General features: G+C 38.4%; 3 protein-coding genes and 1 pseudogene across 6 annotated transcripts; 2 read left to right on the top strand and 2 right to left on the bottom strand.

Annotated features, from left to right (window-relative positions):
• Positions 1–8,974: 8,974 nt before the first annotated feature.
• On the bottom strand, positions 8,975–10,390 carry LOC308649422 (poly(rC)-binding protein 2-like; annotated as a pseudogene). The gene is made up of 2 exons: positions 10,249–10,390; positions 8,975–9,950 (listed from the first exon to the last, which is right to left on the bottom strand). The product of its transcript is annotated as a poly(rC)-binding protein 2-like (transcript).
• An 18,730-nt stretch (positions 10,391–29,120) lies between these two features.
• Positions 29,121–70,309, bottom strand: FBXO9 (F-box protein 9). The gene is made up of 13 exons (XM_081294546.1): positions 69,660–70,309; positions 64,339–64,425; positions 62,110–62,266; positions 59,166–59,225; positions 56,769–56,868; positions 53,999–54,129; positions 52,962–53,076; positions 35,764–35,882; positions 35,477–35,567; positions 34,420–34,515; positions 34,009–34,102; positions 32,529–32,680; positions 29,121–29,724 (listed from the first exon to the last, which is right to left on the bottom strand). Exons 1-13 carry the CDS (start codon positions 69,660–69,662, stop codon positions 29,616–29,618), a joined length of 1,314 nt encoding a protein of 437 aa, XP_081150672.1. The 5' UTR covers positions 69,663–70,309; the 3' UTR covers positions 29,121–29,615.
• Positions 70,310–72,493: 2,184 nt separating this feature from the next.
• LOC308649905 (uncharacterized protein) lies at positions 72,494–90,557 on the top strand (the record flags this gene model as incomplete). Its single annotated transcript, XM_081295799.1, has 2 exons — positions 72,494–72,961; positions 90,415–90,557. Exon 2 carries the CDS (start codon positions 90,438–90,440, stop codon positions 90,555–90,557), a length of 120 nt encoding a protein of 39 aa, XP_081151925.1. The 5' UTR covers positions 72,494–72,961; positions 90,415–90,437.
• Positions 90,550–127,489, top strand: CILK1 (ciliogenesis associated kinase 1). Of its 3 annotated transcripts, XR_014022193.1 has the most exons (14): positions 90,550–90,687; positions 93,730–93,784; positions 100,005–100,126; positions 101,062–101,141; positions 110,229–110,361; positions 111,154–111,325; positions 112,871–113,038; positions 117,186–117,506; positions 119,335–119,525; positions 119,743–119,891; positions 122,561–122,689; positions 123,746–123,806; positions 125,069–125,191; positions 126,151–126,286. XR_014022193.1 is itself a non-coding variant. In XM_081295796.1 (13 exons), the coding sequence occupies exons 1-13, from the start codon at positions 90,587–90,589 to the stop codon at positions 126,303–126,305; spliced, it is 1,899 nt and encodes a 632-aa protein (XP_081151922.1). In that variant the 5' UTR covers positions 90,550–90,586; the 3' UTR covers positions 126,306–127,489. The 3 variants fall into 3 exon arrangements, 2 of the variants coding, with proteins under 2 accessions (XP_081151922.1, XP_081151923.1); XM_081295796.1 differs by lacking the exon at positions 123,746–123,806 and having other exon boundaries at positions 126,151–127,489; XM_081295797.1 differs by lacking the exons at positions 100,005–100,126; positions 123,746–123,806 and having other exon boundaries at positions 90,605–90,687; positions 126,151–127,489.
• Positions 127,490–131,686: the final 4,197 nt, after the last annotated feature.

The raw sequence follows: 131,686 nt of genomic DNA, 5'->3' as shown, positions 1-131,686 counted from the left end.
TTTGTCATCCTAGGACACAATTTGAATATAAAGTCCTTGTAAATATAATTTTAAGGGTGCGTTAATACCTTACAGTCACAATTAAATAGTTCCCTTTGATGGATATTTAGATTAGTTAGACGCTACTAAATTTCTTCATCTGAATGCATAAAACATTTACTCAATTTAGCAGTTATAAAGCCAATGCTTGTGTTAATAATGTCCAGGCCAAGAAATAAGAACTTACCCTTCAAAAGATCCTCTGATTGCAGTCCCCAGTCCCATCCATTCTTGCTCCTAAGCCCTTTATGCATTTTAAAGTAATAACTAGGTTGGCTCCTTATATTTTTACCACCTTTGAATGTACTCCTAAACCAAGGTTTACTTTTGCCTTTTTGGGGGGAACCTAGCAAATAGAATCATACACTATACTTAAAAGAATGCCAACATATAGAAGAGTCCACAGGTCATAGTGTCTCAATAAATCATATGAAGACCCCAGTATGCCTACCATCTAGTTTGTCTTATGGAACCCCACATACTTTGCAGCTATCTACAAAGAATGGCCTTTCATTGAGGCTCTATTAAATATTGAAAATGCAGGAGAAAGAACAGGCTCAGGGTCCCCTAGGCTTGGGGATGTGGCACAGGCATGATGGAGGTTCCCAGATCTGAAAGGCCCCAGCTTCAGTGAGAGACTAGAGAAACAATGACTGTCTTGGAGGAAACATTATTTCTACTGGTCTGAGACTGCCCAGGTATTTCAAAGAGTTCCTCCAGTAGACTAGGTGCCCTTTTATCTCATACATTTTCTCTCTATAATCTTGAAAAACTATAATCTTGATATTTATCAAAGCAAGACCATGTATGTAGCTTAAAAGAATTAAATAGCTAGGCATGGTGGTACACACCTGTAATCCCAGCAGTTCCAGAGACTGAAGCAGGAGGAGGATTGTGAGTTCAAAGCCAGCCATTGCAAAAGTGAGGTGCTAAGCAACACAGTGAGACCCTGTCTCTAAATAAAATACAGAATAGGGCTGGGGGATGTGGCTCAGTGCTCCTGAGTTCAATCCCTGGTAGACCCCTCCACCCCCCCCCCCAAAAAAAAGAATTAAATAGTACAACAAGGCTATGGACAAAGCTGTCTCTGCTCCTCAGTCGTTCCCAACTCTCCAACAAGCCTCCAATTCTCAACTCAGCAGCTGCTTCTCACAATTACCTCCAGGTTACTCGATCGCATGCTTATACATCTGCTTTTCCATTTTTATACATCTATGCTGATTTGACCAAAGATTAGGATTCAGGACACAAATTAATACAAACTCTAACCCTAATAACTCTGAAGAGCAGTTTTATTGAAGTACAATTTATATATAAAAAAATTATTATTTTGGTGGCACTGGAGATGGAACCCAGTGGCACTCTATAACTGAGCTACCCTCTCATCCCATTTTTTAAAATTTTGAGACAGGGTGTCACTAAATTATGCAGGATGTCCTTGAACTTGTGATCCTGCTGTCTCAGCCTCCCTAGTAGCTGGGATTTTAGGCATGTACTACTGCACCCAGAAAAATGTTTTAAGTTATAGTTTGACAAATTTTGCCCACTGTATACATGGTAATTTTATAAAATGAAACTTTATAGAATATTTCCATGCCTATAAAAAATTCTGTTGGACCCTTTGTAGTCAGTCCCCTTATTAAACAATATCTAAACAGTAATTGTAAACTAATATAAAGTAATATAAAACTGTAAGTTGCTGAGGCTGGCCTTCAACTTGTCATCTTCCTATATCACTGGGATTGCAGGTATGTGCTACTACATTGGCTCTTTTTTCTAGGTTCTTTTTTAGAACTTCTTTCAACTGAGTGTTGTATTTAACAAGTTTTTATTGAGCATCAGCTAATGTACTCGCCCTGGTCATTATCATTGTACTGACTACTCAGCCCTGCAAAAAAAATTTTAATTATGTTTCTGAGCACTGGCCAGTTACAAGAACATAGAGGATACTTGGTTATAGAGACCCAGATCTATTCTGGTGAAGATAAAATACAAAATAAAAATAGAAAAGGCAACTGAAATGGGAATATGGATATTCCCATATTATGATGGCATTAATATTTATTATCCTTGATATTGCTGTGATTCATGTGTAACTGGTAAATATCCTGTTAAGCATGCGGCTCAATGCCAGACCCCTAGAAATGTACGGTGTGTATAACTGACTTGAAATGGCCCAACTGTAAAGAAGCATTGAAAGCCAATCAAACGAAATTATTGGGCCAGGTGTGGTGGCACACACCTGTAATCCCAGAGGCTTGGGAGGCTGAGGCAGGCAGATCACAGTGTCATAGCCAGCCTCAGCAACTTAGTGAGATCAGTCTCAAAATAAAATATAAAAAGAGATGAGGATGTGGCTCAGTGGTTAAATGCTCCTGGGTTTAATCCCCTGTAACCCCCCCCCCCCAAAAGAGGTTGGAGGGCTGGGATTGTGGCTCAGTGGTAGAGTGCATGCATGAGGCACTGGGTTCCATCCTCAGCACCACATAAATGTAAAATAAATACATTGTGTCCACCTAAAACTAAGAAATAAATATTTTTTAAAAAAGAGGTTGGGACTATTATTCTGATTTTAATAAAACTGTAGTATGAATAAAATGTCTAAAGTATGAACTAGTTCCACTGCTTGTCTTGCCTAAAAACTTGAAGTCAGGGCTGGAGTTATGGCTCAGTGGTAAAGCGCTTGCCTAGCATGTGTGAGGCACTGGGTTTGATTCTACACCTCATATAAATAAATGAATAAAATAAAGGTCCATCAATATCTTAAAAAATTAAAAAAACATTGAAGTCATTTATTACTTGGTTTGTGTCAGAACAAATTTATGTCTTTTCTGTCCCTCCACTTTGAGAACTTAAATGTTAGTAATAAAGCATAAAGAAAGAACAAACTCATGAGCCAAGAGAACAAAAAGGAGATAATAAACATATTGGAAATATCAACAATTTTCTGGGAGATGGGGAAGTGGATAGAGTGCATTGAGGATGCCTGAAGAATTGAAAAAAAAAAAAAAAGAGAGGACCCTAGAGGGACTGTGGATCCCACATCATTTTGCTGAGGGCAGAAGGAGAGGGATGCGAGCGCTGGAAACAGCCAATGCTTGAAGGTACTTCTTCAGGTCAGCTGTTACTGGGGAGCTTCTCTTTAAGCAGACATTCATCCAAAACATGCATCCTAGAAATGAAAAAAAAAATTTAAATAAAAGAACTTGTCTTAAAAGAAATTGAGTTAATTATTTTCTGAGAACTGAGGCTTCTTCTAGGGTGTTGTTCCCCCAGAATAAAGCACTTTTTATCCTTGCATTTTTAGGGAGTAAGGTGTAAATCCCAGCAACTCAGTAGGCTGATGCAGGAGAATTGCAAGTTTGAGGCCAGCTTGAGCAATTAAGGGAAACCTTGTCTCAAAATTAAGAAGGCTGGGGATGTAGCACAGTAGGAAAGTTCCCCTGGGTTCAATCCCAATGCAAAAATAATATTAAAATTTTTAAAGGGCTGGGGACATAGCCCAGTGGTAGAGTACTTGCTTACATTTTGTGAAACCCTGGGTTCTATCACCAGCAACACACACACACACACACACACACACACACAAAGTTAAGCCTGTTGTTTGACACTTGATCTTGATGCTAGAAACTTCTGACCTAGAGAAAGATAGCTCTTGCCTGTTATGTGATTGCAGTGGGCTATTTACATAACCCAGTAACTTAATTCCAACTTTTATAATTAACTTAAAACGCAGAAGACCCCATAAAAGTAACAGCACAGGGCATAACTGTCGTAAAGGTCAGGGTAAAACTGGTAAAGGTAAGAAGTGAAGAGCATTTGGGCAGTGTCGACAGGTCTTTGTATTTTGCTGCTGTTGACATGTTGGTGGATCCTGAGGGATCCTGATGATCCTCCACTTAGGGGAGTGCTTTCCTGTTTGCTCATAAGTACGCTTTATTCAGGAGCTGGGTAAATGGAGAAGACTGAGCTCAGAGAGGCAAGTGAGAAGATACTTCTGACCTGGACGGTGAAGTAGAGTGGGGAGTGAGGGCGGCTAAGGCATTACCAGGACGAAAGCCACCTTGGTTCCAGAGGTCACTTTAACAGCAAGTTCTTGCTCTTGTCACCCTCCCCCCCCCCCCACCGAGTCCACCAGCAGGACCTGGTGTCAGGGCTTGGTTGGAAGGTAGATGTGCTGTCTTGGTCCTTTCGAGCTCATGAGATGAGTGAAGGAAGGTTATTTAAAAACCAGGAGGACTGAGGGGAACAGAGTGGAAATTAAACAATTGCCTCTTGTGATTGAGGGAAAAAAGAATGGGATGAATCTTAAAACCAGAACCATCTCCCAAGTTTTCATTCTCATGTTCAAAACAAAAAGAATAACCTTCCAGTTTCTGACCAGAATCCACCCCTCAAAATGAAAGTATTGTCCTGGGACAAGAAGAGAAGACTCCTGGCCTTGGGGCATTTAGTGGGCTACTCCCTCATCTCACAAATATTTAAAGAGAGGCCACCTCTGCAGCAGTTCTTCTTGGCCAGGAGAGGTGACACGTACCCTATGGGATTCTTTTCGCAGCTATCTTTTGTGCTGCTAAGAAAAATTATTGTGGAAATCGAAGCATCTTCTGCTCTGCCTTGGGGTTTTAACCTGCCACAAGAAGCTGAGTTTATTTTCGTATAAAATAAAATACAAACTGTGTGTAGTGGCTCACACCTGTAACCCAGCTGCTCGGGAGGCTGAAGCAGGAGGATTGCAAGTTCAAAGCCAGCCTCAGCAACTTACCGAGGCCTAAGCAACTTAGCAAGACACTGTCTCAAAATTTAAAAATAAATAAATACAAAGAGCTGGGGATGTGGCTCAGGAGTTGAATGCCCCTGGGTTCAATCCCTGGTACCAATAAACAAAGAAACAAATAAATATTTGGATGGTATTTTGAAGTAGGAGAGAAGAGGCTTGGGCAAAATTTCAGGAAGCAGGTTTATTGACTGCAGCCTCTGAACCCTGTAGTCAATAATCTGACTTCCTGAAAATTCCTCAGGTGTCAGGCCTCTTCTGTCCTACCTCAGTTTGAGATCTTACACCTAGGTCTTTATCCATGTTTAATTGATTTTTGTACAGGATAAGAGGGATCAAGTTTCAGCCTTCTCATGTGGCTATCCAGTTCTCTCTCCAGCGTTGTTTGTTGAAGAGGCTGTCCTTTCTCCAGTGTTTCTGACACTTTGTTACAGAGAATCAGTTGACTGTAGACCTCAGGGTTTGTTTGTGGGATCTATATTCTGTTCTATTGGTATAAATGTCCATTTTCATGCTAATACCATGCTGTTTTGGTTACCAGGCCTCTGTAGTATATCATTATATTTTTTATTTGATATATTTCTTCTTCTTCTTCTTCTTCTTCTTCTTCTTCTTCTTCTTCTTCTTCTTCTTCTTCTTCTTTTTCTTATCATCATCATCATCATCATCATCATCATCATCATCATCATTAGGGGTGGTACTGGGGGTTGAACTCAGGGGTTTAACCACTAAGCCATATCCCCAGCCCTTTTTATTTTTTATTTTGAGACAGGGCCTTGCTAAATTGCTTTGAACTTGGGATCCTCCTGCCTCAGCCTCCCAAGGCAATGGGATTACAGGCCTGTGCCACCACACCTGGCTATGTTCTCTTTCAAGATAGACATTTACTGCTCTGGAATTCCCTTTTACTGCTTCTGTGTATCCCACATGTTTCCGTATGTTGTACTTCCATTCTCATTTGTTTTGAGGGATTTAAACATTTCCCTTCTGACTTCCTCAATGATCCACTGTTCATTCAAAAATATGTGGGTTAGCCTTTATGAAGTTGTAAAATTTCTTTTGTGGTTGACTTCTAGTTTGTTGTTGAGACTTTCAACTGAATTTTTTATTTGATTTATTGTACACTTTGTTCCCAAGATTTGTTATTGATTCTTTTTCAAAAATGACATCTTTCTGCTGAATTTCTCATTCATATCCTGTGTTGTCTTCCAAACTTCACTTAACTATTTAATCTGCATTCTCTTGGATTTCTTTGGGCTGTTTTATAATCATTCTTTTAGTTCCTTATTGGGCATTTTGTCCATGTCAGGTTTTTTTTTTTTGGGGGGGGGGGGTTCTGTTGTTTTGGAGGCATCATATAAAAATTTTTAAAAAATTTTTTAATATTTATTTATTTATTAGTTTTTGGCGGACACAACATCTTTGTTGGTATGTGGTGCTGAGGATCGAACCCGGGCCGCACGCATGCCGGGCGAGTGCGCTACCGCTTGAGCCACATCCCCAGCCCATCATATAAAATTTTTTGAAAATATTTTTTATGCTCCTATATTGAGATAGATGCATCTGATGGGTTGGATATTGCTACAACTTTTATGGGGTAGCCTCAGTAAGCAGCTATTTCCTGGAGAGTGTCTGGGGGTATCAGATTGTTATGGAATGTTGACTTTATCCTAGCTGGCCTCTATTGTATAGTCTCCTCTTGCTTCTTTGTCTGTGATTAATGACTTTAGGCGCAGTACATACTGTGGTGGAGTCAGAGATCCACTGTCTCTGTGGGTCATGCAAGCACAGGGCCACTCTGGGAGTTCAGGCAGGTGTGGAGTAGCCATCAATGGGTGCAGGAAGCTCATTGTCCACCTCCTCCTACAGTGTGAGTGGTGGCCCCTGTGAGAGAACAGGACCTTCCTGGGGCACTGTTGATGCTAGCTCTACTATTAGCAAGTGCCTCTGGCATGACATGCTTCAATCAGTCAATGATGTGGGCCAGGTGTTGCATGGGGAGAGGCAGTGGCAGGGACTGCGTCACCCTCCCCACTGCTGCTCACATCCAGCAGTGACAGCAGTGCATGCCCTGATGTCGTGCAGGGGCTGCGAGGTGGTGGGAACTGTGTGAGTGAGGTAACATCAGGAACCTTGGTGTTCTTCTCTACCACTTTGGTGACAGTGCCTACTTGGTGGCAGGACCCCAGCTATGGTCAGCAAATTTTCTTTGGGGGGCTCTCTTTGGCCACGTGTGCCAGAAGCAAGGTAACAGCAACAGGGCAGCAGTTAAGACCACAGTGTTCCCTCCCACTGTCTTTAACAGGCCCCTGAGCATAGTGCAGTGGGGAGGGGCTGTGGGAACCTCATGAAAAACTGCTTCCAGTCCTGGTGCTGTTGTGAATCCACACGTGGCTGGCCATGCACTTGGTGTCACGTAGCAAGTGTCCTAATCTCCTGGTTCTCAAGGGCAGTATCTTCTGTTCTTCTCTCAAGTAAGCTTGGGTCACAGTGAATCATAAGGGCCAAGCCCGGTTTGCAAAGCAGCTGCCTCCCAAGCCAATGCAGTGGAAAGTCTTTGGGGGTCCCAGAGATGGGACTATGCAGCAGTTTCTGTCCTCTAGAGTAGTTAAAATTTAGATGGTATTTCCCCTCTCCAGATGGTTCCTGGCTACAGCTCTACAGATGTTTGCAGGCAGCCGATGTGAGATCCTTTTTCAAAGCAAGGTTACTGCACAGATTTCAAGTTAGTTTCTAAGACCGCTGCAAGCTGGTGAGGATTGTGAAATTTTCCAGTAGCTCCGATGGCCAGCATCTGCACTGATCTGCACTGCTAGAAGTTGCTGGGGCTCTCTCTTTCACCCTTACTCTTGCAGAAGGGAGACTCCTCCTCCCTCACCTATGAATCAGTGTAGTAAATATTAGTATTTTGTTTCTCTTATTACACTATTGTCCCAGGTTTTGTAATCTTACAGGGTGCCAGTGTTTCTCTTGCTGATTCCCAGTATTCTGGCATGGTCACTAATCTCAAAACATTGCTACACACCTGTTATTTTGGTTCTTCTTTGTGGAGGAGGTGATATGTGCTGGGCATTCCTGTTCAGCCATCTAGAATCCTCTTGAAGACTTTTTTAAACTCTGAAAAGAATATGTCATGTATGATGCCTTTAAATAACAAAGCTAGAATTCACTACAATAAATACAACTTTAATGTAAGTTTTTCAAGAAAAGAGAGGCCAGTAGATAATTCCTATTAGTTCCTATTATTCCTGAATTGGCAGGGTTCAGGCTCAGGGATCCAAGGAGGCTTGATAAAGTTTCCAGAGTGCGTCAATCATCAGGCTCAGAACAAAATAAATTATAGCCACTGTTTAAACAGACATGCCAGCATTCAGGTTTATGTGACACTCTTCAGTAACCTAAGGACTATAGATGGTGAGTGACAATGTTGCTAAACTGACACAAGTCACCTCAATTCTATGAAAAAGTTTATTTTTTACTATATTCTAATATTTCTGAAATACGGAGATACATCTCCTTATTTATGTATATATTTAATGTAGTTTTCTTTCTTTTTTAAAAGTTCCCATAAAAACTGTTATTAAATCAGTGGCTCATTTTACCATAATGGCACCTAGGTATTAAGAAATCTGAGTAATCTCAGTTCTCAGGAGCTGAGAAGCCCATCCCACTTAGAATGAGTGCAATGCTGAGTGCAATTCTTCTCCCTTGGGAGCCCCAAGCACTGTGTGACAGGTAGAGCCCAGGCGTACCTTAGGTTCACCTGCTTGGGTGGCAGTAATATTGGCAATATGCCCTGGAGTTTGTCCTACCTGCTTTGTGACAGTCCAATTTCCTGTTGTTTCTGGATCCAGGGAGTCCTTAAGGTGGGTGAGGAAGATGTGTCTGTTGGCAGCTCCCAGAGCACCTCTCTGGCTGCCACTGTGCTGCTCTGCTCTGTGCCATCGGCGCCCACTCACTGATGCTGCCTCCACCAGTCTGCTCCAGCATCCCCAAGGCCCTGTCCACACCTCTGCATCCTTCACTGGCCTGTGAGAACTCATTACAGCCCAGGAATTCTCACCTGCCTGAGCTCTGAAGTTGCTGGGTTAATATCCTCACTATTTGTGCTTTTTTTTTTTTTTTTGAGAAAGGAATTAAAATGCTTTAATTAAAAAATCACAAGTGGATGATAAAGAACATAGAAACTGAAAATTTACAAAATGCGTCATGGATCATGGACAGTGCTGAACAGCAGAAAGGAATGATGGATGAATCTGCATTGTTCTGGTTGCTCCTCCTGCCACCTGTCTCCAAGGAAAGCCTGACGTTGATTAGATACTGAGCCAGGCTAATGCTTGCAGCAGATCCAGTGATGGTAGCCTGCCTATCAGTAGATCCTTCCACTGGGTTTACAATTTCGATCTGCGCCCCAGACATTTGATGGATCTCATTGATTTTGGCGCCTTGATGCCCAATTATGCAGCCAATCAAGTCATTTGGAACGGTGAGTTCCTGAGAAATAGTCTGAGCAGACGCATTCAAACCTGCACTGAATCCAGTATTGCCATGTGTCATAAGAAAATGAGACTGATGCAACTTGGTCAAATCTGGCTGTGGAGTGGCCTACTGTCCTTGAATGGCATAGGCCTCTAGAGATGGTCCCTCTAGGTCAGGGTTTAGGCACATGAATGGGGTGGTTTGGGGAAAGCTCGAACTGTCATGCCTGTGTCCTGACCACTTGCAAAGATGATTGGAGACCCTGATGGCTTGGGTCTATACGGGATGGTCACGCCCTCCCAGGGGAACCCCAACATGACCACGTGGATCTGTTTGACATACTCAGTGATGATTGGGGAGTGATGGCCTACTCAGTTGAATAGGGGAGAATTTCCCCTGCAACTTGGACTTGAGCACCTGTCCGCTCTGTATTTCTTAATCTTGCAACCATCTTTTCCAATGAGAAAGTCACACTGACTAGCAGGCACCACCAGCCTCAGAGTGACCAGAGGTCTACTGGCAGCTGTACTATTGGTCATACAGCTGTCCTCTTCCAGTTTGTCAATGATCATAGCAAAGGCTTTGAAGATGGTATTAGCCGGCCCAGTCAAAGTGATAATTCCCTCAGGACAATTCCCTTCTGAGATGTCAATACATGCACCACTTTTATACATACTGCCATACTATTGTCTGTTGTATTCTGCTGTCTTTCCTATCCTCTACTATCCCTCCTCCCCTCCCCTCCCCTCCCATCTTCTCTCTCTATCCCATCTACTGTACTTCATTTCTCTCCCTTGTTTCCCCCCACCTTTTCCTTCACCTCCTCTTATATGTAATTTTGTATAACGATGCAATCTGTATACGGGGGGGGGAAAATGGGAGTTCATAACCCACTTGAATCAAATGTATGAAATATGATATGTCAAGAGCTTTGTAATGTAAAAAAAAAATACATGCACCACTCTCCTCCTGCATCTTCTTAACTGATCCTCCTTTCTTTCCAAGGATACTGCCAACTTTCTTTCCATGCATAAGTAGCTGGATGACACACGTAAGAGTGACATTTAGTTCACTTTCAATTACATCAGTGCCCATGTCGAGCAATGTTATGGGGAGCTGTATTTTGAGTGTTCCAGTCTTTGGTCACTGGTGGGGGTGAAAGTCAAAAACTGCAGGCACTACCCGATGAAGGGGGAAAGGAGGAGCAGGTGGGGAGAGAAAGGCAGGGAGGTTGGAACCAAACAGGGGGGCAGGCCAGAGGGTGAGTGCCTTCCCACCCCCTGAGGTCAGAGTGCAAAGGGGAAAGGGGGTGAAGGAGTTGAGGAGAAAGAGAAAGGGGAAAAGCAACCCGGAGCAGGTGGAGGGAGGCTGGGCGGGAGGGGGTACAGCTGCAGCTGCTGCCTCTGCTGGCCTCCCCTCACCACTTGCTCTTGATCACTAGTTCATCTCTCCTAGAATAGGGCAGGCCCCCTCCTTCTCACACACGGCCCTTCCCAGGTAAGCTCCACTCTAGAGGTGTTCAGGACCAAGTCACAGTCACTCTGGGATGGAAGGCCAGGTTGGTGGGAGGAATGGTGGCTGGGATATGCTGCCTTTAAGCTGTAGTTTTTTGAAGACCCAGGTCTTGAGTCTGGCCATTTTGCCTATTCCTTAGTAGTCACCAAGCTTTGTCCCTCAGATCTCCATTCTCCTCCCTACAGCTTCACTTACAACCAACCTTCCTATCCTCCCCAAGTCCCTAAGCATATCTGTACACACCTGTATCCCAGCCAGGGATGAAAGTTCTAGTTCACTCTCATAGAATGCCTCACCCCAAGAGTTTCAAAAAGCTGAAGGAAGATGGACTGCCACTTTACAGGTGGAGTAGACTTTGGGACAAAGTGCTCAAGTGACCAAACATACCTGACATCCAAGCAGGTGAGCCTAAGCCATACCTGGATTATATCTGTCACCCAGTGCTTAGGGACCCGAAAGATACAACTGGGCTCTTAGCTTCCAGCAATATTTGTTGAGCCTCCAACATTAGGGTGTGGCAAAGCCCTCTCTGCAATACTTAGAAGAATTCTTCAAATTTCATTGTTTCCCCAACATTCCAAGAAGCACACAAACACTTTGGCATTATCAGTTGTCATTCTGTCTCTCACATCCATTTTAATCATAGTAGTAGTTTCTATTGGTCCTTTGATAGCAAAAGCTTAGGATAGAGACATAGCACTATGAGCTAAGGTAAATTCTGGGCCTGAGCTGGAGGCCATGGACCCTGCCTGTAATCCCAGCTATGTGGGAGACTGAGGCAAGAGGATAACAAGTTTGAGGCTGGTCTGGGCAATTTAGGAGAGAACTTGTCTCAAGATAAAAAGGGTTAGGGATGTAGCTGAGTGGTATAATGCTTGCCTAGCATTCTTGAGCCCTGGGTTCAATTCCCAGTACTGGGGAGAAAATAAAAAATCTGCACCTGAATGTGATGAATATGGAAACATACCCTGGATGAACAGAGCTTAAAAAGCTGACTTTAAACTGGGCTCGGTGGCGCATGCCTGTAATCCCAGCGGTTTGGAGGCTAAGGCAGGAGGATCAAGAGTTCAAACGCAGCCTCAGCAAAAGTGAGGCATTAAGCAACTCAATGAGACCCAGTTTCTAAATAAAATACAAATGTATGTGTGTGTGTGTGTGTGTGTGTGTGACGAGGAATGTGGCTCAGTAGTCGGGTGCCCCTGATTTCAATCTCTGGTAACCCCATCCCCCCAACAAAGTGACAACCTCCTTAGAGATATTTGTCATTTCCCAGAAATCATCAAACCTTGGCACTGTCTGCATCATGAAGTAATTGTATTATAAGCAAAACACTCTTTGAAACTGACTCTCCCTCTGGCTTCTTTGATTGAGTCACATTAGCACAACATTGATGAAATGCAAACACTGGGCAGCTGCTTTGGGCTAATGACCCTGAAAGATGTTGCCAAGAAGCCTGCAAAATACTTACCAGGAAGATGATTGAGATCTCTAACCTCATCTCACAAAATAAAGCAGGTAGGGTGATGACAAATCAGGTTCGGGTGAAAGGAGCAGATAAGGATTGGGAGTGGAGCCCAGACCTGGGGAAATCTCATTTGCCACCCACTCAGGAGTTGTGTTATCATCTCAATGAAGCAGAAAGGGATGGGACTGAGTGCCGGAAGACATTGAAGAGAAGGGAGAAAAACTCTTTCCTCTATTCTCAAGTTCTGTAACTTGGGCCCTAGAAATTAAACTGACAAAATACATATTAACAGGGGGGAAAAAAAGAAGGTATATATGGGGCACTTCAAGAAAATGAAATGAAATGGAACCCCAAAGAGTTGGACAGAACTGGAGGCCTATATACCATTTTAACACAGGGAGATAAATTTGTGGAAAAGTGACAAGGCAAAGGAACAGCGTTTTGAACTTCTGGGAGCAGTACATTGTAAGAAGGTAAATATTTGAGGGAAGCTAAAGGAAGATAAGAGTGATGTTACTAAGGTTTGCTGTGTAGACATCCCTAGTAACTAAGGGTCATTCTTCCCTTCTTAGAAGAAGAGAGGGAAAGGAGAATCCTTCATAAAGGGACTTGTATGCCCTGTTTTTAAGCAAATAAGGGACAGGAAGAGTGCTTTTTTTCCCTGTAGTCTGCTTTTTCACAGTTGCCTTCAGCTCAAAATAATCCTTATGCCAAAGTGGCGTATTCTGATCCCCTTCAATTTTGTATAATGCATCAATAGTCTCTTTTCTGCTAGATGGAAACAATTTGAGGGCAGGGACCGGTTAGCTATCTAGCTCAACATTTGATCTCTAGTACCTAGTGCAGTGCCTGACTTATTTGTTTGAAATGCAAATTAATGGATGGTTGTTTTTTAACTTTGAGCCTTAGTTTTCTTATCTTTAAAGTGAAGATAATGGATCTTATCTTAGCATCTGAATAGATCCCCTTCTACATTGACTTACTCTCCAGCAGAGCTTTTCATAGTGGCCATGAGAATGAAATTGGACAATTCTTGTTTTGAAAGAAATAGTACAAGGGTAGAAATGTCTTTTCTTTCTTTTTTTTTTTTAAAAAAAAGAGAGAGGGGGAGAGAGAGAGAGAGAGAGAGAGAGAGAGAGAGAGAGAGAGAGAGAGAATTTTAATAATTTTTTTTATTTTTTAGTTATTGGCAGACAGAACATCTTTGTTTTGTATGTAGTACTGAGGATCGAACCCAGGCCGCCGCTTGAGCCACATCCCCAGCCCCTCTTTTCTTTCTTTTTAATTTTCTCTTCTTAATTAGCATGTAATAATTGTGTTAGCACACAAGGACCAGGCCAGATGCAAACTTCGCGGATCATCTCAGCTTTTTATTCAGGATCAAAGTTTCATGCAGGAACTTTGATGGACCCACTTTCCTGGTAGAAAATGAGCCACTGGCCAAAGGGGAAGTTTGTGCTTATATAGGTTATACTGAGAGGTAACCTAATTATTGCCAGAGCATGTCTAATGGAGGGTCTGGGGTCAGTGGTCAGTTGACCAGTTTGAGGGTGTGGCATCAGTACCTATCTCTTTCCCTCTAGGGTCTCATTGTACTATCATTGAGAAAGGATTTATTTTGGGAAGGGTCAATACTTTGGCTTCTTCCCAGAGACTGCCTGTCTAGGCTTGGATGGATATTTCCTCCCCAGGGCTTGTCTTGACACTGGAAAGAATGTATTGGAAAAGGATCCATGTTATCAATCAATGGCTTTAGTTTTTACTCACTTTTCCCAGGCTGCAGTATTCTGGTGTTTTTCATTTTCCATATCCAACAAATTGTACCCATTGGTAGGGTACAGTGTGACAATTTTACATATATACAATGTATTAAACATGTCTTTTCTTGACTTAATTGGTAGCCCTTCCTCATTTGAGTGAGGAAATATGGCAAGCTTTGGCAGAGAAAATCAAGACATATCACAGCAAATTATCAACGAGACTTTTCTGTTTTGTCCACTCCCTGACCACTGTTTTCCAGGGAGTTTGAAATGTGTGGATGTACATACACACACATCCCACTCATCTTCCTTCTGCTGAGGAAACTGTACCAGAGTAGGGCATGGCTGGAGCAGCAAATGTCACACTCCAAATGCTGCATTCACAGAGGCAGGAAGGAAAAGACATATCAGGTGCACAGCTTCGAAAGGTGTGGGAGGCCATCCTCCCACTTGATTTGAGTTACCTCCCTGGCTGGGTGAGAGGCGCTTAAACACAGCTGTGTTAAAAGCCTTCCCCACCCTTTCCCAGGTCCAAGGGCTTGTCCCTGCAGAGGCGTGCCTGGCCACTGACTTGAAGACCCAATCATCGTCCTTGACCTTGGGATGCTGCCCCCTTAACCTTCATTGGATGGGATTTTTTTTACTTTTTTTTTTTTTTTTTTGAGAGAGAGAGAGAGAGAGAGAGAGAGAGAGAGAGAGAGAGAGAGAGGGAGGGAGGGAATTTTACTATTTATTTTTTAGTTTTCGGTGGACACAACATCTTTGTTTGTATGTGGTGCTGAGGATCGAACCCGGGCTGCACGCATACCAGGCGAGCGCGCTACCGCTTGAGCCACATCCTCAGCCCAATTGGATGGGATTTTCCCTGGAGTTTTTTTGTTCCCCAATAAAAGCTCAATCCCTGGCGTGCTCTCCCTCTCTCGCCAGTCTCTTCTGTAAACCTCACCACCGCATTAGGTGGCTGGAGGCAGGAGCTAGGAGAAGCCGTCTCGGAGCTCGTGTTTAAGGTAATGAGAGTCTGTCTCTTTAACTTAAAACTCCCTAGTAATTTCTTATGAACCAAACCTTCTTTCATGAAGCTCGCACTGGTCACGTGGCAGAGAAAGGGAGTTTTCGAAAAATGTGGTCTTGAGACATCTCGTTGATGTTTTCAGAACACTTCAAATGGTAGCAGCAGATCTGCTGCTCAGTGGGGAAAAGTTCTTAGAGTTGGATTTAGCTGTCCTGGATCTCTTCTAGAGCTGGCCCATGCCTTGTCCTAGTGAAGCCGGAATTAGACAGGCAGTCAGTCTAGATAAGTAAATCAAGTCAGGTCGGATCAAGGAGACCAATTTTGAGTGAGTCCAGCAAGTTGGAGACTGTTCCCTGAGGGATTGAAATGTTAATTCCTTCAGAGCCCTCCCTCCATCCTTATCAAAAACCTCCTCCTGCTTCTACCTGTAGCCAAGGTAACCTGTCCCAGAAATTGCCCCTCCCTACAGGGAGTTATAAAGTTATAAAGTTGTTAATTAATGTGTCCTGGGCTGCTCCATCCTGCCCTTCCCCCTCCTGACCACCTGTTTCCCACCTCTTGGTCAACCCACTGAGCATTCCTGGGCCTCCTCATGTAGGCTGGAAGGAGAAAGATAAGGGGAAGAGGGCAGGAGAACAAAGGAAGCCTAGGACACATAAAAAGGTAGAACATCTCGCTTCTGGAGATACCAGGACACCAGCTATGGCCCCCTTCTCCCTCTGGGGAGAAGCCTCTGTTACACCTTTTTGAATAGGCCCTGCTTTATATGCTTGCCTCAGGTGCTTCTCTAATGTTCAAACTTCAACATGTGAGGGAGCAGGACTCGTCACCGATAACTGGTGGAACATTATTGAAAGCCCACTTCTCTGGGCCTCAGTTTCCCTCTTTAATCTAAATGTCTCTAGGTCCTCTGTTTTAAAAAAAAAAAAAAAACTTTTTTATTTGTCCCTAGGGCCTCTCTTGACACTGACATTTTAGGATGGTAATGGCAGCACTAATCTGGATTTGCCAGATCTAGGTGCCATTTCTTCGGGGCATCTTCACCTGTTTCCAGCCATCTGGGCTGTTTTTGGTGGTGGTAAGAAAATGGTAAGATGGGGCTGAATCTTGCTGTAGAACCTCTGGCCAGAGAGTCAGGCCTGGTATTGGATATTTCTGGATCAGCCAAAGGACAGAGAATGGAAGCTGGTGGACATGACCAAACTCAAATGTGTGCAAACCTACCTGAAGGAAGACTTGATGTACGAGATGGTGGCTATAACCATGGGTGCTAAGCTGCTAGGACTGTGCTCAGGCCAATGCCTGCCTGGTGATACTGCCTTCTAAAAAACTCTGAGCTCATAACCTACATTAAGACCCCTAGGAATAGAGGCATAGAGGTTGAGCAGTGCTGATGGAGCCCAGGAAATCATGGCTGTGCTAGGCAGAATAAGAGTCCTGAAGAGATGTTCATGTCCTAACCCCTAGAGCCTGTGACATAACCACCTGTGGCAAAAGAGTCATTCGTAGATTGTGGATTTTACAGTAGGGAAAACACCATGGATTATTCAAATGGCCCAAATAATTTGCATGGGAAAGGGGAAACTTTCTCAGCTGTGGTTAGATAGGTAGCTCTGATTAGGCAAATTTGGCCAGAGAATCAACATCGCTGGCATTGCAGATGGATGAGGGGGCTATGAGCCAAGGAATGCAGGAAGCCTCTTGAAACTGGAAGGGGAAAGGATTCTCTCCTAGAGCCTCCAGAAAGGAACATACCTTGCAGACACCTAGATCTTAGCCCATCCAGAGTCATGTAAAACTGTGACTTCCAGAAGTACACAATGATCAATCTGAGTTGCTTTAAGTCATTAAGTTTGTGGTAATTTGTTGTAGCAGCAATAGAAAACTAAAAGAATGACTGAGAATGAAATTAACCAGGAGATAAGGAGTATTGCCAAGGAATACAGTTCAATGAAGAAAATTGAAACTTTGGGCTGGAAATTACCTTTAACATTTCTTTTCGAAATTTTTTTTTTAGAAATTTTTTTTTTTTAAAGAGAGAGTGAGAGAGGAGAGAGGAGAGAGAGAGAATTTTCAATATTTATTTTTTAGTTCTCGGTGGACACAACATCTTTGTTGGTATGTGGTGCTGAGGATCGAACCCGGGCCGCACGCATGCCAGGCGAGCGCGCTACCGCTTGAGCCACATCCCCAGCCCCTCGAAAATTTTTATCAACACATGTTAATTGTGTATCTTGATGAATTTGGTATGATATTTCGATACATACACAGAGTGTGCATTGGTCATATCCAATCACCCCTTCCCACCCCTCTTTCCCTAATCTTCTCAGTCCCTATTGGTCACTATGCTATTTTCAGGTTGACATTTTCAGTTTCCATATATGAAACAGAACATGCAGTACTTGTCTTTCTATGTCTGGCTTAATTCACTTAACATAATGTCTTCCATTTCCATTCATTGTATTGCATATGACAGGATTTCTTCTTCATTTTTGTTCTAATTAGTATATATGACAGTAGAATGTACTTTGACACATCTTACATAAATGGGGTATAACTTCTCATTCTTCTGGTTGTATATTATGTGGTACAGGAGGCCACAGACGCCTTTCCTTCACTGCGAAGGTTAACTGTGATGGTCTGATTGCAAGTAAGAACATATTTATTGAACATCTGTTAGAATCATGCTCTGTACTAGGTGCTCTGAGTTCTTGCACTCTGATTCAATGTGTGATCTTTACACTATAGCACACAGCTCTCTGCATATCACAGGGCTCCAAAGAGATCCTTCTTTAGGAGATCACATGGAGATGCAGCACCAATGGGGTGAGAAGAATAAACAGGCAGGAGAGGAAACCTTGCTTCTAGCTTTACTCTCACACTTTAAGAAGGTACAAATCATAAGGCAAGGGGAGGATCTCTTTTGGTAATTGTCCACATTAACTTGGGATTGTAGGTCCAAATACAGTAGAAATCAGACATTAATCAAGAGGCTGCTTGCATTCCTTGGCTCATAGCCCCCTGTCCATCTGCAATGCCAGCAATGTTGATTCTCTGGCCATATTTGCCTAATCAGAGCTACCTATCTGACCACAGCTGAGAAAGGTTCCCCTTTCCCATGCAAATTATTTGGGTCCACTTGAATAATCCATGGTGTTTTTCCCTACTGTAAAATCCACAACTTAGTCAATCTACAAATGACCCTTTTGCCACAGGTGGTTATGTCACAGGCTCTAGGGGTTAGGACATGAACATCTCTTCAGGACTCTTGTTCTGCCTAGCACAGCCATGATTTCCTGGGCTCCATCAGCACTGCTCAACCTCTATGCCTCTATTCCTAGGGGTCTTAATGTAGGTTATGAGCTCAGAGTTTTTTAGAAGGCAGTATCACCAGGCAGGCATTGGCCTGAGTACAGTCCCAGCAGCTAATGAAGCCAGAATTAGATAAGCAGTCAGTATAGATAGGTAAATTGAGTCAGGTCTGATCAAGGAGGCCAATTTGAGTGAGTCCAGAAAGTTGGAGAGGGATTGAAATGCTAATGCCTTCAGAGCCCTTCCTCCACCCTTATCAAGATAACCTGCCCTTGCTCCAACAGGTTACCTGTTGTTAAGGTAACCTGTCCCAGGCATTGTCTCTCCTTTTAGGGAATTGTTAATTATGCCCCCTTCTTACTCAGATCTCCTTGGCCCCTCTGGCCCATCTGCTTCTCACCTTTTGGCCATCCCACCAGCATCTCCTGGGCCTTGTCTGGAAGGAGAGAGATAAGGGGAAGAGCAGAACAAAGGAAGCCTAGGACATATAAAAAGGCAAAACACCCTCACTTCTTGGGATACCAGCATACCAGCTATGGCCCCCTTCTCCCTCCCAGGAGAAGTCTATGTTACCCCTTTTCAAATAAGCCCTGATTTATATGCTTGCCTCCGCAGGCTTCTCTAATGTTATACTTCATTATGCGAGGAAGAAGAACTCCTCACCAGTAACTGATGGAATCAATATGAGAAAAGTAGAAATTGATATGGATTTAGCTATTTTTCAAGCTGTTGATAATTACTGATACCAAAACCTCTGCTAGTCAAATGCAGAAGTTGGTGGCATTCTGCAGGTCTGCAGAACCCACTGCCGAGCCATGGGGGAACTTGCTACAAAGTGGTTTCACCGGAAAGTATGGAAATTAGTAGAATCTAGTGACAGTCACTTTAGAAGAAAAGAAATGGCAAGAACAGAATAACCTTCAAGTTAAATCTGATGAAAAGCTGACTGTCGGGCAATGGCCTTATATAGTAACTATTCATCCCAATTTCCCCACGAGTCTTGTTTATGGTTGTTGTCCCATGAAATTATAAATAAAGTGCCATTCTTCCCACTAAAAATTATTCTGCTTTTGACAGTAAGTTGACTGCCACTTTGCTTACATAGCAGGTTTCAACTTAATGCTTTTTTGGCCCGAATACTATAAACTGGGTTGGATATATTGCCAGGATTTGAGAAAAAGTATGCCCAGAAAAGTCATTTTGTCAAAAAGAAACTGGTGCTGCTTATGAGAGCACAAACCACAGGTCTAGTGTTGTCAGTATTCTTAGAACAGTCTTGAGTCTTTTCTGAATCTCAGTTCTGCTGCTAAATGAATGGATTCACAGCAAACAGGTGTATATATGGAAACCTTGAGTGGATTTAATGGTGATCCACCCAAATCTCTGCCCTTAAGCAAAAGAGCATAGGAGAGGCTCTGAGAGTAGATAGTCACACACTGGGCTATCTGCTTGTCAAATAGGGACAACCTGGCTTCTCTTCTGATTCCCTTCCAATTCTCTAACACCCCATAATGATTCCAAGATCCCTTTCCTATTTATTCCAAAGCAGAATATTCAATGTCCTCAAATGGCCAAGACCCACTGGTCAGATAAAAACTGAGCAAGACAACTGGGGTTTCTTGACTAGTTGTTGAGGAGTCCATCACGGCAGGATGAAGGGTCCTGTCATCAGGTGGCTTTTCCTTCGGGATACACACCTGGATTGACAGATCCTACCATTTTCAGCTTTGATGGTCATTCAGAAAGATTGGGGTGCCCTGATTTTCATGGGATTGTAAAAGTCAATTTCCCCTAGTACTGACCACAGAAAAATAAAGTTCTATTTTTAAGTTCTTAGGACAAGAGTGGCACCTAGTGGCAAGAGCTTACTTTCATTCATTTCTTTTAAGAAAGGTCATGGAATGTCTGCTGTGTTGGCGTTATTTTCTTTAACATTCACAACACAGATTCGCTTTAGAATCAGGGATTTGAAAGAATTGAACATTGTCCTCAAAGAACCCACAGTTTGATGAAGGGCACTGACACATAAAAACAAAATTAAATTGGCATGTGGAGTAAGGGTTCTGGAATCAGTTTTGTTTCATATCTGGGGTGAACTTGAGCAAGTGAATTTAGATTCTCTTAAGCTCAATTTTCTTATTTATAAAATGGGGAAATAACACCTGTGTTTTGTGATCATAAATGAGATGACATCCATAAATTAAAGGCTCCCCCCCCCCCACTTAACACATGTCATCTTAACATTGTCAATAACTTTATTATTCACACATATGTTCATTTTTCCTCCATATTTTATTGACAAATTGCATATATGTGAGCTATAATATGGTGATATATATATATATTCATATACATATATACATATATACACATACACATACATACATACACACACATATACACACATGCATGCATTGTGGAATGATTAAATCAGGCCAATTACATTTCTATCACTTCACATTCTTAATCTTTCTTTATGATGAGAATATCTAAGATTTATCCTCTTAGCAATTTTGAAATATACATTAATTGTAGTCACCATGCTATACAGCCAATCACTAAAATTTATTCCTCCTGTATCACTGAACCTTTATTTGCCCTTTGACTGATGTCTTTCCTTTCCCCACCTCCATCCTCTGGTAACCACTATTCTGCTCTCTAATTTGTGTGTGTGTGTGTGTGTGTGTGTGTCCATGCGCACACGTGCGTGCACATGCACACACATGCGTATGAGCTGGGGATTGAACCTAGGACTTCATGATTGTTAAACCTACACTTTACCATGGAAGTACATGTCCAGCCTCCAAATCCCATTTTTTAATAGGTGCAAAGAATAGTCAAGTGATAAATTCCATTCTTCATAAGATTGAGAACAATTATAATAACCAGGAAGGGAGGAATCAGGGCTGAAGCTATGCCCTAGGTATATAATTCAAGTCCACAGCCCTAGCCCCCAAGAGTACCCAGCAATTCTACCTGTCTTCTCAGGTATAGGAAGCTGATAGGGAGGAAAACGCAAGAGAGGAAAAGGGGGTGATTCAACACATTAATTCTTAGGCCAGATTCTCTATGAGGACATGTGAACTAGTTTAAGCAGGATATGAAATGCAATTTCTGGAAAATACTTTTGTTGATTCCTAAGAATCAATCTGGATATTGCTGTTGGATTTCTACCGTACTGATTTCTGTAATATCCAAACACAGCAAATAAAAAGACATTTTTTGAAGTTAAAAAGCTTCTATTGTAGGATTTTCCAAGAACAGGAGAAAAAAGTCACATAGCAAAAATTTTTTTCTGGTTAACTTTGAGTGTTAGGGTCACGTTTCTTATTTATTTATTTTTTCGCACTTGTTAGTTTTTAAATTCTTTTTAGATACACATGACAGTAGAGTGTATTTTGACATATTATACATACACAGAGTATAACTTATTCTTATTAGGATCACCATTCTTGTGGTTTAACGTGATATGGAGTTATACTGGTAGTTTATTCACGTATGAACATAGGAAAGTTATGACCGATTCAGCCTACTGTTTTTCCTATTCCCAATCTCCTCCCTCCCTTCCTTTCGTTCCCCTTCATTAAATCCAATGAACTTCTATTCTTCTCTCCCTCTCCCTTTATTGTGTTACTTTCCACATATCAGAGAGAATATTCAGCCTTTGTTTTTTTGGGGATTGGCTAATTTCACTTAGCATGATAGTCTCCAGGTCCATTCATTTACTGGCTAATGCCATAATTTCATTCTTCTTTATGGCTGAATAATATTTCATTTTCTTTATCCATTCATCTGTTGGAGGGCACTTAGGTTGTTCCTATAGCCTAGGTATTGTGAATTGAGCTGCTATAAACATTGATATGGCTGCATCATTATAGTATACTGATTTTAAGTCCTTTGTGTATATATTGAGGAGTGGGATAACTGGGTCTAATGGTGGTTCATTTCAAGTTTTCTCACGAATCTCCATACTGCTTTCCATATTGGCTGCACCAATTTGCAATCCTACCAGCAATGTATGAGTGTATGTGCCTTTTCCCCACATCCTCACCAACATTTATTGTTACTTGTGTTCTTGATAATTGCCATACTGACTAGAGTGAGATAAAATCTCAGTGTGGTTTTAATTTGTATTTCTTTAATTGCTAGAGATGTTGAACTTTTTTTCCTATATTTGCTGACCATTCATATTTCTTCTTCTGTGAAATGTTTGTTTAGTTCCTTTGCCCACTTATTGATTAGGTTATTTTATTTTATTTTGGTGTTAAGTTTTTTGAGTTCTTTATATATCCAAGAGATTAATGCTATATCTGAAGTGTAGGTTGCAAAGACTTTCTTCCATTCTGTAGGCTCTCTCTTCACATTATTTATTGTTTCCTTTGCTGAGAAGATTTTTAGTTTGACACCATCCCATTTATTCTTTTAAATTTTTTTTTTTAGTTGTAGATAGACACAATGCCTTTATTTTATTTATTTATTTTTATGTGATGCTGAGGATTGAACCCAGTGCCTCACAGGTGCAAGGCAAGTGCTCTACCACTGAGCCACAACCCAGCCCCATTTATTGATTCTTGATTTTACTTCTTGTGCTTTAGGAGTCTTATTGAGGAAGTCAGTTCTTAAGCTGACATGATGGAAAGCTGAGCCTACATTTTCTTGTAGTAGGCAAAGGATCTCTGGTCTAAAGCCTAGGTCTTTGACCCACTTAGAGTTGAGTTTCATGCAGGGTGAGAGATCAGGGTTCAATTTCATTCTGCTACATATGGATTTCCAGTTTTCCTAGCACCACTTGTTGAAGAGGTTATCTTTTCTCTAATGTATGTTAATGCTCCTTTGCCTAGTATGGGATAGCTGTGTTTCTGTGGGTTTGTTTCTGTGTCTTCTATTCTGTTCCATTGGTCTTCATGTCTCTTTGGTGTCAGTACCATGCTGCTTTTGTTACTATAGTTCTGTAGTTTAATTTAATGTCTGATATTATGATGCCTTTTGCGTCGCCTTTCTTGCTAAGGATTGCTTTGGCTATTCTGGGCCTCTTATTATCCCAAATGAAATTTCATGACTTTTTCTATTTCTATAAAGAACATCACTGGAATTTTAATAAGAATTGCATCAAATCTGTATGTCGCTTTTGGTAGTATGGCCATTTTGACAATGTTAATTCTGCCTATGGGAAATCTTTCTAAGGTCTTTTTCACTTTCTTTGGTGTTCTGTAGTTTTCATTGTAGAGTTCTTTCACCTCTTTTGTTAGATTGATTCTAACATTTTTTTTTTGAGGCTATTGTGAATGGGATAGTTTTCCTAATTTCTCTTTCAGTTGATTCATCATTGATGTATAGAAACACAATTGATTTTGGGGTGTTAATTTTATATCCTGCTACTTTGCTGAATTTGTTTATGAGTTCTAGAAGTTTTCTGGTGGAATTTTTTTGGATCTTCTAAATATAGAATCATGTTGTCAGCAAATGGTGATAGTTTTTCTTCTTTTTCTATTCAGATCCCTTTAATATCTTTCATCTGTCTAATTGCTCTGGCTAGAATTTCAAGGAGTATGTTAAATAGAAGTGGTGAAAGAGGGCATCCATGTCTTGTTCCAGTACTTAGAGGGAATGCTTTCAATTTTTCTGCATTTAGAATGATGTTGGCCTTAGGCTTAAAATAGATAGTTTCTACAATGTTGAGTTATGTTCCTGTTTTTACAATGTTGAGTTATGTTCCTGTTTCTACAATGTTGAGTTATATTCCTGTTTCTACAATGTTGAGTTATGTTCCTACTATCCCTAGTTTTTCTAGTGTTTTGAACATGAATGGAGTCTGTATTTTGTCAAATGCTTTTTCTGCATCTAATGGGATAATCATATGATTCTTGTCTTTAAGTCTATTGTTGTGATGAATTACGTTTATCAATTTCTGCATGTTAAACCAACATTGCATCCCTGAGATAAACCCTACTCAATCATGTTGCACTATCCTTTTTTTGGGGGGGGGGTGTGGTGCTGGGGATTGAACCTAGGGCTTGTGCATGCAAGGCAAGCACTCTATCAACTGAGCTATATCCCCAGCCCTACACTGTTCTTTTAATATGCTTTCGTATATGACTTGTCAGTATTTTATTAACAATTTTTGCATCTATGTTCATCAGAGGTATTGGTCTGAGGTTTTCTTTCCCTGATGTGCCTTTGTCTAGTATTGGTTATTGGGGTGATACTAGCTTTATAGAATGTGTTTGAAAGGGTTCCCTCCTTTTCTATTTCATGGAATAATTTGAGGTCTTCTTTGATGGTCTGGTAGAACTTGGCTGAGAATCCATCTGGTCCTTGGCTTTTCTTTGTTGGTAGGCTTTTGATGGTGTCTTTAATTTCATTGCCTAAAATTGATCTGTTTAAATTTTCTATGTCCTCCTGATTCAATCTGTGTAGGTCACACGTCTCTACAAATTTGTTGATGTCTTCAAGATTTTCTATTTTATTAAAGTATAAATTTTCAAAATAGTTTCTGATTATCATCTGTAGTGTCCATCATGATATTTTCTTTTCATCATGAATTTTAGTACTTTGAGTTTTCTTTCTCTTCATAGCTTGGTTAATGGTTTATCAATTTTATTTGATTTTTTTAAGAACCGACTTTTTGTTTCATTGATTTTTGGGTTATTTTTTTTTTTTTGTTTCAGTTTCATTGATTTCAGCTCTGATTTTTAATTATTTCCTGTCTTCTGCTTTTGGTATTGATTTGTTCTTTTTCTAGCACTTAGAGATATCAGGTTAGGTTATTTATTTGGTGACTTTTTATTCTTTAAATAATGCACTCAATGCAATGAACTTTCCTCTTAAAACTGCCTTCACAGTGTCCCAGAGATTTTAATAAGTTGTGTTGCTATTCTTATTTACCTATAAGTTTTTTTTTTAATTTCATCCCTAATTTCTTCTGCTATCCATTGGTCATTCAATATTGTATTATTTAGCCTTCAGGTGTTACAGTAACTTCTATTTTTTATGTTATCATTGATTTCTAATTTCATTCACCATGATCTGATAGAATGCAAGCTATTACATCTATTTATTTGTATTTGCTAAGAATTGATTTGTGACCTGAGATATGGTCTATTCTAGAGAAGAATCTGTGTGCTGTTGAGAAGAAAGTGTATTCAGTCAATGATGGATAAAATATTATATATATGTCTGTAATTGTATTTGTTAGTTCTATAGCTTGTTTATTGAGTTTTTGTTTGGAGGGTCTACCAAGTGATGAGAGGGGTGTGTTAAAGTTACCTGGTATTGTTGTTTTGTGGTCTATTTGATTCTTGAAAATTAGAAGGGTTTGTTTGATGTACATAGATGCTCCATTGGGGCATAAATATTTATGATTGTTATGTCTTGTTGATGTATAATTCTCTTAAGCAGGATGAAATGACCTTCTTGGTCCCTTCTGTTTAACTTTGGCTTGAAGTTCACTTTATCTGAGAATAGAAGCCCCTGCTTGTTTATAAGATCTATGTGAATGAGATGTTTTTGACCATCTTTTAACCTTCATTCTGTGGATGTCTTTGCCTACCAGGTGAGTGTCTTGGACAGCATACTGTTGGGTCTTGGTTTTTAATCCAATCTGCCAGTCTGTCTTTTGATCTGTTGGGTCTGTTGTAATTTTGTATATTTTGGGGTCCTATCAACCTGCTATATTTGGTTTTCCTATTCATTCTTAAGGTTTGGAAATTTTTCTGATATTATTTCATTGAAACAAATTGTGCATCCTTTAGTTTGCATCTCCAAGCCTTCATTTGTCCCAGTAAATATTAAGTTTGGTCTTTCCATTTTATCCCATATTTCTCGTTCTGTTCATGGTCTCTTAACATCTTTTCTCCATGGTCAACTTTATTTTCAAGGTTATATATTTTGTCTTTAATGCCTGAAACTCTGTCTTCCAAGTGGTCATGTCTGTTGGTGATGCTTTCCAATGAATTTTTAGTTCAGTTTATTGATTCATTTCAAAGGTATCCAACTGAGTCTTCTTCAGAATTTCTATCTCCTTATTAAGGTGATCTTTCACTTATTTTTTGATTTCATTTCTTATGTCATCTTTTAACTCATAGAAAAGTTTAAGCATGAACTTTCTGATTTCATGTCTTGACATTTCCTCCATTGTGGTATCAATGGAGTCTATCATTGAGGTATTCTGTGTTGTTTGGGATGGTTTGTTCTCTTGCTTTTTCATATTGTTTGTGGGTCTACCCAACTACGTGGATAGATCTGATGCTGTAGAGTTTCTACTTTATGAGTTTATAGGGTCCCTCTGTTACTGGTACCTTACAGATGGGGTGGGGCAATAAGAGCAACAATCTATGCAAACAATATAAAGCAGTAGACAGGTACTTAGATCCTATTTTGATGTCTACTGTTAACTGGTACACTATGTAGGAACAGTAGGATCAGCATTTCCATGAGTAAAAACAAAAAAGAGTCATGAATTATGTTTGGCTCAAAATCAAACAATAGGTGTTGTCTGACTTCTGCTGTATTAATTATTGCTGTGACATTGGTGGTAGGGGCAGACGTTATATACATCAATTAGTATTATGAGGTGTTAAGGATAGAGTTGAGGATGAGGAAAGAAGAAGAGATCAGAGGTCAGAAAATTGTTTGCAATTTCAAAGGATGAATAGGGCAGATATAGTGGTAACTTAGAATACGTTGTTAATGTGAAAGGGGAAGAAAAAGTAGAATATAAGAAAAAAGAGAGAAAATGGAATTTAGGTGTCAGCAACAGAAAAAAGAGAGGGAGAAAGGGAGACAGAGCAGAGGCAAAGACAATACAAAACAAAATATGATAATCAAAACCCCTAACCCTCAAAATAAAGAGCATGGGAAAATAACATGTTCAGAAAAAGAAAAAAAGGGGGTGGGGGGCTAGAAATGAGGATAAACAAGTATGTGTATGTACAGAAGTGCTTGAATTAATCAGTAAACATCCAAATAAAAAACTCAATATAGAAACCAAAAACAAAAAGGAAAACAAAACACAACAACAAAAAAAAAAAGGAAAAATCTTGGTGAAATGCTAATTAAGGAGTCATTTCCACTATCATGGACAAAACAGTGAGTTTATGTTCACTATGCCCAGCTGATTTTATTTTTGTTTCTTCTTGAGGTATGGTCTAAGTGTGGGAGTATGTGGGTTGCCGAGTCCTTCCTTTTTATTTTGTTGCTCATCGAGTTGAAGGTGGGGGTTTAAGACTTCCCAATTTCCCTTCTTGGGACATCAGTTTGGGTAGGACAAATGGTGAAGCCATTAGCTGGGGTAGATGGGCCTAGTAGTGGATTGGTGTGTTAAGCAAGCTGTGCTGCAGCTGGGCAATGACACAACTGGCCATGACCTAGGGGCCTAGCTGGCCTGGGCCAGGTGGATCAGGGGCAGATGCTAGGTCCTGTGGACTAGTGGCAAAGATGTGTGCTGGGCCAGACAGGCCTGGCAGCCAGGTGTCAGCCTGGCTTGCAGGGCTATGGGCCAATGGTGAAGCTGTGGGCCTAGTAGGCTGAGCTGTGGTCCAAGGTCTGAGGGTTGGGAGAACTGGGGACTCAAGGTCCGGAGGGCCCAAGTGAGTGCTAGACTGGTGCAGCACCTGGCATGTCTCTGATCCAATGGGTGTGCTAGACTGGGGAGGGAGCCAGGGATAGAGCTGGTGGGCCTGGTGGGCAAGTCAAGAGCCAAGTACCCTCACACCCAACCTTCTAGTCTCCTGACCTGCTACAGCCAGCCCTGTCATCCCCTGCAGGCTGCAGGACTCATAGGGCTGGGGAGAATGGGTATCTCTCCAGCCTTTCTAACCTGTGTTCTGGGAAAAATGCTCTTTTCTGACTTTCCAGGGTTTGCTTGGCCCAATCAAGCTCTTGCTAGGCTCAGACAGGCCCACGCAGACCTAGCTACAAACTCACAGATCTGGGTTTCTAGTTTCTGTTTGCTCCGCTGCCTGTCTTTTTGTTCTTTGTGTATTCTCATTTTCTCAAAATAAATGTATGTTGCTCTGGTATTTAAAAAAAATATTGTATAGAGAGAATCTACTTTGTAAAAAGTTACTATTTCTACCTCTAAACTAAATAAGAGAAAGTTGGTTTAGCACTTGCAAAAGTATCCCTGTTTGAACCCAGTGTCCATTACCTGATCCAGGAACAAACTACAAAACACCAGACTTCTCAAATTCCATTTTCCTTAAGAATATATTTTTCTAGCTATATGACTATAGGCCAATCATATGTTCTATTAATTTATCAAAAATAGTCATGTGGAGCATATCTGTAATCTTACTGAGGCAGGAAGATCCAAGTTCAAGGCCAGACTCAGCAACTTAGACCCTGTCTCAAAAAAAAAAAAAAAAAAAAAAAAAAAGTCATACCATGGACATCTTCCTTATCTTAGGCATGTCTTTTCTTTTCTTTTATAACTTGAAAATTGATGACGGGGATGAAAACCCAGGGACACAATCAGTCTTAACATATGAGCTTTCTAAAATGCCTCCTACTGAATTGTGGGAACATTTTTTTTTAATGTCAATATGAATTTGGAAGCAGATTTGAGTCAGATGAGCTTGTTGAAGAGTTCCAGTCCTTAGGGATTCACTTTTTGACACACACTTGTATAGTACCTGGATGAAGTCAGAACATAGTTTCAACTAAATATAAAGATGAATATTGAAATAAGACAGTGATTTTTAAGTCTTTGCTGGCTATCCTAGGACTGTTTATTTAATAATCTCACATTTTTAGTCAAATATATTTCCTTGAAAGAAACATTTATGATCTTTATTGGTTCAACAGTTTCAAACAAATCCAGAGCAAGTTTTCACACTTTGAGCCTTAGTGCAAAGACACTATGTCATGCAGGAAATAAAATACTTATTCGGTAAAGCTCTCTCCTGATGCAATTAGATATTAAAATGATCAGGCAGAAGACAATTTATGTGATGGAAATTTGCTTGAAAAAGGACATGATTAAAACCTCTATTATGGTTGTTCATAACATAAATTTGCTCAAACAACTTATAATTTCAAAACAAAACACCCCAAGAATCAACTATCCCTTTAAATAAAAAAAATAATCAATTTATACTCTTCTTAAAAGAATTCCAACAATTTAAAATAAGTTCCAATTCCATATATATATATATATATATATATATATATATATATATATGTACATTTATAACTTAGGTGCTCTTTTGCACTATATACTTTTATTCATGCAACAGTGATGGGACTGGACTTGAGGCTCTACAGTGGTCTTTCCGAGAAAGCAGTATAGCTCCTTACTCTGGCAAAGAACAAGGGGGTATACATCTTGTCAATCTCAAAAGCACTGACTGCAGTCTCACCAGTTGATCTGGAAAGAAAACACAAAATTATTAGTACTGGTATGGATCGGTAATATCTCCCAAAGGCTCATTTGTTGAAGGCTTGGTCACCAATGCAGCAATGTTCAAAGGTAGAGCTTGTGGAAAGTGACTGAAATTATGAGAGGTCTGAGCTCATCAGTGGGTTAATTCACTGATGAACAATCTGATGGCATTATAGAGGGTGACAGAAACTATAGGAGGTGAAGCCTAGTTAGAGGCATGTCCTGGAAGGAAATTTCTTGTCTCTGGAACCTTCCTTTTTCTCTTTCTCTGCTTCCTGGCTGCCAAGAAGTGAGCAACCTTCCCCTGCCTCACCTCAGCCCAAGGCAATGGAGCTGTCCCACCATGGACTGATAATCTCTGAAACATAAATCTTTCCTCCTCAGTTATTTCTCATAGTGATGAAAAGCTGACTAACAGGAAAATTCCAACTCCTTTATAAACCTTCTGTGTTTGTAGGGGTGAGTTTATTTTATGCATTATTAACTTTTTAATTTTTAATTTATCTCAGTAAGTTCTTAGGCACATTGTAGAACATTTAGAAAATTTAGAAAAGTATAAAAGTTACTAATTGTTCTACCACCCATATGAAGTACTTCTCATGCTTTTTCCAAGCACCTGTCTATGGAGGGATCATACTCCATCATTATTATGGTTTGGAGAGAAGGTGTTCCCCCAAAACTCCTGTTAATACAGGAATGTCTAGAGGTAAAACGATAAGATTGTGAGAGCTGCAACATAATCATTCTGTCCTAGTTTGAATGGACTGGGTGCTACCTGTGGATAGGTGGGGGTCTGACTGGAGAGTTTGGTCACTGGGGGCATGGAATAGAAAGGTTGTTCATTCAGAGGCCCCTTCCTCTCTCTGCTTCTTGACTCCATCATTACTCCTCTGGGCACTTTCATCATGATGTGCTGCTGCACCTCAGGCCCAGAGCAATGAAGTTGGCTGTCTATGAACTGAGACATGAGCCCCAAATAAACTTTTTCTCCTCTAAGTTGTTCTTATGAGGTGTTTTAGTCTCACAGTAATGAAAAAGTAAAACAGTAATCCTGCTTCCTCTACATTATACTGCCTGTCTGAACAATTTATTTAATTCTTCTTTTGGAGAGTCAGGTTGTTTTTGGTATTTGGCAATCTTAAAATGTTTTTTTTTTTTGTTTGTTTGTTTTGTTTTGTTTTTGTGGTGCAGTGGATGGAACTGAGAGTCTCATGCATGCTAGGCAATTTTTCTATCACGGAGCTATAACCCCAGCCTTTTTCATTTTATCTTAAGAAAGGGTCTCACTCAATTGCCCAAACTTTGGATTCTCCTACCTGAGCCTCATAAGTAGTTGGGATTATAGGTATATGCTACTGCACCCTACAATGTGGTACTTTTATTATGTCCTTCAAACATATTCCTAAATATTCCTAAGAGAATTTCTAAGATACATATAGATAATTTAAAACTCTTGTTAAAATATGTTTCAAAATAAATTATATTCCTAGAACAGAATTCTTGCTTTCACAACGGAAAAATAACAGCTGAAGAAGAAGAAAAGCAGATGATAAATTATGCTACCACAGCCTTTTATTACACTTTTCCCACTAAAAAGAGACATAAGCAGAAAATTTAAGTGATTTTGCAAATATTAAAGTAAATCAATGTGATCACGAGTAGCTTCAAACAACACCTATTATAATGTCCTTTTTGTCCTAAAAACAGATCCTAGTGAGTGCAGTGGCACTTGCCTACAATCCCAGCTACTTTAGATGCAGAGGCAGGAGGACTGCAAGTTTGAAGCCAGCTTCAAGCAAGACCCTATCTCAAAAGGACTGAGGATGTAGCTCAGTGGTAAAGTGGCCCTGTATTTAATCCTCAATACTATAAAAACAATCAATAACCAGAACAAAACAAACAAACTAAATACCTAGTCCCAGTTTTCTATGGGTCAAGCATGAAATATAGCTATAACTCATTAGCTTGGTTCTACTTAATGGCTTTTCTTTCTTTGCACCAAATTACAAACAGAAGCAAAAAGAACTGGTAGCTAAGGTATACAAAGAAAAATATTCTCAGTTGTCAGAGCTTATCCAAATAAGTAGGGAAAAGTCATTTGTAAGGTGGAAATGTAACGAGGAAACTTTTCAATAATATGGTCAAGATTGCAAACTTTCAGGATTTTGGATTCAATCTGAATGGCGAATCCTTAGTCATATACAGATATTCTTTCAAATCTACCACCTGCTAACTTTAATTTATCAACATGAGTTGGTATTTCACTTCCAATTCCTTTGTTTTATTTAACTTATTTCTGTACTCCTCCTTTTTCACACACATCCTTCAGTTCATTGATTATTTCATACAGGTTAAATCCTACCTCATAAGGACCTTTAAACACAAGTCACCTACTATGTTTGACTTTGAAGTACATGAAATCTTATTATTTTTCATTTTATTTCCATTGATTCATCTTAAGGAATTCTAAAAAATAATACTGAACTGTAGGAGAGGAAAAATGATCTGGAAATTTAAAAGTGCCTTGAGTATGTCAATGAATAAGTAAGTAATAAAATGCCAATTTCATTTCCATGATGGTAGTACCAATTCACTGTGAGAGTGCTCTGCATGCTCTACTTCTTCACTTAGGCTTAGCCTTTTTAATTTTGGCCATTTTTTTGGTTTGCAGTAGTATTACATTGTGGTTTTGCTTTGTTACACAAATTGAAAACATTTAAGAGTTTCCCGAGCTGGATATTAACTATACATTTATGCTAATTTTGGTACTTTTTATTGCATTCACCTACTTGTAGGTAATGTGACAAGAATGATGGATCCAGATGAGTTTGTTGAACCTCTGGTGGCCACTGGAACACAGCTGTAGCCCCACATGAAAACTGTGATCTGCTTCTTGTACAGGGACACGACGAAAATATCTATATTTGTAGTCAAGTGGTTTCTGTAAAAGAAAAGGTGCATGAGCAATAACAAACCTATTACACTTGTATATAAACATTTATGTGATATATTATGTAAGAGTAACAATGGAAGTAACAATGTTTGCACACAATAGAGAGCTGTCTTGGGCACTTATATAAAAGTGTACAAGTTCTTTGAAAAATGGCAGGCACTCTAAAAATATAAGGTTCCCCCATCATCATAATAACTCCATGTGTTAAACATGACTGCATTATTTCTACTAATGGCTGAAGAAAAGAAGATCCAGAGAGGTCAAACAAATTAACCAAAGTTAAACTACCATCCCTTAAACCTAGTACTTCCTTCTACTAAAAAACACTAGGAATATTTTATTAGAATGTGATAAACTGGTACAAGCTGCAGAAAAAGCGCAGAGTAAAACTTAATGGAGAAATAGATGTGACAAGGTTTATTAAATCACACTTTTGTAAATGCTAAAGCACAAAAATGGAAACACTGTAAAAGGTTTCATGACAATCTTCATGGTATTTCCTAAACACTTTTATTAGACAGAGCCTAAACAACTAGAGTCTTATAATTCCCAATTTTGACCTCAGAACACTCATGGTTGTAGTCAAAGCAGTTATCTCTGTTCCTTAGACTGCTGCCCTGCATTCTCAGGGAGGCAGAGAAGCCAGTGACAGGTGTTACAAGCAGAGAGGACTCACAGATGAAATGCTGCCCTATTTTGATACATGAGGCTAGAGAAGAGGGATTTCATACAACAAATTCCTTTTGAAACCTACTATTTACAAAGGCAATAGGCAAATACTTACTCTACTTACCTACCAACTGATTTCTTACATACACATTATGTTTTTTAACCAGGATTTAAAAAAAAATACATAAGAAGAAAGTTGTGTAAAAAATTAGGTCTTCAATTTGTTAAGAGAATTTAAAGTACTCTAGAATACAGAATATATCAGTAATCACATTTGCTTAGCATTTTTTTTTTTTTTCTGCAAGAACAGGAGGAAGGAAAGCAGATTTCTAGTAGAAACTGAAATTCTCTCCAAGATACCTTTATATATATACTATATGGCTAATTTAGAAAGAAAAAAACCTCTATGAATCAAAGTGAGAAGAGACAGAAAATATATTCAGGTTTAATTTTTTCACAGGAGATTTTGGCTTTACCTTTCATGTATAAAATCACTAGACTAAAAAAAGGAAACTCTCCAGCTCCCCTCAGATACTTTAAGTTGCCATATATTTTGTAAAGTAGTATAATAAAACAGTACTTTATTCTGAGAATGCTTGAATGAATAGTTAAATAAGAAAATTCTCAATTCCACCTTGCATACTCACTTCTTCTTTTTTCTTAGTTATTACAGCAAATACTTTGGTCTGATTGTCTGTATCTTGTGACAAGCGATAATGACCCAGCAGAATTGCATCAGTTCTGAAAAATAAAAAACAACACTTTAAATCTATTTATCAGTTACTGTATTTAAGTAATCTAGGAAGTTATGAATTACAATAGCATTTACTCAACTTGCCTAAAGACAATCAGGTTATAAGTGAACCTTGATTCCAAGTCCCCCCAAACCTACTAAAGTATATTCTCTTGGAAGAGGCCCTGGTATTTTACAACTGTGTTCCCCACCCCCATGATTGCTTTTATGATAATCCAGGATTAATCATCCAATATTAATGTAAGCACTAGCTTACATGAACCTGAAAATGTGAACTGCATAGAAAGTTACAAAAAAATACTACCTGGTATTCCTAGTTCTTAGACGCGGAACAATGGACTGAGGCTCTTCAGGGGTTGTCAACATCATCACATGGCCATCAGGAAAGAATCTTATGTATCTACATAAAAAGAAAAATCACCAGGCTGGGGTTGTGGCTGAGTGATAGAGTACTTGCCTAGCACATGTGAGGCACTGGGTTTGATCCTCAATACCACATAAAAATAAGTAAATAAAATAAAGGTATTGTGTCTGTCTACAACTACAAAATATTAAAAAAAAAAAGAAAAAGGAAAATAAAAAAATCAAAGCATACTTTACACACAAAGCATAAAACAAGTCCTTATTTTTCAGTATCTAAACCTGTTCATAGTTTTGAAACCAAAACTGAAATACCATGGGCCAAAAAACTGAAAAAATATCACTGAAGCAAATTTGATGGACAATCTGTTAGTCCAGTGACAAAGAACTAAAGGCATTTTTTCTTTTTCCATTTCCCTTAGGGGGAACTGGTAAACTTAATTTCACTCACTGAATAAAAATGAAATATTGCTCTTTTATTAAAGTTCTATGCTTTTCTAAAGCACTAATTAATGTCACACAAAAAGTAAAATCTGATAATACATACATCTATTTCTCAATGACAGTAATATTTGGTGAACTGTGAATAACTATGGCTGGATAAAAAGCTATTTGAGGGCTGGGGTTGTGGCTCAGTGGCAGAGCACTTGCCTAGAATATGTGAGGCACTGGGTTTGATTCTCAGCACCACATATAAATAAATAAAATAAAGATCCACTGATAACAAAAAAAATTTTAAATAAAAAAAAAAGCTATTTGAAAAGGTAAATAGGTAAAGCCATGACAAAAGGAGAGCTTGAAAACATATTTAGAGGCCAGAAGGAATTACATAATTTACATTAAACTTTTTGTTTGAGAGCAGTTTCTATGTCATAACACTGGATAAAAACACCAAGGGACTTTTGTGGATAAACTAAATGTGACAAAGAACAGACCAAATAACTATTGAGCTAATACTTGGAGAGAGAATTTTCCACTCACTCAGTTTACTACAGTTGTACCTGTAATATTCCACTTGGTGCCAGGCTCTATAGAAACCATCAAGAGACTGTTCCCCTTGACGAATATATGTAGTTTTACTGATATACACGCCTATTAACAACAAAAAAATTTTAAAAGCACATAAATAAAACTTTAAAAGTTACAATCATAACACATATCCAGCTTTATTTTTATTGTGTTTCCTTTAAATATGCTCATAGTACTTATATTACAGAAAATTAAAATCATGTAATTATCAAATACATCACATATCATTATTTATCCTAGGTTCTAGGGTCCAACTTACCATCAAATCGAACACGAGGCCGTTCTAAAAACATCTCTCTCCATGATGAGTAAGGGACAAGTTTAATACAGCTTCTGCCCCACACTTTCAGGCAGGCCAGGCGCCATATTTCAGGGTCTCTAGGTTTAAAAAAAAAGGACAACATCAAATATAAAAAGGTAACCTATAGGTAGCCATAAAAATTTTTGCTATCAGCTATCTTTTTTTCAACAAGTATTTATTAAGCACCTGCATGGCACAGTTCCAAGGGAGAGAATAAAAGGCAAGGGAAAGGCTCTGCTCCTTTAATGATAAGAAAGTAAAAAAGTAAAATGAGAGAGAAAACTTTCAGGCACACAAGTTCAAGGCCAGCACGAGCAACTTAGCAAGACCCCATCTCAAAATGAAAAATTAAAATGGCTCAGTGGTAAAGAGTCCTTATTTTGTACCCCTCAAAAAGAGATCACTGTGGGAGAGAGGGCAGATCAAGATGGTAGAACAGGACTCTGATAAATTTAACAGAAATTGAATGAAAAAATCAGAAATCCTGAATTGAAAAATACAATGAATGACACAATTCAACAGAGCATCAACAGAAGAAGTGATCAAGCAGAAGAATCTGTGAAGACAGGTTATTTGAAAAGTCAAGAAGAGGAAAATAGAAAAGAATGAAGGTAGGTCAGGAAACTTATGGGATAGTATCAAAAGAGCAAATGTAGTAATTAGTGGAGCTCAAAAGAGTAGAGAATGAGAAAAGAAGAGAAAGCTTTTCTTTCCTTCTTTTTCTTTGCTGACGATTGAACCCAGAGCCTTTCATGTACCAAGCAAGTGCTCTTCCACTCAGCTACATCCCCAGACCTTATTTAAAGAAATAACAGTAGACAATTTTCCAAACCTGGAGAAAGATAAATATCCAGGTATATGAAGTTCAAAAAATTCCAATCAGATACTAATCCAAATAAGACTATTTCATGATATAATCAAACTGTTAAAGATCAAAAAGAGGATACTGAAATCAGAAAAAAAAGGAAAGAAAGAAAAAAAAAGCAAATGAATTGTAAGGAAGTTCCAATATGCCTCGCAGCAGACGTCTCAACAGAAACTTTAAAGACCAAGAGAATATAGGACAATATAGTTCGAGTGCTAAAAGGGAAAACAAAACAAAAACAAAAACAAAACCAACAACCTGCCAGTTGAAGACGAAGGATCCAACATGGCTAAAGAGAGGTGCTCCGCATGCAACTCTACCACAGAGAACCAGGACAATCAAGGAAAACCTATATTTCAAGGAGAGTGATTATAGAAGAACTCTGGAAATGAGCAAGGAAGTGATGAGAACTTGAAACAGCATGGAGAATTAGAAAGGCAACATGGAGAAAAGAACAAAGTAAATTACAACTTCAATCCTAGTGTCCAGTCCGAGGAGCTCCACACTGCTAATAAAAGGGAAGCAGGAAATACCAGCAACTGCCATCACACCAGGAGACTGGCATCCTAACTGCAAACTTCCTTGGTCCTTACAAGCTTTAAGTACAATCTGGGAAGCTGGCTAAGAGTGGCTGCCCTGCTCCTAAAAGGGAACTCACATTGGATGTCCCCTACCCTCCAGAACCCAAGCTGCTACAACACCCATGGCAAGTGCCTTAGGTGCCATCAGTTCTGGTTTTCTATAGCACAGCAGAGTAACTACTTGTTAAAAAATGATTTATGCTATTTAAAAATGACTAGAAATATGAAATTCCCAGCACATAAAAATAATTTATATTTGAGGAGATGGAAGTGCTTATTACCCCAATTTGATTGAGGTACACTGTATACATGTATTGGGTTACTATAATATACATTGTATAGAAGTACGTGTCAATTTAAAAAGGGGGCATAACAAGATGACACTTGAATTAAGATTTTCCTGTAATCTCTTTCTATAGAAATACCAAACTGTTCACATCTACTTATGCACCAAACTACCTTCAAGTGCTAAGAAAATCAGGTGCCTGCAGTATAACAAAATGGAAAAAAAGCATTGAAGATGGAAAAGAGATGCCCTTGTCACACCTGCCAACTCCAAGCAGCTCTACATGGAGAGAGAATTAAGTCCAGGTCTTGAACTTAAAATCTAGTACCAGGCCTGCCATGGTGAAACCTAGGCTGGGCAAAAACCCAACCCCTACTCTCAGGACAACATCCAGGACTGAGCCTATGGAATTGAGTTAGGCCAGGAGGCCGACTCCTGCTACCACTTTTCCTTAGGTGATAAAGAGGAGAGCAAGACTTTACTCACTGGAAAGTAGGGTACAAAAGCTAGCAGAGAGCCTTGGAGTCTAGTACCAGTCCTGCTGAGGTGATACCAAACACTGGGGTAGAAACTGAAGGCCTTATACACAGGCCACACCTCACAGATGGAGACTCTAGACCAGCCCTGGTGCTTGGTGGAGACCTGTGTGCCAGTAATATACTTGAGTTTTGCCCTACATCAGTTCCAGCGTTAGAATGGACCACAGGCACACCCATTGCAGGCTACTTGCAGCTGGGAGACTTAGGTACAAACCAGCTCAACACCAGCCTTGACAGACAAGGGGTTATCTCCACTACCCATCCCTCCAACCCTGGGTAGCAGTTATCACCAGGCCAGTGCTCCAGAAGGGGAGCATTGCTCCAGCACAAAGCAGAGACCTGCATCCCAGTGGGATGAACTATGTTTTGGCCGGCATCACTGCCAGCTGTGGCATGGGCCCTAGTGCACCCTTGAGGTATTCAGGTCCTTGTGGATGTGAGACTCAGGCACAACCCATCTTACCATCAGCCTGGATTGGAGAAGTCTGCCTTCAACAATACTACCTCAACTATGGGCAGCATAGCATGGTGTAAGACCCCATATCCTTCGGATAGGACAGTTCAGTAAGCACAAGAGTTTGCCCTGGATCTCAGTACTGGATAATTTAAAACCTAATACTCAGCAGATCCTAATGGTCCCTATCCTTAGGCCTTCTTGTGGATGGAACCTGTGGAATAGTTCCAATGCATGGGTAAGACACATAGCCCCAGTCCATCAGATTGCTATTCCAGCTGGCATCACTTGTGACAAATTGCAGTGGTCTTGGGCCACAAATCTACCTCAGCAATAGGCAGCCCATAGCAATGTGGGCCACTGCCCTACTCCAGTGTTACTGCTAGTCTTAGCAGGCTGTGAGCTCAAGGGTATGAGACAGCATGGCAGCATGGGTGACCACAGGTTTGATGTAGGAGCACAGGGATGGTCCACATATGATAGCCTGCATCCTGAATTCCCGCACACAACAGACAAAACACTGCACCCTCCGAGTAGTCAGCTGCAGGTCCTTGAGGTGGCAAACCAGAACCAGCTGGTGGGTAGTCCATAGGAACTAGGGAAGTGACTCCTGTGCCCTAGCAACTCTGGAGGGATCCACAGTCAAAGAATGACGGACACCTGCTAAATGTCAAATGAAATCCAAACAAAGATTCAACAAGAATTTTCTTCACCTTTGCATGGTTTATTATAAATAACTCTAATGTCAACTTAGATCACATATATCATTCTCTAACTTGATTGACAGTTATCACCCTAAAGGCCAATATTGCATTTTACCTTTAACCCATTTGATTGTATATCTTCTTCTTCTTCTTCTTCTTTTTTTTTTTTTTTTTTTTTTGGTTGAAAACAGGGACACTTTACCTCTGAGCTACATTCCCAGCCCTTTTTACTTTTTGAGACAGGGTCTTGCTAAGTTGCTGACATTGACCTTGAATTTGTGATCCTTCTGCCTCAGCCTCCCAAGTTGCTGGGATGACAAGCATGCTCCACAGTGCCTGGCTGAATGAATGTTCTCTAATTATTTAAAGCATTAATTGGAATCAACCTTTCTATCTTTGTTTATTTGTCCTCTTATATTATCTGTTACTACCACAAACAGTCACCATTCATTTCTCCTTTCTACTTTGGTGTACATTATTCTTTTCTATATTTTCTCTCTTTTTTGCCCAATCTTTCTGCTTCCCTCCTTTTAGTACTCATTTAATGTTATAGCAATTTTGCTAAATTTAATAACTTATTTTTCAACCTATCCCAGAACTTTACTACAAAATTTATACCTGGATTTGAGGAACTGGGAGAACAGTATCAACAAGTTTTCTGGTTTTCCTAAGTTTGAACAATATGAGGCTTGGCTCTCAAGTGATTGTAGTAAATAGGGTTCAGTGGCACCTCTCAAAGTGGTGCTGATAATGGATCAAGCAGTGGTCACACACTGACTTAAGACATCAATAAATGGATATTCACCCAACCTAGGGCTCTTAAGAGAGAGAAATTCAGAGTAGAAGTGATAACTATTCCAGGAGATAGGTAAAATTGAGAGCCAATAATGCTTCAACAACTGACTCCATTGACACCACTGTGGAGGAAATGTCAGAGAAAGAATTTAGAAAGTTAATAATTAAAATGTTGTATAAGCTAAAAGAAGATGTAAACAATAAAATTAGAGAGAAAATACAGGAAGTGAAAGATTACTTTCAATGAAGAGAGAGAATTCTGAGAACCAAACACAAATCCTGGAAATGAAAGACTCAAATAAAGCCAATTAAAAATTCAATGGAAAGCATCACCTATAAATTAGACCATTTTGAAGACAGATTTTCAGGTATATAATCTTGAAAATAAAGCCAATCATAAAGAAAAGATGTTAAGAGACTATGACCAGAATATTCAAGAAATCTGGGATAACATCAAAGGGCCAAATTTAAGCCAGGCATCATGGCGTGTGTCTATAATCCCAGCATCTTGAGAGGCTGAGGTAAGAGGATTACAAGTCCAAAGTCAGTCTCAGCAACTTGGTGGCCCTAAGCAACTTAGGAAACCCCATCTCAAAATAGAAAATAAAAAGGGCTAAGGACATGTTCAATGGTTAAGAGCCCCTGGGTTCAATCTCCTATACAAAAACAAACAAACAAACAAACAAACAAACAAACAAACAAAAAATCCAAATTTAAGACTTATTGGGATAGATGAAGGCTCTGAAATACAAAATAATGGGATACACAATCTTTTCAATGAAATAATATCTGAAATTTTTCCAAACCTTAAGAATGAGATGGAAATTCAGATATAAAAAGCATATAGTACTCCAAATATATAAAATCACAACAGATCTACTCTAAGACACATAATAGTAAAAATGCCTAACATACAGAATAAGGATAGAATTTAACAACTGCAAGAGAAAAGCAGCTGGTCACATTTAGAGGTAAACCAATGCAGATTTCAACTGACTTCTCAACCCAGACCCTAAACACCAGGAGGGTTTGAAATAACACATACTTTGCTCTGAAAGAAAATGAATGCCAACTAAGAATACTATACCTAGGCAAAAGCTAGCTTCAGAATTTAAGATGAAATAACCTTCCATGATAAACTGAAGCTAAAAGAATTCATAACCAGGAAGACTGCACTACAAAACATACTCAAATATTTCATGAATTAAAAAAAAAACACAGTGATGAATTACATTAGAATAGTCAATTAAAGGAGAATAAAGTCCAACTTAGAAATACATCAAATGGCACAAATAAAAAGCATCTCTGCATAACAATACTGGATGTAAATGGTCTAAGTTTTTAAATCAAAAGACATATATTGACAGATTGAATTAAAAAAAACAAGACTTAACAATATCTTCTGTCAACTCACAGGCACAGACATCCACAGTCTGAAAGTGAAGGATGAGAAAAGACATACAATGCAAAAGGAACTTGAAAACAAGCAAGGGTAGCTACTCTTTTACTAGACAAAGTAGATAGTAAATATTTATGTCCCAAACAATGGTACATCTATATATATACAACAAATCCTTCTCAAAACTAAGAATCAAACAGACCACAATAAAATAATGTCAGGTGACTTTAACAGACCTCTATCATCACAACATAGATCTTCCAGACATAAACTAAAAAGATTCTACTGAACTAAAAAATACAATAATCTGGACCTAACAGACATATAAAGAACATTTCATCCATCAATGATTTAATTCATTTTCTTCTCAGCAACATGAAATATTTTAGGAAACAGATATATTTTAGGTTACAAAACAAATCTTAGCAAATATGAAAAAAATGGAGATAATACCTTCACTCTATCAGATCATAAAAGAATGAAAGGAGAAATCAATGGTAAGATGCAAAACAGAAAATTCTCTAACACCTGGAGATTAAATAATACACTTCTGGCTGGGCATGGTGGTGCACACCTGTAATCCCGGAGGCTCAGGAGGCTGAGGCTGCAAGTTCAAAACCAGTCTCAGCAACTTAGTGAGGCCCTAAGCAACTTAGTGAGGTCTTGTCTCAAAATAAAAATAGAGAAGGGCTGGAGATGTAGTTCAGTGGTTGAGCATCCCTGGGTTCAATTTCCAGGCACCTGCATTCCCCAATACACTTGAAATCAGGGAAGAAATAAGAACGTTCTTAGAAATTAATGAGAATAGTGATGTAACATCAAAATCTCTGGGACAATAGGAAGACAGTGGTAAGAGGAAAGTTTATAACACTGAGTTTATATATTAAAATATTAGAAAGATGTCAAATAAATAACCTAACATGGCCCCAGAAAAGGAACAAACATCCAAATCAGCAAAAGACAGGAAATAATAAAAATCACATCAGAAATTAATGGAATTGAGAATAAAAAACAATACATAAGATCAATGAAATGAAGAGTTCATTTTTGAAAGCATAAATAAGACTGAAAACCCCTTAGTCAAACTAGCCAAAATAGAGAAAACACTCAAATTAACAAAAGTAGAGATGAAGTATCATGACAGTCACTATTGAAGTCCAGAGGATCACCAGAAACTATTTTGAAAATCTGTACTTCAATATGCTAAAAAATCTTGAAGATATTGACAAATTCCTAGAGACATATGACCTACCCAAATTGAACCATGAGGCTACAGAAAACTTAAACAAATCATTATCAAGTAATGGAAATGAAGCAGCTATCAAAAGCCTTCCAAAACAGAAATGCCCAGAACTGGATGGATTCTCTGTTGAGTTGTACCAGAACTTAAAAAACTAATATCAATACCCCTCAAATTATTCAATGAAATAGAAAAGAGGGAACACTGCCAATCATTCTACAAAACCAGTATCACCCTCACACCAAAATGCAACTAAGACATATCAAGAAAAAAATTTCAGGTCAATATCTTTCATGAACACAGATACAAAATTTCTTAATATTGGTAAACCACATACAAAAACACATTAAAAAGATAGTGCACCATGATCAAGTGGGTTTCATCCCAGGGATACAAGGTTGGTTCAACATATGAAAATCAACAGAAAAAAGCCTTTGACAAAGTATAGTTCCCATTCATGTTTAAAACACCGGAAAAATGAAGGATAGAAGAAACTTGTCTCAATATTGTAAAGGCCATATGTGACAAACCCAAGGCCAATTACACTGAATGGAGAAAAACTGAAAGCATTTCCTTTAAAAACAGGAACAAAACAAGGATGCCCACTTTCAACACTCCTATTCAACATAGTCCTTGAAACTCTAGCCAGAGCAATAAGGCAAGAGAAGGAAATTAAAGGGATACAAATAGAAAAGAAGAGCTCAAATGATCTGTTTGCTGGTAACATTATCCTATATCTAGAAGACTAAAAATGCCACCAGAAGATTTTTAGAGATGATAAATAAATTCAGCAAAGTAGAGGATACAAGATAACACTTATGTTCCTATACTCCAATAATGAATTGGTTGAAAAGAAATTGGGAAAACTATCCCATTCACAATAATCTGAAAACAAAACAAAATGAAAAAAACAAACAATAACAACAACAACAACAACAACAACAAACCTTGGGAATCAATCTAACAGAAGGGTGAAAGACCTCTAAATGAAAACTGTTGAACACTAAAGAAAGAAACTGAATGCCTTAGAAGAGAGGAAAGACCTCCTATGTTCTTGGATAGGCAGAATTAATATTGTCAACTACCAAAAACACTATATAAATTCAACACAATCCCCACAAAATTCCAATGACATTCTTCACGGAACTAGAAAAAGTAGTGCTGAGGGGCTGGGGATGTGGCTCAAGTGGTAGCATGCTCGCCTAGCATGCGTGAGGCACTGGGTTTGATTCTCAGCACCACATAGAAATAAGATAGAGATATTGTGTCCACCTAAAACTAAAAAATAAATATTTTAAAAGGAAAAAAAAAGAAAAAGAAGTGCTGAAATTCATTTGGAAAAGTAAGAGACTCAATAGCCAAAGCCATCCTTAGTGAGAATAGTGAAGTTGAAGGCATCATAATAATGGAGCTCAAATTATACAACAGAGCCATAGTAACAAAAACACCATGGTACTGGCACCCAAAGAGACATGAAGACCAATGGAACAGAACAGAAGACACAGAGACAAACCCCCAGAAATACAGTTATTCCATACTAGACAAAGATGCCAAAAACATACTGCGGAGAAAAGATAGCCTTTTAAACAAATGGTGCTGAGGAAAACTGGAAATCCATATGTAGAAGAATAAAATTTGATGCTTATTTCTCACCCAGCACAAAAATCATCTGAAAGTGGATAAAAAACCTAGGAATTAGACCAGAAACTCTGCAACTGCTAGAAGAAAATATATGCCCAACCTTCCAAAATGTTGGCACAGGAAACTTCTGACTTGACTTAACAACTGATTTTCCTAACACTCCTAAGGCACAAGAATAAAATCAATAAGTAGGATGTCATCAAATTAAAAAGTGTCTTCACAGCAAAGAAAACAATTAAGAACATGAAGAGAAAATGGGAGATCATCTTTGCCACTGCTCCTCAGAGCATCAATATTTAGAATATACACAGAACTCAAAAAACTTAACACTAAAAACAAATCCCAAGAAACCCAATCAATAAATGGGCAAAAGAACTAAAGAGAAACTTCTCAAAAGAATACAAATTGTCAACAAATATTCAGAAATATGTTCAATATCTCTAGCAATTAGAGAAATGCAAATCAAAACTGCATTGAAATTACATCTCATTCTAGTCAGAATGATAATTATCAAGAGTACAAATAATAAATGTTGGCAGTAGAGAAAAGGATACATTCATACACTGTTGGTAGGACTGCAACTTCATGCAACCACTCTGGAAAGCAATATGGATGTTCCTCATAGAACCAGAAATGGAACCACCATATCACCCAGCTATCCTACTCCCAGTATATATACAAAAGATCTAAAAATCAGCATACCACAGTGATGCAGCAATTCACAATGTTTATAGCAGCACAATTCATAATAGCCAACTATGGAACCAAACTAGATACTCTTCAACAGATGAATGGATAAAGAAAATGTGGTGTATATACACAATAGAGTATTAGTCATAAAGAAGAATGAAATCATTGCATTTGCCAGTAAATGGAAGAAACTGGAGACTATCACAGTAAGTGAAACACGCCAGTCTCAAAAAGTCAAAGGTTGAATATTTTCTCTGATATACAGAAGCCAATCCAAAATAAAACGAGGACAAGGAAAAAGAAAAGGGAGAGGGAATTTCATCAAAATAGAGGAAAGATCAGTAGAGTAGATGAACGGGATTAAGAGGGAGGAAGGAGGGATGGGAAAAGAAAAGAACAAGTGGAATGAATCTGACTGAACTTTCATATATAAATATATGAATGTAGCACAGTGAATCCCAATATTAAGTATATCCATAAGACACTAATTAAAAAAAACTGTAAATAAATTGTAGAAGATCAGTAGAGGGAAGTGAACAGGGGGTAGAGGAGGGGAGGAAAGAAGTGTTGGAGACTGTATCTAGTAAACTGTGTTCTGTGCTTTTGCGATTATGTTAAAATGTATCCTTTTTATATATAAATAAAAAGAATCAATAATAAAATCTCATCAATTTTCACACTTTAAATAGATGCAATCAATTGTATTTCAATAAAGCTGTTTTTTTAAAATTCTAAGAAAAATCCTTGATCTACAAAATATACTCAGCAAATTAAAAACATAGCCTAAGCATCAATAGCAGGATAGATCAAACAGAGGAAAGAATTAGCTTGAAGACAGACTATTTGAAAACATAAAGTTGAAGGAAAAAAGAAAGCTGCAAAGAAAGTTTATGGAATTTAGGACAATACTAAAAGAATAAATATTCAGGTAATTTGGGTTCAAGAAGGGCTTGAGGATGTCAAAGGGATAGAAAACTTATTAAAATTATAAGACAATACTTTCCAAACCTAGAGGATACAAATATCCTTACTCAGAAAAGTGAAAGGTTACCAGAAAAATTTAACCCAATCTACCCCAAGACAGCTTATAATCAAGCTCTCAAAGGTAAATGACAGAAAAAATAACCACGTGGTATTACAATTCTCCTGACAGCAGACTTCTCAGTAGAAAGTTTACAGGCCAGGAGAAAGTGGCATGAGATTTTCACAGTACTGAAGGAAAAAACTTGTCAACCAAAAATACTGTACCCAGAAAAAAAAGATATCCTTTAGGAATGAAAGAGGAATAAAGACATTCCTAAACAAAAGCTGAGCGAATATATCTCCACCAAACCTATTCCATAAGAAATGCTAAAGGAAGTTCTTCAAACTGAAACAGATACTACTAAGAAAGAAGAAAACTCACTGGTTAAAAGTAATTATACAAACAAATTCAGAATGCTCTGAATGGGTAAACCATTCATATTACTATGAAGCTAAAAACCAAAACAATTAAAAATGTACAGATCTAATGCAATCTCCATCAAAATACCAATGACATTCTTCAAGGAACTAGAAAAAAAATTCCAAAATTATACAGAGCACAAAAATCTCAGAATAGCTAAAATCATACTGAGTAAAAAGAACATAGCAAGGGGCAGTATACCACCTGACTTCAAAACATTACAGAGCTTTAGTAATCAGAACACCATGCTACTGGCATAAAGTCAGACACATAGAACAGAACAGAGGGCCTAAAAGGAAGCCCATGCATCTCTAGCCAACTGATTTTTTGACAAAGAGGCTAAGAACATGCACTGGAGAAAGGATAACCTTTTCAGTAAATAGTGCTGGGAAAATTGGCTCTTTGTATAAAGATTAAGGAAGCCAGTTACAAAAATCAATTCAAAATGCGTTAAAGACTTAAATGTAAGACCTGAAATTATGAAAACAGTAGAAGAAAACATAGAAGAAACTTCAGAAAGTTGGAATGGGCACGAATGTTTTGGACAAGACCCCAAAAGCAAATATTGACAAATGGGATTATATCAAACTGACGAATTTCTGCACGGCAAAGGTAACAATCTACATAGAACAGAAATAAAGGAATATCCTATAGAGTGGGAAAAAATATTTGCAGACTACATATTTGACAACAAGCTGATATCCAAAATGTATAAGGGACTCTAAAAACTCAATATAACCCAATTAAAAGTGGGTAATAGGCCAGCACAGTGGCATACACCTGTATCCTCAGAGATTTGGGATGCTGAGGTAGGAGGATTCCAAGTTCAAGGCCTTGCTACTTAGAGAGGATCTGTCTCAAAAAAATTAAAAGGGCTGAAGATGTAGCCCCTGGGTTTAATCCCCAGTACCAACAACAACAACAACAACAACAACAAAGTGGGTAATAAATCTCAATAGACATAAAATACAAATGGCCAATATGTACATTAAAAAAAATGCTTAGCATCAGTAATTAGCAGAAATGCAAATCAAAACCACAATGAGCTATTACCTTATTCCAGTAAAGAACGGCCAATTTCAAAGACTAGGTATAACAAATGCTGGCGAGGATGTGATAAAAAAGGAACCCTTGAACACTGTTGGTGGGAATGTAAATTGGTATAGCCGTTATGGAAATCAGTATGGTGGTTCCTCAAAATATTAAAAATAGATCTACCATATGATTCAGCAATCACACCACTGGGTATATATACAAAGGAAATGAAATCAATATGTTGAATAGACACCTGCACTCCCATGTTCCCTGTAGCATTATTCATAAAAGCCAAGAAATGGAAACAATCTAAATGTCCATTGACTGATGAATGGATAAAGAAAACAGGATACATACACACAATGGAATGCTATTCAGCCACAAATGGGAAATCCTGTCATCTGTAGCAAACATGGATGAAAATATAAATCATTATTAAATAAGTGAAATAAGCCAGGCTCAGAAAGATAAGCACCACATAATCTCACTTATGTGAAATATTTAAAAAAAAAATTGATCTCATAGAAGTTAGGAGAATGTTGATTGCCAAAGGCTGGGGATAGTAGCTGGAGGAGGAACGAGGAAAGGCTGATCAAAGGGTACTAAATAATTATAAGATAGGAGCAAGCTCGGATGCACTATTGCACAGTAGAGTAATTACAGATACCAATAATATGCTGTACATTTCAAAACATTGGAAGAAAGGATTTTAGAAGTCTTCACCATAAAGAAACAATGTTTGAGGAAGTAAGAATGTTTAACCTTATTTGAACATTATGTGATATATATGTATATTGAACACTAATTATGTAGTACTCCATTAATATGTACAATTTTTTAATTTTTGTGAATCAATTAAAAAGTAAATAAACACAAAAATTCAAACAAAACAAACTTGCCAACCAATACTGTATCAAGCTAAGCAGTTCTTCAAAAAAAATGACTTTTCCAGATAAACAAACCTTATGGTGTTCACCGAACACCAACCTGTCTTACAAAACACAACATACCCAAATCAATGGAATTCAGCAAAAGCAATTCTAAATACTGCACCTCAAGGAACTGAAGAAAAAAAAAAAAACAAGGAAAAAAAACTCAACCTAAAATCAGACTAAGGAAAGAGAGAAGACTCAAAATCAGAGACAAAAAGACAGTCATTATAACTGATACTGCAGAAGTACAAAGAATCATAAGAAGAGATAGTCTCTTTAATAAATGGTGTTGGGAAAACAATATTAAATGTGCAGTAGAATGAAATTAGACCTTTATTTCACACATACACAAAACAAATTCAAAGTGGACTAAAGATTTAAAAGACCCCAAATCATACATCTACTAACATATGTATATGATAAGCTCATGACATGGATCAGGGATAAGAGTTTTTGATACAACCTCAAAGGCACAGGCAATAAAACCAAAAATAAAAAAACGGGATTATAACAAATTAAAAAGCTTCTGTACAGCAATGGAAATAATTAGGATGAAGAGAGCCTATAGAATGGGAGAAAATATTTGTAAACTATATACCTGGTAAGATATTAACATACAAAATATGTAAGTAACTCAATCAACCTGATAGTAAGAAAACAATAACCCACTTTAGAAATAGGTAAAAGATTGAAACAGTTCTCAAAATAAGATATATAAATGAAAAACGGGTTCATGAAAAAATCCTCAACATCACTATCAGGAAATTTAAATCCAAACCAGAATGAGCCATTACCTCATGCTTATTAGAATGGCCATCATCAAACAAAGAAAAGATCACAGGTGTTGACAAGGATATGGAAGAAAGGGAATCCTTATGAATTGTTAGTGAGAGTGTAAATTAGTACAGCCATTATTGAAATTGGTGTGGAGATTCCTCAAAATATTAAAACTAGAACTACCATATGATTCAGCAATTCTACTTCTGGGTATATATCCAAAAGAACTGAAATCAGTGTGTTGAAGAGATATATTCACTTGTATATTTACGACAGCACTATTCACAACAGGCAAGATACAGAATCAACCTCAGTGTCCACTAAGGGATGAATGGATAAAGTAAATGTGGTACATATACACAATGGAATATGATTCAGCTATAAAAAAGAATGGAGAATATTATGGCAAGTGAAATAAGTCAGACACAAAAAGACTCTGCTGCATGATCTCACTAAAAACAAACAAACAAAACCAGTTGATTCAATAGCTAAACTATGGAACCAACCTAGATGCCCTTCAACAGATGAATGGATAAAGAAAATGTGGTACATATACAGAATGGAATATTACTCAGCCTTAAAGAAGAATGAAATTATGGCATTTGCAGGTAAATGGATAGAACTGAAAACATCATGCTAAGTGAAATAAGCCAATCCCAAAAAACCTAAGGCCAAATGTTTTCTCTGATAAGCAGATGCTGATCCACAGTGGGGCAAGGAGGGTAATGTAGGGAAGAATGAAGGAACTTTGGATTAGGTTGAGGAGAATGAGTGGAGGGGTGGGATGGTGGGGAAGGGAAGGACGGTAGAATGAGACATTATTATCCTATATACGTGTGTGATTACACTAGTGGTATGACTCTGCAGCATGTACAACCAAAGGAATGAGAAGTTGTGTTCCATTTGTATACAATGTGTCAAAATGCATTCCACTGCCATGTACAACTAATTATAACAAACTAAAAAAGATAGAAGTGAGACCAATAGAATAGAAGAGGAACAGGGAGAGGAAGAGGGGGAAAGGGGATAGACTGGGGATTGAAATTGATCAAATTATATTATTTTATTATGTGACTATATGAATATATTATAACAAAAAATTTTTTAAAAATTGATCTCATTCAAGTAGAGAACAGAATTCTGGTGGCTAACAGAAGCAGGGGTGGTTCAGGAGGGAAGGGGAAGATGTTGATTAAAGAATATATAAACACAGAAGAAAATACATTCAAGAAATCTATTGTATAGCAGGTGACTAGAGTTAATAATAACTATATCCTTTGAAAATGCAGAGTGGATGTTGAGTATTATCATCACAAAATGATAATTATCTGAACCATTCCACAGTATAATAAATGGAATAACACTGCTTGAAGCTTCAATTTTGAAAGGTTGGTTGTGATTCAACAGTTGGTTACCATTTTAAATTACAAGTTTTCAATTCTGCAAATACTTTAATGACACAGGTGCATTAAAATAAACTACTTCAAAGTATATATACTTCAAAACATCATGCTGTATGCAATACACATATTTTTTCTGTCAATTTTTTTTTTGAGAGAGAGAGAGAGAGAGAGAGAGAGAGAAGAGAGAGAGAGAGAGAGAGAGAGAGAGAGAGAGAGAGAGAGAGAGAGAGAATTTTTTAGTTTTTGGTGGACATAACCGAAAACTATGTGGTGCTGAGGATTGAGCCCAATGTCCCGCGCATGCCAGGCGAGTTCGCTACTGCTTGAGCCACATCCCCAGCCCCGCAATTTTTTAAAAATAAAAAATTTTAAAAACCCAATTACTGAGGATTTATAGAGATATATGCTAGGATTAGAAGAGTGAAAGCAACAAGGCCATGCAAAATGCCACTGCATTTTTTCATGCAGAATGGTGGCTGAGTAGGAATGTCAATTGCATAAGTAGTGAAATGGTCAAACTGGGAATAAATTTCCAGAATAAGCCAAACCCAACAGAACTTTGTTATGGAATTAGTAAAATGAGCTGAATAAAAGATGTATTGAAAATTGACATGATACTGATAAGCTCAAAATATGTTTAACTCCATTTACAACTTAAAATACCCAGTTTTTTTTTGTTTGTTTTTTTTTTTTTAGATTCAAACAGCAATTCTTTATTCCCGAACTCACACCGGCCCTCTACACACGTTCTGCGGAAATCCACGTTCTGAAAATACCCAGTTTTAAAGAAGCAAAATCTACTTATATTGGTGTCAGACTTGAAAAGATAAATCCTTCAAAATTTATGTTGAAATGTGTATTTAAATTTTTTTCTCATTTTTATGACACATGAAATTTTATTCCTGAAAATTTCCTTTCTTACCGAAATTTTTGTTTCTTATACATAATAAGTGGAATAATACTGCTTGAATCTCCAATTTTGAAAGGTTGGTTGTGATTCAACAGTTGCTTACCATGTTAAATTACAAGTTTTTAATTCTGCCAATACTTCAATGACACAGATGCATTAAAATAAACTAATAATACTCAATTTAAGTGTTCATAGGTGTTCTACATCTGGAATGATAATGGGATAAAATGTGCTAATAGGTACTTGTTAAGTAGAATAACACAGAGAATGAGCAAAAACAAAGGTTTCAAGAAATTCTAATATTTTATGCAAAATAAGATTCCAAATGGAATTAGGTTATTAAAAAAATAATGCATCTGAATTTTAACAACCAGACATGAAAAGATTCTAGATTCTAAGGACTACATATATTAATTTATATAAGAAACACATGAAGATCAGCTTCAAACAATTTTATACTCAACTATTTTTTTTTAAGAGAGTGAGAGAGGAGAGAGAGAGAGAGAATTTTTTTTTTTTTTTAATATTTATTTTTTAGTTCTCGGCGGACACAACATCTTTGTTGGTATGTGGTGCTGAGGATCGAACCCGGGCCGCACGCATGCCAGGCGAGCGCGCTACCGCTTGAGCCACATCCCCAGCCCACTCAACTATTTTTCACATAAAAATATTTTAAAAGTTATATTATTAAAAGAAAGTTCTTGTACAATATAAATTCAAATCATTATCACTTAATGGGTTTAGAATCACTATAAAAATAACTTAAACCTTAAAGAAGAATGAAATTATGGCATTTGTAGGTTAAATGGATGGAGCTGGAAAATATGCTAAGTGAAAGAGGCCAAACCTAAAAAAGCAAAGGCTGAATGTTTTCTCTGATAAGCGGATGCTGATTCATATTGGGAGGGGCGGGAAGAATAAAGGAACTTTGGATTGGGCAGAGAGGAGTAAAGGGAAAGGATGGGGTGTGAGGGTGGGAAGGACGGTAGAATGAGATGGACATTATTACCCTATATACATATATGACTACACCACTGGTGTGACTATGTCATGTCCAGCCAGAAGAAGTTGTGCTCCATTTGTGTCCAATGTGTCAAAATGTATTCTCCTGTCATGTATAACTAATTAGAACAAATTATTCAGTTTTAAAAAATAAAACAAAAAAATAACTTGAACATACTTTTCTAATATAATTATTTTTTCCAAGTGGGCTAGTCTGGCATATAAACCCTATGGAAGCAGGATGTGAGACTGCATCTTTTCTACATATTTTTTCTATACCCTGGAAATAGTCTAATCGTAAATGCTAAGTTATTTTAGAAAATCATGCTAAGTATAGCTTTGCAAAACTTTTGTTCATTCTAAGCTTTTACTCAAAACACCAACCAAGTTCTTCAACGAAACTGGCAGAAAATCATAATCCTTTTCCCCACTTCATGAGTTATTTAAAAAAAGAAGCACCTGGCACAGATATAGAATCCTCTGCACACTAGAGACAACTGCTCTAATGATCTGAGGTCCAAGTCACTGGACACCACCCATCGGAAGATGTACATCAGGACTTCCATTGGCAGCACTGCAAAAGAAAATCATCCTTCAATTACTCTCCTGTTTGTCATTGCACTGTCAAAAAAAACTACATTCTCAGTGCATTTGTGCATTACTAGAAATTTATGAATGTATAAATCACACTGTTAGTACTGCTCAGAGATACAGCATTAGTGTATTTAACTACCCAATACTATCAATATTTCCTAGCATCAAAAGACAAATATTGTTTTTTCAGTAGAGAATAAATTTGAAGTTACTTCTATAAAGCACACTTTTCCTTTGTAAGATTATTTTACCAGGAAGTTATATTAAAATAAATGTTAGAAAAATAATCTAATATATGTGTGTGATCCATATTGCATTCATTAACACTAAAGAATTATTTTCTTGGGGCTGGGATGTGGCTCAAGCGGTAGCGTGCTCGCCTGGCATGCGTGCGGCCCGGGTTTGATCCTCAGCACCACATACAAACAAAGATGTTGTGTCCACCGAAAACTAAAAAATAAATATTAAAATTCTTTCTCTCCTCCCTCTCTCTCTCTCTTAAAAAAAAAAAAAGAATTATTTTCTTGAAAACTTTAAATTGTCTTCCTCTAAAAAATTCTTTAACAATATTCAACATTTGAAGAAAAATTACAGTAACTTCAAACATTTGGCTGCCTCAGGACTATTTTCTACCCTGGTAAAATCTTTATGGTAGCAGCATTACTCCAATTTTCTGGGGACTACTTCAACAACTCCAACTGACCCATTCAGATCTTCACTGAAAAAAGTATGGCATCCTTGAACAATTGCATTTCAACTCTTATCTGTTTCAGATTTTGAAAAGTTTATTAGTATATACAAACAAATCTAGGTAAGTGGATCTTTCACCATATTGCAATTATCTGGCAATATGTAGGTCCAGAAAACTTCAACCTAAGGTAAAAACAACCAAGAATCCACACCTGATATGTGAGTCTGACTGCTCTCAAGCTCAGGCTGACACAGTTTGAGCACAGACTCCTGAAATGTGAGCTGCTGCTGGAAGTAGGACAAGAGATCTGCCATCTTGCTGTCATCATCATTATCTTCAATGCTGAAAAAAGAAGGGAGATGAATAAAGTGTCTCAGACTATGAACATAAATTTAGAAACTGATTTTTCATAACACTTTCAAATCTGTTTTAGAAAGTCATTAAAAACAAGCTTTCTTACTGCTTTAAAAAACTGCAATAGTAGTTTATCCTGCCTTGTAAAGGAGTTATCACACCAAGTTTTTCAAAGAAAAACATTTCAGTGATAACCCATTACGAATTAGGGTTTGGGGATTTAGGTAATGAGATTACTTAGTTTTATTTTAGACATTTCATAAGTTAAGTGAAAATTGTCAAATGAACTGAAAATCTTACGTAAGTAATTCTTTAAGTAATCTAAATTCTTTCTAACTAGATAAAAATCAAATATACTGATATCATTCGAGGTACTTACTTACCAAGATTTTTCTTATAGATATATCTAATTATCTTTTAAAAGAAAACATCTACTTTGGAAAGATCTTAGGGTCCACACGTATCACCTACCATGATATAACAATGTGGTTAAGAATTTTTAAAGTCTAGCTCTCCATTTTTCTTGACATTAACATTAAAGATGATCAGACTTACAAAAGGCTTGAATGAGAAATAAGGGAACCAGAAAGGGTTTTTTTTATAATACACCAAAAAGCAAGTCTGATTGAGGTTAGTTGGACTCAATGGCTAGTTTACTAATATTTTACTGGGGAAGGCAAAAACCAAACAATAATAAGCCCATCAAACTTCCAAGGTTTATCAATCAGGTAATTAAAAACAGACTATCTTATCAATCAGGTAAGTTATCAATCAGGTAATTAAAAACCGACTAGCACTCAGCCTTTTTTTTTTTAATTGGCTAAAGACCTAGCTCTGAATGACTCTACCCAAACTTAAAGAAGGTTTAGAAAAAGCCCAAATGATTCATTTTAAGTATGAACTCTCTCACACTGTTAACTCCAATTTGGTGAAAAATATTGTTAGATCAAAGACTCAAACAGGCAGTTAATACTGACTTCATTGGATGTTTACAATATGGTTTATCCAATTCTTAAATGCTTATATATGTGTGTATATATACATATGTGTGTATATGTGTATGTGTATATGTGTATATATACATATATATATACACATATACACATACACATATACATATACACATACACACACATCACACATGCATTTAAGAAACACTGGCAAATGCATGCCCATAATCTAAGTTACTAATGAGGATGAGGCAGGAGAACTGCAAGTTCAAGGCCAGCCTGGACAAGCTAGCAAGACCCTGTCTCAAAAATAAAATTAAAACGGCTTAGAATTTAGCTCAGTGGTAGAGCACCTGACTAATATACATGAGGACCTGGATTCAATCCTCAAAACCACACACACACACACACACACACACACACACACACACACGGCAATAAGCACATACCACTGATAAATGTAACCTAATTATTCATGACAATGAATATAGTAATAGTCAAAATCTCCTTACCAAAAGTCTATTTTTAAAACCTGACATTCTCCCATAGGTACAGACACCCTTTCCTTCTAATATCATCAAAATGGACTCTTGGGGATAGAGGTATTGGACCAAAACAATTTTATAATTGTCTTACAAATATCTTTGATAACATTGGTTTAAAAATATGTTCTCTTGGTCTTTGTTCATATTAAACCTTTAGTGTAACTTCATAACTTTGATGCAAATGACATCTACAGAGTGAAATGCAATTTCTTTTAGAAATATTTCCATCTTACATCTTTTTTTTTTTTTCTTTTAAAGTATTGGGAATTGAACTCAATGGTACTCTACCACTGAGCTACATCCCCAGTCCTTTTTTAAATTTGAGACAAGGTCTCACTAAGTTGTCCAGGCTGGCCTTGAACTTGTGATCCTTCTTCTTTGGCTTCCTAATTTGCTGGAATTTTAGGCCTATGTCACCCTGCCCCGCTATACCTATAGTTTTAAACAATGTTACTTTAGAATTTATGAGATTAATATTTTGTTAGAGTTCAGCATTTTCCTAATAAAATCCCACTTTTAAAATGTAAAATGTTTTGCTATGCTCTGTGGCACACACCTAGCAACTTGGAGGCTAAGGCAGGAGGATTGCAAGTTTGAGGTCAGCCTCAGCAACTGAAGTGAGATAAAAAAAGAAAACAAGGACTGGGAATGTAGCTCTGTGGTAAAGTGCCTCTGGGATCAATCCCTAGTACTGCAAAAAAATAAAAAATAAATAAAGTTTAAACATAAAAGCAGAAAGACTGATGTAATGAAATTTCACGTACGCACCATCTGATTTTAACCACTATTAACATTTGGTCAACTAGCCCTATTTTATATTTTAGTATTTTTATTTCAAATGAATTATAAGGTTGAAGTGATTTCTTTATTTTACTCCTTTTAGCAATCACTGTTTTTATTTAAAACATTCATCACCTTACTTTTGTTAAAGCTATTTAAAATGTACATTTTCATATTTTAATCTAAGAGTTTCCTAATTTAAAAATTTCTGTAAGTTATAAATAAGGATATACTAAATACTACATAGCTTAACAGAATTAGCACCATCTTCTCATCATGTTAAGAGTCAGCATGGCAAAGACACTTAACTTTAACACACTATGCATTACTGTCTATCAAATTATATACGCACTAGCTGTTTCCAACGCCATCACCATCTGGAGACCGGGTATAAGTAATCTTGAACTCTATATCAGGTACAAGTTGCATAGCCCTACGATAAAACTTGATGGCTAAAAGAAGAAATAAAGCTAAATTAGCTAGGACCACACATTTTTGTCATTTCCTTTGATTACCCTTAACTGTAGTTTAATTTTGTAAATTTCTTTACAAACAGCCAAGCTCTCTTTTTATAGATGCAATAGAAGCTTAGTGAACAAACTTATTTCCAAATCTTACTAGAAGATTTGGAAATTTTTTCTCTTAAAGTTAATGTGTTACTGGTATCTTTTTTCCCATCTCATGGTTTTCCTCACCCTTTTATGTCTCTCTTCAGAAGTCTTTCTTCTGACTCTGAAATTGCAATTTCTATGGCCCCAACAAAAAAATTTCTAAGCAAATTTTTCATTCTAAGACACAGCTATTAAAATCAAGTGCCTCCTACTGGATGTAACAGAGAGTGTTTGAAATTTTACCTTCAAATTCAATTTCCTTTAGCTTAGTTGCTTCTTATTTAGCTAAATAACTTTAAAACCAATTTTTTTATAACCCTCCTGGCCAAGTGGTTTAGAACTGTAAATAATCTGGGGCTGCAGAGGCTAATTAGTTCTTTTTCCCCTTGGATGAATTATATTCAATTCAATATATTATGCCATGTTCATTTTTTCCACCTTTTAAAAAACTGGTGCATTAATGATGGTATTTGTTGTTACATATTTGTACATGCACACAATATAATTTGACTAATATCACTACCCAGCACTTCTTCCCTCCCACCACTTGGTCCCTTTCCTCTACTGATCTTCCTTTGATTTTCATGAGATCCACCCCCACTTTTTTCTTTTTCCTTTCTAGCTTCCACATGACAGAAAATATACAACCCTTGACCTTCTGAGTTTGACTTATTTTATCAGAATGTTCTCTAGTTCCATCCATTTTCCTGCAAATAATATGTCATTCTTCATTATGGCTGAATGAAACTCCATTGTGTATATAAACCACATTTTATATATTGTTGGTCATTTGTATTCCTTCTTTTGAGAAGTTTAATTCATTTGCCCATTTATTAATTGGGTTATTTGATTTTTTGTTGTAAAGTTTTGACTTCTTTATATATTTTAGATATTAATCTTGTCAGAAAAGTAGTTAGCAAAGATTTTTCTCCCATTCTGTTGGTTTTCTCTTCACATTCCTAATTGTTTCCTTTGCTATGCAGAACCTTTTAAATTTAATGCTGTCCCATATTAACTCTTGGCATTATTTCCTAAGCTTTAAGGGTCCTATTGAGAAACTTGTTGCTTATGCTAGAGTGTTGACCCTAAGTTTTTTCCTAGGAGTTGCATAGTTTCTGTTCATATATCTAGATATTTGATATATTTTAATTTGATTTTTGTGCAGGGTGAGAGATAAGAGTCTAGTTTCATTCTTCTACTTATGGATAAGCAGTTTTCCCAGCAATATTTGTTTTAAAAAGGCTCTTTTTTCTTTAATGTATGTTTTTGGCACATTTGTCAAGGATCAGATGACTGCAGGTATGGATTTGTCTTTGTGTCTTCTATTCTGTAACACCAGTCTATGTGTGGTTTTATGCAAGAACCATGCACTTTTTGTTAATATAACTCTGTAGTATAATTTGGAGTCAGGTATTGTGATGCCTCCAGCATTGCCTTTTTTTGCTATGTTCTATTTCATTCTGGGTGAATTACCATATTTTAAGCTGAATCGGAAGTATTACAAACAAGACTGAAGACTGAGTAGAGATGTGACCAACTGGACCCTTTAAAAATGTGTAAGAAACTTGCAAGTAAATAAAGTAACTGTAAATGTTGTTATTTTTTTTTGGTATTTCCAAATGCTTCAAGCAAGAACATTTTCCCCATGATTATATTTACCATAAAAAATGAAAACACATATGAATTTCTATTGGGTTATTAAAAGAAACTATTAAAGATGAAGCATATACTTTGACAAAATGTAAAATAGAACTCAAAAAGGAAAACATCTATGTATTCCTTGATTTATCCTTTATATTTCCCTCCTTTGAAGTAACTTTCACCTATGAAAATATACCCTATTTTAAGATGAATACAATTTTTAAGGTTTTATTAATGAAGAATAAACACTAAAACTAAATGTAGAAAAGAACTGTTTTACTCATCCTTCCAATACAATGTTTCCCAGAAATTATTTTTTGAAACAGACAAGTTGTATAGAAATAAAGTCTTAAAACTTTTTGACTTAAAAACTCATTTCAAACATAGGAACATTGATGTTCTATACTAAATAAGATTTAGTTAAAAAAAAAATCAGTAACAGAGAGTTGTTCTTAAAAAAAAGTCATAACTACATAATCTTGGGCCTTGAGTTTTACCTTCATAGAGAGCTCCATTTTGTTCTTCTTCTACTGCTTTTAGGAAGAGTTCTCGAGCCTATAAAAATAAAAAGTGGAAAATAACTTTTGAAAATCTGTATTAAAAGTGAATACGGACAGCAGTCAGTCTTTTCAACAAATGGTGCTAGAGCAATTGCATACTGACAGGCAAACAATGCACTTCGATCTAAATCTTATATCTTACATAAAAATTAACTCAAAATTAACCTTAGACTCAAATGTTAAACCTATAAAATTATTAGAGAGGACAACAAATGTAAGAAAATCTTGGAGACCTAGGATTATGTAAAAAGAGTTCTTACACTTGACACCAAAAGCAAGATTCATAAAAGAAAAAAGTTGGTTGGTAAACTGGACTTCATCAAAAAACTTTTGTTCTAAAAAACTCCAGGACTTGTATCTAGAATACATAAAGAACTCTCAAAACTCAACAGTAATAATATAAGCAATCCATTTTAAAAAGGCATAAACATTATTTTACAGAGAGATGTATAGATGGGAAAAAAAGCACATGAAAAGATACGCAACATTATTATCCATTAAGGAAATGCAAGTTAAAATCACAATGAGATATCACTACACCTATTAGAATGGCAAAAATTAAAAAGTAGTGACAATACCAAATGCTAATGAGGACACATAGAAACTGGATCCCTCAAATATTGCTGGTGGAAATATGGTACAGACGCTTGGGAAAAGTTTGGCAATTTCTCTTACGACAATACATGTACTTACCACAGAATCCAGCAATTGCACTCTTGGGTATTTATATCAGAGAAATAAAAACTTACTTTCGTAAAAAAAAAACAAACCTGCATACAAATATTCATAGCAGTTTTATTCACAATAAAACTGCTATGATGGGCTGGGGATGTGGCTCAAGTGGTAGCGCGCTCGCCTGGCATGCACGCGGCCTGGGTTCGATCCTCAGTACCACATACAAACGAAGATGTTGTGTCCACCAAAAAACTAAAAAATAAATGTTAAAAATTCTCTCTCTCCTTCTCTCTCACTCTCTCTTAAAAAAAAAAAAAAACTGCTATGAAATATTTTTCAACCAGTGAATGATTAAAAAAAAAAAAACTGGGGAACATTTATACCAGGCAATACTACCCTAAAATAAAAGAGAACAAACTGATGACACACAACATGGACAGATTTCAAAGGAATTATGTCCACTGAAAAAGTCAACTTCGGGAGGTTATATATTATGTGATGCTACTTTCCAAACATTCTTGGAATGTAAAAATTATAAAATGAAGACCAGATCAGTGGTAGCTGCCAGTGGTTAGGAATAGCTGGGGAAAGTGGGAGGAAAAGGACAACATAACTATAAGAATAAAGGATCCTTCAGGCAATAAAATAATTTGTGAAAGTTGTCAAGACTCTAAATGAAGTCACTATGTCGACTTTAGCAAAATAAAGCTGGAGGATCATGAGGGAAAGGCTCTTACATATGATTTGCCTGAAAACAAGAATAGACTCTGCCATAACTGCAAGCTTGCCCAAAGACCATGACAGCTCACAAAGAATACTTCTACAAGAACATTTGCCCAGCAGTTAATTGCCTGTCAACCTTGAGTTGATACCACAGTTGCTATTAACTCTTGAATACAAGGTTAATTATTTCAAAACAACTTATGCAATCTTATTCATTGTACCTTTTAAAACATTTCATTTGCCTCCCTGAATATGCCTAATGATCTATCATAGCATCCATATTCCAGATTGCAATCTGCTCATTCTACAATAAAATCTTTTTTTTTTTTTTTTTGTACCAGGGATTGACCCAGGGGTGCTTAACCACCGAGCCACATCCCCAGCCCTTTTTAAATTTTTTTATTTAGAAATAGGGTGTTGCTGAGTTGCTAAGTGCCTCACTAAGTTGCTGAGGCTAGATTTGAACTCAAGATTCTCCTGCCTCAGCCTCCCAAGCTTCTGGGATTATAGGCATGTGCCACCTCCAATGGGGAGACAAGTTCTATATCTTGATTGTGGTAGTGGTTATATAAGCTACCCATGTGATAAAATTACATAAAACTATTTATACACATACACATGGATAAGTAATTGTAAACCCAGAGAATATGAAAAAGCTCTAAGGACTGTACCAATGTTTATTTCCTATTTTTTTTGATTTTGTACTAAACTTAGGTAAAACATTACTAAGGAAAGTAGGGGAAGGCTAAGTGAAGGGTGCATGGAACTTCCCTGCATCTGTGAACCTATAATTATTTCTAAATAAAAATTAAAACAAGTTTGGCAGATTTTAGTCATCATAATAATGTCAATTATTTAATGAGTAATTATAAACAAAAAACTTGGATCTGATTGTGTGAAGATGAAGCCTCTATAAATGAGGATAATGAAAAATGAAATGGTGTGCTGTGCTTACTCCACGTGACTAAGTACAGGAGAGCAGTGAGCAATTAGTATTCAAAATATCTTCACTGTAAGCACATTCAAATTTTTTCCAAAATAACTAATATATAGGGGCTGAGGATGTGGCTCAAGCGGTAGCATGCTTGCCTGGCATGTGTGTGGCCCGAGTTCGATCCTCAGCACCACATATGAACAAAAATGTTGTGTCCACCGAAAACTAAAAAATAAATATTCAGAGGCATCAATCTTTTAGAGACCAAGTGATTCTAAAGGTTCTACAAATACACAAAAGACAATACCATGAAGATAACATATCTACAGGGAGAGAAGCCCATGGCAGTGGTATCAAGAAAAGCACCTGAAAATTAGGAATGTATAAACTGGCATTTTAGTTGAAATTTTTTTTACATAAAGAAAAACTCTTTTATTTTATGAATTATATGTTTATGTCACCAGAGTATGATAAATGATTACTTATGTCAGTGAAAATTCTATGTGGGGAAAAAAAAGTAATTTGTTAAAATGTCATTAATACTTAACTTTTCTTCTTTTGCCAGTTCTTGTTTTCCTTTGGTATCTGCTGCTGCTTTCAGTAAAGAGCCTCTTGTTGCTTTGCAAGGTCGAGTTTCTAAACTGCTAGAGCCTACACCTGGGGCAAGTTCAAACATCCACTGAGCACGGAACATCTGGAGTTGTGCCTAAAAGGGAAAAGCATTTTAGAACATATTAAAGAAGGGTAGCTAAACTCTGGAACAATTTATCAATATTTCCAACATCTATTTCCAGGTATATTCTTGTTATTCTAAGACCAGAAAACAGTCTTATAAATTACTAACTACCCAATAAATATTTATCATCTTCTCAAATAATTTTCTACTTAAAATCTTAAAAAATTAAAATTAACCTCAAATAAGTCTGATTATACAGCAAAATAACTAATAGTATTGGACAGCCAAATTTAAATTAGAATTAAAAGTATAAGTCATGACTGAGGGACTGAAATGTAAAGCTCCCAATAATTTGTTAATAAGTTTATCATTTGGTAGACATTAAGAATGCTGCTATCATGCGAGGCCCTGGGTTCAATCCTCAGCACCACATAAAAATAAATAAATAAAGATATTGTGTCCAACTACAACTAAAAAATAAATATTAAAAAAAAGAATGCTGCTAAAAGTTCTGTAGGTGAGTTCAAAGTATTTCTTTTAATAAAATTCTCTATTTCAAAGAGAATATAAATTTTTCTAACACCTACCATATTAAATATGTAAAACAAAAATGTGAAGACCTATATATGGTAGACTATGATGAGCTCTTTTTTCGGGAATAAAGAACTTGTAACCCCAAATTTCTGAAGAATTATTTGAAAACAGCCCTGAACTGTCAGCCCTTTTGGTATTGCCTCAGCATGATCACACTGCCCTGGGCACTGATGCTAAGTGCCCAATAAAACTAGCATGGCAATCTCCACTCCTCTGCTTCCTTCCCACTGAGTCCACAATGGGGTATCCTCCCTCCCAAAGATAGCTATTGTTAATAGAACTGTATTATTGTTAGATTCCTTCTTAATGGTAAATATGAAATGTTTTAAAAATAGTTTTTCTATTCCTGGACACTGCTTGGTTCCCACACATGGTTCTAGCATGTCATACACATACCTCTTACAGAATCTTCAATAGCATTCCAAATAAACAAGTATTAGAAAGCTTATGAATTCCCTATTTCAATGCACAAAGATTTACTCCATCTTTCTAAATGGCTGTAGTGTATCTCATCCTATGGATGCATAATTATTTAACAAAAGAAGTGGATATTTAGAGCTAGGCATGGTGGCACAAGCATTTAATCCCAGAGGCTTGTGAAGCTGAGGCAGGAGGATCATGAGTTCAAAGCCTGTCTCAACAAAAGTGAGGTGCTAAGCAAAAAAGAAGTGGATATTTAGGTTGTGTGACACTTCTGCATATAAACATTTTTGCTTATGCATATTTACTCACTTCCTCCATTATTTCCTTAGGGATGATGTACTAGAACTGCTATTCAAGGGGAATGCATGGTTTTCATTTTGATCCATATTGCCAATCTGACTTCCAGAAAGTTGTGGCAATTTAAACTTTCATGTATACTGCATGAGTGATCTCATAGCCTGCTCAGCAATAAACACTATTCACCATACAGATTTTTAAAAAAAATTTTGTTTTCCAGATGGAACCCAAGGGCACTTTACCACTGAGCACCCACCTCCTCCCCTTTTTTGGTCTTCTGAAATTGCTGAGGCTGGCCTTAAACTTGCAGTTTTAGCCTCCTCAATAACTGGGATTATAGGTACTTTTCTGTTAACTGTCTATTCACATATTTCTACCCCATGTTCCTCTAATTTACAAGAGTGGTCAGCAGATTAGGAATATGAATCCTCTGCCCATATGTGGTAAACAGTTGTTCTTAGCTATTTGTTCACTTTATTTTATATGGGTTTTAAAACTTTTAGCAGGTCAAACTCATCAATCTTTTTCTTTAAAGTTACGAGTTTTGAGTGATGCTTAAGCCTTATTTTGAATACTTCAAAACCATATAATACATGGAAATAATTAATACTTCTTTCATAGAAAAAGAAATCTATAAGTTATGTTATATAAGTATTCTATAAAGCAATATGAAAATAGTTAAATTCAACACAAACACAAACCTGCAAATTTCCATAATCATGACCAATTTCTGTTTATGTATGGGAAGCAGTGGAATAAGAATCAAAAATATAATTGAAAATACATGCCTGCAGATCTGTTTCAGCAGGACTTTCATTTTCTTCATCATCTCCTGCTCTGACAGTATCAGAATGACAATCTTCCTCAGCTTCTGCCTGAGGAAAAAATAACAAAATAACATAAGGATTAATACACTTTAAAAATTTTTTTAATATTTATTTTTTAGTTATAGGTGAACACAATGTCTTCATTTTACTTTATGTGGTGCCAAGGACCAAACCCAGTGCCTCATGCATGCCAGGCGAGCGCTCTACCTCTGAGCCACAACCCCAGCTCCAGGATTAATACACTTTCATGTATACTGCATAAGTGTTTCCCTTTGTAATCTAATCTCCTACTCAGCTACTTGGTACTTAATACCACAATATCAATAGTTAGTGGAATCCTCTTTAAAAAGCAAGGCTGTAGGGTGCATTGGGGACCTTACTATTTATTTCCAAAGGAAAATAAGTCTGAAAGGCATATTCTTAATTCAAAATCACAGTATTAACATCACCATGAATCTTAACATTCTGTTCCCCCAAATTTAACATCAACTCCATTCATCCCCCAATCAATCTTATATAAAATAATTCAAGGGCTGGGGATGTGGCTCAAGCGGTAGCGCGCTCGCCTGGCATGCGTGCGGCCCGGTTCGATCCTCAGCACCACATACCAACAAAGATGTTGTGTCCACCGAGAACTAAAAAATAAATATTAAAAATTCTCTCTCTCTCTTTCCCCCCTCTAAAAAAAATAATAAAAAAATAAAATAATTCAACTCCATCACTATAAATAAAGGATTTAATATAATTAGGTAAATGAAGCCAATTCCTCCATCAATATATATCCTGTAAGCATTAATTTATTATCTAAACTATTTCACTTTTTCTTAGAAAAAGATGAAATAAAATACAACATCTCTGTTTTCCTTTTTGGTTCCATAACAACAACAACAACAAAGTATTGTCTTAACTTTTTATGAGAAAAATATTTAAATATACTCAAGAGTAAGGAGAATAGTATAATTAATCTCCAACTAATTATGATTCAGCTTTAAAAGTTATCTATATAAACAAAAATTTCTCAATATCAAATATCCATTCATTGTATTCATATTTCTGAAAATAGTTTGTGAAATTAAGATTCAATATGTACATATGATTTCACAACCAATGTAACTCTACATTATATACAACCAGAAGAATGATTGAGTTATACTCCAAATATGTCAAATATATTCTACTATCATGTATAATAAGATTTTTATTTATTTATTTATTTTTTTAGAGAGAGAGGAGAGAGAGAGAGAGAGAATTTTTAATATTTATTTTTTAGTTCTTGGCGGACACAACATCTTTGTTGGTATGTGGTGCTGAGGATCGAACCGGGCCGCACGCATGCCAGGCGAGCGCGCTACCGCTTGAGCCACATCCCCAGCCCCAATAAGATTTTTTAAAAAAGATTCAAATAAGGTATCCATATCATAGTTTATTGGTACATTACAATTCTTTTGTAATCCTCTCATTCTGTTGTTCTCCCCCTACCACCACCTCCATACTGGGGATTGAACGCAGGGCCTCAAGCCTCTAGGGAAGTACTCTGCCTCTAAACTATGTCCATAGTCCTTTTTTTGGAGACAGGGTCTTGCTATGTTGCTGAGGCTGTCCTTGAACCTGTGATTCTTCTGCATTAGCCTTCTGAGTAAGTCTCCTGAGTAGTTAAAATTACAGGTGTGTGCTAGAATGTCTTGTTTCTCTTTTTAATAATTTATTTGTGGTGAAAAGGTTGTGGTTTGCAGCATTAGTAAATATGTTCCTTTGTCCTCTTACTTCCTATAAATTGTGACTAGATCTAGACAGGCTTATTTGATTTTGGTTTATTTTCTTCTTACCCAAGACTACCTCTTGGGTGAGGTTGCATTTTCCATCCAGAAGGGAAGTTCTGAAATGCCACTGACAAAGTGAAATGGCAGACGTTTTAAACACAATTGTTACAGTACAACAGACAAAAAAAAAAAAAAAACCTCAAATAATTTTTAGTGCCCACAAACTTCAGCAAGTTCTTAAACCAGAATATTGTTTCATATTAATGAAACAGGGTTGTTTTTCCATAGATTATCTTCTACACTGGTAAGTTTAATGATAACCAATCAGATAAAATTTGATACAATTTTTTTAATACTGTAAAATCAACTCCACTGGACACTAGTTTACCATGTTTTAGTAGGTGGTCAGAAAGAACAATTTTGCTCAGAAAATGCTTAGTTTTGGTACAGAATTATATAAACAGTTTTTATTTTATGGATGGCTTAAGACTACAGTTCAGGGCTGGGGGTGTAGCTTAGTGGTAGAACACTTACTTAGCATATGATCCCTGGGCTGGATCCCCAGCATCACAGGGAGGAAAAACAAAAATGAAAAACTAGTCCATAAAAAGATAGACCTTCTTTTTTATAACAGGCACATTATTAAATGTGCTGTCTATAATATGACTTCTGCTTATTAATATTTTAAATGTACTAGAAAAGCTTATCAAAGAATTATAACAAGAAACCTATTTTATTTGTCTTATAATCCAACTTTTACATATTGGAGTGGTTTAATGTGGAATAATTCTGGACTAGAAATTGTGTGTGTGGCTTTGGACTTAACAGAGGTCTCATGTTGGAATCCATCCATTTTATCCTTTTATTTTCAATGTTTGTTAAAATGAATCCTACCTTCTAGTGAAAATGTTGCCTCAGTTCAGTCTGTTAGCTAACAGACTTATTAGCAAATAGAATTTGCTCAATATTCAATGTGTTCAGTCCTATTTAGAAATGTGGCAATCAGGAAAATTATGTTGAAGTTTAACTAGAATTAATAATAAAAACAATTTTATCTAGTTCCAAAGTTGGCAAGTTTTATGATTGCAAATTTTAGCTGTAAATTATTTCCAGGAAAAAAAAATGTTTCTATAACACAGTTCTTTGAACACAAAAACTTGATATACTTGCACTACATTACAGTGCAACATAAATAAGTCTTTTGTATCTTATCTCTGGAAGCCAGACTCAAAGTAGGGATGCTTTTAACACTTGAACTAGTTACATTAGTAGGTAGTAAAATACTTGGCAACTGTGAAGGCTAAACCAGTAAAAAAATAAATATGAGGCAGTTAAATTGGCAGCTTTGCCTACTGCTTTGGTTTGGCTTAGTGTCCCCCCAAGGTCCATGTGTTGAAGGCTCAGTTACCAGGGTGGCACTACTGGGATTTGGCAGAACATTTAGGATGTGGAGGCTTGTGGATGTAAGTGTCCTTAAGTCACAGGGGATGTGCCCTCCAAATGAGTAATGCGACTCCCTTTTTTCCCTGCTTATTAGCTATAAGCTGAGCAGTTTGTTCCATGTGCTCCTGCTATGATGTACTACCTCATCAGAGGCTCAAAGCAATGAGGCCACTGGATATTGAAGTAAAACCTCTACAACCATGAGCCAAAATAAACTCCTTGTCTTCAAAAATTTATCTCAGAGTATTTTGCTATACTAACAGGAAGCTAACACACCTACTAAGAACATCACTAGTAGGAAAATACAAGGGACTAAATGTATAGATCTCTTTGAGAAGTGTATTTCTCAGGAGCCTGATTTATTACTGCAAACTCGAAGCACTGCCAATGGGAGATAAGGGTTCTATAGGGTATTTTTTTTAGTAACGTAGCTTTCTTTCTCTTGCCTAGCAATGAGACTATGCTGACTTCATCTGAAGAAATGCCCCTGCTTTCTCTAGATAGTGCTCTTGGTCAACTCTTCTAATTATCCGTTTTGTGTCCTCTAATACTGATAAATTATTTTTGTTTCCTTCACTGGAGTTAGTGCACTGAGGACAGGGAATGCATCTGCATCTTGGTCATCTTTGTAACCTCAGGGCCAATACATTGCTTGATTCACAGTATAGGCCCATCTAGGTTTCAGCTGTCTCCTCTTCAGAGACTTCTGTGAAGAGATTTGGTGATTTCTGAGATCCCTTTTCAGATGTGACATTTCATGATCAAAAGTTTATCACAAATCACCTTACAGATTTGGTTGAAAATCTATTATACTAAAGTCTAACACCATACCAGGCTGAAAACAGGTACTCAAAAAAATTAGTTGAATTAATAAAATGTCATGTGGCTATACAGTGCATACCTCAAGGATGGAGAAAACTGTAACAAGGCAACATCTTCCTTCTCCCCTGAACTTTGTGTTATAATATTATGAGTTCTAGCCATTACCTTGATTTTGACAGTAAAAAATTGTTGTTTTACTACATTTGGTCAATTTAAATCGTACTTGAAATAAGTTGGTCCTCAGTTACCACCCAGAAGTTTCCACTTTTCTTCATAATTGAATTTGATCTAAATATCACCTTTCACTAGAATAGTTCATGTGTTGAGGAGCTCAAGTCTTCATTTTACTTATTTGGCAGATAGGATTAACATAAAGGTTAAGAGCTTAATTCCAGGCAAAGGATTCAAAGTTTAGAGACAGAGTCAAATGGTTCTTTTTCCATCATCCAGCACTAGTTACAAGAAATAAATGCATTCAGCCATTTGCTTATTCAATAAATATTTGAGTTTTCTAAGAGCTAGTGTGGTACTATTTCATTCTTGATTCTTCCAGTCCTGGCCAGAGTACTTTTATCAGATGGACAATTTATTCGATACCAAAGAAAGGCACAGGGGAAGGACTATATAGTCCATGCAACAGTTCCATGACATTTGTGCTGTCAAATTCTGGAGCTTAGCTGTTTCTCCTTTCGGACTTTAAAGAAGCTGCTTAGGCCCTCAATGCCATGAAAGTGAGACAGGATCTTTCCATCCCCACTCCGCCAGGACCACTTGCCAACATCCTAGCCAGGCACTGCGTTTAAACTCAGAGCTCCTGAAAGGGGCTGGAATCGCCTCTCTGTGGGCTTTGCTTTCCAGAAGAGGAGTAATCAACAAGTGTCTGCTTGCCAGGGCTCCCTCCCGAATTCGGATGCTGGGAATGCTCACCTCAATCCTCAAAAGCACACTGCTTTTGATAAAATCACTGAAGAGGGACGAGACTAGTTCTGCCTAGTAAGTCTAGGGCATTTTTCTGCGATGTACTGCAAAACGCTCTCTCCTCACATCAGGGCTCACTTGGGTGGGGGTGTCGTTTACCAGAAATGAACCCTAGGAACCTGCAGAACCAGTATCCCGTTCACTCCCCCTCAGACCAGGGCCCTATATTGGTGGTGACTGTGCAGCTCCCACTCGGCCTTCAGCCCCAGGCCCGGCCCCTCCTGCACACCGCACCCGCGCCCGCCCCGCAGCGCCCCCAGGACCCCCTCCCCAAGTTACCATGCTGGCGGGGCGGCTGGCCGCGGTCGAGGGGCTCTCTGCGCCCCCTCTGCACCGCCCCCCTGGAGAGGGGTGCTCGGTGTTGGGTGTCTACTCCTGCCTGTCTACTGCAGCTGGGCTTAGCAGAGTTCTCGGTCGGAGAAGCGCACCAGGCAGCGGCAGTAACTGCGGGCCCGGCGTACGGCAGCCATCTTCGCGGGACAGGGGGCCAGATCCGGGCGCGCTGGAGCGGCGGCCGGGAACGCGGGCTGCGGAAGGGCGCCGGTTGCCCACCGAGGACCGTACAAGTACCAGAGCGTGGACGCTGCTGGAGACCTCAGACGCCGCTGCGGAGCTGCCCGCTCTGCTGCGGAAGCCTGCGCCGACGCACCGAGCATGCGCAGTGTCGCTTCCGCGGTCGGTGCGCGCCTCGGGCTGTCCGGCCGCTTTGCCCTAGCTACGGGCCAGCGGGGCGTCGGCGTACTATGTGCGCGACCAGAATCCGGAGTGCGGCACTCTGTCCCCTGTGTTCGGCCCAGTGAACACCCAGGGAAATATGAACAGACATTAACTCAAAAAAATGTTTTCTCCTAAATTTGAGGGTAAGCCCTAATTAAGCCGTCCGGAGGAGAATCAAACCCGAGACTCCAGAAGATCGCGACACCGCCCTGGGTACTGTGTGTGTGCGCGCGCCAGAAATGCAGCCGCACTCATAGGCTGTTATGAAAATTAATCTTAAGAGCACAGACTCTTAAGACTGAGGAAAGGATGCGCTTATGTGCGCTGCAGGAGGGTAGGAAAACGGCCAAAGCGGGGAGCATCCCCCTACAGATCCCACAATGCAATGGGGGAGGCGTGCAGCTCTGGCGGAGCTGGAGTCCTGCGGAGTTGGGCTGGCGGTGCACTCTGGGATTTATAGTCCGCTACTGCACGCTGCGCGCCAGGATTTACTCACCGGCTTGCCCCACCTCTTAAAGCTCAAACACCTCATTTCACTTGAAGGGGAGGCCCACTGGTTTAGCACTACAAATCTTTATGGGCATATGTTTTAAGAAAACATATAGGCGACATAGCCTCTTACCTTCATTTAGCAAATAAGAGTTTCTAAAGTTTCTGTAAGTGCCAGCGATTAATGGTCACCAGGATTCCAAGAACCCATATTTAGCAAGTTCACAGAATTTAAATTTCATTATTTTATTCTGAAGCGCCTAGAAATGCATCTACTGCAGAGAACTGGATGCCAAAAAAACAAACAAACAAAAAACGGGCAGGGTTTGATGAGCTACAAATAAGAAAACCCAAATGCTATATTTTAATTTTAGGATACACCTTTTGGTTGGGTGTGTTTTTATTTATACCCCAAACTAACTACCTATAAAAAAAAGTACCCCCATATTTAACAGAGGACAACAATTTAATAGTTTTTAAAGGAGACTATAAGATTTTAAGTCTTTTAAGGAAAAATTTCCTCCCAATGACCCCTTCAAAATTGAATTTTGAAATTTAAATTGAGGAAAAAGTTGAGGATTTATAGCAGAAGAAAATGATTAAAGGGACTCTTGAATTCTAAATATCAATTTTGCAAACGAAGAATGGGTTTTGAAATAGTTTGAGAACTATTGAAAAGTGTTGCATGTTTAAGGTGGTCTGGTCAATTAGCACAGATGGTTTTTGTTATTCTAGCAAGTAATTAAATAATAAAAATAAATATTTATAAAGATAAGTTGAATACCCGTTTTATTAAAATACTGTTATACTTCACAGCTATTAGTTTTCTCATTTAGATCAGTTCCACTGTATCAAATAGCCCTCATTACAGGATTGTATTTTGTCATATTGTATTTACAGGGCTGTAATTTTTCCAGAAAGCTTGTTCCATTTGTGAGGTAGATTTGCCTGGACAATTAGACTAAAAACTAATCATTTTAGTTATTTTTAAAAATTGTTTTTCATAGGAGTAGTATATGATTCATTAGACTCCTTGTCTCCCTATGTTTTCACTGATGATGATTTGCAATTTTCATTCGCCATATGGTTTGGCAATTGCTAAGTAAACAAAAAGGTAGATAAATGTTATAGGTTTGCCCAGTAGGATGACCCTTTACCTCTTGGGAGAGGAAACCTTAGGGTTCTTAACCAACTAGTAGGTTTCTTCAACAGGAGAAAGAGGAGGGATATAGTGATAAACTGGGAAATTTAAACTCAGAGAAAATCTTCAATGTGCTGAAGAGTTATTGATTTGTTAATTAAAATTGTGTTGTTTAAGGAAGTGTGATTCCCCTGACCAGCAACATCAACACCAGAAACGCCAAGTGTAGGTCCCTCAAATTTGTTTTAAATAGCCCTCCAGGTGATTCTGGTTGCTCCTGAAAATGATTGAGAGGCACTGGCTTGCCAACAGTTAGGTAAATTTAAACGAGGGATCTGGAAGCAATTTCTTTTTATAAAGTGCTTCACAGCCAAGCCTTATGATTTAAGGTAAAGTCTATAATATAATTGTGAAAAAGATAATATGTTTAAAAGGCGTATGTGTTAGATGAAACATAACTAGCACAGAAAGAACGAATATTATGTAGAGGACGTGTATTAAGCCTCCCAACCTGGATAAGGAATTCAGTCTTTTAAATTAAAGGTGCTAGTATTTATTGTAGACACTCTTAAAGATTCAAGGGAATGCTACAATGAATTGGTTGAGTTTTTATTTTAAACATTTTTCTATTATAAAATATATATAACAAAATTTGCTGTTTTAAACATTTGGGAGGGTACAATTCAATGGCACTGGTTGCCCTCACAATGTCGTGTAACCTCAGCTTATGTTTTTTAAAACCAGGAACATGTTTCAGCCGGATTACCTTTAATTAGTGGTGCTCAGAGCATGCAGCGACAGTCTCCATTTCTAAATCTTGACAGCCGATCTGTAGGTGGACTTCGGGTCCTGGGCAGTCGGTCCCGGAGCTCTCAGCCTTCTCGGCGGGGCGCAGGGCGAACTGGCCGCGCTGCAGGGACGCGCAGGGCCAGCGAGGGGAGCTGCAGGGTAACTTTTCCCAGGGAAAGCGGCCGATCGTCCTCACTAGCAGCCACCCTGCCTTTTGTTTGTTTTCCTGAAGGAGGCTGGAGAGCAGCCGGGTTCCAGCTGCACTGCCATGCGCCCCGCGGCCCAGGCGACTCGCCGGACCTGCCGGGCGTCCCTGCGCGGAGCCTGCGGCCCATCCTAGCAGGCATCGCCCCGCTTTCCAGTTCCCGGGCCGGCGGCGGCGCCCCACTCGCCGACGAGCTGCGCTCTCCGCAGGGGCGGGCCCCCGCCTGAGTCCGCGGCGCCAGTAAGTGGGGCTCGTGGATGGAGGGGCTGCACCCCGCGCCCTGCCAGGCGGGGTGGGGGGTGGGCTGGGGCAGCCGAGGTCCCCTGTCGATGGCCCCGCGAAGCCTGGGGGGGCAGGAAGAAGCTAAGCCGCTGTGGTTCCTCGGAAACCGCGGTTGTATGGGTGTCTCTCTCCTGGCATGAAAACTCCCGAGTCTGGACGATTTTGATGGGTGTGTTTACCTTTTCCTCTGAGAGAGGGGGGAAGATCTTGGCCCTCTTGAAGCCTCTCCGGGGATGTTGAGGACTTGGTCTTGCAATTTTCTTAACTAGGCCCTTGGCTGTCCCGCAAGGGGTCTGTCTGAGCAAGAACCCCCACATACTTATTTGCAACCATTTTTCACTGAATTTCTTTCTGCTCCGATTTCTGTTTTACTAACCTGAGTAGATGTTTTGAGAAGGAAACTGAAGGATTTGACTGAATAACTGTTTCTTTTGTAACGTTGGCCTTTTAAACTTTGACAACAACAGTAAGAGCTTATGTAGAACGCAGTTTAATGCATCATTCTGCTGAGAAGAACATTCATTCCCACTTATAACTAAGTAAAATTTTGCGTTTGCTATAAAGCTGGGCTACGCTGAGGGAATACCATCCTGAATTTTGCCAGCGGACTGGATTTTTCTAAGGTATTGATGTTCCTTATTTATTTATTTTTTTGGCCTTCAGCACTCTTTATTAATAGAAGTTTGATAGTTACAGTTTTATTTCCTAGTGAGTAGGGTTTCAGGGTGTGCCTCAATAGTGAATGGTGCCAATGCTGAATATAAAATTTAAATGAGTTTTAAATTTGTATCAACATATAAATTATTAAGAAGAATTTGTGCTTCAGCCATATGCCTAACTGTGCAAGGAGTTAATATATGCATAAATATGCACATTTGAAATAGTTTCGGAACAAAGCTCTACAATTTGGTAAAGAATCTTTACCAAAAAAAAAAAAAAATCCTCTTCCTATCTATTTGAGGACCAAGAATTATAAAACCGTAGGAAGTGGGTGTAGAAATGAGAGAAGTGCTGGGATTTTTTATTTTAAATGACATCCTGTACCATTTCCCATCCCAATCCTAAGGTCTAACCCTACAGTGACCCTACACATTTTTGGTTTCTCCCTTTCCACTTTGTCTTGTCCCCTCTGCCAAGTCAAAATGGTGGCTGGGTGGGAAGGGGGCAGCCATGGTTCAGATGGTGGAAGGCCAGTGTTGGAGCCTTGATAGAGCTTCCTGGGTAAGCACAACCCCTCTTCCTTGCCAAGGCAAGAACATTTACAGCAGTCACAAAGAAGTGTTTTTCCTCACTGAAGTTTCTTCCCTACAACGTGTACAGGCACTACCAGGGTAATGAACAGGCCATTTGGAGTTTTATTTATTGACTTTTCAACATCATCAAAGCCCTTTTCATACTTTCCCTGTTTGTTTTTATCCTCGTTGCCTTTTGAGGTTCCTAGTAAAGGTGGAAATTATGTCAATCTTGAAACTTTGGAATTTCCCTTTATGATCTTCTCCTTCATTTCTGACATCCTTTGTATTATCAAGTCATCAAGACCTTTGAAACATGTTTTCTACAGATCATTCCCTCTGTACTCTACTTCTGCCCTCGCACTTCCTCTCCTACAGCACTGGATCCACCTTTTATTCAGCCTCCCAAGACTGACTCTTAGTGAGCCTTCAATAAATGTTTGCCCAATGAATGAATGAACAAATGAACAAGAAGCTTCCTTCTCTGGGCTCTTCAGCCTTCTGTTGCCCATCTAATTTTCTTAAATGATCCTTTTATCATGTCTCTTCTGGCCTTGCAAACTTTAGTTCCTCTCCATGATCTATTATCTCAAGTCAATTCTAGTATGTCTGATTTTTTCAAGATTTTTCATAATGGGCCTCACCCTTCCTTGTGCAAAGGATTCTTTGGTTTTCTTTCTGTCCCGAGAGGCCCAGTCTTGTTTCTACTGAAATGTCATTTATATTGCTTTCTCTAGAAATTCCTTTCCTCCTCTCTACTCTTCTGTACAACTCCATCCTTTGGGGAGGAGCCCAAGTCCTACTTTTTTATCATATTTTCTCTAAGTATTCATTTCTCTTTCTTTAAAGTCTTGAGATACTTGTTTGTTAGCCCTTCATTACATTGCCTGTATTGATCTCTAATTCGCTTAGGTTATTTTAAGCCTCTTTAGGTCAAGGAGCCATATTTTATGCATGGTAATGTGGTATTGTGGGCTTTGGAGTCAGGCAGAATTGTGGTCAGGGCTTGACTACTCTTTTTAGTCACGTGGCCATGTGGAATTTTTCTAGCATTACGATAGAGGAATGTTTTCCCCAGCCAATTGTGGTGTGAAGGTGGTCTACAGTGCCTACTCAGTAACTGCCATCCACCTGACAAAGTTCTGTTCCTCCCTTGACAATGACTAGTTCTGAATATGTGGCGTGTATTTAGTAAATGTTTATGGTCAGATTTGTAATAGACCATAAGTCATGGGTCAGCCAAGAGGCCCAGAGGATCAGGGTAACTATGCTGTGAATCCTTAGTAAGTATTATTCTGCCTTTACTGAATATGACTTGAGCTTAAGTTATTCCTGGCTACAGCTCTGCTTCTGGGATCTGTTGCTATTTTTCCATCTGAACCTTGCCAGAAACACTTCTGCCTTTGGAAAAAAAAAAAAGAAAAAAATTTTTTTTTTTTTTAACTTCTGCTCTTGCAGCAAGCTCTTCCATTTTCTTTTATAGGATCTTACTGAGTTAAAGATGTACCTAACCCTTCTATTGATGTCTTCCCTTATAAAAGCATTTTTCTGCTTGTGGAGTATATGAGTATGTGATTTATGCAGGACTACTTACCTGTGGTTTTTGGGCAGTTTCTGTGTATTGTGACCTTTATATGTAAGTATATGAATAGTATCTCACTTACTGTTGATTCTTTTATCAACATTCTTTAGCCATGGCATTCTGAGAAGGCCTTATGACTAGAATATCAGCAATCTACTTCCTGTGACCCTTGGTATTTATGGGTGATGTGGGTGACTAGGAGAATATACAGAGGTGTGTCCTGAATGACTTATGTTATCTTGAGGTCAACTGTATGCTAGTGTGTAGCTGTGCTTACCTTTGGATCATAGCCTTAACTTTCTTATAAAAATACATATGTTCTAGAAAATTACATTGTAAAAAGAATTTGGTGAATCAAGTAACTTTCCAGAACAAATAGCATTAAAATTCTAAGGAAATATTGTGGCAGGGAGAAAATCAGAGATGTTTTTACTGCAGCCAGAGAAGAAAAGTAAAAGAAGCCACTCAGAGTCACCTGAAAATGATAACTGAGGTTGTGTGTGCATTCATGCTCAGACTCTGCTCCTCTTGATCTGCTGACTGATGTTAGGAAATTACCACTGTTCAACAAATTTTTGGGAAATATTTAATACAAGCAGAAGGCTGCCTCCATTCCCGATTTCCTTGCAAGGAAATTGAAGTGTCCTTGTACGTTAAGTGTCTCACTTGCTGTGCCTTGAACATTGAAATCTTCATTGACAAATGCAGATAGTCCCCCTCTCATGAAGAAATTCCTCTCTCATGGTGGGACTCGCTGTGCAGGCTACAGTCATAGCCTATGTAGATTGACTTATGAAGTTTAGGCTCAGGATTAGCAAAATATTCACATACATTTACCAAAGAAAGGAAGAGGCATTGTGGTACATCTTTTGTAGAATAAAACATGATATACTCACACATTTAAAAAATATGCTATTTCTGAAGATAACAAAGATTTTTTTGTTATTTGTTGAGTCTCTGAACCTCATCTTTCAAAGTGAGAATGTTGGATGATCATTAAGTTCCCTTACAGGAAGAAAAAAAAAGAGTTCTTATTTTATGATCTGAGGGTTTCCTTAACATTATGCTTTGAACTTAGATCATACTGAACTTAGCTTTCAAATCTACCCTAATTAGCATTAGTTATTTATTATCATACTTTAAAAATTTTCCTAGACTTTAAGTTTGTCATCCTAACTCAATTTTTGAAATGAAATGGCCACCAAAGAACCTCACATTTCACTTGGTACTTTTTCCACCATGATGGAGTTCTGTACTGGGCCCTTGATAAAATCTATGACATGATAACTGAGAATTGGGAGAACCACACTTTTTTGAGGAAAGCTCAAAGTCGATTTTTAACCTTTCTGTGGGTACAGAATGACCTGTGACGAAGTGCTGTTGATATGTGACTGCCCTTGTGACTGCTTTAAAAGATAAATGCCCCAGAACCACAAGGATAAAGTATTATGGTGTAATGTAATGTCTAACTACTAATTGGACAAGACCATAAATGTTACTAAAGACTGAGCATTCTTAACCCAGAAATTCAAAATCTGAAATTTTTTAAGCACCGACCTAATACTACAGGTGGAAGATTCCACACCTGACTTTATGTGATAAATGGCAGCCAAAATACAGGTGTACTCAAAATATTGTATAAAATTACCTTCAGACTCTGTATATGCAATATATATGAAACAGAAATAAATATCATGTTCAGACTTGGGTCCCATCCCCAAGCTATCTCATTTAATATGCACATATTCCAAAATCTGGGGAAAAAAATCCCAAATCTGAAACACCTCCGATGGCAAGCATTTTGGATAGGGATATTCAGCTTTAATCTGCATAAACTTGAAGTTCCCAGAATATACCAGTTCATGGTTTTGTCTTTTTGCATATTAACTTTGTTTTAAAAGTGAATTTATCAGAATGATTTAACTAAAACAAAGTTGAATGAGAGGAAAGCAAGATATACATGTCTTTCTGTTATTTTAACTGTTGAAAAGCCAATGTTTTCCAAATTAATGTTACGTTTTTAGAAGTACTCATATTTTGGTACCTTAGTCTCACTATCATTATTCAATTTTGAAAAGAAAAAGGAGGGCATTATGGATGGCAGTGGGGTGAATTTCATGGTACAGGAAAATCAGCAATAATCAGAATTACCTTCAGAGGTCTATAGTTGCTCATTCATTCATTCACTCATTCATTCAATACATCTTTCTTATGAGAACCTATAAGTACCAACTGTATGCTAGATACTCTTCTAGATATCAGGAATACAGTTGTGAACATAACAAAATTTCTGTTCCCACAGAGCTTATGTTCTGGTGATAAACACACTTTTGTATAGGTGACCCTGTAACCTGGAAGTAAATAAGCTATATATGAAAAGTGCTGAAGTAAGCAAAAATGTTTTTGCTTATATGTGGGATTCCTATTTCACATGTTGACAAGCTATGGCCTGTGGACTATATCCTACCTGCTGCCTGTTTTTTGTAAATAAAATTGTCTTGGAACACGGTGAAGCCATTTATTGATATATGGTCTATGGCTGCTTCTGCACTACAACAAGAGAGTTCAGTAATTGTGACAGACATGTAGTCTTCAAAGCCCAAAATAGTCACTGGCCCTTCAAAGATAAGTTTGCTGACCCCTGCTCTGTTTTATTCTTATATTAAGTCCCTGTTTCTTCCTTAATAGATTTGTTGATTTATTTGTTATATATGGTAGTGAAGTGCCTTATAATGAGGCCCACTCGTTAGTTAAATGTGTAATATCTGTATAGATTATGAATATATGATGTTTTTATTTGTCCCTTCCGCCATCTTTATCTCACCCACCCTGCCCACCTCTAAAACATAGGGAGGCAAATAGTTGGAGTGAGATTATTGCCTCCCTCGCTGCTCTTTGTTAAGCTGGGGAGCTCTCATCCCAGTTTATCCAGTTTCACACAACTCTGGATGAGGTTATTTTTCTCTAACCCTTGAGCATTTGCTCTTCCTTTAGTTCTTCACATTCCACAAAAGCCACCTATGTGTCATAGTTGAAAATCATCTGCAGGTGATCGAAGACTTTTCCTTCAGGCGTGGGGCATGAGCACCCTTGGTGGTACAGGAGAAATGATGGGGAGCCATAGGCCCTTCTTAGGAGATTAGGACCTGGCACGTGAGGAATTCTTTTCTCAGAAGCTGGGGTTAGAGGAGTGGGGGGAAAAAAGTATGAAGCAGTTTCTTGGGCATAGAAAGCACACCAGAATAACTGATTGTCTTCTGTTAGCATCTAGTTGAGGCAATAACTGAAAACATCTTGAGTGAAGTCCTCTGTCAAGGTTAAGATAAAGCAAGTTCCACAGAAATAGGTTCATTTGGCCTTGTAGCTAGCTGTTGTTCTCCATGAAGAAAAAAGCACTCCTCCAAGGGGCAAAATGCATAAAAGATTTGTTTGCCAAAATGTGTATGGACAGAAGAATTAGGCCCTACAGTCATAAACAAGCTATACTTACTATTTTTAGTACCCCTTTAAAATAATTTATTCACTCTAATGAAGTTATGGCACACTTGAATCTAGAATAAGTGTAGTTATAAGCCTGTAAAGGTAGAATGAATTCAAAAGTATCATGAGAAGGTTCATTTATGAATTTTGCACATAATCTGGGTTTCTTATGAGGACAGATGAACATAACAGAATCTTTTCGGTGTACAGTGATTAAGACTAGGGAGGCAAACTTCTTCTAAGGGTCTGAAGAGTGTAAATGTGCTTGGTAAATCACAACTCCCAGAGAATCCCAAGTTTGCACATAATTTTATGTCTGTGATCTTTAAAAAAAATGTATAATTGTGACATTTATCCCATGACTATTAGGATTTCAAAATAAAAAACAAACTACATTTGTCCTGGCTCCCAGCTTGTTTTCCGGGCTATGAATGAGCAGGGCCCCTGATATTAGTCAACTGGTGGTCATGAACAGATGTTCTTTGCCTCCACTGAGGATTGAAGCTGAGGGGAGGGAATTGGGGCAGAGGATGACAGGAAGGCTTCCCCAATGTCGCCTAGCAAGGAAAGTCATAACGTGTACTTCAAATTTGCTAGAATCCTTTCTCTGTTTGAGAGGATACAGCCTTACCCAAAGGCCAAAGACCTGATCTGGTAGCATGGAGAGGCCTCTCTGTGATTGAGGGCCCCCAGCATTCTATGGTATTTACTATTTTTCCACTTCAGAACTTCAAAACATTTCTGTTCAAGCCAAACAATTTTCTGATCTTTACTTTGGACGTGAGGAAATAGAAGCACTGAGAGTTTTGAAGTACTTATATAAGGAGGTACAGAAAATAAATTGCTAAGTTTAAACTTCAAATTTGGGCCAAACAGTCTTTGAGGACCTGCTGTATGCAAACACAAAGCCAAAGGTGGTACAGGTTGCCTTCTGGTGGACATGCAGAGGACTAGCTTGAGAGTCACTCACCACAGGGGCAGGAGTCACTCACCTTCCGTGAGGTGAAGGGTGAGGTGTTGTCATGGGTGAGGACCCTTAGCTATTTCTGTCTGTGTGGGTTGAGCAGGAGGCTCTGGAAACTCTATGCGTTAGCTAGACTGATGGAAGAAAAGGAAGCGATTCTTAACTTTGGGGCCTGGCTGAGGCACTGGGGTACCTGTTCCTCTCTTGACTGAGAGACATTGCATAGCATAGAGAGCCCTGTCTTCTTCATTAGCCTTTGTGCATGGGATGAGAAAAGTGGAAATGTTTATCCATCTTAGACAAACTCTAGCTTCCCAAAATCAAAGAACATTCAAGGAGGTAATCCTCGCATCATTGAGTCCAATGCCTGATTTCACTGAAAAAGTAAACCTGGAGACCAAGAAGTGCCCTAAGAAGTTATAGTTGGCCAGTGCTGAGTGAAAACTGGGACCCAGTCCCTCTTCATCTGCATTCACTTTGCATCTACTGAGGCTGGTTAGTGCTACTAGTGAATTTGCTACTTGCAGATTTACTGATTATTATCATTGCATTTTTGGCTTATTTGATGTATGAAGACACTCGGTGTGTATTAGTTATAATGAGTGATTCATTCAGGTTAACTCTGTGACTCAGTGGTATTTAGGAGTATGCTGGTTCTGACATGCTAATTCCCAAGATAATGAATGGGCCCCTACATTCCATTTTCTTCCTGGCAATGTTAGCTGTCTATACCAGGAGCTGAACTTAAACACACTCAGTGGTAGGGAGGAAATAGAAGAGACTCAAGACTCAAGGAAGCTGCGTGTGTGCTTGTCAAATGGTCAGAAATAGTGCTTCTTTTCTGAAAAAGAGAATTTTTTTTCTTCTCTTTCAATTTTTCTTTAAACAAAAACTTTTTTTTTGAGTTTTTTTTTCTTCATACTTTTACTTTGTCACTTTGGATAGGGGCATAGGAACAGGAATTTATTTATTTTTTTCTAGTAAAACAAGTGGCTGTGAAGACACACACAAGTACAATTGAAAAACAAACAGACAAAAAACAATGGCACCTGACAACAGGGAAGATAGGGTCCTGAAGAACTGCAGAGCATACCCAGCCATAGCTTTCTATTGCTATGGAGGGCTAAAGACCCTGTGTTGTTAGCTTTTTGGTTTTCCAGGGAAACCCCAAATTTGGATTTATATATGAACTTTGTTATTTTTAAACATAGACTCAAAACACACTTCTGGATTCACCACCTAGGCTGCCCATTTGTGGCCCATGTAACACAGTGTGAAAACTCCATATGCTAATGTCATGTATTTGGAGATTTCAGGATAGAGGTGTGAAGTTCAGTCTACTGTGCAAAGTTAAATAGAAATCCTCTATACTTCAAAAACGAAAGCACTTGTGTTCATTGGGTAAGCATAGATTTCTGATTTCTCTTCTTTCTTTTTCTTTTTTTGTACAGGGATTGTACTAGGGTGCTTAACCCTTTTTATTTTTTATTTTGAGAGAGATTCTCACTAAGTTGCTTAGGCCCTTATTAAGTTGCTAAGGCTGGCTTTGAACTTGTAATCCTCTTACCTCAACCTCCCAATTTTCTAATGTACTCAATTTTGAATGAATGAATATCAGTGCTGTATAATTTAGATAATTGTGTGAAAGTCTTTGGGATGTTGTATTGAAGAATAATAAATAATAGCCCACAAAGACACCAGGTCCTTATCCCTGGAATCTATGAATGTTACCTTATATAATTAAGTACACTTCATAGATATAATTAAATTAAGGAGTTTGAAATGTGAAAATTATTTTGGATTACCTGGGTAGACCTTAACGCAAACACAAGTCCTTTAAAAGGGAGATAGGAAGGGAGAAGAGAGATTTGAAGACAGAAGAGAAGACAACGTGATTATGGAGACAGAGATTAGAGTGATGTGGTCACAAGCCAAGAAGTGCTGGCAGCCCTCAGAAACTGGAAGGGACATTAAATGGATTCCCCTAGAGGTCCTGGAAGAAGTGCTGGTATCTTGATTTTAGCCCAGTGATAACTGATTTCAGACTTCTGGCTCCTAGAAATATGAGAGAATAAATTTCTGTTATTTTGAGCTACAAAGTTTATGGAAATTTGTTAACAGTAGCTGTGGGAAACTAATACAGTTAGTAAGAAAAACTTTTTTATATTTTTTAAAATTTATTTTTTGTCAGTGATACATGATTCAGAAGATGGACAAGCAACATGTCCTTAAAGAAAGAAATCAGCCATTATTTAGAGACTAGTATTTAGAGACTTCTCCAAGACTCCTTTGTCAGTGATCTCCAAGGTGACTTTTTCCTTACTTGTGCATTGTAGCACTCTTGTCTCTACTCTTCTCAGGAACTCACCCCCAGTGCTACATTTACTAATCACTTGTATGTGTTCTGCCTATCAGCTAGATGGGAAGTTCCCAGAAGTCTGATCTACTCCCACAGTTCTTTGGATCTTATATCTCAGTACTGAGCACAGTTCCTTATGCTTAATTTTTCAGTTCTGCGGTACTTTATTGATACTTTAACTTCTTAAACCTATTTCAGCTATTCCTGTATATGTGAAATAAATAAATAAATAAGTGTATTTGTTTTTTTCCTTTTCTTTTTTTTATTTTCTTGGAATTTAGCCCAGGGTACTTTACCACTAAGACAGGGTTTCTGCTGAGGCTGGCTTCAAACTTGCAATCCTCCTGTCTTAGCTTCCCCGAGTTGCTGGAATTACAGTCATGTGCCACTGTGCTTGGCTTGAAATACATATTCTATAAAAATAAATATTTCACATATTTTTATATCGTACAACACAAATGTGGGTAGACCTCACAATCATACAAAAGATATGTGTTAGTCTTTTAACCAAGTTGTAAAGAACCCAATGGTAGAAACTGCCTTCTACTTTTGGACTGAGGGGTAAGTGGAATGACTTATGGGTAGATGTAGAGAGGAGTAGACAATATATGCTTGAGTGGAACCAGAGTGGCATGCTTTGTTTCTATACTGAATTGAAACTTGAGTTAGATATAATTGAAGACACAGGTTATATTTGTGGTCATTGTTTTAAAAGAGCACTCCAAAACTTTGGGTCAATAAAATCTATCCAGGAATACAACTTAAAAAAATAGCTGTTTCACATATGCATTTTACATCTTTGGTATTTTTTTTTCTTCTTTAAAGAACAGACTCTAGATTTAGATGTCTCCCATTAAATATCAAAGAATTACAATAAAAAATAGTTGTTAATGTGCTAAAGCCTTTTTTTCCTGCTTAAACCTGAGAGTTGTTTTCTCTTGCTGCTTTTGACATAAGCTCTGCTGGTAACTGTGGTAAATTTCATCAGTGACATGCAGAGTGAACCCCACTGGACTCTACTTGTCATGCAAGGTATGATCCATTCATGATTGCCACCTGCCATGTTACAGGGCTAGGGCAGATTCTAGAAGCTCATGCAGCATGGATTGAGGAAGAGGTTCTACTGGAGAAACTTTCAAATCAAGATTAGCAAGAAAGAAATGGAGGTTGCAGTTTCTTATCATTTTCATGGAGAGCCATACTGGTCCACCTTCTTTGTTGAACATGCCATGTGGGCATGAGAACAGTCTTGTCTGAGGGGGAATAATCAGAGAATTTGCAGTCTGAGTTTAGATGCCAGCTGTGGATAGCAGTTTTCTGGGAGAGCATCTGCTCATCCTGTGGGGAACTTAAAGTTCCAAAGGAAGTTTGATTTAGAAACAACCCAGGTAGAAGACAGAAGCCTCAGTTCCAGCTAGCTAGTTGTCCAGGTAACCCTGAATGATACCCAGGGCCTTTTTTTTTTTTTTTAACATTCTTTATTTCATCACAGTATGTTTATGTCATTTTTATATTAGATATTCTTCCAAAATGGAAGCACATAATGGTGGGTTAAAAATGAACCTTAGGCTAATAGAGAATTACTTTTAATTTGTCTCCAGCTACATACCTTTAAAACTATGTTAACTATCAAGGTCTATCACCCCCTGTGTAGAATTTTGTATTGCATTTCCTTTGTGAGTGAAGCCTTAGCTTGCTGTATCTGGAAAGCAATCAGCTGTACTTGATAGACTAATAGTGACTGTGGCAACAAAGACCTTTAATTAGGTCATCTAGCAAGAAATCAAAGGCAGTTTTTTTTTTTTTTTTCCAGAGATCATGCAGCAGCCCACTGATGTCACGGAGGACTATGCCTCTTTGTTCATCCTCAGTGGACAGAATTCTTTTTTTTTTTTTTTTTAAGAGAGAGTGAGAGAGGGGGGAGAGAGAGAGAATTTTTAATATTTATTTTTTAGTTCTCGGCGGACACAACATCTTTGTTGGTATGTGGTGCTGAGGATCGAACCCGGGCCGCACGCATGCCAGGCGAGCGCGCTACCGCTTGAGCCACATCCCCAGCCCCAGAATTCTTATCTTTAGTGTTGATTTCTTATAGTCACCAGGCTTTCTAAGCCCTATATAATACAGTTTTACACAACCATGCTCATGGTGGAAATGAGGGGCAGCTTCTTTGTCAACTGTCTTTATCAGGGAGTGGATTCCTTCTTAGAAGCCTTCCTCTCCCTCACCAGCACACTTCCTTTTATCCCCATAAGTGAGAGCCATAGTTGTAGTCCTAAACAGTTTTTAGTAGTAAGTACAATTGCTTTGCTTGGCTTAGATTTATCTGGTTCATACCCTGGGGCGGGAGTAGGGGGCTCCTGAGCCTAACTATGTTGAAATCTGAATAAAATCAGTTCTACAAACTAAGCAATAAGGGTAATGTGGCTGTTGGGTAGACAAGCAATGGCATCTGCCAGAGCTCCCTTCTTTTCCCTAGGGCATTGTCCAATTTCCCTGTTGTTTTCCCAGAGCAACAATGAGTTTTTTTTTTTTTTTCCTTTACTTTCTGATTCTGACGTGAGTCAACATATTTGGGCCACCACAAAAATGATGAATAACTGAAAAATAGGGATCTCACATAAACATAACCACTTCTTGCTAGGATATGCTTAGAACCAATTGTGAGCTCATTAGTGCTTCTTGTCTCAAGCTAATTTGGCTAATACCATTTCATTTTTTTTTTCTTTATATGAGAACTAATTCACCAGTGAGGATAGAAAACTGTGACAGCGATCATGGTTCTATTTTATGAGTTCATACATAAATGCAGCTAATCTTTCTCTATGTTTTCCCTTTGTATACTTGAAATAATTATTTTGACTCCCCAATTCTCCTTTGCCTCTAGCATCCTGTAGTTTCTTCATCCACTCTTCTTGTGTTTTCATTTAGGCCCTCACTATGTTCTTTACTCTCTCTCTTGCAGTTAGCATCTGAAATTGAACAGGAATTCAGTGATGTGATGAGACTATTGCATCCCTAGGTCTGAGCCCAGGGCTGCCCTGTTGTTTAACTCTGCTGGGAACATTTACATTGTGTTCTGTATGAATGCAGTACTCCACAGTTGTGCAGTCCATTAGCCTTGTCTGAATGCTGTGTTCCTAGTAAGAACTAAATAGAACAGCCTTAGACCTGTTTGCAGCCGCCTTGTGAGAATTTCTGGTGAGAGCTTTTATACATACCTCGAATTCAATACCCCAGAAATCAGAACCCACATCTCTTCACATTGCCCAAAACACATGCCCACACATTCCCTATCCCAAAGTGAATGTCCCTAGGTATCTCAGATTCACCCAGTCTAGTGCCTTTGTTCATGTATCACCTGGCCTATTACAGTAGCCCTCTAACTACTCTCTCTGCCTGAATTCTAACATCTATTAATCTCCATAGGGATCCTTCTCTTGCTGTTTCTGTGCTTAAAGACTCTGGAGAACTTTCCTCTGCAGAATGAAGACCAAACTCCTACATGATGCACATATCCTTCATAATTAGTCCCTGCCCTGAGTTTCTAGCTAGTTCCTGCTATTTCTCCACTGTCTTCCATTGATTTGGTGCCCTAACCCCACCTGGAGAGCTTTCAAAGCTACCAAAGTTCTGTGCCCACTCTTGACCTGCCTCTTGGGTAGAAGTGGGCATCAGTAGATGTTAAAAGTTCCCCAGGTGATTCTAATGTTCAGTGAGGGTAAGAACCATTAGGCTTTTGCCCTCCTGTGAGCATGTGAAGCTCTTTTACCTGCCAATCGTTTGCACAGTTTTTTTCCACCTTTCTCTCTTCTAGTGATGAACATTGCTTATTCTTCAGTATCTCAGCACTGTCTTTTCTCTAAAGGATTGTCTGATCTCTCCCATCCTTTCAAGAGTTGGTTCCTCTCTCTCATCACTTTCTATTATGTGTCAGATATGAATTATTTAAAGGAAAGACTCTTATCTTATATCCTTAATGTGTCCCCAAAGCCTTGTATAATGTTTAGCATCTCAGTAAAATTTGACTAGAATTTTATACTGTCAACTTGGCATATAAAGAGACACTAATCTGTTGTACAATTGTTATGTAATTACCTGAAATAACATATTAGAAAGCAACTACTGTGCTGTGATAAGAGTAAGATCTTGCCAGAATAACTAAATTTTGTTCCTTGATAATATGACAAACTGTAGCAAGGAGGAATATTAGGGCAACTGTGTGTTGAATGAATGTCTCTGTCTGTCTCTCTGTCTGTCTGCCTGTCTCTCTCTCTCTCTCTTTTTTTTTTTTTTTTTTTTTTGCAATACTGGATATAAAACCCAGGGGGTGCTCTACCACTGAGCTACATCCCCAGCCCCTTTTTATTTTGAGACAAGATCTTGCTAAGTTGCCCAAGCTAACCTCAAACTTGGGATCCTCCTGCCTCATCCTCCTGAGTAGCTGGTGTTTTACAGGTGTTTGCCATTGTGTTGGGGGACCCAATCTATCTCCATTTCAGTAAAGTTTTCAAATCATTCAGTTTTCTCCATGATAATCTAGGAAAGTCTTGATCTAATTATACATCTTAAGTGAGGCATTTGCTGTCACAGAAAGATTTCTATTATTATTTATTAATAATTGGTAGATTGTTATTTATTAATAATTGGTAATACCAATGCAAAAAAAGAACTATCACTCTAACATAGATCATTATTATTATTTCTTAAATCTTTATGTGTTTATTTATTTTTGTGGTGCTGGGACTGAACTCAGGGCCTTGTACTTGGTAGGCCAGCGCTGTACTACTGAGCCACATCCTCAGCCCAACATAGATCATTATTAAGTTTTGGTCACCAGAATTCATCAAGGAAATGGAGAAGTATGTGAGGATTCAGAGATGAATGCCAAAGATAATTAAAGGAGTGGAAAATAGGTCCTATGAGAAAAGGTTGTGCAATTAGGGTAGAAGAAGGCTGAAAGGCACACACTTGATTACTAATTTCACGTGCATACAATTATGATATGGTTTCATTATATACACAAAAAACTAAACATGAATAAATTAATTTAAATTTGCTTGAACATGAATTAAAATTGTCTAACTGGATTATAAAGTGCAATCCTGATTATGTTATACCCTGGTTAAAAATACGACAAACAAACTAACAACAACAACAAAATAAAACCTTAATTGACCATGTTATCTCTAGGACAACGCTGCCTTTTTTTTTTTTTAAATAAAAGACATAGTTTATTAGATGATTTTTGACAAATCAAATTTCCAGTGATTTATTTTTTATTATTTTTTATTTTTTATATTTTTTTTAAAGAGAGAGTGAGAGAGGAGAGAGAGTGAGAGAGAGAGAGAGAGAATTTTTTTTTAATATTTATTTTTTAGTTCTCGGCGGACACAACATCTTTGTTGGTATGTGGTGCTGAGGCTCGAACCCGGGCCGCACGCACGCCAGGCGAGCGCGCTACCGCTTGAGCCACATCCCCAGCCCTGATTAATTTTTTAAAGGGAGATGACATGCAATGATGGGTTGGAAGTTTTAATTTGTTAGAGAAATGAATTATTCCCTGAAGCTTTGTGCAGGTAAGCACACACACACAATTTTGTTCCACTCACTTGAGAGTATAAATAATCCTTGACTTTACAATTGTTCGACTTCAGAGTTTTTCAACTTTATGTTAGTGTGAAAGTGACATGTATTATTGCCGCAGGCCGGCTGGCTGCGCAAAATAACCAACTTGTGTACATTGATACAGCAGGAGTGGGAGCCGTTTATTGTAGGACAGGAGGGGTATATATACATTCCACACAGCTTATCTTAATTAGCATAAACTAGATACAGCAGTCAACCAATAAGGAATCTCCACACTTAATGGCTCGCTAGCGCTGGCGTTACTTCACAAACCACTCCCTCTGGCAAAATGCCAGGCGCCATCCTGATTTGTTTACAGACCTTAACATATTATGTGGAGACCATACTTTGAATTTGGGGTTTTGATCTTTTCTCAACCTAGCAATATTTATTACCGTACTCTCTCTCATTGTTGAGAAGCATCAGTGAGCCCCAGGTCCCAGTCCGGCGCACCATCAGAGGAGAAGCAGCTGATAATCTATAGCACTTTTTAGATCTTGTATTTTGTGTTTTCACATCCCATCATGTCTATAACTCTTATCTCTCTGTGTACATAAGGTATGCATAAATTTATCATAAAATAGGCTTTGTAAGTTTCGATGATTTTCCCCAGCTATAAGCTAATGTAAGTGTCTTGAGCACTTTGGAGACAGTTAAGTCAAGCTATGATGTTTGGGATGTTAGGTGTATTAAATGCATTTTCAATTTACAGTGGCTTTTTCAAGAAATAACCACATGGTAAGTCAGGAGACTCTGTCAATTCCTTTACAGATAAATTCCTCTGTTTGTAAATTCTTCAGGGTACGTTTTCCAAAAATAAGGCTGTGTTCTTCTGATGGCACATAGGCATCATCTTCAGTAAATTTAACAGATTCTAGCCTTTTCTAATCTATTGTCAATATTCCAGTTATTCCCATTGACCAAATAATGTCCTCAATAGCATTTTTTTTTAATTTTCCAGTACAGAATTCAGTTGAAGTCTCTTTTTGGGGGGAGGGGGATACTAGGAATTAAATCAGGGGTGCTTTACCACTGAGCTCCATCTTTCTCCTTGAAGTTAATAATTTATCTTAGAGATTCTCCAAGACTATGCAGATATCCTGTTAATCCCATCCATTGGTATTCGTACCCATCAATGTTCCTTGCCTGAAACAAATCTTATTTTATTTATCTAATAGTGAATTTCTTATTCTTCTCTTCCCTTCTACATTTATTGATGGGAGCTTGTCTCAAATAAGAAGCTGCATGGACTGTATTTGATGCTACAGAATGTCACATCCTTCCAATCATTTCCTATCTTTTCATTCTTCAGATTATTAGTTCGACAGTCATGTATATATTTTAAAATATACCTTTATCATTCTTATTTAATCATTTGCATGTTGTTAATATTGCATAAAGTCAATGAAATTATTTCAGTTTTTTTTTAATTACAGGCAGACTGATTGACTATCAATTATATAAGTAAAAAATATCAGTGACTTATTAAAAAAAACACAAAGCTGAGTTATATTAAAAGGGGCATACTCTATAGATCTTGAATTGTTAGTTCTTTGTTTAGCTTCTAAATGTCTAGTTGTAAAAAAAATACTGTTGATGCTTAGCCACAAAGAGTTTATGGAGCACATGCTGATTCTCTTTTTGGACAACTTAATGTTATCCTTCTGTGGTTTTTTACATGTGTACATGTTAATTGTAGATGAAATGAACCTAACAGTACATGTAGGACTGATTCTCATAAGTCAGCAATTTTCACCAACCATAGTTATTGGGAAGAGTTTGCTCAGAATGGTCAGCAGAAAAGCATTGAATTGGAGCTGATTCATTTCATTGCTTTCTAAGCATGGTATCTCTAGTTTTTAAAGTGTTGGAAAAGAACATTATTTAGACCATGGTTTGACAGTTTTTTTTTTTTTCTGTAAAGAGACAGACAGTAAATACTTGAGACTTTGGAAGCCATACAGTGTCACAAACATCAACTTTACTGTTGTAGCCACAGACAGTCTGCAAGTGTGTGGGTATGACTCTGTCCCAGTGAAACTTTTTTCACAAGACTGGGTGGTGGACTGGGAGTTACAGTTCACTGACCCCTGATTTAGATTATCAAAACATAAAAACTCAAAATGTATATTAGCATTTGTCCTTGTCTCATTTTTTTCTCTATAGGCAGAAGACTGATCTTTGAAAATATGTATTTGGGAGATAGTCACGTTCTATTGAATACCTTGTGCTGTTGCTGCCATCGAAAAATCTGGTTACACTCTGGGGAGGCCTGCTACCACTGCAGGACTGAACCGCCGCGGCCCTGAGATGAGTGTCCGGCCTGACCAGGCACACCATGAATAGATACACAACGATCAAGCAGCTTGGGGATGGAACCTACGGTTCCGTCCTGCTAGGAAGAAGCATCGAGTCTGGGGAACTGATTGCCATTAAGAAGTAAGTTGTATCCTTCACTTTTCTGATGTCATCTTTAGCTACTCGTTGTCAAGATAGTTTCCACTCCACTTTCTCCAGTCCTGGTCTTAGAAACACTCCTAAAGGGGAATGGGGGGAGGGTGTGCAGAAGAACCTTAGTTGATGACTACTATGGATTATACTATGGATTAGATGAGTGTATTAATGCTGTAGTACTCTTGTTAGAGGCCTTCAAAATCTCCACTTTAGACTTACTTACCACTTACTGGTTACTACTTACCACTTGGAAAAAGTACTAGTGAAGTACTAGTACTGTCTATATGCACTAGTACTTTTCCACAGTATTTTCTCATCTTGTAAACAGATGAATAAACATCATTTTACAGGAGAGGATACAATTTCTGTGTTTGTGAATTTACATGTGTGGTGGTCTGATGACTTCTGTCTTGTTCCCTCTACCTTCTTGATCTTTGCAGCCAGTGTCCAGACATATTATGTAGTTATCTGTTGCTGTATAATAAGCTACTCCAATACCTAGCAGTTTAAAACAACACATTTATCATCTTTCGGTTTCTGTGGATCAGCACATCTTAGCTGAGTTCTCTAGTGTAGGGATAGTGTTTTAAGAGGGTGCAGTCAAGGTACTAGCCAGGACCAGGGTCTCATTGAAGGATGAACTAGGGAAGAACCCACTCCCAAATTCACTCATGTGATTGCAGGAGCATTGAGTATGTAGTGTGTTGGACTGAGGGCCTCAGTTCCCTGTTGGCTGTTGGCTGGAGGCTGGCCTTCAGTTCCTTGACCTGGGGGGGGCTCTTCAAGAGCAACTCAAAGGATGATAGCTTGCTTTAGAGTCTTCTAAGGTAGAAGTGTTATCTTTTCCTTTTATAAACTAATCACAGAAATGACATCCTCTGAAATTGCTATATTGGTTAGAAGCAAGTCATTGAAGGAGAAGGGGGTCACATGAGGCTCTAATACCGGGAGTGGGAGGTCTTTGAGATCCACATTAGAGTCTGCCTGCTGTGCTCATCTGTGGCCAGTTGCCTTCCTGTCAGCTGTGTTTGGATGTCCTGCAGACATTGCAAATGCATCAGACTGAACTCATATTCAACCTACTCTTCCTCTCTTAGCCCAGACTTTTTCTCTATCAGTATTCCTCATGTTCATAAATGACACTACCATCTCTTCAAAACCTGAGAATCCTCCTGACTTCCCTCCCCTTATGCCTCACCTTTGGTCACCTAGTCCTATCAATTCTACCAAACCCTTGTCTGATCTTCCTACTTCTCTATATTCCCACTGAAGGCCTCATTAACCCCTGCACCAACTGACCATTTGGTCCTCTGCAGGGCTGCAGGTTTCCGTTCATTCCCCTCTTCCTACCAGACTGAAGAGATTATCCTAAGCACCTGAATCTAATTGACTAAAACTATTTGCAGCAAGCCTTTTTTGAGTCCTGCTGCCCCATCACAGCCCCTGATCCCCCTTACTTTCAGTGTCCCCAATAGGCCTGAGCCCCACCTGCCCACCTTGGTACCAGCTCAGTCATGTGCTGCTTATTGAGCTTCCCGTCTCTTCACGGTTTCTCTGCTCTTTGCTCTGACTTTCTGGAATCATCTCCCAAATAAACTATCTGTACCCAAGTCCTTGCCTCTGCTTTTGGGGGAGTGTACAAACTAAATTGCTTTCAATGTCTTCCTGTCAGTTTTAGGACTAAAAACTACATTTTAAATGTAACCTACAAATTGCTGCATCATTTGACCAGGTCCTGTTTGCTTTAGCCTTGTCTCTTGTCACTGATCCCTTGCCTATTTTTTGCTTCAGTCTCTGCTTCTTGAACTCCTCAAATACCTTTCTGCTCAGATCCTTTATTTCAGATGTCCACTTCATTTCTCCTACTAAATTCTTCTCATCCTTCAGGTCTGAGTTGAAATATCTTTTCATTAGAGAAGTGTTCTGTGATACCTAAGATTAGATTTGAACCTTCTGAGATCCATTCTCATATTGCCCTATGTTTTTTCTTCATACCACTTAGTACAGAAAATTATTGTTTACCTCCTATTACAACCATTAGTTCCAGGAGAGACATCTTTCTCATCACTTTACCCCTAGTGCCTACAAAGTCCCTACCACATAGAGGGGATAAATAATATTTACCATGAATAAAGGAATTGACCACTCAACCAGGAAACACGGTGACAAGGGAAAATGTGTTGGAGTGAGCTGGAGAGATGGAGGTTGGTCTGTTAGTAACCAGCAGTGGAAAAGCTGTGTACCTTCTCTGTATCTTGCTTTCCTCATTTAGTCCATCTGTTTCACAGGGCAGCATAAAAACAAATGAGTGAGTATGACTGTGTTCCCATAAACTTTCATTTATGGAAACTAAATTTTGATTGCATATAATTTTCACATATTACAAAATATTATTCATCTTTTGAGTTGTTTTCCCCAATTAAATTTAAAATGCAAATGCCATTCTTAGCTCATCGACTACATAAAACAAATGTTGGGGTGGATATGTCCTGTGAGTCATCATTTGCCCACCCTGCACTAGAGGGTCTAGAACTGTGCTGTTCAATATATTAGTGAGCTACCATATACAACATTTAAATTTAAATTTAATTGAAATTAAAATTCAGTCCCTACATTGCACTAGCCACATTCCAAGGGTTCAGTAGTCACAGATCTAGTGGCTACTATACCAGACAGCAGAGAACATTTTCACCAACACAGAAAGTTCTGCTGGGCAGCTCTGATCCAGACAGAAGCAGCCTGAGAGAGATTTCCCTCCAGGACAATTTAGCGAATTAGTAGTAGAGAAAGTCCAGGTTCTTTGCACTGTACCACATCACCACTGCTGGGCAATTCTGTGACTTAGGCTTGATTGTAATGTCAACATTTAACAGCACTTTTTAAAATGTTGTTTTGGATGCTATATTATTTGGTAGAAATTGAAACCAACTTCAAGCAGTATTGACTAGGTTCAGAATGAAAATGCTTTTTTTAAAAAAAAAAGTTTATTTTGGGAAATAAGTATGCTATTTCTTTCTTCTCTTCTAGAATGAAAAGAAAGTTTTATTCCTGGGAAGAATGCATGAACCTTCGGGAGGTTAAGGTATTTATTAACATATCAGGAAATAATTTTTGTTTGGCCAGTTAAAATAGATTTATATTATCATTATTTATAGTTGATATAGTCAGTCTGTTTGTATTTTTTTCACTAATGCTAACAATGTGGGCAAATGATACAGAGTGTTTTAGTCAGCTTTTATATTGCTGTGACCAAAATACCCAACAAAAACAACTTAGAAGAGGAAAGTTTATTTGTGGCTCATGATTTCAGAGGTTATTAGTCCAGAGATGGCTGAATCCATTGCTCTGGGCCCAAGGTGAGGGCCCAGCAGAGAAAAACTGCTCAGTTCCTAGTGAGGTCAAAAAATAGAAAGAGAGGAGGGGGAGGGGCTGCAAGACAGATGCACCCTTTCAAGGCACACCCCTATGACCCACCTGCCTACAGTTACCACCCAGTCAGTCCATTCACTAGGAAGGACTGATTAGGTTACAGCTCTCACAGTCCAGTCATTTCATCTCTAAACATTCCTGCATTAACACAGAAGTTTTGGGGGGAACCCTATATCCAAAACATAATATACAGCTGTTAGCTGAACACAGAAGATTACTAGGTTATTGTATTAGTGAATGTACTGTTAATAGAAAGTTTTACCTTTACTGGAGTACTTATGTCAATATATTTCAATACAAATAAGTTGAGTATTGATTTAGTGAATTATTGTTGCCTCTAAAGGTGATCATTGCTGGGACCTTACTTGTTTGTGTAGTGTTCTTCCTGGATATAACAGCAGTACCAATTTTAGGTTCTTGCTCTAATGATGTGTACTCTATTGTCTGTGGTGGAATTCTTGGATCAAGATGTGAGTTGTGTCAGCATTGCGTAGCATATTTCTTCACATTTACTCAGCCTTCGGGCTGGGGTAATCACTCCTTTCCTTCTTCCTATTCCTTTTTATTTCTATTCTGATTCTCTTCTTTCTTTTTTTTAAAGAGAGAGTGAGAGACAGAGAGACAGAGAGAGAGAGAGAGAGAGAGAAAATTTTTTAATCTTTATTTTTTAGTTTTCGGCAGGCACAACATCTTTGTTTGTATGTGGTGCTGAGAATCGAACCCGGGCCGCACGCATGCCAGGCGAGTGCGCTACCACTTGAGCCACATCCCCAGCCCTGATTCTCTTCTTTCTGTCCAAGTAGATTGACCACTTTGGTTTTGCATGTGTAGTTCTCTTTCTTGTGCACCTGAGTGGTGTTTCATCCACTTAATCTTCTCATTCAGCTCTATTAGAGATGCTAGTAGACATTGGAACCAGTTCTGCCTATTCTTCCAGGGGACTCCTGTACATTGAGGAGGTTTCAGGTTTAGAGCAAAGATCTGTCATCTCTTCCTATAAAGGGTCAGACAGTAGATCTTTTAGACATCATGGACCAAAAGGTCACATAGGGGATATTATATAAGGATATATGTAACAGGATTAAAAACTTTCACAAAATCTTCATTTATGAAATATAAAGTATAATAATAATAGACATCATTTTCTTATCTCATGATATCATTTTTTGTATTCATCCAATGAGATGAATAATATTCTTTTGTGAGGGGACATCGTATGGAACTTGATTAGGTTCAAAGTTAGTGTTTTCTGATGTCAAATTCTTAGCTCATGGACCATACAAAAACAGGTGGTGAGCTGGATTTTTCCCATGGTTCAGTGTGCCAGCCTCTTGCCTACAGAGTATAAACTCTGGTAGATCCAAAAACATGAGATAGGAAAAAAAGGATGATCCAAGGACATTTTCTCAGTGACATGAAGCTCTGAGAGATATCCTTGGCTTAGATGCTAAACCTTTCCTTTTTTGTACAACTAACAGTGTGTTAGTTTTCATGGAAGAAGATCACTCACACAAACAGCTTAGAAAACACAGCATCTTGGGAAGCAAGTGACTGCTTGTCAAGATAGTTGAGGGCACTGCTCCTTATCTGGTGACCACCATCATTCCCTACTCTTATCTTGCCTGCACAGATGCTACATCTCCTGCAAACACAGTCTTCCTCACCCCACACAAACTTACCAGCATTGGGCCAGAGCCAGCCATGGAATATGGAGGGGGGGGGGAGGGAAGGAAGAAGGAGTAGAAAGGAGGTACCTTTCTTCATGTTCTTCATCCCTTCCTCCTTGCTGAAGTCCTTCTCTTCTGCTTGCTGATACAGAAGGGGATTGGAAAGGAGTCACTAGAGGACCTTGTTTCCATTTGTCCTGCTTAATTCCAGCAGCAAGAGGAAATGAAGAAAATTCTGCACTTTGGTACCATTATACAATGGTTCCTTCTTCATCTCTTTTCTTTTGCATTTTCATCTGCCATCTATCCCCACGTGTACCTGTCAAGATTCTGTAGCTGATGACCTAATACGAGGACAGGAATCCTGGCTCTGTGATATCCCAGTGACATTTTTCTTTGAGCATTGTCTTACGAGGTGCTGTGGTGTTCCAGCTGCCATCCTGAGGTAGCAGGGAGCCTGCAGCCTGCCTACTGTGTTCCAGTGCTGTTTGTTTGTTTAACCATCTTAACATCTGATGTGTTAGATCCTTGATCCACCAGTGTTCCCTCCCCATATCTTTATTTTTTTTTTTTAAAGAGAGAGTGAGAGACAGTGAGAGAGAGGGAGAGAGAGAATTTTTTTTTAATATTTATTTTTTAGTATTTGGCGGACACAACATCTTTGTTTGTATGTGGTGCTGAGGATCGAACCCGGGCCGCACGCATGCCAGACGAGCGCGCTACCGCTTGAGCCACATCCCCAGCCCCCTCCCCATGTCTTTAAGTTCTTCTTTTCCAATGACTTCTTCCTTCCAGTCTATAAGTATGCCCACCATTATCCCCATTCCAAACAAATCTCAACTTTCTTCCTCCTTGGTCTTCCACCTCTTTCCTTTCTTTATCTTACATTTTAAACTTCTCCCTTCAGTGAGCTTTACGTACCATTTACTTTTCAACCAAATTAAATCAGTCATCTTCCTCTGCAACTTTACTAAAGCTTCAAGATTCACCAGAACAACTCAACGTTTTTATATCTGGAACAGATATTGTATTATAGAACAGTTTGACCCCTGCTCACTTCTCTAACCAGATTCTTCCAGATAAGCCTCCTTCAGAGTCAAAATGGATGAATCTTATCCTTCAAGTCTGCAGCATAGAGTCTACTCCATTCCCATGCCTTACACAGAATAAGCTTTCCTTATGAGGACTCTTTCCCTCCCTATACACTTGTCTGGATGTAACTCTTCTTTCAGTAACATCCTGGAGATGCTCTCAATGGCCACCCAGTTTTTGCTAATTACTCCTGTTTGAAATACTTCTAATGTTTCTATCATTCCTGTGATATGGTAATTAATATGACTTTCCTTATTCTGTTACATGGATTTTGAATTTATGCACTGTCTTCCCAATTACATTGTTTGCCTCTTAAGAGCAGACACTGTGTCTTATTTATGCCTCAGAATATTATGGGGTCCAGTATGTTGTAATTTTATTTTATTTTTGGTACCAGGGATTGAACCAATGAACCACATCCCCACTCCTTTTTTTATTTTTTTATTTTGAGCCAGGGTCTCATTAAGTTGCTTAGGACCTTTTCTCAGTTCCTGAGGTTCGCTTTGAACTTGTAATCCTCCTGCTTCAGCCTCCCAGGTACATTATAGTTTTAGATCCATCCCTGTGGATCCATCCCTGAGGAGGACAGAATTGATTATATCCAACTGGAATTTTCATCCACAGGGACTGTCCCCACGTGGACCACTTACTAGGTTTGCTTTGCTATGTATACTTCTCTGCTCTGATACAGGTGACCTGCCTCTACTGCTTCTTTGAAATCCTTTCATAAGCCAAATAAGGTGCTTCGTTCTAGAAATACATCTGTGTAAAGTTAATCATGTGAAGTCCTCCACACAAAGTTTATTCTTTTTATATTAGACTACTATAGACTTTAACTTGTTCATAAGCCTCACTTAGAGACAAGAACTCTTGCCAGACACAGTGGTACACATCTGTAGTTTCAGCTATTCAGGGAACTGAGGCAAGAGGATTGCAAGTTCTAGACCAGCCTTAGCAAATTAGCAAAACCATGTCTCAAAACAAAAAAAATAAGGGCTGCAGATGTAGCTCAATGGTAAAACACCCCCGAATTTAATCCTAGTACCACCAAAAAAAAAAAAGAAAGAAAGAAAAAGAAAAAAAGAAAAAACAAGCAAGCAAGAAAAAAAAGAGAGAGAGAGAGCTGTGAGCCACCCTTAGACTTGGGCCAGTAATTTGTGCTCAAAACAAACTTCAGGCTGAGAGCTAAAGGTACTGCACTACTTACACAGAAATCTCTTCTAGAAAAGCTCTAAAATTGACTTTGTTTTCTCTAGATGAATTTGCCCTGAGGCTGCTTATCAAAGGACTATCTCCCCTACTGTTTGTGATGCATTTTAAGCAAACAGTCAGAAAAGAAGGCTACAGTCAGGAGAGTTGGTGAATGCTTAAAAGTTAAGCAATGTTTATGTTTGTTACTCGTGGAGAACCAGGAATCCAGCCCAACTAAAAGAAATAATCATCCTGGTTGGGTCATTCTGGAAGGATCTGGCCAAGACAGCTGAGAATCTGTGCCAGAGAAATGTCTTGGCATGAACTTGTCTTTGGGGAGAAAGTTCCAGAATAGTCTTATTGTGTCCTCATTCACTGACCATATTCCATCTCTCTTCCCAGCTGCTTGAAGTAACTTGATCATATTACACATTCCCAAACTCTGATCCCTTGAGTACCTTGTTACTGAATGTCCTTCCAGATTTGGATATTCATTTTTTAACATTTCCATCTTTAAACATTTTTTTTAAGAGAGAGTGAGAGAGGAGAGAGAGAGAGAGAGAGAATTTTTAATATTTATTTTTTTTTAGTTCTCGGCGGACACAACATCTTTGTTGGTATGTGGTTCTGAGGATCGAACCCGGGCCGCACGCATGCCAGGCGAGCGCGCTACCGCTTGAGCCACATCCCCAGCCCTAAACATTTTTTTTTCATTTTATAAAAGGGATGTTCTTTTAAATGAAATTCAAAGATAAAGAGGGCGTTATAATTTGTTATTAATGGACTCACTGCTCTATGAGGAAAAGGCTGTTTGAACTAAAAGGTTCATTTTACTGACCAGAGTGAACCTTGGAAGCTTCCTTGAAGGAGTCAGACTATCAAATTCTGATCATCCCAGGAGCAAACTGACAGTTGGGTGTCTCTGGATGTTGTGTATGAATAGGATTGCTGCTCACCAATACAGGTTTATTCACCACTAACAGAACTGATGATGCAAACAGAAAGAAGTGTACACCTGGCTATGCTCACACGAACTCACAAAACGACACACGTGTGAGCATGAGTGACCATGTCATGTACCATTTTCTGTAACCCCCTCTTAGTCCTCATCTACCGCCTGACTTTTTTATCTTTGCTCTTGGAAGCAGAGGAATTTCTCTCATCTTACTGCAGGTCCTTTCCTATAAGGTATCTCTTTCCTCCTCTGTAATTAAAACTCACATTGTAAGAAGGAGCCTTCTAGGTCTCATGGACACACGTGTCAGACAGAAGTCAAGAGAATCAGGCTGTCAGCCTTAGTCTATTTGAGCAATATCCTATTTAAAGTCTCTGTACACTGTTAGCTGGTGATCTCAGCCCAAAGCAGCTGCATTCTCCAGTGCTAGAAAATTCAAAGCCTCAGCTTTCTTTATTGGTTCCCTTCTAGCTATTTTCCACAGCCTGAATGAATTCCATGGTCTGGAGGGGGTGAACCTAAAATAGCCCTGGCTTATTGCCGGGTGCTGGGTGCAGCCAGGAATACCAGTTACTGATGGAATGGAGACTTATCTTCTAGTCGGTTCATCAAAATAGTTTTTCTGGGGGCTGGGGTTGGGGCTGTGGCTCAGTGGCAGAGCACTTGCCTAGCACATGTGAGGTCCTGGGTTCGATCCTCAGCACCACATAAAAATAAACAAATAAAAATAAAGGCATTTTCTCCATTTACAACTACAAAAATTTTTTTAAATATTTTTTTCTAGGTAAAGTTACTATTGATTTCAGAGAAAAACTGGTAATTACATTAAGAATAAAATATAACTTATGGCATGTGTGTCTGTGGTTCTAAAATTAGGTGTTTCTTCCTGAGCACACATAGGATTAATTTTCTTTTTCAACAACAGATTTTCTCTAAATTTTTTTGTGTTTTTCTTCTTCATGTTTTAGTCACTGAAGAAGCTTAATCATGCCAATGTAGTAAAATTAAAAGAAGTTATCAGGGAAAATGATCATCTTTATTTTATCTTCGAGTACATGAAGGAAAATCTTTATCAGCTCATTAAAGAAAGGTAAAACCCTTTGGTCATCATGATCTTAGAAACAAATATTGCAAAGTGGATGTGCTTTCTTTCTCCTTTTGATTATCTCAGTCTCCCAGTTATTTGTCTGGTCATTTAAAGGTCAAGCTACTGGGCCTCTGGGAAGTTGCTCTCAGGGCAACAGTTTTCAGCTTTTAAAGATTTAATCCCCCAAAGAAGCTCACAGAGCTTACAGACTGTCTGCAGTTCTGCTTTCCCACAAGGATGTATGGGCAGAGCAACTACAAGTTGAGGTGGACACAGCTTCATTTATTTTGAGACCTCTGTTGAAAAGTTCTAGGTTTATTTTGGCTCCTGACTTGCTACAGTGCTTAGGTGCTTGCATGCTGGGAAAGGGAGTCTAATAAAAAACTTACCTGCTATGATAATTTTGAACTTTGAAAGTAGACCGTATAGAACCTCTTGGGCACACTTTCTTGGTGGCAAAGTGAATGCCATCCAGAGCATCCCTTTGGGGGCTTTGAGTGAACAAATATCACCTCGATTGTCAACAATAGCATGGGGGCTGTGAGGTTTGCCTACCAGAGAAAAATGTTAGCATCCATTACAGCTCATAAGGGCTTATCTAAAAGACCTCAAACTGTTCCCACTAAAATTTTTTAAAGTTTTAATTTATAGCACGAGAAACTTTGGGGTTTTTATATGTTACATTGGAGGGATTTCTGGTATTGTAAATTTCTTCATAATATAACTGAATATATTTGATGTTTATAAGGTATCTCCCTTGTATGGACAAATGATTGTTTTTCTTTGGTACTTATTATCAAACAATCTGACCAAGAATTAGTATACCAGCAATTTTTTTAAAAATTTCTTACTATGTAATCAAAAGGATATGAATGCAGGAGTTTCTTTTTAATACATAAACCCAGATTTATAACTTCGTATTCCTCTATCCCATACAGAAACAAGTTGTTTCCTGAGTCTGCTATAAGGAATATCATGTATCAGATATTGCAAGGACTTGCATTTATTCACAAGCACGGTAGGTAATGGATGTGGAGCGTTGTGTGTTAAAATAGCAGTGAAATATCATCAAGTAGAAGATGTAGGAAGCACTAGTGTCTTTTGTAACTAACCCCCAGAAAAGGCTGAAGAGTCAAGAGGCTGATAATGAATTTTGAAATATATTATCTTTTGGAACTTTATTTCTGAGTTTTCTTCAATTGTCATGTCCTTGTGTTTTTACTCTTTTTTTAAAAAAAAATTATTACTGCATTTTAGTTATAGGTGATAGTGGAATTCATTTTGACATATTCATCTATGCATGTCATGTTTTTGTTCTTCAAGTTTTAACATTATGATTGTTAGTTTAGACCTAAGAATTATCCTGACCAGGTATATTAATAAGAAACTTCGAATTAGAATTCTGAGACATTTCAGGTGTTATGTTCAACCCACTAACATCCCTCCCTTGTCGATTTTCATTTTTCTAAGCTATTTGTATTTCAGTTTGTTTCGAAAGGGTTTAAAAGTGAAAGTGGCCTAACATACCATTTGTGTGATACAAGAAAATAAAATAAATTAAAAATTAGCAAAATGAAGAAAGAAGCAAAAGCAAAAGAGGGCATAGATAGCCAGGCGTGAGTTTAATCCTTAAGATGCATATTAGCAACTTTTATTTCAGTAGAAGCAGGCCACAGATTTGGTTCTGAGCTTCATTTCATATCAAGCAAAATGTGAAACTTGACCAATTAAAACATATATTATTTCCCTGAGGTAAAAACAGATAAGTTGCACAAGAGAAGCAAAACTACTCTTTTTTTTTTTTTCTCCTGGGTGCTAGAGATTGAACTCAGGGGCACTCAACCACTGAGCCACATCCCCAACCATATTTTGTATTTTATTTAGAGACAGACTCTCACTAAGTTGTTTAGCGCCTCACCCTTGCTAAGGCTGGCTTTGAACTTGCCATCCTTCTGCCCCAGCCTTCGGAGGAGGTGCTGGGATTATAGGCGAGAACTATTCTTGATACCAATACCAGAGAGAAACTTGACCCTTTAGAGGGATAGTATGTTACATGACTTTGTAAAAAACATAGTGATGGCTGTGTAGGGCAGCTTTGTGTCATATTCCTCAATGTAGGCTAATTAGATCACCTGATTAGAGACAACAGGGATGATCCATTAGTATGGGGAGAGATTCAGACTATCTAGAGGAAAAGACAACTCTGTATGCTTCAGGAAATTCTCTATTTTGATTTTTCTTCTTAGCTGAACTTTTGAAAGTTTTTAAGCAGCAATGAGTTTGAGGACTTGACTGGTCTTTGTTACTAACTGAATGCAGAACCCACATGGGGTTAGATCAATAACCATGTGAGCACAGAGCTGCCAGATGGACATATCTATGGATGGAGCCAGAAGTCCTCTGAGAAGGTCATCTGAGGTCATTTAAACATACAGACAGATGGGCAAGTGACTGATTTTGCACAGGCCGAATACATTCACTGTTAGTCTGAACATGTTGTTGGTGTTGCAAAAACTGCACCAACAAATGAGTTTTGTTACTCAATAAGGTGACTGAATTGAAACCCTTTGACAACACCATCAGTTTAGGTTTGATGTAAATTGGCAGTGAGGAGAAAAGTCTTGTGTTGCACAGGTGGCACAGTGCATCTGGGATCATTACCAGCTTTCTCTTCACCCCCTAAGTAGCCCCTCACAGAGATTAAATGGAACACAAATGGCTAAACACAGGCTATCCACGCAAATCCCTGTCAGCCTCAGGCAAGTGCAGAGTGGTCAGCATGACCCAAGCAGGACTGAGTTAAATCATGAAGCGGTTCTAGTAAAAAGCATCTAGTACAATTCACCTGTGATTCATTCCACTGATATTTATGCACATTCACTTTGGCCTTTGTCCACAAGCAATCAAAGGGGATAGTATGAATTTGCAAAACACTAAAAACTTCTGACATGTTGTTTTAGAGACAAATAGAAGGGTACTTACTAAATTTAAGAGCTCAAGGAAAAGAAATGATGAGACGTCAAAGGGGTTTTTCAAAAGACAAAGGTCAACCAGCTTGCTTTCAGGTGGGTTGATCACAGCGTTTTAGCTCTTCAGACTATTTGCTCAGTACTAGAAACCAAGTGGACCTAAAAGAAAGTAAATATTCTTAAGCTTTCTTTTATTTTCTTTTTTGCTACTTGTCACGAGACTCAGATATTTGTTGCCAGGAAGAACTTGCAGGCTTTCATTCAGGTCTTTACCTAATCAAATGGATATCTATATGTCTGTATACATATATAGAGAGATTGATTCCTCACCCCCCATTTTGGGGATTGAATCTAGGGATGGTCTACTACTGAGCTATATCCCCATTAGTGAGATGGAGTCTCAGTAATTTATTGAAGCTAGCCTGGAACATGTGATCCTCCTGCCTCTGCCTCCTGAGTTGTTGGGATTATAGGTATATGACACCACTACTGGTTAAAATCCGTATCTGTATACAAACACATACACACCACACATATCCCCCCAAATACACGTGTTTGCATATATATATGCATCCCATCCATATGACCACATAGTTATATGTATCTACATATATACTCATCCCATATATACAAATATACATGCATGTACAAACATATATATATTTAAAATAAAATTTAACACCATTTATCAAAACAGTCCTTTGGAACTCTGTCCTTGCATGCCTTAGACACTTGCACTGTGTAGAAATGGTTCAAGGGAAGGCTCAGCTATGGAGAAGATCAGACCTCTGCTTTTATAACCTTAGTACCTTTGCCATTACCAAAGATTCTTTTGGACACTTTTCCCTGGCAGTCATGTATACAGTTCTACTTTGAGTTTAATAAAGCTTCATCTGTTACCTTATTTATCTCCTCCCAACTTCTCAGGTAAAGAGAACAGATGGTGTCTGTTCCTATCAAAGAAGTGGAAACTGAAGTTCAGAGAGGCTTAAAAACCAAAGGTTCCATGCAATAGAGTGTTAGAGTTCAGATCATCTGTGCCCATCTGCCATGCCTCACTAGAAAAACCTGTCTGTTCTCAAAGAGAACAAGAGAGTATGAGATGAAGAAAATAATGATTTTAAGTGGGATTAATACTGATTGTACAGGTCCTGTTTTATGGTCATTGATAAATGATTTTTAGAAATTCATATGGCTTTCAAATGGTATTGACTTGACTTTATCTAAGTTTGCATGTATTTCTGTATTATTTCTTTCCTCCAGTGATAGGAAAAATATCTAAAGCACTTCACAGAGTTGTCTTGTGAGTCTCAGACTCTTCCCTGGTAGCTCGTTCTCACTGTAGGAAGGTACATTCTGTCCCTGGGGAATAGACTCCTCTGAGAGGGAAGAACAGCACTGCAGGTAGTTGCTATGGCCATATTTCATGTTACGGAGTATTCCCCCCGCCCAGTGGGAATGAATACACAGCTCTACTTGGTACTGATTGAACAATGTCAAAGCATACATACTTTGAAGAAATTAAATAACTAAAGCAAACTGGCCATTTCATCCTTGACCTGCCCTTTTAAATATCCAGGTCATACTTCCCCATGAAGGTAATAGAAATGCACTAGGTGGTTTGGAGGACAAAGTTTTGCCCCAAGAGGTGGTTCTCTGCTTCTTTGTCTTACTACTATCTGGCTGAGCATGACCTATACACAGTTCTTTACATTTCTGTGCTTGCAGTTCTTATGGTCTTCTAGAGAAAACAATTATTGGCGTAAATTCAGTATTTATCTAAAATTAAAACATCTACAGCAGGAAGGTGGGCTACATAAATTCATAGAGTTTAAATATTCTCTGGTCATTTCCGTATGTTTATATCAGATTCATTAATGAATTAGAATCCCTTAATGAATTATAACAGTGTGGTACAGGGAAAAGCCTTGAGTTTTCCTTGCCCATTTGTTATCAACAAAAAAAGTCAGCACAACAGATTTTCTGCCAAGATGAAAGGGAAAAAAATCCCTTTGTTGTTCAACTGACATGCAGCCTCCTGAACTTAAATTGTAGGTCTGTTCCCAGTTTTGAACAAGAAGGCTCTTATCATAACAGCACTCTGCTGTGGTGTGATCTCTGAATTACCCAGCTATAAGGATTTCCATTGTCAATTAGGAATCCAGAGGAAAAAATGGGCCCATTGTTATGGCCATATTATGCTCATCAGCAGAACACATATCCTACTAGGAATCAGATCAGAGTCGTCCTGCTACTGTAACAATGTTAAGTGGGATGGATACTAATTGTGCAGGGCCTGTCCCATATTCATTGATAAATGATTTTTTAAAACTTTTATGGATTTTGTTGGTTGACTTTGGTTAAGTACCTATGTACCTGCTTATTATTTCTTTCCTTCAGTAATGGAAACAAAATACTTAAAGCCCTTCACAGTTGGAGCACATCAGGAGTTTACAAGCCTTAATTCTTAACTGCAAAAAAAGATGGTTGTAAGCTTGTGCATTCTGACAGATTGTTCGGCAGGTAAAATGAAAAAATTTTCTAATGCTAATACTAATAATGACTAGTTCTTCCAAGGTGCTGATGTGCCAAGCACCACACTAAAAGCTTTATAAATATATTTAATACTGTAAAACAACCCCATGATGTATGTGCTATTTTCCCTCCAGGTAGGGAAACTGAGACAAAGTTAAGTGATTTTTTTAGTCAGTCAGTAACAGCATTGGGATTTGAAATCAGGTAACCTGGTAGGTCTGTACACTTAACTCCTAAGCTGTTTTGCTTTTGACATGAAAATAGTAAAGTTTTGTTAAAAAAGAAAAAAAAAATCACTCTGTATGACATAAGGGTCTTTTTTTTTTTTTGAAAGAGAAAGAGAGAGAGAGAGAGAGAGAGAGAGAGAGAGAGAGAGAGAATTTTAATATTTATTTTTTAGTTTTCGGTGGACACAACATCTTTGTTTGTATGTGGTGCTGAGGATCGAACCTGGGCGGCACGCATGCCAGGCGAGCGCGCTACCGCTTGAGCCACATCCCCAGCCCGACATAAGGGTCTTATACTTTTAATTCTAAGAGATAGAACTCAGGGGCATAAGGCTAGTAAAAGCTAATTGTGATCTTATTCAGTAATTAAGAGGGTTAGATATTCTACAGACATATCCATGAATGTATCATAAAGGCTTACACCTGAAGACTGTATAACAGGTATAACATATGTCAACTGACAGTTTTCAACAGTCTCTTTTAAGAGTCTTTTGCTATTAATGTTTTTCCTTGACATTTTCTCTCTGATTGTTTTAGAGGGAAACAATTAGGAGTGCAAAAGGGATGCTGCTTAGAAGGATGTGTGGGAACTTGGGATCCTCATTCTCCTCATTTCACTGGTGCACATGTTCTCTGAGGAAGGAGGATGAGAGGACTCAGTGGGGACAGAGGATAGAGCCTGTCTGTGGGAGGAAGAGGCTGATATTTACAGGAGCACACTCAGGTGGATACAGAGTACCTGGTCAGGAGCTTGAGGATGATGCTCCTCCAAGTACAAATCAACATGATAGGATGAACTGAGCAGGGAGAAGACATGGGTTTGTTGAGGTGGGTGTTATAGATGGAGTTGCCTTGGGGTGGGAGAGGCTGGAGGATAGTGAGTCATTATAAGAGAAATACCACATTATTTTGGAAATAATAATTTCCCCAATTAGAGGAAAACAAAGAAGAAAAAACAGTATTAATCTGGTCTTGAGAGTACCAAAACCATGGACCATGATTTAGCTGTATGGAAAGAGTGGAGCTTGACACTGATAGAGCTATGACACATTTCTTGGTCAGACTGTGAATAATTCATCTACCCCACCCCCTCCATGACTCAGTTTTCCCATCTGTTCAGTAAGAAAATGGTTTCTGCCATTTCTTTTTCACTGGAATGTTTTTAATTCTCTGAGTTTCTATAAACCCTGGCCTCACAGTTCATATCTTTTCAAGGGTCACTGGAATCCTCCTAGGTGTATTCACAAAGGTCATTCTTGAATAACTATTCTTTACACATTCTTCAGCCATGTCTAGGATGGGAGCATCTAGCCAGGCCTTCTGGGAGCTGGAGGGTGCTCTGAAGAACAGAGGGTCCAAACACAATGACTCAGTTATACCGAAGCTTAGAACAGACATCGCCCACTCTGGGGTATGGGGATAAACTTTATTTAATTAGGCTGATAATAAGTCATTCAAATTTGTCCTTATCAGAAATTCTTTTCTTTCATTTTAAAGGCCATTCCTGACTAATATTGAATTACTCTTTGTACTTGTCAAGTTGACAGCCTCAAATTTGGTTCTTAATGTAATTTAGGTTTGATTTGCTATTAATTTGATTAGGATACTTCAAGGAATTGGTATATGGAAGGCTATTAGGTATATTATCAGATGTCAAGATGAAGAGTAAAGCAGTGACCTGTACATATAATTTTGTGGTATACATACAAACACACATACACATACAAACACACACACACATATACATACAAACACACATACACACATACATACACATACACACATACATACACATACACACACACATACACACCTATGCTATAACAATCACCAACTTTTTGTACCTGTCTCTGTGTAGCCCAGGGCTGTCTCCTTTGATCTCATCAGTGCCTTGGGTTATGAAAAAGCAGCTCTGTGTTGAAAGAAAGAACTTTCTCCTCTCATTTGAGTCCATCTTGAATGTATTTGATAAATTTTGTATCTCCATCCTCTTATGTGTGAGCTAGATTATAGGCTCCATAACCATATTCATCTGTCCATTTAAGCTAGCTTTTGCCCTGCAGATCCCTCACTATGCCATAATATTGTCCATGTGGAACTCGACCCAATACTAAGCCCTGTTTTCTTCAGAATGATAAACAGAGAGGAATGTCTTTTCACTATAACACTGTTGCTTCCCATGGTACATTACACATAGTGCATTTTCACATGTGACCACGTCACAATTGCCCTTTCCCTAGGGCAGAGACAGTTTTTGGAAAATGACCTTGACTAACAGATTTAGTCCTGATGGAACTCCCTCTGTGGCATGCAAATTCAGCTCTGCGCCCTCACTATCTCCACACTGCTTCAGAGCCACTGCTCTTCTTTCTCAGTCATAGGTTCCTGTCTTGTGAGCCTTCTTCCTTGCACTCTGCCCCCAGCTCTGCTCTGCTGTCTGTTGACCCTGCCTTCTTGGCCCAAGTAGATATATTCAGCTCCTTCATGTTCCCTACAAGCCCACACAAATCCTTTGTTTAATCAACAAGAATTTATTATGAGACCACCATGCTCCTGACCTTGTGTTAGGCATTCATTAGAAATAAATGTGGCCTCTAATGTGCTTCTAATTTAAGAATAATGGTTAGCATATCTAAAAATGACAGAGCTCTAAAGAAGTTCAGAGGGAAGGCCTATTGTATGCACAGAGGCATAAAGAGAACTAAGAACCACAGGCATTTGGATTGCTTCTGAATCCACACAGCTGATCTGTGGATTGCCTGGCACAGCCCCTCTGAATATTTCTTGCTAGAATAAAGGAATGAATAAGACTAGCATGTCAGAGGGCTTCGTGGAAGCAAGGAAATTCAAAATAATTCTTGAAGAATGGCAAAGTTGGGATTGTTGTAGACAAAAAAGGAACAAGACTACAATAATATTAACCAGAATAAATGCAACAAACTTAAAGGGAATGAAGAATTTTACTTGATTGGAACACATTTTATACAAACTGATGAAAAGTGTTAGAAAATACATTTATCTGTTTAGGTGGGATAAAAGGAGTACAACCTTGTTAAATAGTCTTAAAAATGCAGTGGAAGGTGTTTTTGTCTGTGTGGATAGGAGCATGGCAAGGTAAAGATGGTGCCTAGGTAATCAGCATGTGTGGGGATCCAGTGAAACTGGAGCTAGGCAAGCGTGTAAAAACACAGTGAGACAGAGGCAGACAAGAGAGCAACTGTTGGGGAGGCTTGAAGGGGTAGACAGGGATGGATAGGGGATACTGCAATGGAAAAGGCACCACAATCCCATCACTGTCTGTGGAAGGATGGACTCAGTATGACTACAAGGTATTTAGCAATTTCATCAAAGATTTGAGAAGGAGAGATGATTTGGAAGAGGAGAAAAACAGTTTGCCCAATCTGATAAGCTTTATCAGCTTGCTATGTTATTAGAGAGGAGTAGAGATGGCATATTAGAGATGTAAATTATCAGCACAGAGGAGGTCTAGGAGTAGTGTAGGTCTTCAGTGATGGCTATTAATTTCTCTCATAATGTGTGGTTAGTCCAGCTCTCACAACATTGCTAATGGTGACATATAATAGTGCATCAATTGAGCTGTATTTCCAGTTTGGGCATCCCATTGAGATTTAGCATCACACTGAATGCTGTCCATGTTGGTAAGACAGTCAGAGAGTGGGTAAAAATTGCTGATCACTAGGTGTTTGAGAAAACCTAGAAGGCTGTCATGGTGAATATCTCCTGCCTGTGCCATCAGAGCACCACTGCAGCTGATATGGCTTTTCATTTGATGAGATTCCTTTGCCTTTCACAATGTGAGCTACAGATACACCTCTGTACTTCATTAGGCGAAGTAATAAGCACTTAACATTTAAACATGTGTCACAACATGCATTGGAATCTCAGGCATAAGTAGATCATATTCATAAATCCTTTGTCTTTTAGAAAAAAAATTATAACTGTGATATAAACTCAATACCCATTAAGACTGTTTTCTTTTGAAATTGTTTCAATCTCAATTTTTTTTTTTCCTGACTGATTTGGGCAAAGTAGGAATGGTATTTTTCCCTTGAGTGACAGTTTGTTTTACAAAGTTATCTCAGTTCATGGGTTTTGGTATTTTAAGTGAAGTTTTCTCTTATAAAAGAAAAATCTTTTACAAGAAGATGATCAACTTTTAGATGATTTTGCAAAGGTAAATGATTGAAGTCCTGTGAGAAGACCAAAACTTTGTGTGTTATTGTGGGATGGATGCATAGTCTTTGGTATCTTATCAGAGTGCTAACCCTAAGTTGTAGCTGTTATAGGAAGAGCAGTACGGCTGCAAAGACTAATGCAGCAGATTTGCATTTGGATTCTTCTTTGTTCCTCCAGGCTTTTTCCATCGGGACTTAAAGCCTGAGAACCTCCTCTGCATGGGACCAGAACTTGTGAAAATCGCAGACTTTGGATTGGCCCGAGAAATCCGATCAAGACCTCCATACACAGACTACGTATCTACCAGATGGTGAATACTGTTTTTTTTCCTCAGAATTACTTAAGAGCACTTATTTTAAAAGATACCATTCTAGGGAGGGTTGATTGTCAATCAGAAGCAGTAACTTTTCACAAGAGGAGGAGTGCAGTCTGAACACTGGTTTGTAGGTGTGTTGGCATTGGACACAGTTAAAAATTTGGATGTAAATAATTTTTAAGGAAACCCATCATGCCCCTCCATAGTATGAATAAGATGCTATATATAGACCTTCCTGAAGACAGTTTCATAAAGGAGTCATAAAAGATTCTCCAGGGGCTGGGGCTGTAGCTCCATGGTTGAGCGCTTGCCTCGCATGTGTGAGGCACTGGGTTCGATCCTTAGCACCACATAAAAATAAATAAGTAAATAAAATAAAGATAAAAAAGAAATTTTTTTAAAAAAGAAGATTCTCCAAAGACCTATCTGAAAGACCATTTCATTGCTATTACTAAAACTTTCAGACCCTAGGAACTGATACACAGCTTGCCGTGATCAAGAAGTAGCCCCCACATGCTTTATTTTCTCTTTTTCTTTCTCTCCTGTCTCTCTTCCTCTCAAAGATGCTAAAGAGAAGAGTCTTATAGAGAAATGCTCAATAGAAAATAATGTCAATAGAGAAGCACTACTTTTGGACAGCAGCCATGGCAGAAGCCAAGTCCTCTAAAAGTTCATTACCATACTGAACTAGAAAGAAAACAAATATGTAAATTTTGCTGAGAACTGCTTGCTATTTAATTTCTGGCCAGTGGAAGTGATAGCTCTCAGTTAACTTTGTCCCTCCAGGTACAGGGCTCCAGAAGTTCTCCTGAGGTCTACCAACTACAGCTCCCCCATTGACATCTGGGCTGTGGGCTGCATCATGGCAGAGGTGTACACCCTCAGGCCACTCTTCCCTGGGGCCAGTGAAATTGACACGATATTCAAAATTTGCCAACTGTTGGGAACACCAAAAAAGGTAATGATATGAAACAAAGGCCTGTGGGCCAAAGCCAATAACTTCTCATCCCTTCCCATCTTCTCCACTTTGGACTTCCTGGCAATGTTCCCTGAAATTTCTCTATTTCTGTGCCTTGCACATGCACTTTGTCTGAGTGACTGTCTCTGTGTGACCAACTCCCGCTTTTCTTCCAAGGCTCCCCATCTCCTTCCCCCCACCACTGTTTCTCCAGTCTCATCTTCATCTTTTGCTGTGTTCTGCATTATTAGTGTAATTATCTGTTTATAGATCTCTCTCAGACCATAAGCTCATTCAGAGCAAAGATTTGTCTTGTGTTTATTTATGTCCCAGCACCATTTCTGGTATGAGCTAGACCCTCAAAAATTTTTTTAATCATTTACATGAATCATTATTGCCACTTCTTCAAGAAGGTTTCCAAAGTCCCCTGCTAGCATTTGTCCTTCCTCTGCCCATCTGTAGCTATACCTTTCTTGTGTCTTTTTTTACTCTGTATTATTGTGTTTTTAAATAAATGACCTATTTTCTCTATTAAGGATAGTGATATTCTTCTTCTTCTTTTTTTTTATTGATCCCAAGGTCACTTAACCAAGGGACAGTGATATTCTTAAGTGTAGAATTTATATTGAATTATTTTTTTTGATATTCAGTAACATTAAATGTTCACTCAGAAACCATCTAAGTGAATGGATATTTTAAGATATACATAGTGCCACTTAGCTTTAGAAAAAAAAGGAGTGGGGGAGGCAATGATATATCAGGATGTGTCTTACAGAACAGTAGTGTTAGAACTAGAAGGAACCTTAAAGACCAGTTTCTCAGCACTTTCTGTTATTTGTTCTACCATTCAGTGTCCCATAAGTTTGATACATGAAAAAGTGGGGAGCCAGAAATGGGGTGGAGTAGCTCTCTTTACCACTTGTTTCCTCAGCATGTGTATTTCAAATCATCAAGTTGAGATATAATAATATGAAGGGTTTCAAACATTTAACTAGGAGACTGAGGCAGGAGGTTTGCAAGTTCAAAGCCAGCCTCAGCAAAAGTGAGGCACTAAGCAACTCAGTGAGACCCTGTCTATAAATAAAATACAAAATAGGGCTGGAGATGTGGCTCAGTGGTCAAGTGCCCCTGAGTTCAATTCCTTGTACCAAAAACAAGAACAAAACAAAACAAAAAGACATTTAACCAGGACAAGGTGTTTGTTTTATTTTGTCTTTTCCCCACAAATATCTCATTAGCAATTTCTAAAACCTTTGTCTCCTGGCACACAGTTGGGGAAATACTAATTTGGTACAAACCCCAAATTTCAAGAGATGGATTATCTTGCATAAAGGTCATAAAACAATTTGGTGTGTCTCTTCTGCAATTCCCCAGAATTCGTGTTCTTCAGAGTCTCTTCAGTGTGACTGTGTGTCTCATCACATACCCTGCTGCCTGCTGCCTCAAACACTGTGGCAGGGCAGTGGCATGATTGCCTGTCCAGATGGGCACACTTGAGGCACAGCGATTAGGTGAGAAAGACTTTCTGTTTTTTTCTTTTTTCAGACGGACTGGCCTGAAGGCTACCAACTTTCAAATGCTATGAACTTCCACTGGCCCCAGTGCATACCCAATAACCTGAAGACCCTGATTCCAAATGCTAGCAGTGAAGCAATTCAGCTCCTGAGAGACATGCTTCAGTGGGATCCCAAGAAACGGCCAACAGCTAGTCAGGTTTTTCCTCCATTTTCTGCCTTCTGATGCATTTCTTATGAAGTTCATATCTAACTCTGATTTCACATGGGAAGTATTTAATATTATGGGTGAAAAATTGTATTGAATACCATTAGTGGTACACACATAAGAACTTTAAATAGCTTGAAACTTACAGTGTATAATTAAAGAGGTTAAGGTTAAACAATCTAGTTGCTTTGAAAAATGTCATATATTCACAGGATACATCACCATATATGTACAAATTAAAATAAACAGATATACGTATCTGTCTTTGGAAAATGTTTTTAAACATATTCTCTATGAGTTAAGATTAGAGAGTAGTTTAATGGGAACCAGCCAGCACTGGGTGTTGAAAGGTAACCTGATACCTTGAGAGAATGACAGATGGGATGAAGTCAGGCTGAATATCTATAATTCCTATTTTGTAGCACCTTATGGTTTACAAACTCCTGAATATGTTTTATGTGATTTTAACCTGATGAGGACTCCATGAGATAGGCATTTTTATTTTCACCTCCATAAGTGAGAAAACTGAATCTCAGAAAGTTTAAGTGATTTGCCCTGATTGCTCATCCAGTAACTAGTATGAAGAGTGCGGCCAGCTGCAGTCCTGTCGTGCAGATGGCAGGTCTCTGAATGACTTCATGCCTCCTGGCTTCTCACCCACCCTCCCCTAAGCCACTGTGAATTAAATTATGAAGAGCAGCCAAAAGAGATGTGATGCTGTGAGCTCTGACCCCTCACCTGCCTACTGCAAGCCTCCTGTTGACTTAGTTGTACCTGACCTTTTCTCAACTGGTCTCATGACAATTAACGCTGCTCAGAGAATCGAATGAATAACAGATTCTTTTTTTTTTATTTGTTATTTTTCAATATACATGACAGTAGGGTATATTTTGACATACTATGCATATGTGGAGGATAACTTTCCATTTTGGACCAGGGATTGAACTCGGGCACTTGACCACTGAACCACACCCCTAACCCTATTGTGTATTATATTTAGAGACAGGGTCTCACTGAGTTTCTTAGCGCCTCACTTTTGCTGAGTCTGGCTTTGAACTCACTATCCTCCTGTATCAGCCTCCCAAGCCACAGGAATTACAGGCATGTACCACTGTGCCCAGCAACTTCCCATTCTTGTGGTTATGCATGATATAGAATTTTACTGGTCATGTATTCATATATGAACATAGGAAAGTTATGTCGGATTTATTTTACTGTCTTTCCTAATCCCATGCTCCCTCCCTTCCTTTGACTACTCCATTGAATTTCTGTTCTCCTCTCCCTTCATGACTTTAGTCTGTGTTAGCATCCACATATCAGAGAACATTCGGCATTTGGTTTTGGGGGGACTGGCTTATTTCACTTCACATGATAGTCTCCAGTTTCATCCATTTACCATGATTTCATTCTTCTTTAGGGCTAAGTAATACTCCGTTGTGTATGTGTACCACAGTTTATTTATCCATTCATCTGTTGAAGGGCACTTAGGTTGGTTCTATAGCTTAGGTACTGTGAATTGAGCTGTGACAAACATTGATGTGGCTGATTTTAAGTCCTTTGGGTATATACCGAGGAGTGGGCTACTGGGTCAAATGGTGGTTCTAGTCCTGGTTTTCTGAGAAATCTCCATACTGCTTTTCAGAGTGGTTGCACCAAGTTGCAGTCCCACCAGCAATGTATGAGTGTACCTTTGTCTCCACTTCCTCACCAACATTTATTGTTACTTAATAATTGCCATTCTGACTCAAGTGAGATGAACTCTTCAGTGTAGTTTTAATTTACATTTCTCTAATCCCTAGAGATGTTGAACATATTTTCCTATATTTGTTGACCATTCGTATTTCTTCTTCTGTGAAATGTCTGTCCAGTTTCTTTGCCCATTTATTGATTAGGTTATTTGGATTTGGGGTGTTGTTTTCAGTTTTCTTTGCCCATTTATTGATTAGGTTATTTGGGTTTTGGGTGTTGTTTTATCCTGGAGATTAATGTTCTACCTGAGGTGCAGGAAACAAAGATTTTCTCCAATTCTGTGGACTGTCTCTCACATTCTTGATCATTTCCTTTGCTGTGAAGAAGCTTTTTAGTTTGATATGATCCCACTTATTGATTCTTGATTTTACTTCTTACACTTTATAAAGGAATCTTATTGAAAAAGTTGGTTCCTAAGCTGATGTGATAGAGAGTTAGGCCCACATTTTCTTCTAGTAGGCTCAGGGTCTCTGGTAATGCTAGGTCCTTGAGCTACTTTGAGTTGAGTTTTATGCAGGGTGAGAGACAGGGTTTCAATTTCATTCTGCTACATATGGATTTCCAGTTTTCCTATCACCATTTGTTGAAGAGTCTATGTTTTCTTCAATGTATGTTAATGCGCCTCTGTCTAGTTAGAGATAACTATGTTTATGTGGGTTTGTCTCTGTGTCTTCTGTTCTGTTCCATTGGTCTTCAAGTCTGTTTTTGTGCCAATACCATGCTGTTTTTGTTACTATAGCTCTGTAGTACAATTTAAGGTTGGTATTGTGATGCCTCCTGCTTCATAAGTGAACAATTCTAATCAGAGATGGTCTGGTGGGGATATATAAAGAAAATGATAATGTGATGTTAGAATTGGTGGTAGTTGGAGAGATGATAGTTGTGAGAAAAATGAAGGAGTGTAGAAAAACACTTTCCCAAGGACTCAAGAAATTGCTATAATCTGGTGCCCCAGGACTCTGACTCACTCAAGAGAGTTGGAAAGCTTTCTGAAATGTCCCTCTTGTGGTGACATTCACAAACAGCTTTAGGGCAGAAAGGAAGATCGCTGATGAACCACTTTTTAAATATATATATATATATATATATACATACGTACATACATACATACACACACACACATATATACACATACACACACACACACACACACACACACACACACCCCAGGGATTGAACCCAGGGGTACTTTATTACTGAGCCACATCTCTAGTCCTTTTTACTTTTAATTTTGAGACAGGCTTTCAAGAAGTTGCTTAGAGCCTCACTAAGTTGCTATGGGTGGCTTTGAACTTGTGATCCTCTTGCCTCAGCTTCCTGAGCCACTGGACTTATAGGCATGTGCCACCATGCCCAGCTGAGCCATTATTTTAAATGATGCAAGAGATGGAAAGAAAAAGATTCTATAACAGGGAATCAAGAGAGGAATGTGTGCTCTTAAGAATAGTGTCAGAAAAGCTAAAAATATCTCGGACCAATCCAGACTTGTTTGAATGCCTAGCACTACAGAGAAGACTTTCCAAGTTAAAAGCCAGAATTCAAGACCTCTATAAGGGTACCCATATTATTTTCCTCTGTATCTACATTTATGTATGATTATTCCTGATGTTTATAACTATGTCCCAGAGTGATGAAGAAATACTGTTGTTTTCAACAACATCTAGACAACCAAAGAAGGGAATACAGGTCATTTTTCAAAAAGATTTATAAGCCCCAGAAATTCAAGATTTATCCCTTGGCTATCCTGAAAACTTGATAATCCAGAGTAACTGGCAACTAAACCTTGTCTTGCTGGGGAAGGTTTAACTATGTCATGTGTTATACTATTGGCACTCCTGAGAGAAAAGCAGATGTACCTGCTTATTTTGAACTTGATTTTTCAGAGTCCTCCAGGATCATTATATTTGGCTCTTTCTGTTTTAAGTTATTTTTTCTCTTTCTGAAGAATGAAAAAAATGGGTTTAGAAGCATAACATACCATATTTAACACACATAGAAAGTAAGTTGTAAAATCAGGATCTACGTTGAACCAGGATGCTCTTCAAAAATAACAGCGTAGGGCCAGGATTGTGGCTCAGTGGCAGAGCGCTTGCCTTGCATGTATGAGGCACTGGGTTCAATCCTCAACACCACATAAATATAAATAAATAATGTATCAGTATAATTGGCTACTTTCTCCAAATAATTTTAAGTGTTGCAAATAGTACATAAATTTTATAGTATCTTAGATAAAGAAAGTCATAAGACGTTTTACTAATTCAGGATGCTCTTAGAATTGGTTTGAGCTGGAAACCTGAGTAAACTGATCACATGTGTATTGCCCAGTGATTAAGATGGTGTTTACCCTCCTGGCTAGATTTTTTTCCTAATACCTCATTTGTCATTCCAGGCACTTCGATATCCTTACTTTCAGGTTGGACATCCACTAGGCAGCACCACACAAAGCCTTCAGGATTCAGGAAAGTCACAGAAAGATGTCCTGGAAAAGAAAGGCCCACCTCCTCTCATCAAACCAGTCCCTCCAGCCCAGCCTCCAACCAAGCCACATACCAGAATTTCTTCCCGACAGCATCAAGCTGGCCAGCCCCCTCAGCATCTCATCTACCCCTACAAAGCAGAAGCCTCCAGGACAGACCACCCAAGTCATCTTCAGGAGGACAAGCCGAGCCCGCTGCTCTTCCCATCCCTCCATAGCAAGAATCCTCAGTCGGTAAGCTGCAAGAGTTTGCTGGGGAGCTTTGTGTCTCCTTTTTCCTCCTTATTTCTCTTCTGACTTACATATTATGTGAAGTATTTTCTTTTTTACTACATAAGGCCCAAATATAATTCATTTATCTTTGCAGTAGCACTTGTGAAGAGAATTTGGTTCAAGGTCTAAATAGGAATTTTGAAGAGACCTTTGGTTCAAGGTCTAAATTCAAGTTCAGGCTCTGCCTCTTGATAGTGGTGCCATTCCTGGAATCAGCTGAGGTAATGGCTGAGAACTGGATTCTGCAGCCAGATCACTAGAGTTTCAAATCTTGGCCCTGGTATTTAATATCTCAGTGACCCTGAGCAAGTTACCCAGCTTTTCCACTCTTCATCACCTCATCTGTAAAATACAAATAATAATAGCCTCTTTTGATATAATTGTTGTAAGGACTAAATAAGTTAATACTTGAGAAGAATTTAGAATAGCACCTGGCACATAGTTAGAACTCAGTAAGTTTTAGTAGTCATTGTTATTATTAATCCCTATTTTCTCACCTATAAAAAGAAGATCATAACACATATCTTGCCCTCCAGGCAGTGTGGTTCATGAGGATCAAAGGTCATGAAGCTTGTAAAGATGTTTCAAAAATCACAGCGAGCCACAGTGGTGCATGCCTGCAATCTCAGCAACTCAGGAGGCTGAAGCAGTAGGATCACAAGTTCAAGGCCAGCCTAAGCAACTTAATGAGACCCTGTCTCAAAATAAAAAATAAAAAGGATTGAGGATGTAGCTCAGTGACAAAGTGCCCATGGGTTTAATCCCCAATACCAAAAAAAAAAAAACAAAAACATAAGATATCTCCTGGTTGCTATTTGTATTAATGGTATAAATGGATACTGTTAATGCTGAGCTATTAATTGAGCCCAGATCTTTCTTTTCTTTTTTTTTTTTTAATATTTTTAGTTGTAGATGGACACAACACCTTTATTTAATTACTTATTTTTATGTGGTGCTAAGGATCGAACCCAGGACCTCACACATGCTAGGCGAGCTCTCTACCACTGAGCCACAACCCCAGCCCCCAGATCTTTCTTTTCTTGGGCTGGTTTTCAAAAGGAAACAATGAGTGTTAGATTCAGTAGAATGATAACCTGACAAGGGATTGTACTTATCATTAGCTTTGTAATACTATCTGAAGAGTCTAAAACTTTCATGCAAAAGAGGTACCTTTCTGTCAACTAGTAGTCATTGGGTGTGGGCTCCCAACCAGCAAAATGTGGATGCTGCCAGAGGTGGCAGGGTTGGTATGTTGCTCACTTTACCCTAGCCCATGATTTGGTAGTGGTGCTTATTTGGAAATTTGTTGTGGTAGCTATTTTGTAGTCAAAAATAGTGTCCAGATCTACTTAGAAGGCAAAGCAGGCATTGTTGGCACTATTTTCTATAAAAGAGCAGGATGGCTGACACCTTAGCTATAATCTCTTACGTCTCTATGGTAACAGCAGAAATCATAGTAACTCTCAGGGATGAGGCCCAAATGAGAATCCAGCCATCTTCCAAGTGTGTAAGAAGAATTCTAAGATTCCTTTTTTAAAACCTTGTGTTACATAGCTTAGTGCACTCAATGGCTGGCAGCCAATGAAATCTGTCAGAGTAGGTGAGAGACAGGAGGTCTGGGAATGTATATTCCACAAGTGTCCTTTCAAATAAGCAGTGAATATTGAAGAATGCTGTGCCTCAGGATCCTGCTTTTCATTACAAAAGAAGTTCACAGTAGGAATTATTCCTGGTTGAACGCCATTAATGCCAGTATTGCTTTTTTCCTCCCCCATCCTTGTATGCACAGAAAATCCTGGCTGGCTTGGAACACAAAAATGGTGAGATCAAGCCAAAGAGTAGGAGAAGATGGGGTCTCATATCCAGGTCAACAAAGGATTCTGATGACTGGGCTGAGTTGGACGACTTGGATTTCAGTCCATCCTTCACCAGGATTGACCTGAAAAACAAGAAAAGACAGAGTGATGATGCTCTTTGCAGGCAAGTGTGCTGCTTATACCTGTGAACAGAATGAATCTGGGATTTGTGATTCTCTGTACCTGTCAGATGATGTTCATTCTCTCTCTTTCTCTCTCTCTCTCTCTCTCTCCCCCACTCCCTCCCTCCCTCTCTCCCTCTCTCTCTCTCTCTCTCACACACACACACACACATTATCTCTATGATTTAAACCATGTTTTGTTTTTTTTTTTTAATTCAGATTTGAGAGTGTTTTGGACCTGAAGCCCTCTGAGCCTGTGGGTACAGGAAATAGTGCCCCCATCCAGACTTCTCATCAGAGGCGAGACACACCAACTCTGAGATCTGCAGCCAAACAGCACTACTTGAAGCACTCTCGATACTTGCCTGGTAACATAAGTGACTTTCCTTTACTTTGATCAGTGACAAGAAATCTTGTCCTTGGAATCACATATTCAGAAAGATTCTGTTTTGGGAGGCAAGTTCTTCCAAATCGGTTCTTGTACCAACTCAGTACACGAATATAGATAATAATATCTTGTTACTTCTCTATTTAAAACCCTTCAACAGCTTCCCATTGCTCATGAAAACTGAAATCCAATTTTTTTTACCAGGTCAAAAGATGCCTCATGGTACCAACTATAGCCTCATTTTTTGCTATGCCCTGGGCACACTGACCTCTGCCAGAATTGGTAGTAAAATCATAGAAATATTTGCTGAGTCCTGGTTCTCAAATTTTTACCTTGTATAGGTAAAAATCTTACCTGAGGTAAGAAATTTGGAAATATTTGGAAGAAATATAGGAAACTAGGTCCAGCCTCAGAGGAGGAAGGAATTGCCAAGAACTAAGAAACACATCTGAAGCTTTCTATCAGGTCAAGTTTAGGAGAAATTGCCAGTCAGGAAGCTGTGAGAGGAGCTTAGTAACACCCTTTGGCAGAGGGCTTAGGTTTGGTGGGTACCTGAACCTCTCTCTAGATTCTTCATGTTCTAAACTAACAAATCATTAAATTAGTTACTGTGTATTGAACATCTACTGTATGCTAAGCACTGGGAATATTACCATGAACAAAACAGCCAAGCAGGGCCCCTAGGATGCACAACCCCATGGAGCTCCTTCTCATCAGAGTCTCCACAGTGGCTTCACACAGCAGCCTGCAGACAAAGCCCTCAGGCATGTGCAGCTTGGATCCTAGTGGAGAAGAGAGACTTTGGTGCAGAGACAAGCAATAATCAGATAGTAATAAAGTGGTCAGGAAAGGCCTCTCCGGCAAGTGGCTCTTAGCTGGGCCCCCAAAGAAGGAGAAAGAACTAAATATACAGAAAGAAAATGCAAGAAAATGTGGGGCAGCAGAAATAGCAGCACAAGGCCTTGATGTGAGAGAAATAGCAGAGGCCAGTGTGCCAGAGCATGGCAAGAGAGGAGGCCATGTAGTGTAGAGTGTGAGACATTTTGGGGGGCCTTGGAAGAAATTTGGGTTCATTTCATCAGCAATGGGAAAGCTTGAAGGGTGTTAACTGGAAGAGTGAATTGGGTTTTTATACATCTGTGCACTGAGTGGGTGAGGGCCTGCAAGCCACAGCTGTTATCTAGACAAGGGAAGTGGTAGCCTGAGCTGGAGGTACAGTCATTGGGGAAGAGATGGGGTGGGTACATTAGGTTCCCCTGTACATTCAAGTTTTCACTGTTGGATTAAGAAAAGGGCAAATACTATCAGACTTCATAGGTATTGACATTGTATTCTAGAGGACTGGCCTGATAGTTCCCAGGATGACCTGGGAGAAGAGATCAGTTGATGGGTGTAGAGGGGTCCAGGCATGAGGGAACCGCAGTAACCACAGGCAAAAAGATCAAGGAGTGAATTGGAGAGTTGTTTATTTTTGGTTGTGGGGCAGCAGGAGAAGGATAAAAGAGGTATTTAGACTTTCAGTTTTAAAATAGTTGCAGTGTCTGACATAAGTGGGACCACCTCTAAACTTAGAGGGAGAGGAATGAGTCTTGAGATCAAATTGATCAAGGTCAAAGTCAAGTCAGCTTGTTTTGGGAGGCTTTGGATGTGAGGGACCAGAGTTTGTGAGAGTTGGTGGTGCAAACCAACATCATTAGCATGTGACAGTGAGAATGGTCCAGGGCAGGTAAGAAGATGAAACCTCAGAGGACAAAGAAAGAGGAGAGCAGAAGGTTGCAGAGCTGAGGTGTGGGGGTGGGGAAGAGGAAGGAAGAGAACCTGGACAGGTGACAAAAATGAAGTTGTCTGGAAAGGGGGAAGATTAGACTGCCCAAGACCACTGAAGCCAGGACAGTGCCAGAAGGTCAAGACAAGGGACAAGAGATCTTTCTCAGGCTACCCAAAAATCAGACACATACTAACCTCCTTTGCCCTCTGTTAGATGATATCATCAGTCAGATTTTGCTTTGATTTTTGCACCATAGGTAGTTTTTGATCAGTTGGGTTCAGTTTCATTTGTGATGTCCAGTACAAGATTAAATGTGTATTTTGCATTTTAAATAAACTGCCTTGTGTATAAATAAGGCATGTGACATGATATTACGGATAACATGTATCTAGTAAGAAGTGGCAAATTAATACCCAGCATCTCATGTCATTAGCTTTTTTCCCCTAGTGGCAAGAAAAGCTAGATTCTACTCATTAGTACAAATCCCGTGTGCTGTACAATTTTATTACCTATGGTCCTCGTGTTGCACGTTAAATCTTTAGACTTGTTCATCTACATATCTGCTGTATATGACCTACATCATCTCCCTATTTTTTCTCCTTATTCCACCCCTGGAAGCTACCACCCCTGGGAACCACTATGTGTGGTCTCTGCATATTTTTTTTGGTAGATCCCACATATAAGTGAGATCATGCATTATTTTTCTTTCTGGCTTATTGCATTTAGCATAATGTCCTCCAGGCTCATCTATGTTGTGGCAAATGGTAAAATCTCATTCTTTTTTAGGGATGAATAATATTCCATAGTATAAATGTATTATAGTTACTTTATTCATTTGTCTGTTGTATTTTGCTTTATAAAAACCATTTCTTCTCTATTAGGAATAAATATAAGAAATGGCATGCTCCCAAATCCAGGCAAAGAGTTGATTCCATCTAACCCTTGGTCCAGTTCTGGTTTGTCTGGAAAGTCTTCAGGGACAGTATCAGTAATCAGCAAAATAAATTCAGGTGAGTACTGGTTCCTAACCCCTAAATGATAAAAAGCAGATTCTCCATATGTGGCTAAGTGGGTATAGAGAGAGATGGGACAAGGCCTCTTTTGTATAGGGACGTGGACCTTTTTTCCAACCCTTCCCTCTTCTCCCTTTCTTGGCAGCATACCACGGGGCTCAGCCAGCCCCATGAGGGTCTGCCCTCGAGGATAGCTAGGGAGTAAGGTCTGGTGTACTGTGGGCAGCGGCCTTCTGAGGTAGATGTTGAGCATGGGGCCATTTTCCTTGTTCCCAGTGGTACTTTGTTGATGACCCAGCCTTAGGCCTAGGACATCAGCATCCCTGCTGGTTGGAAGGTGGACTGTTTGGAAAGCCGTCCCCATTTTTTTTCTGTTAAATGAGTCTTTCAAATTTGACTGACCCCATTCTCAGTAGACCTGTTTGCCATGTTGTGTTTCCCCTGCCATGTGCTGTTTCCCCTGCAGTATGGCTAAGTAAACATCTGGAGTTCACTTTCCCCACTTTTACCCGTTAGGGTTCCTTTATTTGTAAGGAGCACACACAAAAAAGTAGAAGATAATATATCAATACCCATGTACCCACCACCTGGTTAAAGAAGTCAAATTTTGCATATACATGAAGCCCAGTGGCTAGGTCTTTCCCTCCTCCATTCAGACTGCCTCACACCAGCCAGATTTAGGTGTTTATTATTCCTGTACATTAAAAAAAAAAAAGCATGAGATTCATGTTTCACATGTTTTCAAGTTTAAATGAACACAATCCTGGATCACCACTTCAGTCATTTTAATAAATGTGTGTGTAGCAATTATATATGTACATATATGTGTATATCATTGTAGATTATATGACTGTATAATACTATAACTTATTATACTAGATCATTATTTATTCTTTCTCTTCTTGACAAACATGTAAGTTGTTTACGGTTTTTACTATTAGAAGGAGTGCTGAAATGAACAGTATTGTATCCTATTTTGTGCACGTATGCAAGGGTTTCTCTGCTGGAATAAACTCTTTAGGTTAAAAGGTATACTTATCTTTGGCTTTACAGATATTGCCAAATTGCTCTCCAGCAGGGTAATGGAGTTGCACTTCATCCTTGATGCTACTTGGTACTGTCAAATCTAAAATTTGTGCTAAATCTGATGAATGTGAAATGGTATCTTACTGTGGTTTAAACTTGCATGTCTTGTTTATGATGGGGTTCATCATCTTTTTTTGTGTGTTGATTCTACTTTTTCCCCCTTTTGTTATTTCTTCAAATTCTCTTCTTGGTTTTCTTCATATCTTTCTTATTCACCAGAACCGCAAAATGTGCTCCAGCTGACAGCATAGTTTCTCACACATGCATTCCAGGCCATTTTCCCACTCTGCCCTAGGCAATGGCTGAGAGCCTTCCATGTTATACAGACAGAGCAACTGCACCACTTATTAACTCCTCCCCAGGGATGGAACTTCTGTTTATGTAATGGCCAGGAATAACATTTTTTATCATTCTTTGTGTACCTTTAAGCCCTAATAATAAGCATTATAGATATTCACCCACCCAATAGTAATTGATTACTGCTATATACAAGTTATATCATTAACCTACTGGAACACAAAAATGAGAAGCACACAGTCCCTGCCCTTAACACATTTACATGGAAATGACATCAACGACAAATGTAGTACATATTTTTATTAAGGAGTAATTTCCTGATTATCAATAAGAGTATTTAGTGTTTAATTATTTATAATACCTAAATAATTAAGATAATCTTTGTGTTGCTCAGGAAGCAAATGGTTAACTTAGTTATGTTAAGCTATAATTTTGAATTTATATACTGACATGGAAAGATACTATATGAGTAGGAAAAGCAAATTTCAGAACAGGCTAAGCTTACTTTTAGAAAAAAACAAAGGAATATGTTACATATCATTTCTCTTTCTTTTTTCTTTTTCTGATACTGGGGATTCAACCCACTTACCACTTAACTACATCCCCAGTCCTTTTTATTTTTTATTCTGAGACAGAGTCTCACTAAGTTACTCATGCTGGCTTCAAACTTTCTATCCCCCTGCCTCAGCCTCCCAAGTATCTGGGATTATAGGTGTGTGCCTGGCTTCAAATAATCCTTTTTCATTTAACAAGCAACCGCCAGCTTGGTTGCCAGCTATGGGAGCAGCACTGTCTTTGCCCCTCCTTACCTTCCTGACAGTGTGGCATGGTGGAATGCTCAACTCCAAATTCACTGTTTTCATCATGCTTTTTTTTTTTAACCCCTAAAAGTAAAATTTTAATTCTTTATTGTTCTGCACAGCTGTCCTTGAACTCTATTGGTGTCATGTGAATATGCCTTTGTAGTAACAAACTTTTGCTTTTGTAAATTAGTTGGTTCCAGCTCTACAAGTTCTAGTGGACTGACTGGAAATTATATCCCTTCCTTCCTGAAAAAAGAAATCGGTTCTGCTATGCAGAGGGTACACCTAGCATCTATTCCAGATCCTTCCCCAGGTAGGTTCTACTCCGAATTATTCATAAATTGATTCAATAATTAACTGAACAATTGCTTTGTGCTAGTTCTGTTGTAACCCTGAAATGAGCTAGAATGTGCTAGAACTCCTGGCCCTGGGAGAACTTGCAGACAATGAGTGAGTTGAATAAGTACAACATGTAGTAAGTCAGATGCTCATAAGTACTAAGGAAAAAATAAAACAGGCAGGAAGTGTAGGAATGGTGGAGGTGGGAGTGTGGGGTGCAGATTGCAGTTTTAGGCAAAGGAGCCAAAGAAGAGCTTGCTGCAAAGGAGTTATTGAGTAAAGATCTGAAGGAAGCATGAACAAGCATGCAAAATGGGTAAGACTGTTGCAGACATGGAATTCTTGAGTGCACAGGCTTTGAAGCAGAACGTGCCTGGTAAACTCAAGGACTAGCAAGGAGGTCAGAGTGCAAGAGGAGCATGAGTGAAAAAGTAGCAAGAGGAGGACAAGGGTGACTGAGAGGCCCAAGGGTATGAGGCCCTGGGGCAAGCCACTCACTCTCTGTAAGCATGTTTTCACTGACTGAAGGACAAGGGAGCCACCTGAGGCTTTTGAGCAGAGTAACATCTGACCACCATCTTCACAGTCTTGCTCAGGCTTCTGGTTGTCATTTGAATAAGTAAGAGGAGGGTTGGGAACAGGAGTCTTTTCTAGTTATCCAGGCAGGAAATGATGCTAGTTTAGGCCATTGTATCAATAGTTGGTTTGGTAAAAGTGGTAAGTGGGATCTGAGAAAAAGAAAGGAGTCAAGATTAACATCTGTACTTTTGTCTTGACAACTCTACTAAACTGAGAAAGGGAAGACTAGAGAAAAAGACAAATGCTCTTTTTGAATTTCTCATTTTCTGACATTTTTGTTACTGTGAGACATTTATCTGTGCTTTGATTGTTTGTGTCTCTTATCATGAGACCAGCCTTTCTCTTCCATTGCAGGTTATTCTTCCCTGAAGGCTATGAGACCTCATCCTGGGCGACCTTTTTTCCACACCCAGCCTAGAAGCAATCCGGGGTTGATCCCACGGCCTCCAGCCGCCCAACCAGTGCATGGCCGGACAGACTGGGCTTCCAAGTACCCATCTCGGCGATGACTGTCTCAGCAACCAGGCCCTTGGTCAGGGAGAGCAGGACACTTTCCCTTGACTGACTGTGTTCCACCCAACAAGAGACATGTTGATGATACAAAGGCAAACCAACACTTTATGGTTATTCTTCTGAACTAAGACATTTCAATATTCTTTTTTAAAGTTTTTTTTTTAACATTGATTTGAATGCAGTACCTTTTTTGTATAAAATTATTTTATTCTAAAACTGGGTCCCATTATTTTCTTAAACAACAGCATTTTGTACATATGGGTTATGTTTTAGCATTTTATACAGTTCAACTTTGTAATGACCTTTTTAAAGATTAAGTGTTTTTCCTTTGGGGTTCCAGGTAATATTTTATACAGATTTTGAAAAATGTAATACTATTGACGCAGTATTGCAATAGGGGTGCAATTTTAAGGCTATGACTTAAGGGTTATCTACTCCATACGTTCGAGTATTGTGAAGTGATTACATTTAAATATGGCTTGTTAGGTGCTTCAGGCTTTCTTGGACTGACCTTAGGAAAGTGATCCTCTGCTTTTCTTAATATCCTGTCATCGGTTTGATTTTTTTTCATACCACGGTTATAATTCATTTTGTTTTATTTTTGTTCCCCAGAACAAAGAACTCTACATAAATTTTTTTGGAAATTTTTACAACACCCTTAAATGTGATTGCAGATATCCAAATGAATCATACTAAGCCGTTACATTCTATTTTCTTCCATTTTTGAAATCAAATTGTATATATGTATACACACATACATAAATTGTAGATATATAAAAGGGCAGCTTTTGGGGTCAAATGGTTTTCAACATAAAGGGATTCACACAGCACAGTCAATTTAACTTATATGCCCTTGCCAAGATGCATGATCAAAAATACCAAGTTTCAAAGCAACAGAAAAATTTTTATTGTAATAACTGAGATGGAATCTTGCATTCAGCTCAGTTCTCTAGACATGGTTAGGAGCAGCTCATAAATAATCTATCCTAGCCAAATTCTCAGGACAATTTGGGGAAGAAAAAAGATATAGAGCAGGGGTCCCACTGACCTAGGAAACCACGGTTATCGTAATGTTAGTGTCCATAGTGTGCCACATTTGAACTCCTAACCTGTGTAGTTTCTTTCAAGAGTGAGAACTCTATTTGTTGGACAGAGGCTATTCCATTGAGAGGAATGTTTACAGCAGTTTTGCAAATGACAAAGCTAGTTTGGAGACAGAAAAAGACAGAAGATCCACTCCCATCCATCTCTGTATCGTGTAAGCACTTCTGCCTCCCCTCACAGTTACCTCGGAGGCAAGAGGGACAGTCATCACCAGTGAATGTGATAGTGACCTCAACAGCATTATCGTTTCACATTCTCCCAGGGCTCAAAGTACTCTTTTGGTTCCAGGTTCTAGGATACAGCAAGCTGAACCATATGAAGTGATCTAATTGGTAGGTTAAAATGATTGGTAGGTTAAGTGAATGTAGATACTTTCATATGGTTCAAACTAGTAAGTTGGCAAATGACTGCTTGGTGTATTAGTGATATGTGGCAGCCTGAACACATTATCATGACTTCCAAAGGGCTCTAACCTAAAATCAGGGAGTAATTTATGCTTTGGAGAATCTGACTCAGAAACTACTTGACCAAGCACTATGATGTTGAAGGCCATGAGAGAAGCACATAATGGATGTGAATTTGACAGATAATATTTTCCTGTTAACAAGCTGGCGGCAAAGCTTCAAAAAATGTATATGCAAGCACAACTTGAAGGTGAATTAATTTCTGTATTATATTAACTTGTTATCTAAAGCAACAGAAAATGTGTTTCAGAGATGAGTCCTTTACTGTGAGGTTAATATTTATTTTTCTCTTTGTATTATATATAAAAGGTAAATTAATCTGAAACCTTGCCCAGCTTGCTGGAAAGCTGGTTTTAAATTGTAAATACCTACCCCTTAGAAAAACTAATGGATTGTCAATGCCATATTCTCTGTATTCTAGCTTGTGTTAAGGTCAGTACTTTATTTTAAATTGAAAAACCTAGTTACCTGGTTATTACACATTGTAAAATTGTTTTCCTAATACTTTTATAAGGTCCACCTTCAGAGAATACTTCATTTTCTTCCTTTTATCTTTTCCTTCGTTTGCCAGCAAACAGCTTCCCCTGGGAAGCTAAACATGTTTAGCAAGTCAAAAACCTGATGTGCAGTTGAGAAAACTAGATTACTGAAAAAATAAACTTTAAAGAGCTAGCAAAATCCCATATAGTATTCTTTGCTATCCCCCAAATAGGTAAAGGACAAATTGTATATACAGGCTATATAGTATAAAAGGAAATAGGGACCATTTTTTGTTAAGTGAAAATAAAATGTTACCTGTTGCATATATTTTTATTTGCTATAGAATTATAAAAAGAAAGCAAGACATCAACAGGAGTGATGAGTTCTTATGTACCTATCCAATGACTATACCTCATTTACAGTCAGAAAGCTTTCGGGATGTCAGATATGGTACAGGGTGGCTCTCGTTCCACGTCCAAAGGTTTGGTGACAGTGGTGTGCTGAGGGGCACAGCAAGCACAACAGAGAAACTGCATTTCCATAAAAGCTACTCTACTTTTGGCATGATTATTCATTTTATATTAAAATTCCTTTCATTACCAAGCCCTCACCCAGCTCAAGTATGGTAGGATTTACATAGGCAGAAAATTGAGCTTGAAACAATTCTTTTGGACACATTGCTTGCCTAAAGGACCACATAGATCCAAGTGACACTGTGTCATCTTCTGAAATTATATGAAATTGAATACAATCAAGGCAACGTGAGTCAAACAAAATCATTGTTTCATTTTTAAGTGCAAATACAGGTACTGTTGAAATTAATGTGTACCTGGTTTTCATATGAAGTAGCACTTTCTTTCATCATCAAGCCATTCAGTTGTGCCATGTAGAAGAGGGAGAGGAAAGAAAGGCAGACTGTGTGCTTCAGCTCGGTGTATGGCCAAAAGCAATATGTTTATAATAAAATGTTTGACATGCTAATTGTTTTATATCATTTTAAGCATACTGTAGCAACTTGTTTGTTTACTATATGTGCTTAGTTTTTAGAATTATTTTTACAATTTCCAATCAAATGTACTGTACATTTATATAATTTATTGTGAGGACCTTCTCATGGAAACCATCAAGGAGACAAACTGGGGGCAAATATCACATTAATCTGTATTATCGATTTCTTAAAGACACTGTGCTAATGTGAATTTAAAATGACCTGAATAAATATATCTGTTATCTCAATACAGACAGCAGTTTGGTCACCTGAGTTGATTACAATGGAGTAACTGAGAATATATTTATTTATAAAGCAAACATTCATAATAATGAGAAGATTGGAGGGCAGAAACCACTGAAGCAAGATCTTCTGAAATAAAATGTCATTTTTTGAATAGTTTGTCCTAAGGTGTTTAATAATGTTAACTTTATGTAAGGAAAATTCTCCTGCTCCAAATAAAGTTACAGTTTAACAAAAAACTGATTTGAGTATTTTGTTCCTGTTCTTATATTCATCATCAAAAAAACTTTGAGGATGGGGCTGGTATAGTGCTTACTTAGCATATGCAAGGCAATGGGTTTTATTCTCAGCGCTACGATAAATAAATAAATAAGAATAAAAATGCAACTGTAGTAGTTCCTAATTTTCATATTTTAGTTAGTTCATTAGGAACTTTGATATTTATAACTTCTTAATCCTAGTATAGTGTTACTGCTGTGAAATTGGAAGCATACACTTGGAGTAGCAATATGAATATTTATTTTGCAATTAAAGGATTTTTTAAAATTTTGATTCATTATATATAACAGTGGAATGCATTATAATTCATATTACACATAGAGCACAATTTTTCATATCTCTGGTTGTATTCACACCATTCGTGTCTTCATACATGTACCTAGGGTAATGATGTCCATCTCATTCCACAGTCTTTCCTACCAACATTCCCCCTTCCTGCCCCTCCCACACCTTTGCCCTATCTAGAGTTCATCTCATCCTCCCATGCCCTCCCCCCATTATGAATCAGCATCCTTAAATCAGGGAAAACATTCAGCATTTGTTTTTTGGGGGGATTAGCTAACTTCACTTAGCATTATATTCTTCAACTCTATCCATTTACCTGCAAAGGGATTTTTTTTAGGCTTTAGCTAGTTAGGTGAATGGGGACATTTTTTAAAAAGTTTATCAAAGCAATTTTTGTTGCTGATTTCATCATGCTTGTTTTTTTTCACCTTTTCACTGCAAATTTATATATAACTGAAACCTTCAAAAGAAATTCATAATTCATATACAGAATGCTACAGGAAATTCATTTTCTAAACATTCTTTGAATCCTTGAGAGATTTTGTAGGAACATAATCTACCAATCAAACATAATGATGAAGCCCTAAATGTGTCCCTCACATTGGAACGTGGCTGATCACTATGGTACCTCAATGAGCATTCGTCTAAACTTTTGGCAATCCTGACCCTTCAAAAGTCTGGCACCTTTCAAGATCTCAGGCATCCTTTCATTCAGGATGAAAACCTACTATTAGAATGGGTCTGATATCAGGCAGTTATAGCTAAGGTTGAATTTAAGCCAATAATTTCCCTCTTCCTGGTATATTTACCTATAAAGCTTCCCTCAAACAAATTTAAATCTCTCAATTTTTGTTCAAGCCATTTTACATGCTACTGAGTGAGCAGGTGAAGGATTAAGGCTGAGAAGACTTGCCAGAAGTACATCAGATAACCCAGTAGAGACTCAGATTGTCTCAGATCCAGAGCAACTCCACGGTCTCCAAAAATAGTTTGAAGTCATGGGCTTCCATGAATAAAATACAATGGCAGAATTATTATAACAGGATTTTTCATTTCTCTATACATCTGTATAATTATAGGGGCTTATGGTACTGCCTTACGTACTGGTGAGAAGATTGGTAGGATGATGTTACCCATATTTTATGAGATTAGACATATGGAATTAGCATTTTTTTAAGATTAAGAACAATAGTCAAATATCAGCAATTTGATAAGATTAAAACAGGTAGAACTAAGCAAAGTCGAATAATGACACTGTGCATCTAGCTCAATTAAGTAAATCCCTGTATAAAGATTCAGTGGAAAAATTAATAAAGAATGATCACTTTCAGTAGGGTGGAAAATGCAATTTCTTACCCATGTTAACTGAATAATCTCTGTATCAGGTAAGAATTTGGAAGACGAAATTGGACACATGCTGTCAGTGTTATTTTAAAGTGACTCTTCAGACTCCTGGGGTACATAATTGTCCTAGAAGTGCTTTATCTTTTACTGACCTGTCCTGCTGCCAGTTTGATTCATCATTAATCCTCTC

The sequence above is a fragment of the Spermophilus citellus genome (genome assembly GCF_964194105.1).
Source record: "Spermophilus citellus genome assembly, chromosome: 5".
Lineage (NCBI taxonomy): Eukaryota > Metazoa > Chordata > Mammalia > Rodentia > Sciuridae > Spermophilus > Spermophilus citellus.
This window is presented reverse-complemented; position numbering and strand designations above follow the sequence as displayed.

Excerpts from the sequence above, each read along its gene's own strand:
- FBXO9 (XM_081294546.1), bottom strand. Across the intron at positions 56,869-59,165 it reads AAATGGAGCTCTCTATGAAG|CCATCAAGTTTTATCGTAGG; the intron begins GTAAAACTCAAG and ends TTCTTCTTTTAG. Across the intron at positions 32,681-34,008 it reads TAACTAAGAAAAAAGAAGAA|AAACCACTTGACTACAAATA; the intron begins GTGAGTATGCAA and ends TTTCTTTTACAG.
- CILK1 (XM_081295796.1), top strand. The coding sequence starts at position 90,587 with ATGAATAGATACACAACGATCAAGCAGCTTGGGGATGGAACCTACGGT. Across the intron at positions 100,127-101,061 it reads TATCAGCTCATTAAAGAAAG|AAACAAGTTGTTTCCTGAGT; the intron begins GTAAAACCCTTT and ends TATCCCATACAG. Across the intron at positions 110,362-111,153 it reads GACTACGTATCTACCAGATG|GTACAGGGCTCCAGAAGTTC; the intron begins GTGAATACTGTT and ends TTGTCCCTCCAG.